We start from the raw sequence: 143,353 nt of genomic DNA, 5'->3' as shown, positions 1-143,353 counted from the left end.
AGCAGTACAACCAATCCCTACAGTCTAGCATGGGTGAGCCTGATGCAGGGGAAGGAACCTCTGGTAAGTACACTGTTTGCTTTGAAATTACAAGGATGGAATCGCCAAAGTAGCAGAACATCTCTATTGATTTACTCTTTTTTACTTATGCTAGAAGAGGTAGTGAAACAACCAACAGAAGTAGAGTTGCTATCTGTTTCTCATCCCCCACTAGAGTTAGGCAGAGAGGTCATAGAATCATATAAGATTAGGGTTAGAAGAGACCTCAGGAGGTCATCTAGTCCAACCCCCTGCTAAAAGCAGGACCAACACCAACAACATCAGGGGGACTCTGCATTTTAATTTAATTTTAAATGAAGCTTCTTAAACATTTGAAAAAACCTTCTTTACATACAACAATAGTTTAGTCATATATTATAAACTTATAGAAAGAGACCTTCTAAAAATGTTAAAATGTATTACTGGCACCCGAAACCTTAAATTGCAGTGAATAAATGAAGACTTGGCACACCACTTCGGAGAGGTTGCTGACCCCTGAACTAAATCAACCCAGCCAGGGTTTCATCAAGCCGAACCTTAAAAACCTCTAAGGAAGGAGATTCCACCACCTCCCTAGGTAACCCATTCCAGTGCTTCATCACCCTCCTAGTTTTTTCTAATATCCAGTCTAGACCTCCCTCACTGCAACTTGAGACCATTGCTCCTTGTTCTGTCATCTGCCACCACCGAGAACAGCCGAGCTCCATCCTCTTTGGAACCTCCCCTTCAGGTAGCTGAAGGCTGCTATCAAATCCCCTCTCACTCTTCTCTTCTGCAGACTAAACAAACCCAGTTCCCTCAGCCTCTCCTCATAAGTCATGTGCCCCTCCTAATCATTTTCGTTACCCTCCTCTGGACTCTCTCCAATTTATCCACATCCTTTCGGGGGTGGGGGAGGGGCGTCAAAACTGGACGCAAAACTCCAGATGTGGCCTCATCAATAGTGGCCAAATAGAGGGGAATAATCACTTCCCTCGATCTGCTGGCATTGCTCTTACTAATGCAGCCCAATATGCTGTTAGCCATCTTAGCAACAAGGGCACACTGTTGACTCATATCCAGCTTCTCGTCCACTGTAATCTCCAGGTCCTTTTCTTCAGAACTGTCACTTAGCCAGTTGGTCCCCAGCCTGTAGCAGTGCATGGGATTCTTCTATCCTAAGTGCAGGACTCTGCACTTGTCCTTGTTGAACCTCATCAGATTTATTTTGGCCCAATCCTCCAATTTGTCTAGGTCACTCTGGACCCTATCCCTACCCTCCAGCGTATCTACCTCTCCCGCCAGCTTAGTGTCATCCATGAACTTGCTGAGGGGTCAATCCATCCCATCATCCAGATCATTAATGAAGATGTTGAACAAAACTGGCACCAGGTCTGACCTCTGGGGCACTCCACTTGATACCGGCTGCCAACTAGACATCGAGCCATTGATCACTACCCATTGAGCCCGATGATCTAGCCAGATTTCTATCCACCTTATAGTCCATTCATTCAATCCATACGTCTTTAATTTGCTGGCAAGAACACTGTGGGAGACTGCATCAAAAGCTTTGCTAAAGTCAAGGTATATCATGTCCACCACTTTCCCCATAGCCACAGAGCCAGTTATCTCATCATAGAAGGCAATCAGGTTGGTCAGGTATGACTTGCCCTTGGTGAATCCATGTTGACTGTTCCTGATCAGCTTCCTTTCCTCCAAGTGCTTCAAAATGAATTCCTTGAGGAGCTGCTCCATGATTTTTCCAGGGACAGAGGTGAGGCTGACCTCTCTGTAGTTCCACGGATTCTTCTTCCGTTTTTTTAAGATGGACACTATATTTGCCTTTTCCCAGTCGTCTTTGACCTCCCTGATTGCCACAAGTTTTCAAAGATAATGGCCAGTGGCTCTGCAATCACATCAGCCAACTCCCTCAGCACCTTCAGTTGCATTGCATCTGGCCCCATGGACTTGTGCATGTCCAACTTTTCTAAGTAGTCCTTAACCTGTTCTTTCAACACTGAGGGCTTCTCATCTCCACCCCATACTGTGCTGCCCAGTGCAGCAGTCTGTGAACTGACCTTGTCTGTGAAGACTGAGGCAAAAAAAGCATTGAGTACTTCAGCTTTTTCCACATCATCCGTCACTTGGTTGCCTCCCCCATTCAGTAAGCGTCCCTCTTTCCCTGACCTTGTTCTTGTTGCTAACATACCTGTAGAAACCCTTCTTGTTACCCTTCCCATCCCTTGCTAGCTGCAATTCCAATTGTGGTTTGGCCTTCCTGATTACATCCCTGCATGCTCGAGCAATATTTTTATACTCCTCCCCAGGGTTCGGCAACATGTCCGTACACAGACACAAGTATCTACAGTAAAAATTTTGAGGTCTGTGGGGGGCGATCACGGGCAGCTCCCAGCAAGCTGCTCCCCATCCCTGCTGTTGCTGGCGGAGGCATGGCCAGGCAGCTCTGCACGCTGCCTCCGTCTCCTGTCGCTCCCTGAGCGCTGTCTCCACAGCTCCCAGACCATTGGCCGGAAACTGTGGCAAATGGGAGCTGCGGGGGCTGATGCCTGTGGACAGCGGCAGTGCGCCTGCAGAGCTGTCTGGCTGCCCCTCTGCCAGCAACAGCAGGGACGGGGAACCACTTGTGGGGAGCCACCTGAGGTGAGCCTCTCCACAAGCAGCTCCCCGTCCCTGCTGTTGCTGGCTGGGGGAGGTGCGGCCAGGCGGCTCTACACGCTGCCACTGTCCCACCTCCCTGATTGCTGACTCCCTGGCTCCCAGCCTACTGGCTGGGAACTGCGGCCAATGGGAGCTACGGGGACAGAGCAGCATGCAGAGTCACCTGGCCATGCCTCCATGTAGGAGCCGAAGGGGGGCTATGCTGCTGCTTCCTGGAGCTACTTGAGGTAAGCTCCGCATGAAGCCTGCATGAAGCCCCCATGCCCACATCCCTGCCCCAGCCCTGATCTCACTCCAAACCCCTTGGTCCCAGCCTGGAGCACCCTCCTACACCCCAAAGCCCTCATCCCCAGCCCCACTCTAGAGCCTGCACCCCTAGCTGGAGCTCTCACACTTCCAATGCACCCCAACCCCCTGCCCCAGCCCATAACCCCTCCCACACTCTGAACCCTTCAGCCCCAGCCCAGAGCCTCCTCCCGCACTCTGAACCCCTCATTTCTGGCTCCACCCAGGAGCGCCGCCAGCTTTTTTGGTGCCCTAGGGAGCGGAAGGTCCCGCCCCCGAAATGCCGCCCCCAATAGAGGCAGCGGAAGGTCCCACCCCAGAAATGCCACCCCGACAGAGGTGGTGGAAGGTCTCGCCCCAGAAATGCTGCCCCCGACAGAGGTGGCGGAAGGTCCCATCCCCGAAATACCGCCAACGACCGGGGCGGCCGAAGATCCGGCCGCCGCGGTCACTGCCCCCCAAATGTTAGAGCCCTCGCCTAATGGGTTGCGCCGGCCCTGGCTCCACCCCGGAACCCGCACCCCCAACCCAGAGCCTGTACCCCCCTCCCACACCCCAACCACCTGCCTCAGCCCAGAGTCCCCTCCCGTCCTCCGCCAATGTCCATCACTGAGTCCAGTAATTTTGTCAAGTGTCCGTCATGCAACATGGTGGTGCAGACACCTGCGCCTCCCTAGTCATCTTTCCAAGTTTTCACTTCTCGTAAGCTTCCTTTTTGTGTTTAAGCACAAAGAAGATTTCACTGTTAAGCCAAGCTGGTTGCCTGCCATATTTACTACTCTTTCTGCACATTGGGATGGTTTGTTCCTGCAACCTCAATAAGGCTTATTTAAAATACAACCAGCTCTCCTGGACTCCTTTCCCCCTCATATCAGCCTCCCAGGGGATCCTGCCCATCAGTTCACTGAGGGAGTCAAAGTCTGCTTTTCTGAAGTCCAGGGTCCGTATTTTGCTGCTCTCCTTTCTTCGTTTTCTCAGGATACAAAACTTGACCATCTCATGGTCACTGCTGCCCAGGTTGCCAACCACTTCTACTTCCCCTACTAATTCTTCCCTGTTTGTTAGCAGCAAGTCAAGAGGAGCACGTCCCCTAGCTGGTTTCTCCAGAACTTGCACCAGGAAATTGCCCCCAACACTCTCCAAAAACGTCCTGGATTGTCTGTGCACCGCTGTATTGCTCTCCCGGCAAATGTCAGGGTGATTGAAGTCCCCCATGAGAACCAGGGCCTGTGATCTGGAAACTTCTGTTAGTTGTCTGAAGAAAGCCTCATCCACGTCACTCTCCTGGTCTGGTGGTCTATAGCAGATGCCCATCACAACACCACCGTTGTTGCTCTCACCTCTAAACTTAACCCAAATACTCTCAACAGGCTTTTCTCCAATTTCATACTGGAGCTCTGAGCGATCATACTGCTCCTTTACATACAGTGCAACTTCTTTACCTGCTCTCCCCCACCTGTCTTTCCTAACAGTTTATACCGATCCATGACAGTGCTTCAGTCATGTGTTACCCCACCAAGTCTCTGTTATTCCAATCACATCATAGTTCCTTGACTGTGCCAAGACTTCCAATTATTCCTGCTTTTTTCTCAGGTTTCTTGTGTTTCTGTACAGGCACCTAAGATAACTAGCCGATTGCCCTACTATCTCAGTATGAATCAGGAGGCCTCCCCTCTTGCATCCTCCTCCTTGTGTTTCCTCCCAGTATCCCACTTCCCCACTTACCTCAGGGCTTAGGTCTCCATCCCCCTGCGAACCTAGTTTAAAGCCCTCCTCACTAGGTTAGCAAGCCTGCCTGCGAAGATGATCTTCCCTCTCCTCGTTAGGTGGATCTTATCTCTGCCTCGCACTCCTTCTTCCTGGAACAACATCCCATGGTCGAAGAATCCAAAGCCCTCTCTCCGACACCACCTGCGCAACCATGCATTTACTTCCACAATTTGATGGTCACTACCTACATAGGCACGACTTCCTCTCTGCCCGGTGGGTGCTCAGCCCCTCCTCCCTGGCCCTGGCCCTGCACTGCCATTTCCCCACCCCCATTCCATGCCTTCCACAAAGTACCCGCCCCACCCTGCCTTTTCCCAGACCTGCCCTGCCCCTTTCCCGCCCCCATTTCACCCCCTTCTCCCCAGTCCCTGCCCCGGCCCTGCCTCTTCTCTGCCTCCTCCCCTGAGCGCGCTGCATCCCCACTCCTCCCCGTCCCTCCTGGAAAGTCCTAAGCGCCACCAAACAGCTGTTAGGTGGCGGGGGGGGCAGGAAGCACTGGGAGGGAGGGGGAGGAGCGGGGATGCGGCACGCTCAGGGAGGGAGAAGGAGATGAGAAGTGGGGAGCTTGGCTGCTGGTGGGTGCGGAGCACCCGCTAATTTTTCCCTGTAGGTACTCCAGGCCCAGTGCACCCATGGAGTCAGCGCCTATGCCTACCTGGGCCTTTTCCTTCAACAGGAAGGATGGACGAGAACACGACTTGCACCTCAAACTCCTTTATCCTTCTTCCCAGAGCCACATAATCTGCAGTGACCTGCTCAAGGTCATTCCTGGCAGTATCATTGGTGCCCCCATGGAGAAGTAGGAAGGGGTAGCAATCCGAGAGCTTGATCAGTCTTGGCAGACACTGTCATATCTTGAGTTCTAGCTCCAGGCAAGCAGCACACTTCTCGAGTCTCCTGGTCTGGACGGCAGATGGATGACTCTGTCCCCCTTAGGAGGGAGTCTCCGACCACAACCACCCCATCTCCTCCTTTTGGGAGAGGTGGTCATGGAACCCCCATCCCTAGGACAATGCATCCCATGCCTTCTGGTCGATGCGGTCTCCTTCTGATCCCTTCCCTCAGATGACTCTTCCAAACCATTCTTCACCATATTACTGTGCAGACAGCCTGAAAATGGTTTCTTACCTCTATCTGCACTGGGAGTACATGGGTTCTCTTCTTTATTCTTCTGGAGGTCATATGCTGCCAATTTTCTTCCCCGTTCTGCACTGCCCTCTCTGGTTATTCACCATGCTGTGCCTTCAGTACCAAATGCTGACTTCTATCCAGAAAGTCTTCATTTTCTCTAATGCAACACAGGTTTGATACTTGGGTCTCTAGTCCTATAACCTTCTCTTCCAATATGGAGACCAGCTTGCACTTTGTACAGAGAAGTTGCTTTTATCCTCTGGGAGAATGACAAACATGGCACATCCTGTGCAGGTCACAACAGCTGGTCACTCACTATCCATATTGTCTCCCTTCTAAGAGCCTCTTCAGATGTTGTATTGCTCACAGAAGCCTGAAAGGCAAAAAACTCTGTGGGAACTCTCCCCAGTCAAACTCCCTCTGTTTGCTTCTCCTCTGTTCGCAGATCACTTGGTTCGCAACTGGCTGCTTTTTTATAAGACTGCTGGCTCGAAGCAGTTGCCCCGGCTCAAAGCTTTCCCTCCCAACAACCACTCAAGGCCACCTGGAACAAAGCACTCCAAATTCACACTTTTCAAACAAACAAACACACGGTCAAACAGTCCCTGCAACTAGCTCCAGTCAAACAAATGGTCACAGCAGACAGACACTCAGATATGCACCCCACCACCTCAAAACACAGCCCCCCCTAATGTAGCACTCACTGTAGCTCCTCTCCGATGGTTCCAAGGCAAACTCCCTCTGTTTGCTTCTCCTCTGCTCGCAGCTCACTCGATTCACAACTCAGGTCCCCGCAGAATACTCTGTTTATGTGCACCAGGATGTCCCATGAATCGATGAAATTTTCCTCTAGGTAGTCTGCAGCCCTCTGCCGAAGGTGTCTGGGGCGGGTTGCCTTATGTACAGCTTGCACGGCTGTGGTAGGCATAAGCGCCGTCTTTCTTAGTTGCTAGGGGGTGATTGACCCCTGCTCAGCCCCAGACCCTGCCCCCACTCCACCCCTTCCCCCAAGTCCCCACCACTGCCCCACCTCTTCCCATCCCCACTCCACCCCTGTCCTGCCTCTTCCCACCCCCTCACCTAAGCACACGCCACCCTAGCTCCTCCCACAGGCTGTGGAACAGCTGATTGCAGCAGGTGCGAAGTGCTGAGAGGAAGGGGGAGGAGTTGATCAGCAGGGCTGCTAGAAAGCTGGAGGTGCTGGCGGGGAGAAGGAGGCGCTGACTGCAGGTCGGGGGGGGCTGCTGATGGGTGCTAAGCAACCACTATTTTTTTCTATGGGTGCTCCAGGGCTGGAACCATTGCAGCACACAGGCTAGCAACATATGGTTCTGGGAGCCTGCAGGAGCTGGTCCCTTTCAGCCGCCATTAACCTCAGAAGTGAGATATTGGCTAAAATCACCACAGCCTCTAGAAAACAGTGCCAATGTTCAGTTCAGTTGCCCTAGGCACATATACTCATGCCCGTAAACTATCACCCCTCATTTACCCAATTTGCCCCCACGCTAGGGCCATACACACCATGACTGGTGCTATGACTGCCACCATGCGGTATAGATCCCAAGGAGAAGTGAGAATGTGGTGCTTACAACTTGTATGGATCAAGGGGCGTGAGTTTAGTATCCCAAAGTTTCAATTTATCTCAAGAATACACTGACAATGGCACCTCTGTGTATTGTATCTTCAGCAGCTGGAAATGTGGCCTTGAGGGTCTCTCCATCCACACCATTGGAACAGCTGAGCCAGATAAGGAGAAGGAAGAGGACTGAGGATGACATAGACTCATAGACTTTAAGGTCAGAAGGGACCATTATGATCATCTAGTCTGACCTCCTGCACAATGCAGGCCACAGAATCTCACCCATCCACTCCTGTAGCAAACCCTTAGCCTATGTCTGAGTTATTGTAGTCCTCAAATTGTAGTTTGAAGACATGTTCCTAGAGATCCTGCAAGGCTTCAGAGCTTCAAATAGAATCATAGAATCATAGAATTCAAGATCAGAAGGGACCAATATGATCATCTAGTCTGACCTCCTGCAAGATGCAGGCCACATAAGCCTATCCCCCCACTCCTTTAGCAAGCGACCCCTGCCCCATGCTTCGGAGGAAGGCGAAAAACCTCCAGGGCCACAGCCAATCTACCCTGGAGGAAAATTCCTTCCCGACCCCAAATATGGCGGTCAGCTGAACCCCGAGCATGCGGGCAAGACTCTCCAGCCATACCCTTTGAAAAAAGGTTAAGAATATCATATCATTGACCCATGTCCTTTTTACCAGTGTGGCACCTAATTAACCTATTGACTAAGCCTGGTATCCTATCATACCATCTCCTCCATAAACTTATCTAGCTTAATCTTAAAGTCATGGAGGTCCTTCGCCCCCACTGTTTCCCTCGGTAGGCTGTTCCAGTATTGCACTCCCCTGATAGTTAGAAACCTTCGTCTAATTTCAAGCCTAAATTTCCTGACTGACAATTTATATAGTGAGCACAGGTCCTGGAGGATCACCCTGGCAGACAACATTGATGGAGATAGAGCGGAGAGGAGAAAGGTGCAGGACAAGGAAACAGACAGACATGCTGCAGATTCTGGTGGGCCTGCAGGTTCAACAATCCCATGCTCACCTCCCTCTGCAGCCCATTGAGAATTGCATATCAGGATCTCCCTACCCCCTGCCATCAACATTCCATGTGGCATCAGAGGCCACTGCACTACTCCTACCACTCCACCCCTAGGGACATTAAGGACATTCACAGACACACATACACTGACCTGAAAGACACAATTGGTGTATGTGTATCTGAAATGGAAATGACTGTTCTTTCCTCTTTAAGTTCTTTTCCCTTAATTTATTAAGTTATTAATGTTTTACTATTTGCATTGTTATGGAATAAAGGTCTGTTTATGGAATAAAGGTCTGTTTTTGGAAACATAATTCATCTTTATTAGCTCACGACATATGCTGGGTGGTGATGACATCATTCACAAACAGTATTAATACTTTCATTGGCAATGTTATATTACTACACACACACACACACACACACAGAGCACTCACCAAAGGGTTCATACAGGGCAGCAAAAGAGCAAGGCCAGATAGAGCACACTACAGCAACATACACTACTCTGAATCACTATAAAAATGATCTTTCACAGCCTCCTGAGCCAAATAATCCGCTGGTTGGGAAAGAAGATCCCTAGTTGCAGCTTTCTGTACAGTCCTGTGTTCTTAAAGATGCGCTCGTCATTCACCTTCCCTGACCAGCCCACACTGATGTCAGTAAAGTGTCCCTTGGTGATCCACCAGCACTTGCAACACCATAGAAAAGTAGCCCTTTCTCTGGCAAAGTGGTCTGGTAGCAAAATGGGGATATGCATCCCATGGTTCACCCCACTCCAGTTTGGGAACCCCACTCCAGTTTGGGAACCCCACTGCTGCAAAACCAGCCACTATGTCCTGCATATTGCCCAGAGACACAGTAGTGCACAGCAGGAGGTGATTAATGGCCCTGTACACATGAATTACAACAGCCCCTGCAGTGGATTTCCCAACTCCAAATTGATTCCTGACTGATCAATAGCAATGGGGCATTGCAAGTTTCCACAGAGTGATTGCCACTTGCTTCTCCACCGTCCCTGTGGATTGCATTTTGGTGTGTCTGCACTGGAGGACTGAGGTGAGCGCTGCACACAGAACCAGGAACATGGCCTTGAGCATCCGAGAATTCTGCAGCAACTGCTCATCATCCCAAACCTGCACGACAATACGGTCTCCCCAGTCAGTGCTTGTTCCTTGTGCCTAGAACTGGTACTCCACCATCTGTAGCTGCTCCATGAATGTGCCAACAACCTTGAATTGTTTCTTTTTATGTGCCACAACAATCTAAGACTCCAAGGAATCATCATGTCCCTACAGCTCCTCTTACCATGGGCGGCAGGTTTGTAGAAATTTTGGTGGTGCCCAGAACCTGCTCCCACCCAAACTCTGCCCCCCACCTGCCCAAGGCTCTGGGAGGGATTTTGGGTGGGGCAGGAGGTCTGGGGTCCAAGAGGGGTGCAGGCAGTGGGAGGGAGTTTGGAGATGGGAGGTGGTGTGGAGGGAAGGGGTGCAGGCTCTGGGAGAGAGTTTGGGAAAGGGAGGGGGTGCAGGGGTGGGGCTGGGTTTGGGGTGTGGGAGGGGGCTCCGGGCTATAGCAGAGCATGAGTGTGGGGATGAGGGCTGTGGGGTGGGGCTGGGGATGAGGGGTTCATGATGCAGGAGGGGGCTCAGGGTTGGGGCAGACAGAGTGTGTGTGGGGGGTGAGGGCTCTGGCTGGGGCTGGAGATGAGGGGTCTGGGGTGCTGGAGGGGCTCAGGGCTAGGGTTGAGGGTGTGATGAGGGGGTGAAAGCTCTGGCTGGGGGTGTGGGCTCTGGGGTGGGGTGGGGCAGGGCTGGGGATGAGTTTGGGGTGCAGGTAGGCTGCTCCATGACAGGGGCCAGAGAGGAGGAGGACTCCCCCCAGCCCTTTCCCTGCCGGCAGCAGTGAGCTCTGGGGAAGGAGCCCCCCTTTCCCGTCCCCCCAGCAGCACACTCACCCCCACCACTGTCACTGCAGGTGCTCCTAGGGCCTCTCTCAGGTCCAGGAATCTCCCTCACCTCCCCCGTGGTGGGTGCCAGGGGATGCTGCGTGTGCCTCCTCCCCTGCTGTTGCCTCTGACTGTAGCCTCACTGGGGGATGGGGCTGCCCCTTGCCCAGCTTGGGGCAGGAGCGGTGACTGTGGGCGGGGGGGCGGGCTGTGCTGGTGGAGGTCCCACCAGAAAAGGGAAGGGTCTGAGGTGGAAGGGCAGGCTCAGAGTCAGTCTGCCCTGGCTGTCGATTTGGGGGGCACTAGGACCCTGCGGCAGCAGTTGCTGCAGGGAGGCAGCATGGAGCTGCACAGAAGAGGCAGGGACACTCTGCTCCCTCTGGGGCCTGGGGACGTGCATGGGGCCAGCAAGGGGGGGCCGGGGGACACTCAGGAGGTGTGGGGGGGCTGGGCCCCTGGGCTCTGAATATTGCTGGTGCCCAGGCACCATGTGGGTATATAACTTGCTGCCCATGCCTCTTGCAACTCTACAAATACCACAGGATCAGGCTGCCTATGCTCGTAATGCTCATCACAATAGTGCAGAACTCTGTGGACTCCATGCTTCTGTTAGCAATGGCGTACAGTGAGAAGGGAAATGCAGGTTTGTGGGATTTTGAAAAGAAGAGTGAAATATGGGGTGCAGAACACTGCATTATGGGAAGTTGAACCCATACTCCCAGTCAAACACCTTGTACTGGATAGAGATGAGTTACACAGTCATAGAATATCAGGATTGGAAGGGACCTCAGAAGGTCATCTAGTCCAACCCCCTGTTCAAAGCAGGACCAATCCCCAGACAGATTTTTGCCCCAGATCCCTAAATGGCCCCCTTGAGGATTGAACTCATAATCCTGGGTTTAGGAGGCCCATGCTCAAACCACTGAGCTATCCCTCCTCCCCAGCTAGCCATGGTGCACTGCACTCTACATTGACACAAGCACTCTTAGTGAGGACATACATCTCCGACACAAGGAGCATAGAGTGGACATGCACAAGCAATGTAATTACTACAGCAGCTTTATGCCCATGTAAATTAGGTCAACTTAATTTTATAGCGTAGACATGGCCTTAAAGTCTGTGAGTCTACACCTACAGCACTATAGTGGCACTCACTTTAGTGCTTTAGTGCTTAGTGACGATACTACCTACATCGACGGGAGAGCTTCTCCCATAGGTGTGGGTACTCCACCTCCCTGAGAGAGACTGGGACTAGAAACCAACAAGAGGGGTAACAGGGTGTAGAGAGCAGACAGATTTAATGAGGAACTAGGGTGCAGTGGGAGAACTGGAATGAGCTGGACAAAGAGGCTGTGACGAGGAGTGGGGCAGGAAGAAGACTGGTAGAAAGTGCTGCAGAAGCTGAAAATGGGGGCATGAGGGGAGACTACTTGGGCCACGGAGAAGGGAGAGAGATTGGACTAGGAACTGCAAGGGAGGAAACTGGGATTCAAGGAGAAGCCTGGAGACTGGGATTGGGTAGGCAAGGATCTGGGACAGGGATAAGGAAGAGACGGGGACAGGTTGAAGGCAGTGATGAGCTGCCAAAATCTTAACAACGGGTTCCCTATAAAAAGTTCTGATTTAAGGGATGTGCGACAGCATGTATTTTTTTTTTACCAATAGGGTTACCATACGTCCATATTTTCCCAGGAGGTGATTAAGAACCGAAAAGCCTGACATGTCCAGGAAAATACAGATGTATTTTAACCCTACCTAAAGTTCTTTTTTAAAAAGATGGGGCTGAACTAGAAATGAGCTCCGTTTCACATGTGTGGGTGGTGATCAGGGACAGTCTCAATTTTTGGGTCTTTTTCTTATATAGGCTCCTATTACCCCTCACCCCCGTCCCGATTTTTCACACTTGCTGTCTGGTCACTCTAGGGTGTGCACATGTGTGGGTCCCAGCTGCTCCCTGCCCCCCCTCATTAAAGCAGGTGTGCAGGGTTACTGCCCTGGGAACTGCAGGGCACCAGTGGATTTGGGGCTGGCTGCAGATAGGGGCATGGGGCAGGGCTAGCTGGAGGCAGGGAGTGACACGGGCTGGCTGTGGGCAGGTGATGCAGACGGGCGGGCTGCGGGTGGCTGTGGGCAGGGGGTGGCTGCGGGAGGCTGTGGGCAGAGGCTGGCTGCAGGCAGGGGGTGGCTGTGGGCAGGGGGCTGCTGTGGGCAGGGGGTGGGGCAGAGGGCGGCTGTCGGCAGGGGCTGGCTGCGGGTGGCTGGGGCTGGCTGGGGGCAGGGGGTGGCTGGGGGCAGGGAAGGCGGGGGAGGGGCGCAGATACTCACGCGGGGTGGGAGGGGCTGGGAGCAGCAGGACGCAGCCGGAGCCCCAGGGCCAGAGGTCCAAAGAGCAGGAGCAGCAACAGGGCCAGGAGGCAGCTCACATGGCTCTCGCAGCACAGCGCAGCGCCCCCCGGCGGCCGGGAGGAGGAATTACAGGCTTCCCAGGCAGGGCCCATCACTTCCCTCGCAGGGAAGCTAGTTAACAAGCGGTTCTAAAACCGCTTCTAAATTTAATAACGGGTTTGCGCAAACCGGTGCGAACCGGCTCCAGCTCACCCCTGGTTGAAGGGGACAAGGCAGAAAGGCTCAAGATTTGGTAGGACAGGCAGAAGTGCCTGTGACCGGAAGCACACATTCCACTCCGAAGCCTGGGAATCCTGAGTCTCACCATTCCTCTGCTGTCAGCAAATATCTGTGAAACCCACCAGTAAAGTGTGTGTCTGATCCCTCTCTAGTGTGGTCCATATAGAGGACGACAACCTACCACTCTCAGTTGCTCCATTAGCTCATGTGGCAAAGGTGATAGATCTAAAGGTTCTGACCTTGCCACTGAATCATGTCGGTGTCAGTATGATGCCATGTGATAGAAATTCCATTTTTCAGTTTGCTTTAAAAAAAATATCTAGGAAATTACACACAAAAAATATGTTAAAAGAACATAGAAATTGCAAAGACTAGCATTCAACAGTTAGGAAATGCCAAAATTAAGGTTGTGTGGGTCCGTTTATACCTATGCATTATGATACAGTCTTTAATTACATGATAACATACTATTTTTTCCATCTGATCCCTGCCTCATTCAGTGCACAGGATTGACATAAGGCTCTTAAAGTTAGGTTGAGGACCCTGGAATAATTGTGGAAGTTATTTTATATTGTAAATCAATGTATTTAAAAGTTTATTCTTGATATTGCATTAAGATTTGTTTTATTGTTGTATTTTTACTGTTTGCATTTTGATTAATGGGAGCAGCTCCTTTATTAAGACACATTATTGAAGGAACACCTAATTGTAGAGTGTGTTTGGAAGAGACAAAGTAGTGTGAGAGAGATTTTCACTCTGCTCCAGAGACCGGAAGACCCTGCCTGTGTAAGCTCCAAAAAAGGTCAGAATTTCATTTAATAAACTTCTTTCCAGAAAGCAGGCCTAATTCCTGAAGCTGTAACATTAGTGCTTTTGTAAGACTGGATGCTTCAGGACATTGCTAATGACTTAAACCAGTAGCTCACCAATTTGAATCCAGCACAGCTGAATAGAGATTAAAAGCTGTTCCCACCTAATGGATGCTTGATGGCCCTAATATCATATGAGAGTCTGATGAGTCCTCGTTCCAGCTCGCACCACCACCATGCTTTGCTCTAAACTGCACACTCTTTGGTGCAAGGACTTTTCTTACTATGTTTTTACTATCTCTACTATAATGGGGCCCTGATCTTGGTTGGGTTTTCTAGAGAGAATCCTTGCAGCTGGGGCCATAATTGCCTTACTCATAAATTTGTTCTCACAGGGTGTGAGCGGGGGCGTTTAAAAATCAGAAGACAAAATCAAAAGGTATGATTTAATTTTTCCTAAAAAAAAAAATCATATGATTTTTAAGCCAATCTCATGTTTAAATGGCTCTGTCATTAATTTTCAACTCTTGCGATTGGCCATACAGCTGTTGCGGAGAGCCAAAGGCCTGGAGGACAGATAAAAGATTCTAAGGCTGAAAGCTCAGCTGCTGAGACTGATCCTTCCTCTCTCAAAGAGGGGGAGCCTCAGGTAGTTACTGCCAAGTAGGACCCGTTTCCCCAACCCAAGCATATATGGTAGGGGAATTACTGGGGGATCATCCCTATGGGAATAGATATGTCACCTTGTCCCCCATTCTTCACTCTCTCTCCCTCCCATCTCTGCTGCCCCCATGAGCCCTAGTCAGGGCAGCTATAGCTCCATAAATGCTCCTGCTTATGCCCAGGCCCTCGCCCTGCCACAAGTCTAGGCCCAATGGATCATTTAGATTTGTCAGACCTAGCGTCTTAGCCAGCAAACCACAGACAGGTCACTGGCTAGGGCTGCTGTCAGAGGAACACAACTGGCAGCTTTGCTCTTCACACTCACTTTTGAGGTCATTTCCCACTTCCACCCCTCATTTTGCCTATCCCTCCAAACATCACACAGCCCTAGAAGAAGCAGTGGGAGAGGAGTAGCCGATGGCTCAGCTACCAGTGCCACCCTTAGCTAACTCCACTCCCCGGGTAACAGCCCCAGATGGCAAACCATGTCCAGTTTATTTTGCTAACATTCTCAGTCTCATGAACTGTAGAGTGTTTGTCAGATCAACGCTTGTGGCAGAGATGTCATGGGAGCAGCATCTGTGAACAATTTTAAGATTGGTCCCTGTATCTTCTTTACAATATCTTCACAGTTGGAAATTAAAATGAAATTAAACAAATGATCCCCAGGGAACTTCAAGCATACAGACAAAGCTTCTGGCTTTGGCCTTGCTGTTGGCTCCAACCCCTCCAAGCTAATTCCTTTGCACTTGTACAGCAGCGGCCCCTTGTAAAGGCAGGTAGGTTAGCTCCTCTGTGATTCCTAGCTGCTTTGATGAATGCTCCTACTCTTCTTGGCAATGAGGAGCCTGGGTGCCCATGGAAGCAGCTGGAAACGAGAAGAGGTGCCAGCTCCATCTGACCAACCAGCTGTATCACTCCTCTAGCATATCCAGGTCAGGAACTTCAGGTGTATTTGGTACTGGACTGCTGCAGAAAGTATGATATGATACGCTCCTGTAAGTATGATAAGCTCCTGTCTGTCTAGCTAAGGCAGATAGTTTCCAAGTGGCCTTCAGATTTGAACAAAAGCAAATCTAATCTCAGATTCCAAACACTTGAATCATTCTGACTAGATGCGTACTCATGCAGCCAGGACAAGTGCTCCTTGCATTTCTGGCCATTGGCCCTAACCAGCTGTCCCTGCCCTTCTTGCCAGGACCTGATGAAAAAAAAAGAAGCAACAAGCTACAAGCCAAAAAACTAGCCAACAAGCAACTCACAAGCAATTAAGCAAAAAACAAGCCCAGTTTCTGTGTTTTTTCCCGCAGGTTTGGCACATCTGATCCTGTCCTCTTTCAAGGGTGACAATTCCTGCTGGCTTCTCTGACTGTTCAACCCAGCTGAGCAACATCCTCTCTAGTTTGCCTAGGAGCTTGAGTCTATTTTCCTCAGGTACTAGGATGGAAGAGAACGTGGCCTGGATAACTATGTCAACGTTCAGCCCTCGCTGAGAAGTAGATGTAGAGTAGAGCATCACCAGCACGTGGATGGCACTGTAGTCTGGCATCTCACCATCAACCTCAGCAGTCTGACACAGGAAAAGTAACCAGCCTAAGCCTTGCAGGACTCAGCGGACAAGGGGAATCCCTGAGTAGGAAGAGCAGTTTCCTATCAGTCTTAGTATGGCCCCATCTAGCCCTGCTCAGTCGCATAAGCAGGAGGGTAGTACATCTACACCAGAGGCTCTTAGGAGGCTGTTTATCAGCACCCCCAACACTGTCTTCTTGTCATGCCCAGTCTGGGAAGGGGACTGAAATGATATGGAGGCCACCCAACTCAGGATAATGGAACCTAGGAAGGAAGAGTAGGGACCAGCTGCTGAAATCTGTAGGCATGGTCTGCTTCCATACCATGTCTTAGGGTACTTGGGAAGTTGCTCTCCCAGGAGAAGGCTTTGCTTTGGCCGTAAAAGTCCCAGGTTTTCCCTACTGGCATTCCCTGCTCCCCCAGGGCCATGAGTCTTAAGGGGACAGATTTCCTCCTTGAGGCTTCCAGAATCTGTGCCTTTGTGCATGACTTGAACTAAGTGCTGATGGGGGAAGGGATCTACTTCCATGGAGCTAGATGGATTGCCCCAGAAGGCAGGTCTTCACAGCAGGAGGCATTTGGGAGCAATGCATATTGTTTGCAGTGATTAGATCTCTTAGAACCTCAATTTAGAGAGGTTTAGATGAGATGCCTTGTGTTGCTGTTAAGCAGACTCATATTTGGATTTCTGACACTGTCATTACAGTCTTCTGCCCTCCCATTCCATCTGAACCAAAGTAACTATGGGGCTAGAGGGTGCAATTTGGGGTCAGTGACTCAGAGGCTGCAGCCAGCACAGTTTTGTAAGGGTGCGCAAGTCCATTGTCCTCCAGGGAGTTCTGGATTGTGTGGTCCAAAGCCAAAAGCTTCCTTGTTGGTCAGCTCCGTGTTATGTTCACAGCATAACCAGTTCACACAGGCAAGTTAGATAAAAACATAAATACTCTTGCTGGAAGGTTAGAATTCAGAACAATAACACACAAGAGCCCCAAAATAGACTGCTCCATGAGGCAGCGTGGCACAACTCACCCCACCTTCTCTTAAATTGTCTCTTTCCAGAATAACTCTGACGTGATGGCATGCTTTGCTACAGAACCCCCTAGCCTGCAAACACCACGCCTGCCCTCACCAACCCACACACTCTTAAAGCAATAGTGTGCAATTCCAACACAGTCCTCAATACACCAAGGTCTGAGCTTGTACCGAAGCACGTAACTGACACTGGAGAGTCCACACCATGATCAACATACGTTAGCTCCCAAGATTTGCCCAAGGTTCACGATAGTGATGGTACTCAAACGTCCATGGTGCCCAGCACAAAGTGTGTCAGGAGCAATGCTTCTTATAGGCAGAGCCAGTAGTGCCACCTATAATTAAGATTCACTGACATTTCCAGTGATAAGAACCTGGTTTCAATTGCTTGTAACTTTACTAAACTAAAACCATTCTGGCTGAAATTTCCCATGCTAGTTATGTGCCTCAGGCTGAATTGTTGTGAAAAGGTTCAGAAAAAAAATGGTTGAGTTGCTTCTCAGAAGGTGGTTAAGGGAAATACTATTTTGTCATGTTAAATTCTTACAACTATTGTGTTGAGAAGCTCTAGCACCGAGGGATTTGAAGTTTGTCAGGGAGGTTGCCCTGGTGTCAGGAATGTGTTGTTTGCTGTTCCCGTGAAAAGTCACCCAATTTTGGCCAGGTTCTAAGTACTTGGAATTGCAGTTTACACGTGCTCCATAGGGACTTCTTAGAATTTGAAAGATAAATTCTCCAAAGATTCTGTCTATACTGAGCATGCTTCAGGCCAGGGATAGTGGGTTTAATGTGAAGGTGCTGGGTGATGTTGGTGGCTTGTAATATACAGGAATTCAGACTAGAGAATCTGGTGGCCTCTTCTGGCCTTAAATTCTGTGACTTATTCTGGAGGGCTGCTGTGGTGCTGGGCAGGGAGACTGAGCTCTCAATATTCCTCCTGATAGTGTCGAGGCAGTGAGAAGTTGAAAACCACCTGTTTGGGCTGGGGGAGGACAAGGAGCTGGAGAAACAGGAGCTGGGTGCTGAGCGGTGGACAAAGACTGGGACTGGCTGGGCATGGAGGCAAGAAGCCTGAGGAGTGGAGACTGGGTATGGACTAGGACGAGAAGCTGTGTGTGTAGACATAGACTGGGATGAAGAGCCTGTTCTTCATCACCAAGGGTGGTTGTGATGAAGGCTGAGGTGAGGGGAAGAGACAGGACTGGGATGGCAGACCCAGACAGCCATCCCTGCATCACTTGCACTAGTTCACAGCCATAAGAGATAGAAACTTAATTGCTTTTAATGCAAACTGAAATTATGGAGGACAAGGTGGAAGCTTATAAACAGGGCCGGCTTTAGGCACCAGCCGTTCCAAGCATGTCACTCTGGCTTTTTTTTTTTTTTTTTGCTTGGGGTGGCAAAAAACCTGGAGCTGGCCATGTCTATAAAACAAAAAGCTGGTGGCCAACCAATCGCAACATGGCTCAATTCAACACCTGGAGGAAAGGCTGTGCTGCTGTAGAATAGAATTTAACAGGTTGTGTTCATGTTTGGCCACTAGAGGTCATTTTGCTCCTGTAAAGCTCAGAAGTGATACACACAAACATGCAACAGCCAAGCAGGTGCTCTGGTTCCCCGAATCCTACTGCAGTGTGGGGTGGTAGGGTGAGGAGGAGAAGACCACTACTCACCTAGATTTGTTCTATGTAGGATATAAACAACAAAAGATTTGGCATTATGAATAAAGGAGGTGAGGGATTCTGGGCTGTATACTCAGCCTGCTGAGCTGTAAGTCACTTTTGAAGAGGGTGAGAGAAGTAGCTTTATGCTACCTTTCCACTTTCCTGATTTTGGAGACACTAGGGGCTGAAACACACCCTGATGTAACCTACAGCAGCCCTTACTGATGGCTCCAGATTGTCCAGAACACAGAAAGCTCCAATTCCAACCCCTCCTGTCCTGAGATGACCTCTCCCTCATTACACACCCCATGTGGACGTGGGAAGACAGTAATTTAGAGCTGACTGCACTTTGTTTTTCCACAACTTGAGGAGTCCCTGTAGTGGGGTGGTCACCCTGCTCAGGTCCAGAGGGGTTAAAACAAGTCCTAGGAGGGGGCTCTGGCTGGAGAAAGCAGTTTTTAGGCTGGGCTGATTGGGGGAAGTGGTTGCAGCTGGGCCCACGCCCCAAACAGACTCAGCTAGCCCTATAAAGGCAGAGAAGCCAGAGGAAGACAGGGAGTCTCTCTCTGTTTACAGGAGGAGTTGGGCCTGGCTGTAGTGAGCTAGAGACAGCGTACCTGAGTGGAGTAGGGCTGGGGCGCTCCAGCCTGGAAAGCCCCATGCTGCGGCCAGGACAGGTACTGGGGCTACGGAGGGGTAGCCAAGGGTAGGCAGAGATAGCAGGTCCAAACCCCCCTTTGCCAGTGATGAATGGTGTGTACACTGCAGTCTGCCCCAGGGGGAGGGGGCTAGATGGTGACTGGCAGTAGCCATATTCTGAGGTGAAGTGGGGATAGTGGGTGGGGGTTCCGCTGGGAGGGGGAGACCCAGAATTGTGGGGGTACTGCTGGGGGGAGGGGGGCAGCACCCAGTTAAAGGGGCACTGGGTCCAGGAGGGATATAGGGCCAGAGGACTGGCAGATCACTGGCCTGCAGAGGGTGCTCCAGAGCTGGAATGAGCTAATTCCTGGAAGTCACCAGCAGGAGGTGCTGCAGGGGTGAGTCTGCCCCTCTACAGTCCCCTACATCCACATCTGGAACAGAGGCCAAAGATCTGCCCCTTTATGAGGAAGGTTTGTATGCAGGAAACCTCTTTCTTGCTCTGTCTGCCTTTGTATCTGTTTATAGTCCCCATCATACAGCTGCTTCAGGGAAGGACAGAAAAAGGAGTCTCATCCTCTGAAGGAAAAGCTCACCTTAACCCATTGCTCTCATTATAGTGTGAATGGTAATACCCATTGTTGCATGTGGTGTGTGTGTGTGTGTGTATACACACACAATCTTCCTACTGTATTTTCCACTACATGCATCCGATGAAGTGGGTCTGTAGCCCACGAAAGCTTATGCTCAAATAAATTTGTTGGTCTCTAAGGTGCCACAAGTACTCCCTGTTCTATTAACCTTAAAACATTTTCCCCCACCCACTTTGTTTCCTGGGATATCAATATCTGTTTTTTCTTGCAGTTGTGGGTGTTGTCTGTGTGGCTATGGAGCACATGGTCAAGGCCAGCTCCAGGCACCAGCGGAGGAAGCATGTGCCTGGGGCGGCATTCCATCTGTTCTTGGGGCAGCACAGTCCAAGTGGTTTGGTGTGTGTGTTTTTGTTGTGTGTGGGTGTGGCTTTTTTTTGTTTTTTGTTTTTTGTTTTTGCTTGGGGTGGCAAAAATGGTAGAGCTGGCCCTGGACATGGTCAAAAATGCTCATTATTTTTTCACAGGAAATTTATCTTTTTTGTTTTCCCCCCACCTTTTTCAAAGTTTCCCATGAAAATGTTTCTCCACTTCTTTTTAAAACCAAGTTTTTGGGTTCAAGATTTTCACCAAAAAAAATGGAGATTTGAGGAAAATTTTGCATTTTATTCAAAAAGTTCATTTTGGTCAAGATTAATTTTTTCATTAAAATAAAGTCTAAATGAAAACTTTTCAGGTAGCTCTAGGTATACTTTATTGGCATGCCAATAAAGTAGTGTTGACAAAGTGTAATAGACAGATCACTCCTTTGTCTGTCAAAGGCGGGTACAGCCGGTTAGGATATATAAAAGCGGCAAAGAGTCCTGTGGCACCTTTATAAACTAACAAACGTATTGGAGCATGAGCTTTTGTGGGTGAATACCCACTTTGTTGGAGGCATGTAGTGGAAATTTCCAGAGGCAGGTATAAATATGCAAGCAAGAATCAGGCTAGAGATAATGAGGTTAGGTTAATCAGGGAGGATGAGGCCCTTTTCTAGCAGTTGAGGTATGAACACAAGGGAGGAGAAATTGCTTTTGTAGTTGGCTAGCCATTCACAGTCCTTTTTGTTTAATCCTGACCTGATGGTGTCAAATTTGCAGATGAACTAAAGCTCAGCAGTTTCTCTTTGAAGTCTGGTCCTGAAGTTTTTTTGCTGCAGGATGGCTACCTTTAAATCTGCTATTGTGTGTCCAGGGAGGGTGAAGTGTTCTCCTACAGGTTTTTGTATATTGCCATTCCTAATATCTGATTTGTGTCCATTTATCCTTTCACGTAGGGACTGTCCAGTTTGGCTGACATACACAGCAGAGGGGCATTGCTGGCACATGATGGCGATATGTTAGGATATAGATATTCAAGCCTGTCTGGGAAGGCCTATACTTTATGAATTTAGGTGTATTCTTGTCACTTAGCTAGTTACAGAGGTATTAAAGAGAGAATCAAAATCATTGTCTATCTGTGTTAGGGCCCTCTCTCACTGATGGTCTGAGGCCCTGTTTAGTCATATTGAAATAAGGCAATCTGGTGGCTTGGCTACACTGGAGAGTTGCAGCGATGGTGGTGGGTTTACAGCGCTGCAACTTACTCACTGTCCACATTTGCAAGGCACATACAGCGCTGCATCTCCCTGGCTGCAGCGCTGGCTGTACTCCTGCTCTGCCTCGGGTATAACTATTGCAGTGCTGGTAATGCAGCGCTGCTCCGCAAGTGTGGCCACCAGAAGCACTGTAATTGGCCTCCAGGGTATTTGGAGGTATCCCAGAATGCCTGTTCAGCCACTCTGCTCATCAGTTCACACCTACTGCCCTGGCTTCAGGTGACCCGCCCTTTAAATGCCCTGGGAATTTTAAACATCCCCTTCCTGTTTGCTCAGCCAGGTGTAGAGTGCAATCAGTGAATCCTTCCAGGTGACCATGCCTCCATGTGCCAAACAAGCCCCAGCATGGAGCAATGGTGAGTTGCTGGACCTCATCAGTGTTTTGGGGGGGAGGAAGCTGTGCAGTCCCAGCTGCGCTCCAGCCGTAGGAATTACGATACCTATGGGCAGATATCAAAGGCCATGCTGGAAAGGGACCATGACCAGGACGCACTGCAGTGCAGGGTTAAAGTGAAGTGCCTATTGCAAAACCCACAAGGGAAACCGCCGCTCCAGCGCTGCCCCTACGACCTGCCGTTTTTACAAGGAGCTGGATGCGATACTTGGGGGTGACCCCACTGCCAATCGACGACCACGATGGACACTTCAGAGTGGGGGGGAGGGGGAAGAGGAGGAGGAAAGCGAGAGTGAGGGTACTGGGGTGGGGGGGAGACACCCTGGAGTCCCAGGAGGCATGCAGCCAGGAGCTCTTCTCAAGCCAGGGGAAAGGTAGCCAGTCGCAGCAGCCGGTACTTGGAGAAGGACAAGCAGAGGAGCGGGTTACCGGTAAGCAGCTTTTATTTTCAGGATGGAAATGTTTCGGGAGAGGATGGGGGGGTTAGGGCTGCATGCATGCATGCCTACATGTGGAATAGCCCATTGATGCGGTCTATCACGTCGCGGTAATCGGCCTCGGTAATCTCTTCAAAAGTTTCAGCCAGCGCGTGGGCAATGCGCTTGTGCAAGTTTATTGGGAGAGCCACTGTGGTCCTTGTCCCAGTCAGGCTAACGCGTCCGCACCACTGTGCCGCGGGGGGTGGGGGGACCATTGCTGCACACAGGCAAGCTGCATAGGGGCCAGGGCAGAATCCGCATTGCTGTAAAAGACCCTCCCGCTCTTCCCAGGTGACCCGCAGCAGCGAGATATCTTCCAGGATTAATTCCCATGGAAAATGTTGGGAGAGTGTTCAGTGCAGATGCCCCCTGTAGCTGTTTGCTGTCCCCAATGCACAGAAACCCCTGCACAGCCCTGAAGCAATCAGTCCCCCTTACTCACCACTTTGTGGCTCCTGTGGGTTATGTGCGCTCTGTTTGGTATGGGAAAAGTATGCTAAAGTGAAGACTGTAAACTCCTTCACTGTGTGGGAATAACTGTCTGGATGAGATTTTAAACAATGCTGCCTCGGTTAACTGTTGCCATTTTTGCCTTTCTAAAAGTGTCCTTGACTACTGGACTGCCCGTATCATCGACTGCTCAGAGGCTACAAAACCTCAGGAAGAAGCTGCGAAAAAGCAAAGAAGACATGCTGAAAGCAGTTATGGATCAGTCTGCCAGAGAGAGTAAAAAAGTGCAGGACTGGAGGAAAAAACTGCAGGACTGGAGGGAAAGGGAAAGCAGGATCCGCCAGAGAAACGCAGCGGCCAGGAAGAAAAGCACAAAGCAGCTGATAAGCATCCTGGCGCGCCAAGTGGACTCTATCCAGTCACTCGTAGCCATGCAGGCAGAGCACTACCGTGCCGGCCCGCCCCCGTCCCAAAGCTCTTTCCCTTGTGCCCCAATATCAGCTCCAAACCCCCTTCCCCAGCATCCAGGTTCTTACCACCACCAGCTGCCCCCAACACCTGTACGTTCACCAACCAGCCCTGAGAACTACGACCCTTACCCTATGCACTCAACCCCCATCACCATGCAGTATTTTCATCCTGAAGTGCAGCACTCATTGCACAGCACTCCAGACAGGACATAGTCAAACCTGTGACTGTACAGTTCCTCACCCTGGCCCTTTTAGGTTCCCAAAAGAATCATAGAATCATAGAATTCAAGATCAGAAGGGACCATTATGATCATCTAGTCTGACCTCCTGCAAGATGCAGGCCACATAAGCCGATCCACCCACTCCTTAAGCAAGCGACCCCTGCCCCATGCTTCGGAGGAAGGCGAAAAACCTCCAGAGCCACTGCCAATTTACCCTGGAGGAAAATTCCTTCCCGACCCCAAATATGGCGGTCAGCTGAACCCCGAGCATGCGGGCAAGACTCTCCAGCCATACCCAAATGTTGTGTCTGTTAAGAAAGTTTATTTTCTTTTCAATAAATGAATTCTTGGCTTTGAAAACAGTCTTTATTATTGCAGAAAGTCAAAGATACCATAGCCCAGGAAAGAAACAGGCACTGCAAATCATTTTAGGAAAAACAAATTCCTACTAACATTGTAACCACTGCACTTCACTCCCATGCAAGGCACCACACATTACTGTTGGCTTTCAAATTCCTCCCTCAAGGCATCCCTAATCCTTGTAGCCCTGTGCTGGGCCTCTCTAGTAGCCCTGCTCTCTGGCTGTGCAAATTCAGCCTCCAGGCGTTGAACCTCAGAGGTCCATGCCTGACTGAATGTTTCACCCTTCCCTTCACAAATATTATGGAGGGTACAGCACGCGGATATAACTGCAGGGATGCTGCTTTCCCCCAAGTCTAGCTTCCCATACAGAGATCTCCAGCGAGCTTTTAAACGGCCAAAAGCACACTCCACAGTCATTCGGCACCGGCTCAGCCTGTAGTTGAACCGGTCCTTGCTCCTGTCAAGCTTCCCTGTATAGGGTTTCATGAGCCAAGGCATTAACGGGTAAGCGGGGTCTCCAAGGATCACAATGGGCATTTTGACATCCCCTACTGTGATCTTCCAGTCTGGGAAAAAAGTCCCGGCCTGCAGCTTCCTGAACAGGCCACTGTTCCGAAAGATGCGTGCATCATGCACCTTTCCAGGCCAGCCTGTGTTAATGTCAATGAAACGCCCACGGTGATCCACAAGCGCCTGGAGAACCATAGAGAAATACCCATTCCGATTAACGTACTCGGATGCTAGGTGGGATGGTGCCAGAATAGGAATATGCGTCCCATCTATCGCCCCTCCACAGTTAGAGAAACCCATTTGTGCAAAGCCATCCACAATGTCCTGCACGTTCCCCAGAGTCACGATTCTTCTTAGCAGGATGCGATTAATGGCCTTGCAAACTTGCATCAACATGATTCCAACGGTCGACTTTCCCACTCCAAACTGGTTCCCGACGGATCGGTAGCTGTCTGGAGTTGCCAGCTTCCAGATTGCAATAGCCACCCGCTTCTCCACCATCAGGGCAGCTCTCAATCTCGTGTCCTTGCACAGCAGGGTGGGGGCGAGCTCAGCACACAGTCCCATGAAAGTGGCTTTTCTCATCCAAAAGTTCTGCAGCCACTGCTTGTCATCCCAGACTTCCATGACAATGTGATCCCACCACTCAGTGCGTGTTTCCTGAGCCCAAAAGCAACGTTCCACGGTGCTGAGCATTTCCGTGAATGCCACAAGCAATTTAGTGTCATACGCATCAGGTGACTCGATATCATCATCGTCGGACTCCTCACTGTCACTTTGGATCTTAAGGAATAGCTCAACTGCCAAACGTGATGTGCTGGCGAGACTCATCAGCATATTCCTCAGCAGCTCAGGCTCCATTTCCCACAGAAATCGTGCTGCACAGAAACCGTTGGGAGAGTCACAATGGCACCAAATGTGGACGGAAAAAACAGTGACTGCTGGGATGTGAAGCGATGCATCACGGGGCGTTGGGACAGGAAGCGGAATGACCCGCACCCTTCCGTCCCCTTCCCACAACCTACGGTGCCAAAATGGGATGAGGTGCTCTGTGGGATAGCTGCCCATAATGCACCACTCCCAACAGCGCTGCAAATGTGGCCACACTGCAGTGCTGGTAGCTGTCAGTGTGGCCACACTCCAGCGCTTTCCCTACACAGCTGTACGAAGACAGCTGTAACTCCCAGCGCTGCACACCTGCAAGTGTAGCCAAGCCCTGGGGCTGTTAGGAAGGTGATCTGATCTATCACCTCCAGAGAAAGGGAAGAGCCTAGAAAATGTGAAAGAATTAGTTTAATAGTTTGCTGTCTGGTAAGAACGCACTTATCAATAGACACAGCTGGAAAACCCTTACGTCTGTATAGATGTAGTTGTGGAATCCTCATTTCTATATTGTTTTGTATGTTTATTTGCATGGTCTCTGTCTGGTTCTGTGATTTTCTGTCTGCTGTATAATTAATTTTGCTGGGTGTAAACTAAGGTGGTGGGATATAATTGGGTAGCTAATCATGTTACAATATGTTAGGATTGGTTAGGTAAATTTTAGTAGAATGATTGGTTAAGGTATAGCTGTGAATATTACTATATAAATTAGGGGCAAACAAGAAGTAAGTTGAGATTCAAAAATAAGGAAAAAGGAACTTGGCTTTAAGCTTGCTGGAAGTTCACCCCAATAAACATCAAATTGTTTGCACCTTTGGATTTTGGGTATTGTTGCTCTCTGTTCATGTGAGAAGACCAGGGAAGTGGGAGAGTGAAGGAATAAGCTCTCTACACTGTCTGTTCCAGGCCTCATCCTATTCTTCAGGTTTAGATCCTATGTCCCCATTTGTTATCAGTATCCATTCCTGATACAGCGGCAGATTGTTCTATAGAGTGATGCTGTCATAAACAGTTAGTTAAGGGTTAAGGTTTTTGTCTACCTGTAAAGGGTTAACAAGCAGTACCTGTGGACACCTGACCAGAGGACCAATCAGGGACAAGATATTTTCAAATCCCTGTGGAGGTTTTTTTTTCCTGTTCTTTGTTTTCTTAGAGTCTCTCTTGGGTATTAAGAGAGTCCAGACATCTTAATCAAGTCCTCCCAGGTTTCTGCAACAAATTCTTCTATTCAAGCTAATGAGTATTAGCAAGGAACTAGTATTCTTATACTTTTACTTCTGTATTTGCAATTCTGTGGTTTGCTATAGAATTTCTTTAAGTCTGTACTGTGATTGCTTTTACTGAGAAAGAAAGGAGGGGGAATTCTCTCCAGAGATTGATAAGTTTAGACCCTGTATTGTTTCATTTGGTTACAGAGATAGTGACTTTTCTTTTTATTCTTTAATAAATTCTTTTCTTTTCTTTGGACTTGGTTAATTCCTTCTCTTGTGGAAATTCAGGGGAAGGGGAGGGGGGAAGAGAGAGTTCCTCCTGGGTTTGATTCAAGCAGTTTGAATCAGGTATCTCTTTCCAGGACTAGGGAAGGGGAGAGGGAGGTAAGTCCCTCTTTGTGTTGAGTCAAGGATTTGACTCGGTGTATATCTCTCCAGAGTGGCTAGGAGAGAGGGAGGGGGGGAAGTGGGCTGCTTCCCTGTGTGTAGAGATTCAGGGACATTGAATCTGTGTTCCCCAGGGAAAGTTGGGGGAACAGGCAGTGTGTCAGACACTTGAATCTGACTGGTGGCAGCGTAGTAGATCTAAACTAGGATTTTAGTTTAGAGGGAAACTAAAGCAGGTCCCCACATTGGAACCCAACAGCTCCAAGTGGGGGTGAGACCTATGACAGATGCTGTCTCTACCATTTCTCTCTGTCTCTCAGGTTCAGGAACAGTCTTTCCTCATCCCTTTGAAATTAAGAGTCTGTTTCTGAGAATCTGACTAAGTCACTTTCCACTCTAGTCTCTGAAATACGAGGGATCAAGAAAGTGTCTCTTACTCACTTCTGTCACCTGTGGTTGCACAGTTGTTCCCCTCTGGATTTGGACTATGTTATTTCCCAGTTTCCACTACTAGCATATAGTCACTGATTCCGTAGTTGGTGAGAATCTTCCTTAGCTTTTCACATTGCAATGTAGTGAAGTATCTGCTATCATGATAGTTCTGTGCAGGGATCTAAGCCAGTCCACTTTGTTTTTGTTGTGGGGTTTTTTTTCTTCCCAATGACTCTCATTGGTGTTTTAGGTGCTAGTCTGCTATCCTGAGGACTTTTCAGTTTTGTGTTGTGGTGTTTGTTATAGGAGATTAGAGTTGTTGAGCCTGGGGAGAGATAATACATAGGAGTGGATCATGCTTTCACTTGAATTTAATTTTGGATCCTCTAATGTTTTGGGGTGAAGGCATGTTAGTTAGTTTGGCTGAGTTGACACCAAGTTGAGTCTTCCATATTTATTAGCAGGGGGACTCTACCCAGTTCTATTCTGTTATTGTTGAGGTTCCTGGGTACTGGAGTAATTGTTTGAAGAACTACAGGTGTAGGGTTTCTATTGGGGGTTTTGTTCCAATAAGTATAATTGGCCCCACACTCTCTCCAGTTTATCCACATCCTTTCTGTAGTGGGGGCCCAAAACTGGACGCAATACTCCAGATGTGGCCTCACCAGTGCTGAATAGAGGGGAATAATCACTTCCCTTGATCTGCTGGCAATGCTCCTATTAATGCAGCCCAATATGCTGTTGGCCTTCTTGGCAACAAGGACACACTGATGACTTGTATCCAGCTTCTCATCCACTGTATCCCCAAATCCTTTTCTGCAGAACTGCTGCTTAGCCAGTCGGTCCCCAGCCTGTAGCAGTGCATGGGATTCTTCTGTCCTAAGTGCGGGACTCAGCACTTGTCCTTGTTGAACCCGATCAGCCAAGGCAGCCCTCTCTCAAAGAGAGAGTCCCCTTTAGCACCAATAGCCCAGTAGTTAGGGCCCTCCCCCACCCAAAGGCAGGTGGTGGTCGTTGGGGACTTCCTCCTAAGGGGGACTGAGTCATCTATCTGCCATCCCAACCGGGAAAACCGAGAAGTGTGCTGCTTGCCAGGAGCTAAGATTCATGATGTGATGGAGAGACTGCCGAGACTCATCAAGCCTTTGGATCACTACCTCTTCCTGCTTCTCCACACGGGCACCAATGGTACTGCCAAGAATGACCTTGAGCAGATCACTGCAGTCTGTATGGCTCTGGGAAGAAGGATAAAGGAGTTTGAGGTGCAAGTGGTGGTCTCGTCCATCCTCCCTGTGGATGGAAAAGGCCAGGTAGAGACTGTTGAATCGTGGAAGTCAACAAATGGCTACGCAGGTGGTGTCGGAGAGAAGGCTTTGGATTTTTTTGACCATGGGATGGTGTTCCAAGAAGAAGGAGTGCTAGGCAAAAACAGGCTTCACCTAACGAAGAGAAGGAAGAGCATCTTCACAAGCAGGCTGGCTTACCTAGTGAGGAGGGCTTTAAACTAGGTTCACGGGGGAAGGAGACCAAAGACCTGAGATAAGTGAGATACCAGGAGGAAGCATGAGAGTGAAAGAGGGGAGGACCCTTCCTCATACTGAGAAAGCAGGATGATCAGCGAGTTATCTCAAGTGTCTATACACAAATGCAAGAAGCTGGGAAATAAGCAGGGAGAACTGGAAGTCCTGGCACAGTCAAGGAATTATGATGTGATTGGAATAACAGACTTGGTGGGATAACTCACATGAATGGAGTACTACCATGGATGGATATAAACTGTTCAGGAAGGACAGGTAGGAGAGGAAACATGGGGGAGTTGCATTGTATGTAAGAGAGCAGTATGACTGCTCAAAGCTTCAGTATGAAACTTCAGAAAAACCTGACAGTCTCTGGATTAAGTTTAGAAGTGTGAGCAACAAGGGTGATGTCATGGTGAGAGTCTGCTATAGACCACCAGACCAGGGGGAATGAGGTTGATGAGGCTTTCTTCAGGCAACTAACTGAAGTTACAAAGAATCCTGTGGCACCTTATAGACTAACAGACGTTTTGCAGCATGAGCTTTCGTGGGTGAATACCCACTTCTTCGGATGCAAGAAGTGGGTATTCACCCACGAAAGCTCATGCTGCAAAACGTCTGTTAGTCTATAAGGTGCCACAGGATTCTTTGCTGCTTCTACAGAACCAGACTAACACGGCTACGCCTCTGATACTTAACTGAAGTTACTAGATCACAGGCCCTGGTCCTCATGGGGGACTTCAATCACTCCGATATCTGCTGGGAGAGCAATACAGCGGTGCACAGACAATCCAGGAAGTCTTTGGAAAGTGTAGGGGACAATTTCCTGGTGCAAGTGCTGGAGGAACCAACTAGCAGCAGAGCTCTTTTTGACCTGCTGCTCACAAACAGGGAAGAATTAGTAGAGGAAGCAAAAGTGGATGGGAACCTGGGAGGCAGTGACCATGAGATGGTTGAGTTCAGGATCCTGATACAAGGAAGAAAGGAGAGCAGCAGAATATGGACCCTGGACTTCAGAAAAGCAGACTTTGACTCTCTCAAGGAACTAATGGGCAGGATCCCCTGGAAGAATAACATGACAGGGAAAGGAGTCCAGGAGAGCTGGTTGTATTTTAAAGAATGCTTATTGGGGTTGCAGGAACAAACCATCCTGATGTGTAGAAAGAATAGTAAATATGGCAGGCGACCAGCTTGGCTTAACAGTGAAATCCTTGCTGATCTTAAACACAAAAAAGAAGCTTACAAGAAGTGGAAGCTTGGACAAACGACCAGGGAGGAGTATAAAAATATTGCTCTTGCATGCAGGAGTGAAATCAGGAAGGCCAAATAACACTTGGAGTTGCAGCCAGCAAGGGATGTTAAGAGTAACAAGAAGGGTTTCTACAGGTATGTTAGCAACAAGGTGGTCAGGGAAAGTGGGCCCCTTACTGAATGGGGGAGGCAACCTAGTCACAGAGGTTGTGGAAAAAACTAATGTACTCAATGCTTTTTTTGCCTCTGTCTTCACGAACAAGGTCAGCTCCCAGACTACTGCACTGGGCAGCACAGTATGGGGAGGAGGTGACCAGCCCTCTGTGGAGAAATAAGTGCTTCAGGACTATTTAGAAAAGCTGGATGGGCACAAGTCCATGGGGCCAGATGCGCTGCATCCGAGGGTTCTAAAAAAGGAAGGAGGATCTGGGGAACCACACGCCAATCAGCCTCACCTCAGTCCCTGGAAAAATCATGGAGTAGGTCCTCAAGGAATCAATTTTGCAGCACTTAGAGGAGAGGAAAGTGATCAGGAAGAGTCAGCATGGATTTACCAAGGGCAAGTCATGCCTGACTAACCTAATTACCTTCTATGGTGAGATAACTAGGCTGACCAGATAGCAAGTGTCAAAAATCAGGACAGGAGGTGGGGGGTAATAGGTGCCTATGTGAGAGACCCCAAAATTGGGACATCTGGTCACCCTGGAGATAACTGGCTCTGGATGAGGGGAAAGCAGTGGACATGTTATTCCTTGACTTTAGCAAACCTTTTGATACATCTCACAGTATTCTTGCCAGCAATTTAAAGACATATGGGCTGGATGAATGGACTATAAGGTGGATAGAAAGCTGGCTAGATCATTGGGCTCAACGGGTAGTGATCAATGGCTCCACGTCTACTTGGCAGCTGGTATCAAGCGGAGTGCCCCAAGGGTCGGTCCTGGGGCTGATTTTGCTCAATATCTTCATTAATAATCTGGAGGATGGTGTGGACTGCACCCTCAGCAAGTTTGCAGATGACACTAAACTGGGAGGAGTGGTAGATATGCTGGAGGATAGGGATAGGATACAGAGGGACCTAGACAAATTAGAGGATTGGGCCAAGAGAAGCCTGATGAGGTTCAACAAGGACAAGTGCACAGTCTTGCACTTAGGACGGAAGAATCCCATGCACTGCTACAGACTAGGGACCGAATGGCTGGGCAGCAGTTCTGCAGAAAAGGACCTAGGGGTTACAGTGGACAAGAAGCTGGATGAGAGTTAACAGTGTGCCCTTGTTGCCAAGAAGGCTAATGGCATTTTGGGCTGTATAAGTAGGAGCATTGCCAGCAAATCAAGGGACGTGATCATTCCCCTCTATTCCGCATTGGTGAGGCCTCATCTGGAGTACTGTGTCCAGTTTTGGGCCCCACACTGCTAGAAGGATGTGGAGAAATTGGAAAGAGTCCAGTGGAGGGCAACAAAAATGATTAGGGGGCTGGAGCACATGATTTATGAGGAGAGGCTGAGGGAACTGGGATAATTTAGTATGCTGAAGAGAAGAATGAGGCAGGATTTGATAGTTGAAAGCAGCTACCTGAAAGGGGGTTCCAGAGAGGATGGATCTAGACTGTTCTCAGTGGTACCTGATGACAGAACAAGGAGCAATGGTCTCAAGTTGCAGTGGGGGAAGTTTAGGTTGGATATTGGGTGGGGAGGAAGGGGGATTTTCACTAGGAGGGTGGTGAAGCACTGGAATGGGTTACCTAGGGAGGTGGTGGAATCTCCTCCTTAGAGGTTTTATGGCCTGGCTTGACACAACCCTAGCTGGGATGATTTAGTTGGGGATTGATCCTGCTTTGAGCAGGGGACTGGACTAGATGACCTCCTGAGGTCCCTTCCAACCCTGATATTCTATGCAGGAGACTGAAGACCACAGCTCTGGGCTGCCTGATTTGGAGTAGGAGGGACTTGAACCCACCTCGGCAGTGAATGCCCAAACCACTGGGCTATTGGGTATCCTGGGGTGGGGGTGGAGGGATTTCTCAATCTCTCCTTCTAGAGCTGTTCCCACTTTGTGTAAATAATTAATTGGACCACATTTCCAAATAGCGAGAAAAAGCAAGAAATTTACTTGATAGCCCAGGTTCAGATCCTTGAGACAATAAATATTTAATTATTTATTTGAAATGGACCAGCTCCAGCAGGAGCGATTGAGAGAGCCATAACCAGAATACCCACTAACCAGAATACCCTGGCAGTTGAACTCCAGTCTCCACATCCAGGTAGAGCAAGTCCCTGCTCCAAATCATGCAGAGCTATGATTTGAACTTGCATCTCCCAGATGTGTGCCCTAACCACTGGACTACTGGGGACACAGATATGGCCTGCTTGCCTCAGCTGTCCTTTGTGCTGGTTAGGTGAGTGAAGAGCATGGCTACTAGCTCAGGCCCCTCTGGGGAGAGATGGGGAAAAACACCTAATCTGAGAATTCTGCTGGGGCTTAAGCATGGGTAAGGGCACCAAGCAGCTGATTAGCTGGGTGGTGGCATCAGGACTTAAGCAGCTTTGCACACACCCACCAATGGAAATTTAGACACCTACAGGGTTAGATGGAAGCTGAGCAGTGGTTTGGGGAGTGTTAATGGGGGCTAAATATTGGACTTCAATGCCTAAAAAAGCAGTTAGGCTCCTAAGTACATTTCTGAATCTGACCTTAAGTGATTTTGGAGCCAAAATATCATTTTCAAAAGTGACTTACAGAATCACTGCTGTTCAACGTACTTATAAATGATCTGGAAAAAGGGATAAACAGTGAGGTGGCAAAGTTTGCAGACTCTACAAAATTGCTCAAGAGAGCTAAATCCAAAGCAGACCGCAAAGAGTTGCAGAGGGATCTCACAAAAGTGGGTTACTGGACAAGAAAATGGCGGATAAAATTTAGTGTTGATAAATGCAAAGTAATGGTCATTGGAAAACAAACAACTATACATACAAAGTGACTAGTACTAAATTAGCTGTTACCACTCAAAGATCTTAGTTAGTGTGGATAGTTCTCTGAAAACATCTGCTCAGTGTGCAGTGGCAGTCAAAAAAGCAAACAAAGTTAGGAACCATTAGGAAAGGGATACATTTAAAAAAAAGACAGAAAATGTCATAATGCCCCTATACGAATCCATGATACACTCACACCTTGAATATCGCATGCAGTTCTGATCATCACATCTTGAAATATATATAAATAATCAGAAAAAGTACAGAGAAGGGCAACAACATGATTAGGGGAAATATGAGGAGAGATTGAAAAGACTGGGACTGTTCAGCCTCAAAAAGAGACAATTAGACTTTTATCATATTCCCTCCTATAAAAAATGATGAATGGTGTGAAGAAAGTGTTATTTATGCCTTCACATAACTCTCAAACCCGGGGTCACCCAATGAAATTAATAGGCAGCAGGTTTAAACCTAACATAAGGAAGTACTTCTTCACAACAATCAACCAACCTTTGGAACTCATTGCCAGTAGATGTTGTGAAGGTCAAGAATATAACTGGGTTTAAAAAAAACCTAGATAAGTTCATGGAGGATAGGTCAGTCGATGTCTATTATCCAAGATGGTCAGGGATGCAACCCCATGCTCTGAGTGTCCCTAAGCACCTGACTGCTAGAAGCTGGGCCTGGGCAAGGGGATGGATCACTCAAAATTGCCCTGTTCTGTTAACTCTCTCTGAAGCATCTGGCACCAGCCACTGTTGGAAGACAGGATACTGGGCTAGATGGACCATTGGTCTGACTCTATATGATCTGGTCTGTTCTTATGTTCACATCACACTTGTAGATGACAAGGTGCATGACAAAAGATGTAAATAATAAAGATATACACTTTACTTCTGGGGTGGTTAGTGGGAGTTCTGGGTCAAGGATTATTACAATACAACAAGCAGGTCATGGATGCATATGTTGAAAATCTCAGGCTGAGGTTACATCCTTATTTTACTCCTCTTCATGAAGGCCTCTGTTTCACTTTGTTTGCTTTTATTCTAAATTTGATAGAGCAGTACGTGGATTTAAGCCTACGCTTTTTTACCAATTCCACTTTGTAATAATTTAAGGTTCAGTTCCATATGCCAGTGTAACAGGGTGCTTGGAGGGCCAGGCAACCTAGTGGTTGGTGCACCTTACCTCCAGCACCTTGTTTCCTTGCTCAAGATGCCTCAGTCTTTTAGGTAGTAAGGCAGAGGGACCTGGGCTCTCCCTTGCTACCAGGTCCCAGCCCAGGGCCCTCTGCAAGTCAACCCCAGAATCATGGCCCTTCACAGCATGAAATCTAAATCCATTGCCCTGGGTTACTTCCTACCACTGTCCCTTCAGTTTGGGGCATGGCCCCTGTAGTCCAATTCACTGGGTGGCTTGCCTCCAATAGCACCCACTCACAGACCTTGGGCAGCATCCTGCCACAGTTCTAAGTTCCTTCGGGTGAGGCAGCTATACATTTGGTAAGGCCAAACCCCACAATGTCTCTGGCCCTCAGTCATCCAGATACCTCAGTTGCCTGAGGCTCCTAGGTCTCTGCCACATCACTTACTTCCTGGTGGTTGCCTTAACTGGCAGGCTAGTAACCCTTCATCTCGGGCAGGCAGCTAGCTCCTGCTTCTTCACCAGTCAGTCCCAAACTGAGCTGGGCTTTCTCCTTTTCTCCCTCCTCCAGGCCTGGCATTGGCTGCAGGTATAATGGGTTGGGCCTAGCTGGGCACAAAGGCCTCTCTTTAACTCCTGCCATGCTGGCTGGCAGTTTCTCCATTCCATCACAGCCAGATTGTGTGAAAAAATTATTAAAAAAATCCGTGAAGCAGGCAATATCTTTTCCTCATTTTGTAGTATACAAGTTTGTTAATTAATCACTGTAAGGCAAGGATGTGGTCAGTGGTGTTGTGAAAATTGGGCCTACACATTTACCCTAATTGTAAGATCAACTATAAAATTGAGTGAGTTAATAAATTGTCACAATGACCATGTGACGTTACACCCATATTCTTTATGGAAATATGCTTATGATATGGATATGGCATAACTGATATATTTTATACAAGATGGGTCTTGTAAGGTATCATTGGAAAGGTTACAATTTACTGAATGTGATTATCCAATTTGTATGCATGTATAATTTCTGTATCTAAAGTTAGGAACAGTGACTATGTAACAGTTACAACTGTGTGTGTATTTGGGAGATACCTACCAGACAATAGGCCATCAGCTTTGATGGGCCATTAGGAAGAAACAATAAGACTTTGAAGATACTAATCTCTCTTCTTCCTGAGAGGCGTCTTGGGATGTCGCTGTAACACTACTAGGTCAGGTGGTCCTGTCACCTGCTACTAAACACCATCTTGGACTTCTAGTAATTTTCCACTAAAAGGAGGGGGCGGTCCAGACTGGGAAACAAAAGATTCCTGCTTTGTGTAAATCTTATTTAAGGCTGGGGAATAAGGCAAACGGGACTATTCTCCATTGCCTTCCTGTCCAAGAAGAAAGACTGCTGAAAGTACCTGAAGAGACAAAGGAACTCAATGGTGGGCAAGGCAAGGGCTGAGTCCATACTGAGACAGAGGAGTCTAGTCTGTAAAGAGAAATAACCGGAACGCTAAGCTACAGAAACTCTGCCTTAGTCAACGTTCAGGGTGAGAAATTACTTCTTGAAATCAGTCTCTAAGATCTTCAGCTTAGTATGTGTGCTTTGTTTTATTTGTTTAGTAATCTGCTTTGTTCTGTTTGCTATCCCTTTATAATCACTTAAAATCTGCCGTCTGTAGTTAATAAACTTGTTTTATTATTAAATCCAGTTTGTGCAATTTCTAACTGGAGGTGTCGGGGGAAGAAGTTGTGCATATCTTCCTCCACATTGAGGAAGGGGGCAAATTTTATGAGCTTACGTTGTATAGATTTCTCTACAGCACAAGACAATATTATTTTGTGTGTACTTTTCAGAGGGGAGCTGCACTTGAGTGCTGGGTGATTTCCTAGCTGAGTCTTCTCACAGAAAGCTATTTGCAGACTCTGTGTGACTCTACTGTTGGTGCATCCTTACCTGCATTTGTGTGCTGCCAGAGGCTGGAAAGCCTAATTCAGCAAAACAGGGAGAGGGAGCCCAGGCTAGTGGAGCAGGCAGGCTCTGAAATCTCAGTACATCTGGTGGCATCCCAGAAGGTGGGGTCTAACCCATCACAGTCTTGTTATATAAAATTGTTTAAGAAACAAGTAAGAAGGAGATAGAAAGACTGAATTAATTTAAACAAAACGGGCTTTACTGGTACCTCTGTGTTAAGATGACTGGTAAACAAGAGTAATACAGGAGTGATAATCAATGAACCAAAACTGGTTTTGGAAATTAGATCTAGTTTGTGGCAAAATGATGAGGGGATGGACTATTCCACCCATCACTCTCTTTTGAGGTCCTTAAAAGAAAAGAGATTTGGGGGGAAGAAAATCAGCAGAGGGGAAAAGTTGGCTACGGCGATGCTGGCTGACTGAAAGATGAGAGAAAAGAACTCTGAAAAATCAGGGCCTAAGTGTCTCAAATTGGGTGCTCAAAATTAGTTGATATCTTTGACAATTTTAGCCTTATGGCTCTGCCTCAGTTCCATGCAACATGGGGATAATTTCTACTTTGCAAGCAGTATTATACATTTTGACAAACGTTAGTAAATTCTTCAAATCACAGCTTTTGGAATTAGCACAATTTTAAAACTTGCTCACTTTTTTATTTTTAAATTAGCAGCTGTACGTTCATTTAAAAAAGGAGTGGGGAAACAAAAAGGAGGGGAGAAAACCCTAAGTTCAAATTTCCTTATGTGGAAATGTTTCTGGAGGAATTGAGAAGACAAATACAATAGTGTTTGTGAAGCACTAAAATACTAGTGAAAGCAGCACAGAAACCCCCCTGAGAAAATGAATAAGTCTGCATTCAGTGCAGTGTTTGGATGGTGGGCCCTGGGCAGTACATAATACATGGGGCCACACATTTAATGATAAAAATAAAATTAAGCAGTGAATAGCTACCTGTTCAATAAGCACTCTCCACCCTGTGAATTGAATGGGGCAGAGGTTTTGGGGGACAATACTATGTGATCATGGAATTAAAGACTGTACTATAATGCATATGCAAAAGGGGGCTGAATTAAGGTTGCACAGGCAACCTTGATACTGGCATTTCCTGACTTTACGTAGGGTAGGTAATATAGCACTGAACCCACCCAGGAAGCCCTTTCAAGGTTATTTAACTTAACCCTCCAAAGTAGCCACTTCTCTGAAATGGTCAGATGGGATAATTACCCCAACGTACAAGGGCACAGATGCTCTCAACCCAAACTACTACAGAATTACTGGGGTTTGCAATAACACCAGCAAACTATTATACAACATCCAGAATAAAAGAGTAATGCCTTTTCTAACCCAAACCAGTGTGTGTGTGTGTGTGTGTGTGTGTTTTTCCCCCCGTGCCTCCAGCTGGCATATGATGAGGGTGGCTCATACACAGCAGAGGAGACCCTAATCTCCCCTTAGCCCTTTTCCCCATCAGTGTGTCTTTCAAACACTAGTAAACGTTCTCCAGATGCAGATGTTTCTTAAACCAAGATGGGTTTGTTGCCGATGTGCGTGCTGGGAGGAGAGGGATGTATGTGGCATCCTAAGGACACATGCACTCTAGAACCGCCTGTATCTTCTGGGCATGATGCACAGAGGTCTCTCTCCATGGAGAAGTTCAGCATCCACACCCCAGCAACTACAAACTTCTGTAATGAGAGCAGCAGCTCCCTGAGGGGAAGGGAGGGTCAGTGGAGAGCTGGGTTGGGATGCCTCAAGTTCTGTAACCATTCAGGACAATGCCCCTGCTTCACAACACCTTTATCCCAGAGTTCCCCCAAGCACTGCATGTCTGGTTTTAGGTGTAAAGAGCTGCTTTGCTCATTTAGAAGCAGCTCAAGGATTTAGGGTTTGTTCCAAGCTCCCTTTTTGGACATTTTCAATCTTTTTAATGTTCTAGATACTGTAATGACTCTGCTGAGCAGCCATAGGTCAGCAGAGAGCAGTGTCATGAATCTGCTAAGGGTGAACCTACTTCTGCTCTTCTTCTGACTTCTTCCACTGTGGAAGGGGATAGTGGTGGTAATGCAAGAAAGGCAGCTGTTCCTAGTGACTGGCACTAGTGATTAAGCAGGAGTTTCTGGCATTGCCTGTGTGTGGCTGGGTCTATCTCAGTTTAAGATTTACAGGGGTCTTGTACATAAGAATATGATCATGGTACAAGTAAACATATTACACCATAACAGGATTCCGTGACATCACTTTCTCCCCAACACTAGAAATCTGCCTGTTGCAAGGCATCAAAATCAATCATCATTTAGCTAAATGTCATGAGCACCAATACAATGTAAAACATTAAGGTCTGCACATTCTTCATAGGGTGATGTTAATATCTGATTTCCTCTGTGTTCCAAGCACATCTATGACCATTATGCAGTCTGTGTTTCCAGATACATCAAAAAACTATTGTACAGTGATCAGAGTAGCAGCCGTGTTAGTCTGTATCCGCAAAAAGAACAGGAGTACTTGTGGCACCTTAAAGACTAACAAATTTATTTTAGCGTGAGCTGCCGCTCACTTCTTCGGATGCATAGAATGGAACACAGACAGGGGATATTTATACATACAGAGAACATGAAAAGGTGGAAGTATGCATACCAACAGGCAGAGTCTAACCTAAGCCGTGCTGAACACAATGCCATCAACAGCCTCAAGAACAACTCTGACATCATAATCAAACAGGCTGACAAAGGAGGTGCTGTCGTCATCATGAATAGGTCGGAATATGAACAAGAGGCTGCCAGGCAGCTCTCTAACTCCACATTCTACAAGCCATTACCCTCTGATCCCACTGATGATTACCAAAAGAAACTACACCATCTGCTCAAAAAACTCCCTGAGAAAGCACAGGAACAGATCTATACAGACACATGCCTGGAACCCCGACCAGGTGTATTCTATTTGCTACCCAAGATCCATAAACCTGGAAATCCTGGACGCCCCATCATCTCAAGCATTGGTACTTTAACAGCAGGATTGTCTGGCTATGTGGACTCTCTCCTCAGGCCCTATGCTACCAGCACTCCCAGCTATCTTCGAGACACCACTGACTTCCTGAGGAAACTACAATCCATCAGTGATCTTCCAGAAAACACCATTCTGGCCACTATGGATGTGGAAGCCCTCTACACTAACATTCCACACGAAGATGGACTACAAGCCATCAGGAACAGTATCCCCGATAATATCACGGCTAACCTGGTGGCTGAACTTTGTGATTTTGTCCTCACCCACAACTATTTCACATTTGGGGACAATATACATCTTCAAGTCAGTGGCACTGCTATGGGTACCCGCATGGCCCCTCAGTATGCCAACATCTTTATGGCTGACTTAGAACAACGCTTCCTTAACTCTCGTTCCCTAACGCCCCTACTCTACTTGCGCTACATTGATGACATCTTCATCATCTGGACTCATGGAAAAGAAGCCCTCGAGGAATTCCACCGTGATTTTAACAATTTCCATCCCACCATCAACCTCAGCCTAGACCAATCCACACAAGCGGTCCATTTCCTAGACACTACTGTGCTAATAAACGATGGTCACATAAATACCACCCTATACCGGAAACCCACTGACCGCTATACTTACTTACATACCTCCAGCTTCCATCCCGGACACACCACATGATCCATTGTCTACAGCCAAGCTCTAAGATACAACCGTATTTGCTCCAATCCCTCAGACAGAGATAAACACCTACAAGATCTCTATCAAGCATTCTTAAACCTACAATACCCACCTGCTGAAGTGAAAAAACAGATTGACAGAGTCAGAAGAGTACCCAGAAGCCACCTACTACAGGACAGGCCTAAAAAAGAAAATAACAGAACACCACTAGCCATCATTTACAGCCCCCAACTAAAACCTCTCCAGCGCATCAAAGATTTACAACCTATCCTTAAAGATGATCCCTCACTCTCACAGATCTTGGGAGACAGGCCAGTCCTCGCTTATAGACAGCCTCCCAACCTGAAGCAAATACTCACCAGCAACCACACACCATACAACATAAACACTAACCCAGGAACCTATCCTTGCAACAAAGCCCGATGCCAGCTCTGTCCACATATCCATTCAAGTGACACCATCATAGGACCTAATCACATCAGACACGCCATCAGGGGCTCGTACACCTGCACATCTACCAACGTGATATATGCCATCATGTGCCAGCAATGCCCCTCTGCCATGTACATTGGCCAAACCGGACAGTCTCTACGCAAAAGAATAAATGGACACAAATCTGACATCAGGAATCATAACATTCAAAAACCAGTGGGAGAACACTTCAACCTCTCTAACCACTCAGTGACAGACTTGAAGGTGGCAATTTTGCAACAAAAAAACTTCAAAAACAGACTCCAAAGAGAAACTGCTGAACTTGAATTAATATGCAAACTAGATACTATTAACTGTGGCCTAAACAAAGACTGGGAATGGTTGGGTCATTACACCAATTGAATCTATTTCCCTATGTTAAGTTCTCCTCACACCTTCTATGGGCCATCTTAATTATCACTTCAAAAAGTTTTTTTTCCTCCTGCTGACGATAGCTCATTTCAATTGATTAGACTCTGCCTGTTGGTATGCATACTTCCACCTTTTCATGTTCTCTGTATGTATAAATATCCCCTGTCTGTGTGTTCCATTCTATGCATCCGAAGAAGTGAGCTGCAGCTCACGAAAACTCATGCTAAAATAAATTTGTTAGTCTTTAAGGTGCCACAAGTACTCCTGTTCTTTTTATTGTACAGTGAGTATTCATCCATGACCATTAAACACACTTGGGGTATATTCCAGTACCTCTTCTTCTGGTAAGTGTGTCCTATGTACACCTAGAATAAGTACACACTTTTGTATGCATTACACTCTGGGACTGATTCTGATTTACACTAAGGCCACTTTACATCACTCAGGCAGTGTAAAAGGACCTTAAAGTGGGGTGTAAATTATAGTTACACAATGTTAAGGGTCTTTTACACAGCCTGAGTACTGTATAGAGGCCTACAGGTATGTCTACACTTTGAGCTGGGGGTGTAAATTCCATCTTAAGGAGAGATATCTGGACTAGCTCTAGTTGAGCTAAAGATCAAGTGTAGACACAGTGGCACGAGTGTTGGGAGGGGCTAGCTGTCTGAGTACAAGCTCATCTGAGATGCTAGGCACATCTTGGGGCATGTAGCCCATCATGCTGCTACGTCTACCCTCTGTTTTTAGCATACTAGCTCCATCAGAGCAAGCCTGGGTATGTCTCCTCATGCTGGCATTTACACCACCTCCTCAAAGAGAGGACGTACACTTAGTCAAAATGAGAACCAGGCTCGCTATGTTCCATGTATACCTACAACCAGTACACATTCTCTCTGGCATCTGCATACATTTACAACCTCTAAATGGTTCAAGTATGTTCTGAGTAAATGTAGAACTATTGCACATATATGCACTATGTACATCTACAATGACTGCATGTTCTTTTACAAAGGGCTTCTCTGCACAATCGTTTAGTTCACAGCCAGGTGGGAGGTGAAGCTAGCCTGCTTTAGATTGCCACAGATTAACTATCTGTGTGGACCCTGCTGACTCGCATTAAAAGTTGGTTAATGGACTTTGATTTACTCCTCTTTGAAAAAGGAGTAGATCAAAGTGCATTAATGAACTGTGGTCATTTTATAGTCTATGGCCTAGTGGTTAGGGCACTCACCCAAGATACAGGGACATGAGTTCAAATTCCCACTTTGTCTGATGGGAAACCTGTGTTCAAGTCCCTGCTCCCCATCTCCCAGCTGAGTACCCTAACCACTAGGCTATAGGGTATGTCACTCAAATATTTAAATATTCACTGGAGCCAGGACTCTCAGGTGAGTGTGCTAACCACTAGGCTATAGAGTCAGTCTTACTGTCTCTCTGGCCTCATTATTTTAGTGTTTAGTGGAACAACTTCAACAGGGTAGATTCAGAAGAACTTACTGCAGTCATGAGGGCACTTACCTAGGAGCCGGGAGACATGTTCAAGTCCCTGCTCCACATCCAGGGATCCCACATTTTGGGTGAGCGCTCTAGCCACTGGGCTACACAGTATAAGAGGGGACACTACCACCATCACCCTCCTCCTCCCTAGCCTCTGTTTGTCAGAGGGTGGAGATGGATGGCAGGAGAGAGAGATCACTGGATCATTACTTATTATGTTCACTACCTCTGGGGCACCTGGCATTGGCCACTGTCGGTAGACACAATACTGGGCTAGATGGATCTTTGGTCTGACCCAGTATGGCCGTTCTTATGTTCTCCAACTGTGTGTGTGTGTGAGAGAGGTGGGGGGGGGTTAGGTGGCAGCTGAGGTCGGGGGAGGATCTAAGTCCCTTTGTACATCTAGCTCCCAGTTTTGAAAATCCTACCCTCAGTACATCTTTAACAAGTATACATCCTAGGAGTATGTGTGTTTTAGGTACATCAACACTATCTACAACTTATCTGGTGTTCTAGAGACCTCTACAACAAACGTGCACTCAGATACTGCAATGATGAGCATGGTATAAAAACCTATGTAAAAGAGAACAAAATAGAATTGCTCTGTGTGTGGGTGTGTTTTCTAGGTACATATTTTCCACTGTATGTTTCTCTGTAGTGGAATACAGGGTTTTAGAAACATTTCTCATTTTGTTGAAAAAGAGTTTTCATTATTTATTTTTGCATCACCAAGTTTACCATCCTCACATTTCCTTACCACCCTACTAAGCTTCTCCAGTTTGATCAGGGTACACTCTAGCCAACTCCCACAATCTTCCTGGCATCTTATGGCTACCCTATAACTCAGCAACCCCGTGACTTCCAGGATTATATTTCAGAGTCCTCGATCGGCCCATTCAAAAATATTTTGATGGGAGCCAGTGGCAAGTCCTTATTGGGGAGGATGAAGTTTTGGACTGGGTACCGCTTTGCTTCTAGACTGGAGCGTGCTCTATAGCATTTCGTCTGTGTGACCTGAGTCTTGGCCATCCCTGTGTCGGAGTCCCAGGCCTGGCCCCGCCGGAGCTTCTTGAAGGTGTTACGGAAACCTTCAGTGCTAAAGTAGTAAATTAGGGGGTCCAGAAAGCAGTTCATGCTGGCCAACAGCACCGTGACAATAAGCGCCTGGCGCACGGAGTCCCGAACTGGCGGCTCAGCCTGGATCACGTGGGCCTTTATCATCCCATAGGCTGCCAGAGTAGTGTTGTAGGGCACAAAGCAGATGATGAAGATTACCAAATTCACCACGAGCAGGCGGATAGTCTTCTGCTGGCGCAGGCTCTGTGTCTCGCTGGCCTGGCATAGCTTCTGGAAGATTCTAATTGAGCAGTACGTCACAGAGGTCAGTGGCAAGAGAAAGCCCAGGATTTCAGCCAGGATGACCAGTGGGAAGATGCCTTTCTGCCACAGGCCATCACTGAAGCTTTCGAAACACAGAGCGATGGTCTGGTTCCCTTTGATGCAGGAACTTGACCTGTGTACACCAGCAGCCGGAACAGAGCCCACCAGGATAAGCACCCACACCACCAGACAGAGCAGCCGGGCCACCTTGGGCCGCCGAAGGTGGCGCCAGCGGAGTGGGTGGACAATGGCAACATAGCGATCCAGGCTGATGCACATGAGGAAGAGGCAGCTGCCATACATGTTGATCTGGAAGAGGGAGCCAGACACCTGGCAAAGGAAATTGCCAAAAGGCCAGTGCTGGCTGGAGTAGTAATAGAGCCGTAGTGGCAGCGAGAGTGTGAAGAGCAGGTCGCTTACTGCTAGGTTGAACATATAGATGCTCACCACAGACTTGAGGTGCAGGTAGCGCAGGAAGACCCAGAGTGCCATAGCATTGAGCATCAAACCTGCCACAAAGATCAGGCTGTACCCAACCAGGTGCAGCCGGTGGTTGGAGCTGTAATCTTTGCATGGGTCCAGACTATGAGAGATGCTGTCATTTGACATGCCCAGCAGAACCTGTAGAGAGCTCAGTGATGTAGTTCAGGCCACTGATAGGCAAATGGGGCACAACAAGGGGCATGGAGGAAGATCATTACCCTCAGGGGAGCAGGAGTCAGGTCATTTCCTGTCACCCCTCGGAAGTGGATGGGTGTCTCTCTCTCTCTGCAGATTCCGTCACCAACTCTTCAATGGGTCTCCTGGTATCGGTGGTTTGGAGGTCAATCACTGGTTACATTTCACTGATTCTTTCCAGCAGTTGTGGTGACGTGGATGCAATGCCAGGTTCTTGCCAGATGTGGAATAACAACGCAGTTCCTGATCAGAGTGAAAAATCAAGGATGAGTTTAGTTTGTAACGGAGTAAAAGCTCCAAGGTGTTGGCTTCTGCCCTTAGTACACACAGAGAAAGAAGGGAAGGAGCAGAAAGATAATAGAAGGGGACGGGGCAGAGTGGTGAGGGGAGGCAGGGTAAAGTCTAAGGTAAGGTTGAATGATAAACAATTTCTTACTGAATTTCTGCACTGTTCCCCTTATTGAAAACAAGCCTGAGCTTCAGAGAAATGATAAAAGTTTGTCCCGATTAGAGTTTGTGCTCCTGTTTTAATTTCAATCAACAACTGTAAATGCTAATCTAGGTGCTCCATGAACATTTGTTGCAGGACACAAATTTAACAGTTTACGCTAATCTAGACAAACCCACAGGGTAAAAAACTGATGTCTGCATGCGGGGAGGATATGTACATGAAGAGACGCAGTAAATGAAGGTTATTTATCAGTGACTGTGTAGGCTCATCTCAAAGAAATACACTGTTATGCAGGGGATTGGGCAGACACACTGTTGTATCCTTGGGGCAGCCGGTGTAGGAAGCAATCACTTGAGGCCAGAGAGCAGGCAGCTAACCAAAACCTCCATTTTATTTACATATATACAGAGAGCACCTCAGCCGGTTGAAACCGGTTGAGCTAGCCCATAATAATCTAACTCAGTTGCCATAGCAACAAAACCATGACAACCAAATACACAACACACACCATCTCACTGGAGCTGTTGGGTGCGATAGCCGCCTGCCATTCAGAGTAAATGAGGGAACAATTTAATATCACCTTTGTCTGGTGATAGCTGGAACAGGGAAAGCCACTGGCTAAGGACTAGACTGCCTGCAAGCCTGTGCAATCCAAGGGGTTTCCCAGAGGTCTAATAAAAACACAGGGTGGGGGATTATTTTGATTGCAGGTGTGTGTGTGTGTGTGTGTGTGTGTGTGTGTGTGTGTGAGAGAGAGAGAGAGAGAGAAAGGAGAAAAATACACAAGAGAAGCACACAAAGACTGTATCAAGGAAGCCTCAGAGACAGTCAGAGAAGTACTTGTAGCATGCACATGAGAAAAAGCTATGAGAGAGAGCTCTTGGGTAGAGCACTGGTTAAAATGAGGCTTGGAATTGTGAGCAAAGGGACTATCTCATACAGTTTGATTCCTACTGTGGTCAGGGAAAACAGGACTTTGTATGTTCTTGGTAAATTAACAGGATTTCATCAAAGAAGTACCCGACTCTCTTCAATTTCTCCTCCTAGCAGAAATGGCCTACATGATCCTGAATAACAGCTAACCACTCAGGTCAAAATGAGACAACCTAGTTGGGCATATGCAGCAGACCAATGACACTTTCTGCAAGCAATCCCTATTGTGGCATCTGTGCGCTTTCCCCTGGTGTTCCCAACATTCAGGAGATGAGAACATAAGAGGGACAGGGGACCCCAAACATCTCAGTTCTTTCCCCCCGAACTGCAGAGCCTGGTGGAGCAACAGGGCTCTGAGGAAGAGGGGAAGTGGGCAGCTAATGTGAATATGCAAAGGCTCCTATCAAGGAAATTCATTTATTGGTAAACAAACAAAGGCTCTCCACCTTACAATAAGGGGAGTTCTTCAAGATGCTTTGTCCATGCAGATCCCACTGAAGGGCTGCATTTTCATGAGCTCAGAATATTTGTGGCCAGCAGCATCTGCTCAGTTCGCAAATGTTCCCACTCCCAAAGGTATAAAGAGTGCAGCAGCCCCTACCACCACTCAGTTCCTTCACTACTACAAAACATCCCACTAAAGGACTCCATATCAGTGGGGAAGGAGGGCAGGTCATGGGATCCATGTGAACAAAAGCATCCAGTTATTGTAAGGTAAATAGCCTCTCTTTCTTCCTCAAGATTTGTCTGCCCAGATCCCACTAGAGGTATGGGGGAATCACAAGTCTCAAGCATGGGTCTCCAGCCAGTCCTCAGCCTGCAGCTACCACCCAGCAGCTCACTGGTACTGGCAGGGAGTGTGGCCTGGTGGACTCTAGTTCACCTTACGCATCACCCACAAAGCTCCCAATTGGAGATGTCTGGCCTCTCTGATTGGCTCAGACTCACAATTTAAGCCAGAAGGAGGCACAGAAATTTGTCTGAGCAACTACGTGCATCACTGGCTGGCTGCTACTTTGGACACTGCCTTCTCGCCTGACTCCCAAGCCCTGCCTTATTCCTGCCTTTCTGTCTGTTCCTGGTACCTGCATTCCTGCCTTGTTCCAGATCCCTGCTCCTTAGTTCTAACTGCTGTCTACTGACCACAGCTCTGACCAGTGGCTTGATTCCTGGCTCTGACTCCGGCTCCAAGCCTTGGCTCAATGCTGGACTCTGACCACAGCTCTGACACTTGGATTGACTCCCAAATTTGTCTCCATCACTGACCTCCAGTTCCTGGCTTCTGACTCCTGCTTTGGCCACTAGACATGACCACCATTGCTCAAACCATGAGGCCTGATTGCCTATATTCCAGTCTACAACAGTTTGTTCAGCCCACCAACCCCTCTGAGTTGGGTCCAGCCTGATATGAACCCAGCAGAGTGCCTCCTTCCCCCAGGAGTGCTGGTGCTCTATGAATAGGTGCCCCACCTCCAAACAGACAACCAAGCCATGCAGGTGCAGATGGCAGAGCTGGTTGCTGAGAATCAGGAATTGCAGGGGCCAGTCCATCAACTCTGTCCAGAGAACAATACACCCCAGGCCTGCTACTGACCACGTCCTGACCTGAGCCAGGACCTGTTGTCCCCCTCCCGGAGTGCTTCAGTGGGGATTGTTCCCAATTTCGAGGCTTCATGAACAAGTGCTGCCTATCGTTCTTGCTTTGCCCTCAAATATACTCGTCCGACCAGGCCAAGGTAGACCTGGTAGTCAACCTGGTGATTGGAGAGGTGTTGGCCTGGGCCTCTCTCCACTGCAGGCCAGTGGTCAGGTGCTGTTTAGCTGGGATGTTTTCTAGCAGGCACTATCAACCATCTTTGGTGACCCAAATTGTGCGCTCTCTCTGCAGAAACTCTGACAGGGGTTTAGGCACAGCTGCCTCCTATGCAGCACACTTCTGCCATCTCACATTGGACATGGAGTGGAATGAGGCAGGGTTGCTGTTCCAGGGGAGGCCTGCTGGACAGGTTAAAGGAGGAGTTGGCTAGAGTTGGGACTCTGATGGATCTGGTGCCTTTATCAATCTTGTCATCCAGATTGACAGTTAGCTGCATGAACAGCGGGAAAAGAAGATAGGTGGCATCGGACCGATGCCCACTGCTGTTGGGTCCCACTCTGCAAGTTGAGCCCATGCCAGTCGCTCTGGCCTGCCGACTACTCGCCCACAAGTAAAGAGAGTGCTGGCAACATTTTAACCTGTCAAGTATCGGAGGGGTAGCCGTGTTAGTCTGGTTCTGTAGAAGCAGCAAAGAATCCTGGGGCACCTTATAGACTAACAGACGTTTTGCAGCATGAGCTTTCGTGGGTGAATACCCACTTCTTCTTCTGGCATCCGAAGAAGTGGGTATTCACCCACGAAAGCTCATGCTGCAAAACGTCTGTTAGTCTATAAGGTGCCACAGGATTCTTTGCTGCTTCTATTTTAACCTGTGTGTGTCTACTGCGGTGACCTGGGTCATGCAACACTGATTGCTCCTTGAGGAGCTCAGATAGGAGAGAACTAGGAAAATGAGCCAGCCCAGGCCTGGTAAAGGGCACTGGCCTGAGCACCTTGACAAAACATTCCTGGCATTCAGCATGCATTCCATCGACCAACACCACGTCTGCAAGTACCGGATGAGCTATATGTGCTCCCTTCCAATCTCTCTGGTGCAATGGGTTGTCCTGTCTGATTCTCTATAGCATCCTTAGGTATTAAAGCAGAGGTTTTCAACCTTTTTTCCCCCCATTTGAGGACCCCTAAACAGTTTCAAATGGAGGTGAGGACCTCTTTGGAAATCTTAGACCTAGTCTGTGGACAATTGGGGGTCCACGGACCATAGGTTGAAAATTACTGTATTAGAGAATTAGTGAAAGGCATTGAGAGGACTGTTTCCCAATCCAGGAAGAAAGTATCTATTACTGACTGTCTGGGCTTGCTGTCCAGCAGAATCTCTTGGATTTGGCATTGTAACCTTGCCACCCAAATTTATGAAATATCCAGTCTGCTACTGACTGTTTTAGAGACAACTCACGTTTGATCATGAAGGTTTCAGCTCTGCTTTGTAGAATGCAGCCCATTCTGATCAGGAGGAGTTTTTTGGGCTGAACCCTGAGTTCTTAGAAAGGGATGGAATTGGGGGAGGAGCAGAGTACCTCTCTCAGCAGGACAACCTTTGGAACCATAGACAGGACATGGTCACTGGTTCTGAACCAACTTTTTTTTGCCTCATATCCAGGAGTTAGGGGTTGACAGGGATCCCAGACCTGGTTTCTTAGACCCTGAAAGGAACTCAGAGCAGAAGATGGTCTCTTACAGAACCCTGAAGTCCTTAGTTGTCTAAGCTTATTCTGCTAAAGTCCCCAAGACATCTAAAATTTCTGCATCTGGACTTGTACACAGCTACCCAAGTCCTGACACTACCCAGCTGGTCAGCACCTAACACATGTGTAAACCCCAGCAGGAGTCACAAACTAGGAACTGCCCTGCCTGTCTGGCCTTCAGGGCCCAATCCAGTAGTCATGCTCTGATCGCATCTATCTAAACCACACAAAATGGACAGAGGAGGCCTAGTGTTTAGGGGTGGGCAAACTGATCTGGTGGTCCATTCTGAACTTAAACTCAGTGACTTGGAGGGGTGGAGGGGGCAAACTTTTTGGCCTGAGGGCCACGTCGGGGAATAGAAATTGTATGGCGAGCCATGAATGCTCACAAAATTGGGATTGAGGTGCTGGAGGGGGAGAGGGCTCTGGTTGGGGGTGTGGGCTCTAGGATTTTGGAGAGCAGGAGGAGGATCAGGGCTGAGGCAGGGGGTTGGGGCATGGGGAGAAGCTCAGGGTGCAGGCTCTGAGCAGCACTTCTCTCAAGTAGCTCCCGGAAGCAGTGGCATGTCCCTTCTCCAGCTCCTATGCATGGAGCAGCCCCTGACCCTGCTAGTGCCGGAGCGGGCCCGTGCAACTGCTTCGGGAGCCGCATGGTATGGCCCCTGACCCAGCACCCCGGCTGGAGCTCACGGGCCGTCTTAAAAGGGCTTGCAGGCCGGATCCGGCCCACGGGCCAGTTTGCCTGCCCCTGGCCTAGGGCATTAACCTGAGAGGTGGGACACAAATTAAAATTCCTGCTCCGCTGTAGGTGTTGGAACTAGTGGTATGGGGGGTGCTGCAGCACCCCCTGGCTTGAAGTGGTTTCCATTATATACAGGGCTTAGTTTGGTTCAATGGCTTTCAATGCCCTCACTATACACATTGGTCCAGCATCCCGGGGCTCCTGGTCAGGCAGAGGGAGGAACTTATTCTGGGTTTCCCATCTCCTGGCTGAGTGCCCTAACTACCAGCCTAAAGGTTCCATAGTGGGCTACTATAACCTAACCTTACATACCTAATAACTGGTTGCAAAAACATTTTCAACAAAGTCAGCAGAATAATCAACAAAGTCAATGACAGAATGGGGCAGAGGCTCCAGGTCTCCAGTTGAAAGGAACAGAGGCATATGGAAAGTGGAGCGCCATTTTATACCCTTTCCTGCGTAGAGCAGTGAGGAAGTGGGTGAACAGGCTCCTCAATGGGCAATGGTTCCACTGGTCTATTGGACTTTGAGTGGATCTCCAAGTGCAGAGGCCACTTGATGAAAGATCATCATCAATAATGTAAGAGGTTGCTTTCACTTGAGGATCCCAAAGCACTTAACATTTAATTAACAGAGCCTCATGCTACCCACACCAGTGAAAAAGACAAAGAGTAAGCTGGAATCACCTGGCCCTGACATACAGTTATCTCTGGGGTATGACAAAGTAGCTGTTTAACAGCAACACAGCACAAGTCTACAACAGGGAGTGAAGGAGCATCCCATAACCAATTCAAAGCACAGGGGAAATTTAGGAAGGCAAAATGGAATCAACCTAAGTGTGTATTTGACCAGGATAGCAGAGGATATTTAATGACCACAAAGGGTGAAGGTATCTGTTTAAGCTTAATAACAGATATTTCCAGCTGCCTAGTAATCTCTGGCCCCATAGGGAGGCACTGGGATCAGTACTGACTCTTGGAGGAGCATACACCCTTCTGATTCACCCACAGCAATCACTGCAGAATGGTCTATCAAAGCTCTGATCACACCAACCCTGCTTTGCTTATGAAAATAGGGCTTACAGAGGAGTTATCTGTCTCCATACACACTGCATGCACCTTCTGACACGCTCATGTCCACCAACACACTGTGCCAAGAGCAAAACAAACTATTTTTTCTTAGAGGAAGGAAAACAAATGAAAGAAACAAAGTAAAGTCTCCTGGAGAAAATGCAGTGTCTCCCTGCTGCACAAGGTGCAACAATCTATGCTCTGACACTCAGTTTCAATAAGGTCTCTTTATACCACTGTCCCTGAGAATGCCCTTGTGCAGTGAGCTGTGGATATGTTTTTTCATAAAGGCTGATCTAATATTTTAATAATTGGAGATATACCAATCTCCTAGAACTGGAAGGGACCTTGCAAGGTCATTGAGTCCAGCCCCCTGCCTTCACTAGCAGGACCAATTTTTGCCCCAAATCCCTAAGTGGCCCCCTCAAGGATTAAACTCACAACCCTGGGTTTAGCAGGCCAATGCTCAAACCACTGAGCTATCCCTCCCCCCAAACCCAGAAGTTAAAAAACCATGAATCAGCCTCCAAAAAAACCATGAGATTATTTTAAAAATTATCTCATTTTAAAGTCAAATAAATTGTGGATGCTTTTTAGAGTCATAGAATAGCAGGATTGGAAGGGACCTCAGGAGGTCAACTAGTCCACCCCCCTGCTCAAAGCAGGGCCAATCCCCAAACAGATTTTTTTACCCCAGTTCCCTAAATGGCCCCCTCAAGGATTGGGCTGACAACTCTGGGTTTAGCAGGCCAATGCTCAAACCACTGAGCTATCCCTCCCCCTTTGCCCCCCCAAGTCACTGAGTTTAAGTTCAGAATGGACCACCAGATCATTTTGCCTGACAGCATGTACAGTGCAAGCCACCTGGTTTCTGAGTCTTTAGGTTATACTTAGTCACATTTTCCAGCTTTTCTCTGTAACCATGGGGACTATACATATGTACACAAAAATAAAATTAAATGAAAGCTGGGTTTCTCTTAGGAGCTGGGGCTTTAAGAAAAACACCAAATATCACAATTTTGTAATAAAATTGTGATAAGAGTCGGTAACACCACCAGCCCTCGGCTGCTGAAGGGTGTGTGAGAATCATCCTGTGTCTAAAATGAAGCTTGATTAACCTCAGCCTTGGCACCCCATTTGAGTCAATTACATTATCAATGTTTTTTTGCAACTCAAAAGGCCTAAACACCCATATTTGACATGCAAGCTAAGCGTCCCATTTTCATTTCTAGTTCTCTAAAATCAGTGGCTTTCAGCCTTTCCAGACTACTGTACTCTTTCAGAAGCCTGATTTGTCTTGCATACCCCCAAGTTTCACCTCACTTAAAAAAACTCCTTGCTTACAAAATCAGACATGAAAATACAAAAGTGTCACAGCACACTAGTAATGCAAAATTGCTGACTCTCATTTTTACCATATAATTATAAAATAAATCAACTGGAATATAAATATTGTACTTACAGTTCAGTCTATAGAACAGTATAAACAAGTCATTGTATGAAAATTTAGTTTGTACTGACTTAGCTAGTGCTTTTTATGTAGCTTGTTGTAAAACTAGGCAAATATCTAGGTGAGTTGACATACCCCAGTTGAGAACCACTGCCCTAAATCACTAGAGAGAAGCATGCAATATTTATAGGCCCAAAGGGCAGGTTCTGGTCACATGCTCAGAGGGTTGCTTGTGTCTGTTGCCCAAAAACTCGCTTCCTGTTGCCTTACCTTTCTCCGAGCAGAGCTGGAAGCAGGTGAATGCCCTTGTCCTGATGACCTCAGCCACTGTGGAGACTTCAATCAAGCAATCAAAACTGATGGCAGAGCAGAAACAAAGTAGATGTAGAAAGGCAGATAGGAAACTAGCCCCTGCACCTCCTAGCCAATGTAGGACTAGAAGGGACCTGCTAGGTCTCTGAGTCCAGTCCTCTGCTGTTACAGGCAAATCTGTCATATAATCCCATTCCTAAATGTATCAAGATCCATTTTAAAACCAGTTAGGTTTCTTTCCCCCTTTCCTCCTATTGGGAGGCTTTTCCAGAACTTCACTCCTCTGGTGATTAGAAACCTTCTTCTGATTTCCAGCCTGAATGTATGCACAGCCCGTTTATACCCACTTGTTCTTGTGCCAGCATTGTCTGTTTGGCTTACATAGCTCTTCTCCCTCCCTTTACACCCCAATATATATTTACAGAGAGAAATCCTATCTCCTCTAGCCTAACAAAATGAAGTCTGAAACAAGCCAAGCTCTTCCAGTCTTCTCTCATAAGATTAGGCGCTTCATTTCCCTGATCATCCTGGTAGCTCTTTGCTGCACCTGTTCCAGAGTGAATTCGTCTTTAGTGAACACCGGTGACCAGAACTGCACACAGCATTCCATCAGAGGCACCAGCCCCCCTAACTCTGCCTGTGGCTGCTTTACACGCTCTTCTGTTTTTCTCTCCCTCTCTCCTTCATTTCCCCTTCTCATTCGATCTTCTTCCTGAGGCCCTGCTGGGTTGGCCCCAACGAATGGACTTTGCTGTCTGCAGGTGTGCGTGCCGAGCCACGCTTCTATGAAAGCAGAAGTGAAAGCAGTTGTGAAATATAAGTAACTCCCTTGGTTATGATCGCAGCAGCAGATTCTCTGAAACATGGGGACTCTGGAAACATGCATCTGAAGAAATGGGTTTTTTACCCATGAAAGCTTATGCACAAATAAATCTGTTAGGCTTTAAGGTGCCACAAGACTCCTTGTTGTTTTTGTGGATACAGACTAACACGGCTACCCCCTGATACTGGAAGCATATGGACACTTTCACTTTTGACCCATTGCTTCTCCTCCCTCCCCAGTTATTCATGGTCAATGGGGGGAAAAAAGTTACCTGTCCATGGATATTCCCAGCTACTGTAGATGAGAGTGTCAAATGGGGAAGAAATGAGATGGAGGAGAAATTAATCATTAGCCAGCAATTGCTGCACATGAGCCCAGAGACTCCTATCAATGCGCTGGGCTTCCAGTAATCATAGCGCTAAAGAATGAAACCCCTGGAGAGCAAAGCCAGCTGTGTATCCCTGGAATGGAACTGCTGCAGAGGGAGAAGGGCCAGAGGGAGCGATGTAGACAGTGCAAGGATCAGGACTGAGGAGGAGGAAAAAACAACTGGCATCTGTCCCAGCGACCCCACAGCATGGGTCTGTTTGTCACTAATTGCACACCAAACTGGCACTAGGCTGAATCAGTTGCAGGATGTGAGACTCTGTGCAATGCTTGGAGGGTGGAAATTCAGGGGTAGCAGGAAGCCTGAGAACAGGGGATGCAAGGGAGAGTAGGAGAGGTTTCTGCCCCTTTCCATAGCCTCTGTATCTCTGGTGCCTTTTAGCACTGTGGTCTCATTTTCTGTAGTATCTGTGCCCTTCACCTTGGGGATGCTGTTGGGACCAGAGAGACACTCCTCTCTGCCACACTCTGAGCCCTATGCTCTCTCCCCAACAAGTCTGTCACTGCCTCCTGCCTTAGTGAGAGCACCCCCTTCTGGGGCTGTGAAGCTATTCCCAGCCCCTGTGGGCTCATCACTGCCTGGACCCTTTCTCTGCTGCTCTCATCCAGCTCCTCTGCCTGTTGGATGTTCTTCCTTGTGTTTGTTTTTCTCATTCTGTATGGCCCTTGTTCGGCTGTCACTGCCTCCTGATTCAGTGGGTGACACTCCGGGGATATATGTCTCTGCTGCTCATAAATCCTGTGAGGATACAATGGCAGCCCGGCCACTGATCTCATCCAGCTTCATTTTAGTGCTTGCTTTTTTCAGCCAAACCCCCTTTCCTGCTTCCTTGTTGCTGGGATCTTTGTTCTTACTAGTTTTAGTGTCTTTTGAATTACCATTGAGAATCCAGCCCCCCTAAAGGCTTGGAGAGAGAGAGAGAGAGAGAGAGAGAGAGAGAGATACTGGGGAGGAGTCTGCACTTCACCCCTTACAGGGCAGTGAGAGTCTTTAACCCCTATGTGGGAACCCTCCACACACACAGTTGACTCAGCTGAGCGCAGCAGCCCATGCCCCACCATGTGCATTCCAGGTAGTGGGATCTTTGTGGGTCCCTAATTTTGGTCCATAGTTCTCTGCTGTCCCTGTTAGAAAGTTTTACCCACCTCTCTGATTTTCTGACACTTCAGCCCAGGAGCTGCCATTCTTGTGCTGTCCCAGGCAAGGTCAGGAAGCTGTATCATGGACTCTCAGCTCACCAGGGAAAGCAGCATAACCATCTGCATTTCCTCACCTCCCCGCCCCCTGTCTGAGTTGGCAGCAGGTAAGACCAGCTTACTGGGGGCGTGCTGGAGGTTACACCCTGGAGCTGCAGATCCCAACATGTCTTTGGCCTGGGAGTTCAGTCTCAGAACAGATAAAACCAAGATTGGGAGGAGGGTAGAAGAAACAGAGAGACGGAGACATGAGAGTTGGGGGCGGGGGGGCTGCAAGCACTATCCAGCCCTGTTTGTATGGCGGGCAATTTCAGTAAAGCCTGTGACCAAAGGACTACCTCATATGTGTGATGTGAGACCTCAGCCAGAGTCAGAGGTAGAGCCAGTTGTAACTAACTACATGAGGAATTAAACCTTCCTTAGCCTACAGGAGGGTGGGCATTTCCCAGTCCTGTTTAGGGGAAAAAACTTTCTCTTAGGATGTTTCTGCTCCCAGCACACAAGGGTTAAATTTGGCTAATCCCTCAGTGGTTCCACAATGCAGGGTTTTGTGGGTTTTTCTTTTTTTGGAGGGGGGCATATTTACCAACCTAGACCATGTCAGTTTGCACAAATAGCCCCACCCAGGGATAGGGAGAGGTATTACCCCCCACCCCATTTCCAGGCTGTCCCTTCACCTCAGGCTGGTGGGGGCGGGGTGGAGAGAGCTGCCAGGGAAAGAGTTAAGAGAGCCAGAAAGCAGCAGCCTGAGCTGTGTCTGTTTGCTGTAGCCATGAGGGTTGCAGGACAGAAAAGAGGAATCTCTAGCCCGGAGGAGCCAGATGAGAGAAAGTCACCGAGAAAGGCAGCTGGGACGTGAAGGAGGCCCAGACGAGCACGAGCTCTCTTGTGCGCCACTCTTGGGAACCAGCACTGGGACTCGCCCTCACTTCCCAAAGGGACTGGTGGTAGAAAAAGATGCCAGAGAACTGAATCACCATGTAACAGCGGATTGGTGCCACTGGGAGCTCACTGCATAGAGGAGCCTATTAGTTACCAATAGGGTCTCACTCTGCTCCCCTGCTGGCTTGTGGGCAGCGTGAGCTGCAGGGGAGAGAGAGCAAGAGGATAAAGCATTCATCTGAGGAGTGGACTTAAAGAATCTGCATGTGGAATTGTGGGTTCAGGGGCTGCTTGCTGTTCATGCTGAACTCCACCATGTGAGCCACCTTTTTGGGAGAGCTGTCGTGGAGCCCCTGTCCTGCGCTCCTGACCCTCCAGTGATGTCTCACAATCCCTAGAGGACAATGGCACTGTAGATGCCCCTACAGTGCTAACCTGGGGCTCCCGTGCTGACAGGCACCCAGAGACAGCTCATGGTTGTTGTGGAGTGTGGGGGTACTTGCTCTCCGCAGTGCTGGACTGGGACTGCCCTGGGAGTGACTTTCTGGCACCAGGCGCTGGGGAGGAGGGAAAGGCATTTGTGCAGCTAAGGCAGAGGGACTGTGGCTAAGATTTCTCCAGCAAGAAGATGAAGATTGTCCAGCTGTATGTTGTGCTGATTTCTGTGCGGCACATCCGTGCTGTGACCTGGTTGTAAGTATGGTGTGGGCTGGAGCTTGCGTGACCTAACGGTCCCCTAGGGAGGTTGAGGGACCCTAATCCCCGCAAGAGACAATAGGCAGATCTCACAGGAAAAGGAAGGTGTAGGAGACCCCAGCACCCCAAAGAGACGCTGGGGGATCCCCTGGGGTGGGTGGAAGTCTGATCAAATGGGGAGAGGGAGTCTGAGTATCCCTATGGGCTCTTCTAAGAGTGAGGCTATGAAGGGGGTTTTTTCCCTTTGAGCTATTAGCGTGTCCATAGCCCATCTCTGAGCGTGGCTAACTCCCTCTATCCCTCTGTGCAGGTACCTGGCAAAGCAGCCCTCCCTGCGAGGGACCCTGCAAGATTCCAGTGCCTGTGAGGGCTTGAAGGGCCTGGCAGAGGAGCAGGTGCGAATCTGCCAGCGGCAAGCAGAAGCCATGGACTCAGTGAAGCACGGAGCAGAGCTGGCCATAGAGGAGTGTCAGCACCAGTTTCACAACCGTCGATGGAATTGCTCCACTCTGCAGGGGCTACAGGTCTTTGGCAAGGTTGCCATACAAGGTCAGAGGTCAAGAGTTAGGCAGATCTACACAGTGCATGGAACATTTGCCATCAGTGCCCAACTTCTTGGCTCATGTCCAAACCCCAATCTAATGCTCACACTAAACCTAACTTTTAAACCTTCACTCTAGCTCCAAACCAAACCTTAACCTTACCACGCTTATCTTAATTCTAACAGTAAGTAGAACACTAAACTAACACTAGTACTCCGGCTAAACCACTCTCTAAGTCTACCCCTAATGTTCACCCTGACTCTAATGGTCAATCAGACACTGATCCTAATGCTCACCTAGACTATTCATCCTAATGGTCAAGCATACTATTAAATCTAATGCTCACCAAACCCAAAGGGAGTGTGCTTGTGTTTGGAAAGTAGATTCAAGGCAACTGAAAGGTACAGTGACTTTGTATTGATTTTGGTGAATTGTTTCAGCTGAAACAAAAAAGGAAAACAAAATGTTTCAATATTTTGGGCTAGCTTTACAAGGGGATTTAGGCACCATTCACAAAACAGGAGGAGGAGGCGTCCCCCTCCCCCGCAACCTTTTCACCCAATGGTTAGAGTAGTCACCTGGAATGTGGAAGACCCAGGTTCAAAATCCTGCTCAGGAGCAGGGACTTAACCCCAGCAGTCCTCCTTACCACAAAAGTATCCTGACCACCAGGGTATTCTGATGTGGGGCTTGCTCGATCTTTCCTGTTGAAGGTGTTATACTGTGGATAATTATAATAATTATTAAAATATAAATTATATAATTGCAAATAAAAAATCCTTAGCACAGGGACTGGAAGCCAGGTGTCCTACTTCTCAGGTGGGGGGGCCTAACCACTGGGCTATAGAGTTATTCTCACTGTCTCTCACTGTGGCCCAATGACTATTGAAGTATTTTATACACAGTGGAACAGCTTTAGTAGGAGATCTCAAGACAGCTCTACCCCAGAATAGCTTGAGCATGCACCTGGGAGCCTTCCCTTCTCCCTCCCACGGATAAGTGCCCCAACTGCTGAGCTAAAGGTTATCATGGGAGGCACCGCCTACTCCTTCAGTTTGTGAACAGAGCCCTTCATTTCCTTTGCTTTTTAAAAAACATTTACAACTTCCAAAAATGAAACAAAATGTTTCGTTTGACCCAAAATGATTTTTCCCTAATTTGATTCTTCAAAAATATGTTACTGTTTCAGTTTGAGCCAATCCCCGCCCCCCTTTTTTTTTTTTTGCAGAACTGTCAGCAAACCAAAAAAATAGTTATTTGCCTTGCTTCAGTCCTGAGAAATGAGGCTGCAGGCCATTCACTTGGAGGGATGACTGCAGGCTCGCTGACCCCCTCAGGGCTGCAGGATGGTTCCTGTGCTCAGCCTCACTGCATGCTCTCTGGTTCTCCCCCTAAAAAAATTCCCTCTGAGACTTGCATCCCCTTCCCTCCCTGCTGGGGACATGAGACCTCTGGGACGGAGGAGCCCAGAGCTGCGTGCATGCCATGTGGGATCTCCCTGGTGCCCTAGCACGAGGGGCTATCCTCTCCCTGCTGTGGGATCCAAGACCTCTGAGGATGTAGCAAAACTCCCTTTAATGATTCACCAGTGCGATCTCTGTTTGAACATCTCCTTTCTGGGAGTGACATAGCATTATCACAGAGCCTCTGCGTGTCTCAGGCTGCCTCAATGTGTCTAATACAGATGAAACTGCAACGTTTCCTCTCTCCACAAATGAACTGAAGGAGAAATTCCTTAGACAAATTTTGAAGAAATTGTTCCTTCCAAAGGCTACTTCTGTCTCTTCTATAGGTACACGAGAATCTGCTTTCATTCATGCCATCTCATCAGCGGGAGTGGCGTTCGCTGTGACCCGGGCCTGCAGCCGTGGGGAGCTGGAGAAGTGTGGATGTGATCGCAAGATCCGTGGAGTCAGCCCAGAAGGTAACAGAAGGTGGTTGGTGCTGGAGAAAGAAGCCCCACATTGGCATGGGAAGAACTGGAAGGATGAATGGGAGCAGACAACAAAGCTTGCTACAAATCCCTGGGAAGGGGCCGGTGCAGAGAAGAGCAGAAAAATAAATGGGGATGGAGAGTGCCGCCACTGCATGCCCCTGGGATGAGAACAGTATAGGGAGGGTGGGGCCAGGGAGATATGAGCAGAGTGATCTTCTTTTCCCTGCTTGGGAAGCCTGAACACCTCTACATCTGCCCCGCCCCCCCCACACCTGGAGCAGCCTCTCTGCCTCATGGACTCTCTCTCTCTCTCTCTTCCCCAGGATTCCAGTGGTCAGGCTGCTCTGACAACCTGTCCTATGGTATTGCCTTTTCTCAAGCCTTCGTGGATAACCCTGAGCGGAGCCGTGGTGTCTCGTCCAGCCGAGCACTCATGAACCTGCACAACAACGAGGCTGGTAGGAAGGTAAGGTTGGTACCATGTGCTGGGGAACGTACCCAGATGGCTGAGCCTCTCATTGGGGGCCAGAGCCTGTCCCATCCCCCACTCTTTTGTCCAGATTAGAGTGGTGGCACCCACAAACTGATTACCTCTGAGGAGAGCCCTTCCCTTCTGATTGGATCCAATTCCCTGCCTTTCCTTCAGAGTCTATCATTGCTCTGCCCCAGAGCAGAGCCTGTTCTTTATATGCCTTGGAGTGGATCCCAATCCCTCAGCTCCACCTCCCTCAGAGCAGCTTTCTTTCCCTCCTACAGTCTAGATGTGGATTCCCCTTCCTCTGCCTCTTTCTTAGAGTGAATCCATTTCCCTCACTCTGCCTTCAGGTGATTCCCCATCCCTTCACCTCTTTTGAATGAATGGTTCACTTTCCCCAGCCACTGCCTCCTGAGTAGGCCCCTGACCCTCCCTCTGACTCACGGTGGATCTTGTTCCTTTCCTTTGTGGCAGAGTAGATCCCTTCTTCTACTACCGCAGAGTGGATCCCTTTCTCATTTTTGAGAAGGCCTGCTCATATCCCTCTGCAAAGGGATCGCTGTAGTTCTGGGCAGGTCCTTTCCCCCCATAGTGGATCCCTTCAGCTGATGAGTGGATCAGTGACTTGTATTTCATATTCCTGTGAGCAGCCTCTGTTCCCTGTCACACACCTTAGAGTGACCCCTTTTCCCCAGGCCTCCCTTTCCCTGACTCTCTGTGCCACACTCCCCACGTGCAGCACCCCCTGGCTGGTAAGAAGAAGCTCCATTGTAGGCTTAAATCCACCTCTCACTGGGACCCTCAGGTGGGCTGCATGAGGCCCTCCACCTCCTGCTGACAGACCCTATCTACTTGCCAGGCCATCCTGTCCCACATGAAGGTAGAGTGCAAGTGTCATGGAGTGTCAGGTTCCTGCGAGGTCCGCACCTGCTGGAAGGTGATGCCCCCATTCCGCAAGGTGGGCAATGTCCTGAAAGAGAAATTTGAGGGGGCCACAGAGGTGCACCCCAAGCGGGTTGGTTCCCGCAAGCTCCTGGTGCCCAAGAGCTCCCGCTTCAAACCCTACACAGCTCACGACCTGGTCTACCTGGTGGCCAGCCCAGACTTCTGTAACCGGGACCCCCACAGTGGGGTCTTTGGCACCTCCGGACGCCAGTGCAACCGGACGTCCCATGCCATGGATGGCTGCGAGCTGCTGTGCTGCGGGCGAGGCTTCCACACGGCCCAGGCCGAGGTGGTGGAGAGATGCAGCTGCAAGTTCCACTGGTGCTGCTCAGTCAAGTGCAAGCAGTGCCGCCACCTTGTGGAGGTGCACACCTGCCGGTGAGAGGGAGCTGAACTGAGCTGGGGGGAGGGAGCAAGTGGTGGGCAAGAGTGCCAGCACCAGGAGGTGGGGGAACCTTGGGGAAGACATGGGGAGGGACTGAGAGCTCCAGAGAGGAATATACACATGGGGGGGAGGGGAATGGAGCCCCTTTACCACCCCAATGAGGAGGGAGCTGATTGCTCCAGAGGGGGCATCTCTGGGGGGGCTGCACAGAGGTTGCTCCCCACTTACAGAGGGGTTTGTCTGGGATGTGGCTATTTGGGTTTACTCGCTTGTGATGGCATTCTCTGAATTTTGGGGGGGGAGGAGGGACATGGGGTTGAACACACAGAGTCAAATAAACCCTTAAAATATTAGGAATAAAATTATTGTATTAGAAAAAGATGTGAGCGTGAGCTACTGTATGTGTGAAACCCTGGGTGGGCACTTCCATGCCTGCACTGGGGTGGGGGAGACTGCGCTCAGAGTCCATTCTGAAGGCTCAGGACTCCAGTGCCCTTTGTATGCAGTTAAATGCAGGGCATTGGTGAATGTGTGAATGCGCAAGGGGAACCAGTGAGAGTGCAAGAGACACTGCTGACAAAGCTAGTGTGGATGAAGGAGTACTAGGGAGAGGATCCACGTGGTTCAAAAAGAACAGTAGCCAAAAGAACAGAGAAAGTGAAGCACGTTGGCTGAACAGGCTCTTTATAAACCAAAACATAATATAGGAAACAACCCACCGGTTGTGTCCATGGCAGGAGGACTGAGGGTAAAAGACATTGTGGGCTTTGGGCAAGGGCCATCAGGCAGGAACCTGGAAACTGGCAGAGACTCCAAGTGAATCACCCCAGGGCTGATGCCGCTCCTGTTGCTGGAGTCCCTGTTGCTGCTGAGCCTTAGAGGCACCTGGGGGACAGCTGAAACTGTACAGTGCCCGGGTTGGTGTCAAATGAAATGCCAAGGTCAAGGATTCCCCAGTGAATTCTGGGGTGCTGTCATTCACACTGCTGTATGGAGCAGAGAGGAGGCTGTGGCATTTGGATGAAAGCAGGGGTGGGCACCAGACATTATCCCTGGGGACAGAGAGACAGACAGAGGTTGGGAAAAGTTGCTTCAGGTCCTATCAAGTTTCTCCTCATCTCTCTGCCTCCACAGGGTCCATTCAGTGCCCTATGCCCCCTCTTTCCTTCCTCCCTGGGGTCTCCCTCTGTCCTCTCTCGTCCACTCATCCCTCAGTCAAGCTGAAGAATTTCTGGCTCCAGAGCAGCACCTCCTCCTCGCCTTTCTCTTCACTCAGCACTTGGTATGTCTCGTTCCTGCGGCAACCATGACGAAGCACCTGAGCAGATAGACAGAGAGATAGATAACCTTATCCCCAGAGACTGGTGCAGACCCCTCTCTCCCCCACCCTAGAGTCAAGGGACCCAAACACCAGTCAAGGGAATCCTGGGACTGAAAGGAGCTGTCTCCCCGTAACATGAGCCCTGCAAGTGTGAGCCTGGCCAATGGAGGGCCAGGAAGAGAGGTCCTGTCCCTAGGTCACTGCAGGGTGGAGACCTTGGGTGAGGAGACCCAGTCAAAGGTAGCAGAGGGGCAATCCCTGATGGAAAATGTAGCTGGGCTGCACTAGGCTGGTGACCTGGGATTTATTTATTTTTCTCCCATTTTGTTCTCCATAATTTCAGATTTAATTAAAAATAACTTTTTGAAGGTTAAGGGCCTGAGATATACACGAGGTTAGACTAGATGGTCTAATGGTCCCTTCTGCCTTAAACTCTACAAATCTATGACATAAGTTTCTAGCCCTGATGGTTGTGAAGAAAACCTTCAAAATATGAACTAATGACATCTGCCTGAATCTGCAGACAGCTTGAAACAAGGGCTCTGAGAGGCTTAACCTGCCACGTTTATTTCAGTGGGTGCTAACTCACATGTCCAATTATGCTGATTTAAAATGTCAGCACTGTTATCTGAGAGACAAGGTCAGTGAGGTAGTATCTGTTAGCAATGTCCGTCCCAGGATCTTAGAGCGACAAGGTATCTGTTTTACATCTAATTACAGCTGTGAATAAGAAGGAAGGAGGAGGATCAATTTATGGAATTTTGCATAATCTACTGTGAGTGACCTTTGAGTTTGTGCTCCTAGTGCATGGTGCCTGGAAGATACACAACTTTTCTGCCCCCAGTCTGTGAAGCCAAAGGTCTTCGAGAAGGAGTGGAGCCTGGGGGGAGTCTAGTTGACTCTGGTGGTGGGTATGGGGTGTGATGTGATAAAGTAGTGGGATAGCTCCCTTTGATGGACACCCAGCCAGCCAGTTAGCTGTAAAATCCCTCTTGGTAGCTGTTCTTTACTTGCTTTACCTCTAAAGGGTTAAAAAGTCCCCCAGATAAAGAGGGGGGGGAAAAGTGGGCACCTGACCAAAAGAGCCAATGAGAAGGCTAGAACTTTTTAAAATGGGGGAAGGAAACTTTCCCTTTGTCTGTTGTTCTCTTGGCTGTAGGGACAGAACAAGGAACAATGCTCTCAAGTTGAAGTGAGGGAGGTCTAGGTTGGATATTAGGAAACACTGTTTCACTAGGAGGGCGGTGAAGCACTGGAGGAGGTAGTGGAACCTCCTTCCTTAGAAGTTTTTAAGGCACGACTTGACAAAGCCCTGGCTGGGTTGATTTAGTTGGTGTTGGTCCTGCTTTGAGCAGGGGATTGGACTAGATGACCTCCTGAGGTCTCTAATATTCTATGACAGAGCAGCAGTGCTGTAAGCAAGAATGCTGTGTAAGGTTTGAACGTTTAGATAAATGCGATCATGTTTATTCGTTATTTTGGCTTGTGGCTCTCCTCTGTGCTAACCCCAGATGCTTTTGTTTGCTTGTAACCTTTAAGCTGAACTCCCAATAAAGCTATGTTGGGTACTTGATTTTTGGAATTGCTCTTTTAAAATCTAGCAAAAGCCCAAGTTCCAGACGTATTTTCTTTCTTTTTGTCTTTAATAAAAATTTACCTTTTTTAAGAACAGGATTGGACCTCCTAAGAGGTTTGTGCACATGTTTAATTAGCTCGTAGCCACAGCTACTTTCCTTTGTTTTCTTTCTCAGCTCTTCCCTGGGGTGTGTGTGAAAGGGCTTGAGGGTACCCCACAGGGAGGAATTCCCAACTGCTCCTTCCTGGGTTCAAAGGGGTTTTTTTGCATTTGGGCGGTGGCAGCATTTACCAAGCCAAGGTTAGAGAAAAGCTGTAACCTTGGGAGTTTAATACAAGCCTGGAGTGGCAAGTATTAATTTTTAAAATCCTTGCGGGCCCCCACCTTCTGCACTCAGAGTGCCAGAGTGGGGATTCAGCCTTGACATGGGGTCAGGTGGATTTCTCGTTGACCTTAGTGGTTGGTGCACCTTCCTCTGCTGCTTTCTCCCCACTGGCACCATTGCATCGATTATACTTAGATTTTTCAAAATCATAAAGACTAGAAAAACTTTTTGATGGACATTTAAATTTTATCACATGAGTCCAAGGCACATGGTATGTGCCTGGTTCTAGGTATAACGAAATCCCACTGAGGAGTCAAGCCTGAAGAGTCCAGCAGAGGATCTCTGATCGCGTTTTGAACATCTGCACCACCTACTACAAGTGGCATCTCTTTTTGGAAACCCAAGTGGGTGAAGCTTGATTTTTGGGTGGAGCTTAGGAGAGTACCACCACACCCATCCCACCCCAATTCAAGTCCTGCAGGAGGGGAAAATCCTGGGGCAGGGAAGGGGCAGGACAGAGCCAAGAGATGGGGAAACTGGAGTTGGGAGGGCTGCCATTCTGGACAGTGAATGGTCAGTGTGGAGCTGGGTAGATCCCTGGGGAGTGGGGCAGCTCCTCACCTTCTGGCTGCTGAGGCTGCGCTGTAGGCACTGGTGACTCTTGAATGCACAGTAATTAGGGTGCTGAACTCTATCTGAGTCACAGATCTGGGGAGAGAGGAGTGAAATGTTAGAGAGAAAATAGAGGCGAGGAGGAGGGGTGAGGGGACAGTGGGGTTCGGCACTTACTTTGTTTGGGAAGTCTCCTCCTTGGAAGAAAGCATATTCCACTTGCAGCCAAAGGATCACGCGGGGGTCATCACAGCCGTGCGTGGCCAGGCGGCCACACCAATAATCTGCACGCAGCCCACCGTACACCTCCATCCCATAATACCCCATTGCCTCCAGGGAACCAACCTGCAAACAGAGGGGAGGATTAGAGACAGGCGAGTGTCCCTAGTGCAATGCCCCGGTTGTGCCTAATCCAAGACCCTGCCTCACAGCCTTGGGTACAAGCGGAACTGGGTCTGTACCTTATTTCCCACAGCCTGATACTGGGCAGAGATGTCAGGGTTGATGTAGGTAGTGAAGGTGCCAACATCGCAGTGAACACGTCTCAGATCTGACACCCCATGGCACTGCTCCCTCTTCAGTGAGCAGAAGGCACAGTCGGGGCACAGTTCCATGTGGTGCCTTCCAAGACTATCGCACACCTAGAGAGGACGAAAACGGCAGGGTGAAGGGGCTGTGGTGGACTGAGTGGGGCAAGGAGGGAGGGCATGGGGAGACTGAGAGCTGGTCTCAAGGGCCTCCCATGCTCTTGCACCAGACTCTGTGTGTAGGTCCCATCTAATTTATAATCTAGCCACTCCAGCCCCAGCCTCTTCCAACAGAAGGGACTGTAGAGAGCAGAGCCAGAGCACTGGCTATTTGGGGAGTTCTCATACACTCCCATACCAGATGCTACAGTCAGGAAGAACTGCTAAGAGGGATTAGGGAGTGTTGCCACAGAGGCTAGATAGTGATTCTTACCGAATCCCCAAATCCAAGGGTTCTTGCCTCCATTCGCTTCCAAGCCTGGGTAACGGCTGATGATAGGCAGATCCCCTCCAGCATTGCATAGCAGAGAATCACCAGAGCCTCATCCCTCTCCAGAGCTAAGAGGCTAATGCAGAGTAAGAAACAGAGAAAGGAGCAGCAAGTCAATTTCTGGGATCTGTAGTTTCCTGCTGGTTCTTTAAGAGATGAGCAGAGAGTGCTGCACTGGCTCATAGTCCAGAAGTTCTGTGTGTTTGTATGAGTGGCAGGCATGTGTGCAGTGTTTGTATGTATGTATATGTGTAATATGTATGTGTATTAGTGTATATTTATCAGTATGTGAAGGGGAATTTGTACAATGACTAGCATTACTGAGTTATCAGGTGGCACTACTGCAGTTCTTGCTAGTTTTGTTTATTTGAAGATATAGGAATTAGATCTTGGAGAACTGCTTATTGTCAGCTGTGGTGACACACAACACAACAGTGCACTGGACAAGGACGTTTCATGCATTTTTAGTGTGCACATAATTGTGTGTGTGTATGCTTGTGAGGAACTCAATAGGCATGGGCCCAAGAGTGGGTGTGTGAGGAACTCACTGTGCACATGCATGCGGGTATTTTTGTGGGCATGAGAAGGCCTCAGCCATGCATGTACAAGAGTATAGGTGCAAGAAACTCTCCAGGCATGTGCACAAGGTTGTGGTTGTGCAGCTGTATAATGAGCTCTCCAAAGGTGTGGGTGAGGCACTCACAGTATGTGTATGTGCATGAGAGTGTTACCAGACCACAGTGAACTGGTCCTATATCTAAACAAATCCTACTTAATAACAGCAGACAACCACTTACTACAGACCCTCTACAGATAACCCAGGGAAAAGATCTGGAGACAAAATTAAAAAGAAAAATATGAGACCGCCCTGAAAACTTCAAAAACCTAATGAATGCTGTAGCGGGGTGAACAGTGGTATGGGGGCCAGTGGTAAGGCAGGTCACCAGCCTGCAGGGGGCACTCCAGGACGCTGGAAGAGCTAATTTCCATGGACGACCAGCAGGAGGCACCGCAGGGGTGAGTCCACACCCTTACAAGTGGTGGAGAATGCGGGCAGGAGCAGTCCACCCCTGACACAAGGGGCTAGAGCACAGACAGCGGGATTATCGCCCAGAGATTTTGGAAGGGGACAATGGAACCCTGGTATACTGGGGTGTATTTTGAAGAGGCCCCAGGGGGTAACTCTGGTTGGGGGACAGGTGTCTGCACCCTGGACGAAGGGGGCTGATGAGCCACAGAGATTATGGTGCAGTGGGCCCTCCACAAGCAGTTGGGCCAGCCAGTGGATGAGCAGCGGACCCTGGCAAGGATCCTCCAGCAGGAGTGGCAGAGGAGAAAGACTTCTTATATCTGCAGAAGGCAGGGACATGTAAAGAGGGATTGTCCCTATTGGGACGGGGGCAGGGCACCTCGCCCCAAAGAGAGACAGGGACAAGTCCCACTGCTAATCCGCTGGGTGAGGGGACCCAGGCGGCTGAGGACATGTTGGGCCTGTAGGCGACAAGGGCACCTGCAATGGCTGTGCCCAGGCCCAAGGCAGTGGGTCCAGGTCAGCCCCGGTAAGGGGGCGGGACCTGGAAGGACCCCGAAAGGTCCAAGGTAGCCAAGAGGCGGGGAGCCTGCTGGGGCTGCCGTGAACTGAGCCACATAAGGAGGCACTGCCCCCTCAGGGGAGCTGAGGTGCGGCCGGTGGAGGTGCCTGGAGACCAGGAAGGGTTGAAGTGTGAAGAGCTGGTGAAGGCGACACGTGGGACAGAGGGGACCCCGTGGGAGGTTGGGACCTAGACCATCGCTGGGCATGCCTTCAGCCGGGGAATAGGGACAGAGGGGGCCCAGCAAGAGGCTGGAACCCAGGTGGTAGTGGAAAGGGTTGCGGTAGGCACCCAGACCCTGAAGGAAGAGGGTCCGGGGGAGTCTGGCCTGCGCGCGCAGCTGGAGGCCCGCCGTGATGCCAAAGCGAGAGCCCTGGACCTCACGCAAGAGTATGCGGCCGTTGTCGAGGAGGAGACTCGTTTGCATAAGCAACTGGAGGAGTCAGAAAAGAAGTGGGTGGTGCTGGAGGCACATGGGCGACTGGTCCAGGCCAGCAGACACCCCTACCCCCAGGGGTGGTGATCTTGGGGGGCGGTGCAGTGGGGTGAGCGGGTGTAGCGGGGTTGGAAAAGCCCTGCAGGGGGCTGGGGAAGGGAGCAAAACCCTGGCTGATTGGGGGAAGTGGCTGCAGCTGGGGCCACACCCCAAACAGACCAACTGGGCCTTATAAGAAGGCCAGGACAGCCAGAAGCTCTGGACTCTCTCTCTGCTTGTAGACAGAGAAGGGCCTGGCTGCTGGGGAGCTGATCAGGGCTGGGGGAAGGCTAGAGGAGCTGGGGAGCTCCAGCCTGGAAAACCCCAGGCTGTGGGCCTAGCTGAGGGCCTAAGACCAGTACTGGGGCTGCAGAGGGGCAGCCCAGCTATTGAGAGAGGCAGCAGGTCCAACCCAACCTTGCATGTGATGAGTGGCGTATACTGCGGTCTGCCCCAGGGAGTGGGGCTAGATGGTGACTGGCAGTAGCCTTACACTGAGGTGAGGTGGGGTTTGTGGGTGTGGGGGTACTGCTAGGGGGGCAGCAACCCAGAGAAAGGGGCACCGGGGTCCTGGGAGGGACACGGGGGCCAGTGGTAAGGTGGATCACCAGCCTGCAGGGGGCGCTTCAGGACGCTGGAAGAGCTAATTCCCATGGACAACCAGCAAGAGGTGCCGCAGGGGTGAGTCCACTCCCTTACAAATGCACATCAAACAAACACTCTGGCCAAATAGCAAATGACATTAACATTGCCACAAAAGACTCTCTGAGTCTTTACCAGACCAGCATAGCATCCCTAACCACACAATCCTAACCACACAAAACAGGACTGCCATTCCAAGAGAAAGCAAAATGATTTCACAGAAGCTGCCATATACTCAGGAATAAAGTGAGAAACTCTCCAACTTAAAACACAGAGAGGTACATGTCACTGACCTACGCACAGCTTGCCACAGCTCACTGATGTACAACAAATCAGTGCTCCAGCAAAAAAACTGGAGCACCTGACGAAAAAATTAACACAGACTGAAGATATGATGGACACCAAATGCTTCTGGCAAATCTGGAAAAAATTGAAGCCAACTAAATTTTAAAAAAAGCCCATCTATTCAGAATAGTAGAATCTGGACAGAGCACTTCTGGGACCTATACAAAGGTATCAAACACCTGAAAACACATTAAAACAATTTGCCTGAACCCATCAGGGTTCGTTAGTTAGTTAACCTAACCATCCAGTCTGGACACTTCCCTGAGATATGGTCAATGGACAAGCTACCTGAATACAAAAGCAGAAATTCCTCAACCTAAACAAATATAAAGGGCTCTGTTTGTGTATCTGTAGTATCTTTAGCAACAGAATAATGCATTACCTGACCAGTAGTTCAGACATGCCAAATTGTTTTTCCTTGAGAAATGAACTATAGGCCACAGGTGCTATCATGGTTACAAGGAGAGCAGTGCCTTACACCCCTTTCCAGTCCCTCTTGAGTGTGCCTCTCACATGACAGTTTTTACTGCCTTCATCCCTGTCTGTGTGGAAGTCCGCCATTTTACCTCTTTTAGACTGGTGTCTGGTTGCAGCCCCTGTTTACCACCTATGATATCTTGACAGGCCTAGCTGTATTTGGTACTTGGAAGAAACATCCTTCTGGGGTTTGTGACCAGCAGCAGACTGAAGTGACTCAAAACAGTGTCTTCAAAACAAATGCATTGTTTATTCACCCAAAGGTACATTGCAACCAGAGAAGAGTGTTAACACAACCAAAGGCATACAGACCTGGCTCTCACCAAAAGTTTATAATTTCCCTCAAGCTTAGTCAAGCCCAGCTGCCTCAGACCCATCCTGCAGGGCCTGTGTCTCAGTCCCTCTACTCTGCAAACAATTCCCTGATGACTGAACTTCCCCCTCCCTCTCTAGAGAGTTAACTGTCTAGTTTCCTTTTGACCTTGGGCCTTCAGCCTTGTCAAATCAGCTATGGTAATTTTGACTGGTGGCTGGAATAGCATCTTCCCAATTAGTGGCCCAGCCACTGTTCTCTTAACTCCCTTGAATTTGCTTACCCAGAGGTGTCTTATCTCTGTCCATTGTCTTGTTTCCTGCTTGTTCTTCCTAACAGCCCCTTTTGATTTAACTCCCTGTAGTCAGACAGAATAATATATGCAGGTAAACTGAGATAGTCCAGATATCTCCCACATTCTCCACAGATGTGATTAACAAGTATGTAAAAGACAAAAAACAGGGAGAAAGATTTGGGCTCTTCATAGGCTTTAAAAAAACTTTTGACTCAATCTGACATCTAGGACTGAACATTAAATTGGTGGGAAACATGACATTAAAGCAATGTTCCAGTCCATCCAATGCAGAATAAAACTAAACAATATGCCAACAGAAGACTCCAGGCAAGAAAGGGAAGTAAAACAGAGATGGAATTTCAGCTCAACCCTTTTGAACACATACACTGATGTTGCTCTAGGACAGGGATCGGCAACCTTTGGCACGCGGCTCGCCAGGGTAAGCCCCCTGGCGGGCCGGGCCGGTTTGTTTACCTGCCGCATCCGCAGGTTCATCCAATTGCGACTCCCACTGGCCGCGGTTTGCTGTTCCAGGCCAATGGGGGTGGCGGGAAGCAGCGTGGGCCAAGAGATGTTCTTGACAGCCGCTTCCCGCTGCCCCCATTGGCCTGGGATGGGGAACTGCAGCCAGTGGGAGCTGCAGTCAGCTGAACCTGCGGACGCGGCAGGTAAACAAACCGGCCCTGCCCACCAGGGTGCTTATCCTGGCAAGCCAGGTGCCAAAGGTTGCCGATCCCTGCTCTAGAACAATCTCCAAACCAGGGGTTTTCCAGTAAGTACCTCTTAGTAGAATTCATAATGCTGAGTTATGCAATGTTGTTGTAGCCATGTTGATGTAACCCTGACTTAGGCACCTAGGCGCTCTATATAACACATTTGAAGAATTAGGCACCTATGAATGGCATTCACAGAAGCCAGCATATGGAGAAGGGAGCTGCCTAAGCTAGCTAGGAGGAAATCTCAAGGAGAGGGGCACCTAAATCTAGACCAGAGGGAGGCTTCTATCTCCTCTCAGAATTCACAGCTGTGAGCCCTCCCCTGGAATTAGGCACCTAAGTTAGGTCAGATCAACCCTTTCTCAGGAAAAATGCAAGAGAGGGACCATTCTACCCTATTATAGTCAATAGTCCAGTGGTCAGGGCTCTCACCTGGGCTGTGGAAGACCTGTTTTCAAGTCCTGCTCTTCTGAATTTGGGCCTCCCATATCTTAGATGAATACCCTAGCCAGTAGGCTAAGGAATATCTGGGGGTGGCCTCTCTCAATCTCTCCTATTGGAGCTGTTCCACTTTGTATAACTGAATAAATAATCAGAGAAGCAGAGAGTCTTTCACAGCCCAGGTGAGTGCCTCAACCACCAGGCTATAAGGTCAATCTCTTCTGCTCTTTGGCAAAACAAATATTTGTTTGCAGTGCATAACAATAATAACCTTTTTTGGTCCTATAAAACCCCTAAACAATAATACAGATTTTTAAGCATCATCTACTGGCACATTTTTATTGTTTCCAGATATACAGACATACAGCACACTTGTAACATCTCTCTTGCCATAAAAGAAACAATAGTTCAAATTAGTTTTTGAATGTATTAGGCAACTTTATTGCTCTTCCATTCTAAGTGATGATATTTTGAGTCTCTTTCCCGCTCTTTCTGTTTGCCTGCAGGAAAATTCTGTGCTGCTAGATTTTCTGGCATCACCATAATGACAAGTCATGAGGGTTGCTAGTAGCTGCATCCATGTGGACTCACTTAAGTTATTCCGAGAGATCAGCTGCTCCTTGGCTGATCTCAGGAAACAATAGCTGCATTGGTAGAATTGTTGTTATACTGTCATCATGTATGATGTTTGCTTCTCTTTGCATACATGTTCCAGCCCTCCATCTCTTGTCTCTCTTATTAGGAACTACTTATACTCTGACTAGCTGTCATATCTGGAGCTCAGGAAGCTCTTTGTCTTTTAGCTATAGTAGTATTTGGCTTGTTGTCACTGCTCTTTAACTTGGTCTGTCACCTTTTCCACCACTACTGGCTTCAAAAGCTTATTTGCTGTGAGCAGTGGAGTCCAGGGTCTGCACGATATGAGATGCTTTAATGGGCTGCAGCCCATGTACCCATGCTTTCTGTTGCTGTATTTCTCCAGCACAGTAGAGCTGTCCATGGATCTTCACTATCCCAGTTTGTCTTTTCTAGTAGTTTCTTGGCAATCTTGACAGATGCTTCTGCTTTGCCATTAGACTGGCTGTGATAGGGAGAGGATGGGAAATGTTCAAATTCCCAACATGCAAACTGAGGTCCATTATCTATGACAAGAGTCCTGAAATTCCATGCCAGGCAAACTGAGCTTTGCAGCATTCAGTGACAGAGGCTGCTGCTGTTGTATATAAGGGAATTTATTTCCCAGTAATCCAAATACTCATCAACCATCAAAAGGTAGGCTCCAGGCTGATCATCTTGTAATAAAACTGCTCCCAATGCTCACTCACTAGCATCACATAGAATAGTTACAAGTTCCTTCACAATTTTACATAATATTTTAGGTAAACTGGGTGCCCTTTCAAACAAAACGGTGTGTTCAGACATGTAGGAACATTGAGTGCAGGCCATACCTATGGAATGAGGGACTGTAGCCTGGACAGCAGCAACAAAGAACTCAGACAAGCTCCCATTGTGATGCTGTGGTAGAAAGGGCTAATGCAATCCTTGGATGTATAAACAGAGAAGTAGTGAGTAGTAGGAAGGTGATTTTTGCCTCCATATACAGCATTGGTGAGAGCGATTCTGGAACAGTGCATCCAGTTCTGGTGCCAAATTTAAAAAGATTGTTGAAAAATTGGAGGGTGTGCAGAGAAGAGCCACAAAACTGACTCAAGGACTTAAGAAAATGCCTTAGAGTGAGACATTTAAAGAGCTTAATCTGTTTAGTTGATCCAAACGAAGATTAAGAGATGACTTGATTACAATGTATAAATCCAATACCTTCATGGGAAGAAAATACCAGGTACTGAAGAGCTCTTAAATCTAGCAGAGAAAAGCAGAACAAGAACCAATGGCTGCAAATTGAAGCGAGACAATTTCAAATTAGAAATAAGGCACCGTTTTTTAACAGTAAGATTGATTAACCATATGATAACAGGACATATGCAAACCTATTAAGAGCCGTGGTGGATTCTCCATCTCTTATTGTCTTCAAATCAGGGCTGGATGCTTTTCTTGAAGATAGACTTTAATCGAATACTTTAATCAAAAAAGTTATAGGGCTCAATAAAGGGTAACTGGGTGAAATTTTCTGACCTGTGACACATTAACACCTCTCAGGAATGATCTAGATGTACTTAGTCCTGCCTCCGTGTGTGTGTGTGTGTGTGTGTGTGCGCGGGGGGGGGAATGGGGGGGCACTAGATGGTCTCTTTGGGGCCCTTCCAGTCCAGCATTTCTATGACTTTTGTGACAAAATGTCAGACTGGATGAACTAATGGTCCCTTCTGACCTTAAACTCTGTGTTTATGAATTAACAAATCCCACAAATTACTGTATATCTTGCACATTTGTGGAGAAGGAATGCCCCACATGGCTTGGACCTTCTCAGGGCTTAAGCCCTGTGCTGTTCGAAGGTGTCTGATATACAACATAGCTGACAGGCAGGATCTATTTTTTTTCCCCACTCAGTTTGAGATTCACTGACATGTACTATAAAGCAGTACATGATCATGATCAGCATTAATCTTTTTGAGGGAGTCTCCACAACCAAACACTAAGGTGTCATCTGCAATTACATCAGCCCCCTTGAGTCTCTCTAGCACTTCACGTTGACATCTCTGGTATGCTTCTGGCACTAGAGGAAAGGCACATGGCATTCACAGCCATCTAGATCTGACCAGAAGGGTCCAGAAAGACATCAAATGAGGGCTTTCTTCATCAGGTGTTAGCACCAGAAACCATCTTTGGACAAGAAAAGACCTTTGCCTTTGGCAGGATCCCTTCAATTGTTGATAAGTGATAACAGGAGCATTGTCGAGTTTTCTTGAGGAGTAAAAGGTCAGTGCATAGGCAGAGTTTGCTTGGTTTTCATACAGTTTCACCCCTGGGTTGATTTCCAAGGGCCATTCTCCAGGAAGGCATCCAAGGCCTGTAAAAGCATCCCAATGATAGGGACTCTTTAATGCAATGCTTCATCTGTCATTGGCAAAAGCCCCCACTGGTTCTGCTGAGGCACCTGTGGCATTTCAATTACAGCAGAACCCTGTTTATTGGACCTATTTGGGACCAGAGCCAGATCGGATAATCAAAAATTGGGATAATCTAAAGAATGGAAAAGTGAGAGTCTGCAGAGCCATCTAGTGGCTACATGAGAGATCATCTGCTCTGGACCAGCGTGAGCTGGTTGTTTGGTTAATTCGGAAAGCCAGAAAATGGAGAGTCAGATAACGGGGTTCTACTGTATTTCAAATATGAATCTTCCTAGGGGTTAAATTAATGTGCCATTGGAGAGATTTAGCCTGGAGTTGTTTGTTTTCCAGTAATGTGAGTAATTTATCTTGTGCAATTTTACAGTAATCTTTGCCTTGCAAGTAAAGCAACTGCCAGTTTGAGATGGGAATGTCAGAGCTGGGTCATGCCTGAAGTTTTAGTTTTGCAAACCATAGTTTTCCTTCATAGTTCATGGCCTCAGTGCAGTGGGTGTTGGCGAAGACAGAGCTGGGCTTTAGACTCCTTTTAGTCTCTCTTGAATTCAACCTTCAGATAGCGAGCCTGGCTTCCCTCACCTCTCTCCGTGGAAACCGGCAGTCCAACCACTCTGGGGCTGGATCTCTGGGGTGCAGCCCATTTACTACTTGTGTTAATACAACAGGCCCAGCTGGGTTTGGCACCCCTCAGTCCTCTTTCTCCGGGCACCTGTGAGAACAGGTGATTAAAGTAGCATTTAGCTGCCAAAGGGAATACAGCATTTAGGAGAATGGGATAACAGCAAAGACTCCTATGCACATATTTCCTTACCTAGGCATAACCATTGCTCAGATTGGTCCAGCTTATTCCCCAGTCTGGGCAGGGAGAGTCAGGTCATGGCTACACTTGCAGATGTAGAGCGCTGGGAGTTAAACCAGCCTTCGGAGAGCGCAGTAGGGAAAGCGCTCCAGTCTGTCCACACTGACAGCAGCAAGCGCACTCGCGTGGCCACATTTGCGGCACTTGCAGCGGCTTTGGGAGTGGTGCATTATGGGCAGGTATCCCACAGAGCACCTCTTCCCATTCTGGCGCTGTGGCTTGTGGGAAGAAGCCAGGGGGTGCGGAGCATTCTGGGTCCTGTCCCAACGTCCCGTGATGCATCACTTCGCATCCCAGCAATCCCTCTGCTTCAGTCCACATTTGGCGCTATCTTTCAATGTTTTTTGTGCTGCGCGCTCTGTCTTCCCTTTCGATTTGCAGGAATGGAGTGCGAACCGCTGAGGAATATGCTGACAAGTCTCACCAGCACGTAACGTTTGGCAGTCGAGTTACTCCTAAACATCCAAACTGACAGTGGGGACTCCGATGATATCGACTCAAGTAATGCATACAACACGAGATTGCTTGTGGCATTCATGGACATGCTCATCACTGTGGAATACCACTTTTGGGCTCGAGAAACAAGCTCTGAGTGGTGGGATGACATCGTCATGCATGTCTGGGATGATGAGCAGTAGCTGCAGAACTTTCGGATGAGAAAAGCCACTTTCATGGGACTGTGGATGAGCTTGCCCCCACCTTGCAGCACAAGGACATGAGATTGAGAGCTGCCCTGCCGGTGGAGAAGCGGGTGGCTATTGCAATCTGGAAGCTGGCAACTCCAGACAGCTACCGATTGGTCGCTAACCAGTTTGGAGTGGGAAAGTCGACCGTTGGAATCGTGTTGATGCAAGTTTGCAGGGCCATTAATCGCATCCTGCTCAGAAGAACAGTGACTCTGGATGCATGACATTGTGGCTGGCTTTGCACAAATGGGTTTCTCTAACTGCAGAGGGGTGATCGATGGGACGCATATTCCAATACTGGCACCAACCCACCTAGCCTCTGAGTACGTTAATCGGAAGGGGTATTTCTCTATGGTTCTCCAGGCGCTTGTGGAGCACCATGGGCGTTTCATCGACATTAATGCAGGCTGGCCTGAAAAGGTGCATGACATATGCATCTTTTGGAACACTGGCCTATTCAGGAAGCTGCAAGCTGAGACTTTTTTCCCAGACCAGAAGATCACCGTAGGGGAAGTCAAAATGCCCATTGTGATCCTTGGAGACCCCGTTTACCCTTTAATTCCGTGGCTCATGAAAGCCTGCACAGGGAGCCTTGACAGCAGCAAGGAGCGGTTCAACAACAGGCTGAGCCGGTGCAGAATGACTGTGGGGTGTGCTTTTGGCTGTTTCAATGGCCGCTGGTGCTCTCTGTATGGGAAGCTGGACTTGGCTGATGACACCATCACCGCGGTTATATCCGCGTGCTGTATCCTCCATAACGTTTGTGAAGGGAAGGGTGAACGATTCACTTAGGCATGGAACTCAGAGGTTCAACACCTGGAGGCTGAATTTGAACAGCCAGAGAGCAGGGCTATTAGAGGGGCCCAGCACAGGGCTTCAAGGATTAGGGATGCCTTGAGGGAGCAATTTGAGGCTGAAAGCCTCCAGTAATGTCTGGTGCCCTGCACGGGAGTGAAGTGCAGTGGTTCCAATGTTAGTAGGAATCTGTGTTTGCTATGCTGACTTGCAGTGACTGTTGTTTTCCTGGGCTAAGGTATCTTTTATGTTATGCAATAATAAATAATGTTTTCAAAGCCAAAAAATCCATTTATTGAAAAGAAACACAACTGCTTGGGAAACAGAAAAGGCAAGGGGGGTGGTGGTGAATGGTACAATCACAGGTTTGCATATGTCCTGTTATCATACTCAGCCTTCCTGTCTGGAGTACTGTGCAATGAGTGCTGCACTTCAGGATGGCTATGCTGCATGGTGATGGGGGTTGCGTGCAGTGGGTAAGGGTCATAGTTTGCAGGGCTGGGTGGTGAAGCTACAGGTGTTGGAGGCAGCTGGTGGTGGTAAGAACCAAGATGTTGGGGAAAGTGGGTTGGAGGTGACATGGGGGCACAAGGGAAAGAGTTTTGGGACAAGGGCTGCAGAGGGGGGTGCAGTAGTGCTCCACTTGCATGGCTACCAGCGCCTGGATAGAGTCCGCTTGGTGCTCCATGATGCTTATCAGCCGTTCCGCACTTTTGTGCCGGCGCTCCTCATTCTGCTGGCGGATCCTCCTTTCACTCTCACTCCAATCCTGCGCTTTTAGATTCTCATTAAGTGACTGCTGCATTACTTCATGCAGCATGTCCTCTTTGCTTCTACATGGCCTCTTCCTAATTCTTTGCAGTCTTTCGGCCGGTGATAACACAGATGGCTGAGATCTCAAGGTTGCATCTGTAAAGGCAAAATGCAACACTTAACAGAGGCAGCATTGTTCACACCAGACAGAGCAATGATTCCCCTGTACTTAAGGACAAGGACAGTCTACACAATAACATAATTTGCCCATCCCAAAGCAAGCGCACATAACCCACGGGAGCCCCCAAATGGTGAGTAAGCACAGGGTCAAGGGGGACTGATTGTTTCATGGCTGTACTGTCCTCTGGGTTTCTATGCCTTGAGGAAAGCTAACAGCTGCAGAAGGCCCCTACACTGAACCTGTCCCCACATTTTCCACAGGAGTTTGTCCTGGAAGATATCTCACTGCTGAGGGAGACCTGGGAAGCAAGGGAGGATCTTCTACTATAATGCGGCTTCTGCCCTGGCCCATATGCAGCTTGTCTGTGCACAGCAATGGTCCCCTCGCCCCTCATGGCACAGTGGCCTGGACATGTTAGCCTGACTGTGACAAGGACCACAATGGCTCTCCCAAGAAACCTGAGCAAGCGCATTACCCAAGTTCTGGATGAGACCTTTGAAGAGATCACTGAGGCCGATTACCGTGATGTAAGAGAGCACATCAATGCCCTATTCCGCATCTAGGCATGCATGCAGCCCTAACCCTCCTCGCCCTAAGAGCCCGCATCGAATAACTTCCTTCCCAAAATAAAAGCCACTTACCGGGCACCTCCTCTGGTGTTTGTCCTTCCCCAAGCACCGGCCACCGCGACTGGCTACCTTCCTCCTGGCTTGAAAACAGCTCCTGGCTGCCTGCATCTAGGGATTCTGGGGTGTCTTCCTCCTCCTCAGCACCCTCGCTCTCACTTTCCTCCTCCTTCTCCTGCCTTGTTGAACTGGGCTCTGAAGTGTCCACGGTGGTACTTGGAGTGGAGGGGGAGTGGCCCCCAAGTATCGTGTCCAGCTCTTTGTAGAAATGGCAGGTCACGGGGGTAGCACTGGAGTAGCTGTTTGTCTCACGGGCTTTGTGGTAGGCACTCTGCAGCTCCTTCACTTTAACCCTGCACTGCAGTGTGTCCCGGTCATGGCCTCCTTCCAGCATGTCCACTGATACCTGACCAAAGGTATTGTAATTCTTACGGCTGGAGCACAGCTGGGACTGGACAGCTTCCTCCCCACAAACACTGATGAGGTCCAGCACTTCGCCATTGCTCCATACTGGGGATCGCCTGGCACGTGGAGGCATGGTTGCCTGGAAAGATTTGCTGAGAGCACTCCATGCCTGTCTGAGCAAACAGGAAGGGGATTTTCAAAATTCCCAGAGAATTTGAACGGTTCGTCACCTGAGGGCAGGGCAGTAGAGTTCAAAGTGATGACCAGATTGGCTAGAACAGGCATTGTGGGACACTTCTGGAGGCCAATCAGAGCGCATTAACAGACCAGGGCGTCCACACTGGTGCTGCAGCGCTCCAGTGGGGGCGCATCAAACGTTATTCCACTTGCTGAGGTGGAGTACCAGTCAGAGCACTCTACGTGCCTTGCCAGTGTGGATGTGTCATGAGTTACAGCGCACTGGTAACTCTCAAATGTAGCCATGCCCTCAGCCTGCTTGCTGCAGTGCCTGTATCTCTCTGTTAGTCTGGGTGCCAGCCTCAGTCTGCTGACAACTCACTCAGTCCCCTTCTTCCCAAAGCCAGCAGGTTTAAGGTTTAGACTCCTTTCTGATCCTAGACTGTTTGCCTTGGGAAGAATAAACCATGCCAGCCTAAATGGTGTCAGGTAGGTACTTACTTCCCAATCCAAGGACCAGCCATTGAACTCCTTTGAAGTTGTTTCCTCTAGGTGTCTTATCTTTGCCATTGTTTCATTTCCTGTTGGTTTCTCCCTTAACAGCCTGTTTTGCTTTAACTCTGTGCAGTCAGGCAGGATAATAATGCAGACAAGGCAGAAGTGTTCAATAATTATTTCTGTTCTGCATTTGGGAAAAAGACCGATGATTTCCATTCCACTAGTATCTCCTGAGGATGTTAAATAGCAGGCAATAAAGTTTAGACATTTTTAAATTAGCAAGTCTGGATAACTTACATCCAAGAATTTTAAAAGAGCTGGCTGCAGAAGCTTGCTGGACTACTAATGTTGATTTTCAGTAAGTCTTGGAACTTGTGAAAATACCAGAAGACTGAAAGAAAGCTAATGGGGGCGCAGGAACAAACCATCCGGAAGTGCAGAAAGAATAGCATATATGGTAGGTGACCAGCTTGGCTTAACAGTGAAATCTTTGGTGATCTTAAACTCAAAAAGGAAACTTACAAGAAGTGGAAATTTGGACAGATGACTAGGGAGGAGTATAAAAATATTGCTCGAGCATGCAGGGATGTAATCAGGAAGACCAAGGCACAACTGGAGTTGCAGCTAGCAAGGAATGTAAAGGGTAACAAGTAGGGTTTCTACAGGTATGTTAGCAACAAGAAGGTGGTCAGGGAAAGTGTGGGACCCTTACTGAATGGGGGAGGCAACCTAGTGACAGATGATGTGGAAAAAGCTGAAGTACTCAATGCTTCTTTTGCCTCGGTCTTCACAGACAAGGTCAGCTCCCAGACTGCTGCACTGGGCAGCACAGTATGGGAGGGGAGGTAAGCAGCCCTCAATGGTGAAAGAACAGGTTAAGGACTATTTAGAAAAGCTGGACGTGCACAAGTCCATGGGTCCAGATCTAATGCATCCAAGGGTGCTGAGGGAGTTGGCTGATGTGACTGCAGAGCCATGATCTTTGAAAACTCATGGCGATCGGGGGAGATCACGGACAACTGGAAAAGGCAAATATAGTGCCCATATTTTGAAAAGGGAAGAAAGAGAACCCAGGGAACTACAGAAAGGTCAGCCTCACTTCAGTGCCTGGCAAAATCACGGAGCAGGTCCTCAAGGAATCCATTCTGAAGCACTTGGAGGAGAGGAAGGTGATCAGGAACAGTCAACATGGATTCACCAAGGGCAAGTCATACCTGACCAATCTGATTGCCTTCTGTAATCAGATAACTGGCTCTGTGGATATGGGGAAAGTAGTGGATGTGACATATCTTGACTTTAGCAAAGCTTTTGATTGGATGAACGGACTATAAGGTGGACAGAAAGCTGGCTAGATTGTGGGCTCAACAGGTAGTGATCAATGGCTTGATGGCTAGTTGGCAGCTGGTATCAAGCAGAGTGCCACGGGGGTCAGTCCTGGGACCGGTTTTGTTCAGCATCTTTATTAATGATCTGGATGATGGGATTAATTGCACCCTCAGCAAGTTTGCAGATGACACTAAGATGTGGGGAGAGGTAGATAAACTGGAGAGTAGGGATAGGGTCCAGAGTGACCTAGACAAATTGGAGGATAGGACCAAAAGAAATCTGATGAGGTTCAACAAGGACAAGTGCAGAGTCCTACACTTAAGAAGGAAGAATCCCATTCACAGCTACAGGCTGGGGACCGACTGGCTAAGAAGCTGTTCTGCAGAAAATAACCTCGGGATTACGGTGGACGAGAAGCTGGATATGAGTCAACAGTGTGCCTTTGTTGCCAAGAAGGCCAATAGCATATTGGGCTATATTAATAGGAGCATTGCCAGCAGATCGAGGGAAGATTATTATTCCCCTCTATTCAACACTGGTGAGGCCATACCTCGAGTATTGCATCCAGTTTTGGTCCCCCCACTACAGAAGGGATGTGGACAAATTGGAGAGAGTCCAGCGGAGGGCAACGAAAATGATTAGGGGGCTGGGACACATGACTTATGAGGAGAGGCTGAGAGAACTGGGGTTATTTAGTCTGAAGAGAAGAGTGAGGGGGGATCTGATAGCTGCTTTTGACTACCTGAAGGAGAGTTCCAAAGAGGATCCAGCTAGGCTGTTCTCAGTGGTGGCAGATGACAGAACAAGAAGCAATGGTCTCAAGTTGCAGTGCAGGAGGTCTAGGTTGGATATTAGGAAACACTATTTCACTAGAAGGGTGGTGAAGCACTGGAATGAGTTACCTAAGGAAGGGTTGGAATCTCCATCCTTAGAGGTTTTTAAGGCCCAGCCTGACCAAGTCCTGGTTGGGATGATTTAGTTGGTATTGGTCCTGCTTTGAGCAGGGGATTGGACTAGATCAAAAATCTAGAAAGAAGCTATTTTAATCTCAGCATACATGTAAGTTTTGTGATATTTCAAAAAATAAAATTTTATTTTACAGTATAATATTGTTTTTATTTTGAATTACATATGGGGGGGCACCATAATCTTTTCAGTGCTTAGGGCCTCTAAAGCTCTTAATCCGGCCCTGGCTGGAAGAAAACAAAATTATTACTGACAAAGTTTGCAGAGGACAAAAATTCAGGGAGTGGTAAATACTGAAGAGAACAGGTCACTGATACAAGGTGATCTGGATCACTTGGTAAGCTGAGTGTAAGCAAACAATACGTGTTTTAATATAGCTAAATGTAAATGCATCTGTGACGATGGCTAGAAAGGGTTAAACATCCTCCAAAATAAAGAACCCTGTAGTGTGAATGGTGGAGGAACAAGCAAATGGCCTTATGTTAATTTGTATAGCTAAGTACCAATGATGGACCTCCTTCAAAGTCATCCTAATTACCTTTTTGTTCCCTGAGGAACTCCAACTTGTCAAAAAACATGAAACTGTATAAAAGATCCTTGGATCCTGATTCTGTTATCTCAGATCTGCTCTGGCTACATCAGGGGAAGTTTGAGTCGCAAGACTGAGGTCCCAGTTATGCTGGCACACCCTGAATACGAGATTTGGACATTGTACTATAACCTATGAACTATTTCTGAAATAACTCTTTGCAACTACAAAGCTCACCATCTCTGCTGTGAATCTGCACCTCAATGAATTGAGCTCATGTCTGTATGTATATTGATCTTTTAACCATACTCCCTCTTTTGTTTTTTTTTTTTAAAGTTTAGTTTAGTTAATAAGAATTGGCTGTAGTGTGTAGTTGGGTAAGACCTGAAACATTCATTAACCTGGGAGGTAATGTGTCCAATCCTTTGGGACTGGTAGAACCTTTTCTTTTCTTTTCTACGATGAAATAAGATTTTCAGAAATCATCATATTTGACATGAGTACCTGGCTGGAGTCCTAAGGCTGGATCACTGTGTTGTTTGGACGTCTGAGTAACCAGTGAGGTAATAAAGAAGCTGTTTTATGCTGGCTTGGTAAATCTAAGCATTGGAAAGTCCACCAGCTTTTAGGGGGTGGGGATAGCTCAGTGGTTTGAGCATTGGCCTGCTTAACCCAGGGTTATGAGTTCAATCCTTGAGGGGACCATTTAGGGATCTGGGACAAAAATCTGTCTGGTCCTGCTTTGAGCAGGGGGTTGGACTAGATAACCTCCTGAAGTCCCTTCAAACCCTGATAGTCTATGATTCTTTGCAGTCTGCCCTAATTGAGTGACCACAGCTAGCTCCCCACTAGGACCCCGGTCACAGTATCCATCTAGGAACAAAGAACGTAGGCCATACTTATGGGACACAGTGATTCTGAACAAGATTTGGAGGTTGTGGTAGAAAATCAGATAAATATGAGCTCCCACTGTGGCCAAAAGGGTGATTGCAATCCTGGGGTGCATAAACAGGTGAATCTTGAGTAGGAGTATAGAGGCTATTTTACCTCTGTTTTTGGCACTGGTGCAACTGATGCTGGAATGCTGTGTCCAGTTCTGGTGTTCATAGTTCAAGAAGGATGTTGATAAATTGGAGAGGGTTCAGAGAAGAGCCACAAGAATAATTAAAGAATTAAAAAAATGTTTTATGCACTGAAAGAGCTCAATGTATTTATATTAACTAAGAGAAGAATAAGGGGTTACTTGATCATAGTCTATAAGTACATACATGAGGGAATAAATATTTAATAATGGGCTCTTCATATGCTCCATACTTAGCAAAGAAAAGTATAACATGATCCAACCGTTAAAGGAAGGTAATAAGTTGAAGCTTGACAAATTCAGACTGGAAATAAGGTATATATTTTTAATAGTGAGAGTAATCAATCACTGGAACAATTTACCAAGGCTCCAGGTGGATTCTCCATCACAGATAAAGCTAAGAGCTTTGGGTATTTATAGTAAAAGTCACAAACAGATCATGGGCAATGAAGAAAAATTCATGGAAGTCCTGACTTTTACTAAAAATATGAATGACCAAATGGGCAATTGTGGGGTCCCCACACTGCCCCCAGGGGACCCCGACTCAGGTCCTCCCACTCCTGGTGGCTGGTGGATTTCGGGGTCCCTTGCCGCCCACAGCTCAGAGCAGCCAAGAAGTGCAGCTACCTGCAGCAGCCAGGAACTGCAGGGGGCCCCCGCTGCCCACAGCAGCTGGGAGCTCCAGGGCACCCCGCCACCTGCAGTGGCCAGGAACCTCATGGCACCCCCACTGCCTGCAGCAGCTCAGAGCTCCAGGGCACCCCCGCCACCAGCGGCAGCCAGGAGCTCCAGAGTACCCCCGCTGCCCACGGTGGCTTGGAGCTCAGGGACAGCAGGGGTACCCCGCAGTTCCCAGCTGCCACAGGCAGTGGGGAAATCCTGCAGCTCCTGGCCACCACAGCCTGAAGTCACAGAGGTCTCTGGAAGTCACGTGGATTCCGTGACTTCCGTGCCCTCCTTGAGAAAATCGTAGCCTTAATCACAGACAATTTTTAAATCCAGATTGGATAATTTTCTAAAATGTGTGTTCTAGCAATTATTTAGGGGCAGTTCTCTGGCCTGTGTTATACAGGAGGCCAGACTAGATGATCACAATGGTCCCTTCTGGCCTTGGAATCTATAAAATATACCTCTCATATATAATATTGCCAACCTCAAACATTTAAAAGTAATGAGTATTTAAGGCTTTTAATTTAGAAGCTTAAATACCTTTGAGGATCTGGACCTCATTGCCTCAGATCAGTCCCCAACAAAGAATTGAAGTAGTGAAAATATTTTACTTCTGACACCATGTGAAAAGCTGCTGTAAGGAGCTGCACACAAGAAGCCATTTGCAATGCATAGCAAGAAGTCTTATTGGTCCTACAAGCCCCAGGAACAAATGCTGCATATTCTTGAGCACCTTAACTATTTACATACATACATACATACATACATGGAGCACTCTTGTAATCCTGGTCATATAAGATGATCTCTTAAGAAACTTATACCTCCCATAAACCTACTGTAATACATGGGCCCCACAGGTCAAATTGGAAAAAAAAACAGTTCATCGTATTTCAGATACAGTCCCAAAACATCTAAAACAAAGTAATATTTTATTACAGAAACATGATCATTGGACACACCCTAAGTCACACATATCTTAGTCTTGTAATAAATGCATGAGGGAGCTTCTAATTGGCTAGAAAGGCTTTCTATGACATGAAGAAACTGCTAGGTAGATATAACACACCAATAAAATCACTGTAACGTTTGATGGTATAATCCAACCCATTCTGCTATTTGGGAATGAAATCTGGGGCCCAACTTTAATAGCTGACTACAGTGTCTGAAATAAAACTGCAGTAGAAACCTTTCATGTGCAGCTCAACAAACAAATCCTCCTGTGCATGGGAACTCCATGCAGCAACAGCATAGCAGGTAGAACTGATCTGACCTCCCTACTAACCAACATACAGAGATGGTTAGTGACCTCCTGCTACCACCTCAGCCAAAGCAACAAAACTTCCCTCAGCCACAAAATACTAGAGGATCCAAAATTAAATCCAAATGAAAACACGATCCACTTCTGTGTCTCATCACCCACCTTGCTCAGCAACCCCAGCTTCCTGAGCAGTGGGGCAAACAGATCTAGTCAAAACTGAAAAGGACTCAAGATATAACGTAGGCCAAAAGAAATTGTCTCAAGTAAATTGTACTCCGTTCTGCTTATTTTGCTTTATACTCCATTTTGCTAGCTTTGAATTGGTGAGAAGAAATTATTCTGAGTTTATTCTTTGCTGATTGTATTCATGATTGTTCTTAGAAGGACAGAAATTTTATGCCTGTAATTACTGCCTTATTTACTGTTTGGTGTGTGAGTGAAGAATGTGTGTTATACTAATTAACTGAGACGAGACAGCTGGGCCGGATAGTCAAGAGTGGAGTGGAGGAGTCGCGAGGCACCAACATTATTATCAGAATCACCCGGATGGCAGATTGACAACCCTGAAGCAAAGGCATACACACCAAGGACAAGATAAGGAGTTGAGCCTGAGGAATGAGATACAAAATAGCTGTGGATCCTCCCAGTAACAACTCCAGATAATGCTAATTAAGAGCAACCTTGAATACCTCATGATTGACAGCTTCGGTCTGACACAGCAAGGTCCATAGACTTGTATGGGAACTTATTACTATAAAAGAAGGGTGTATTGCCATGGGACTTTGGGTTCATTCTGCATCATCACTGGCACTTTGAACGCCTTCGACAGAGACCCAGCTCCCACTCCCTCGTGTGCAGTTTCAGCTGGCCACTGGAACTGACCGAGCAACACTAAGGATTGGTAACTATAAGATCCAGCTGCAGAACCTTTTGGGGTGTGTGTGTGTGAGAGAGAGAGAATGGAAGCATATGCTGATTTTAATTCTTACATTGTACTCTCAATAAATGTGGTGTATTGCCTTATCCCCTTTTAAGAGATTCCATGTGCTTCTTATAAGCATAACATCTAGACCAGCACCTAAAATACCGACATATGAGTCATTAGGAAAAACAAATAGGAACAAGCTAGACTGCTACAGGTCCCTGTAGAGAAATATCATATGAGCTGACTACCTCACCCCTGTGAAATGCGGCAAACTAATACAGAGTCTCACCAAATACAGAATAAGCGACCGTACGGCAGCTATGGAAATGGGGAGGTGCAAAGCAGGGTCTAAACCCAGAAAGGAAGTGACAGAGCACCTAATGGGAGAGGAGCCATTGAGACAGAGAGGCTCCTGCCACTTCAATGCCCCAAACAAGAGGAAATGCAAGAAAGATATTTCCACAAATGGTCAAGAATCAGAACAGACTTTTTGTCAAAAAGTGATAAGGTAAAACTGGGCCTGACCCAGGGAGAAAAGGAGAGAAATGGCAAAGATAGCAGCACACAATGTAGCAATCTGCCACTAGATCAGGAATGAACAGGAACAACAAACACACACAGAAGCAAGCCTCAAACACAGCATGTAGCCCCATCCTGAGTGCATCTTACCTGCCTCAGGCAGATATCTGGGGAGACTGTCTTTTTTTTACACTTTGACCACACTTGTATAGCTTGTTCTGCCAACCAAGTCTCACTGAATAACTGATCTGCGTGTGTGAGGAAGCTCACTGTACACATGCATGACAGTGTGGTGGGGGTATGGGGAGCTCACCGTGCACCTGCACGACAGGGAGGGTGTTGCACAGGAGTGGGTTGTGGGGAGTTCACTGTGGGTGTAGGAGGGTGTTTGTGGGGCCCCACCATGCATGTACATGACTGGGGGGGCCATGTTTGTGGGGAGCTCACTGTGCACATCCATGACTGTGTGTATGTGGCTGTTTGTGGGGAGCTCACTGTGCACATACATGACTGTGGGGGCCGGGGGGGCTCTTTGTGCATGTGTCTGTGAGGCGCTCCCTGGGTGTGTCTACTATGGAACTGGAAAGAGTAATTCCTAGTTCGAGGGACATACCCATGTTAGCTCTGATCGAGCCAGCATGCTAACAATAGGGTGAAGCCATGGCGGTGCGAGTGTACCTGTCTGTGATGCTAGGCACCTACTCAGGTAGCGAGCCCCTGCCACCACTCATGACATCTACATTGCTTCTGTTGGCATGAACTCAATCTGAGCTAATGTGAATCTGTCTACCTGTGCTGGGAATTACACCTCCTAGCTCCAGCGTAGAAATGCCCACTGTGGGGGGGGGGTGCAGGAGGTGCATGTTTGGGGTCAGCTGAGCTGCCATACCTGCCCTGACCCACTTGTGAGCTGTTTTTTGTTTTTTTTTAACCTTACCTGCCACTGCTGCTTGCATCTGAGATCCCTTCCTGGGCACTGCTGAATGAGCCCTTCCAATCTGGTGCAGTGCTTAGGGGCACCTGAGTGGTCTCGATCTCCGGAGAGCCCTCCAAGGAGAGAGCTGAGTTGATCAGCTGCTGGATGCTCTTCTGCATGTGCTGCTCTGTGGCCCTTCCAGTCTTGATACTGGGTTTCATGGCTGATGGGGAAGTTTCAGGGGTGGCTGTGACTGGCTGGACTTGCAGAGGGCCTGCCAGCTCTGGGTCCCGTCCAGGCTTGAGACTTCTCTGGGTCGGCACATCTGGGATGTGCCTCTTGATCACTGGTTCCTGGCCCGAGACAGCATAGGCATATTTCAGAATAGTGTTGACATTGGAGTGGAGGCGGATGTCAGGATGCAGCAGGGTAGTCTGACTCATGGGTCTGGGGTCTGCCTGACCCAGCGCTGGGGGAAGAGCAGACAGAGAGCAAGTGAAGAAGGGACTGATCCTCGCCCTCATTTCTTGGGAGTGTATCCCTACAAATAAACACACACACTGCACATACACACACACACACTCACACACACACCCTGTCCAGCTAGGCCTCTTTCAGATTTATGTTCCCTTAGCTTTGCACAGACTCTCACACCCCCACTGGCTGCTGAGCTGCACACACTTCCTTGTGATACGTGCATGCCCACCCACGTGTCCATACACTGTGCACACACATAACCCTTGTCCCACACTGCCAGGGATGCGCACTCCTACAGCCACCTTGTAACACATTGGCCTGCTCCACCATGCACACCTGCATGTCCCACTGCATTCACACATGTTCCCTTCCCGCCCATCGGGCCCAAACCCTGCAGAGAGCTTCTCAAAGAGTCAGGACACAGGGGCGGGCCATGGGGAACAGAGGGGCTGAGAAGGGCACGTGGAGAAAGAACCGGAGGTGGATATGGAATTCACCCAGCACCATGGTACCTGCTTCGCTAGTGGACCCAGCACGGGAAGACCAGTTGCTTTTTGCCCAGGAGCCCATGGTATCAGACACCTCTCCTTGGGCACGAGGTTCTTTGCGGGGAGCCATATCAGGACACGGGATCCGCTGAACAGGGGGCAAGGAAGGTGAATCTAGAGACCCCACTGTAACCATCTCCCCTGAAGCCCACACCTCCATTGCATTACACCCAAATGAGACCCCTCCCCCTACTGCAGTAATCCTTGTTTGAGATAATCCCAACAAACACTGTCACCTCTGCTCCAATAATCCCTCGACATGCCTCCTCTCCACTGTGATAATCCTCTCAGCACAACCACCCATGGAAACTCCTCCCCTCAACTGTGATATCCCTCTCTGAAACCCCTCCCCTCTAGTGCAACCATGCCCCCCAAAGCCCTCCCTTCCAGGGCATTAATCACCACCACACCCCGGCCACTCCACTGCAATTATCCCCCCAAACTCCACCCCCTTCACTTTTATAATCTGCCCAAACCCCTCCCATACATTGCAATAACCCCCCAACCCCTCCCCTCCGCCGTTATAATCCCCTGAAAAACCCTCCCCTGCACTGTGGTTCTCTCAGTAAAATTCCGGCCCTGCAATAATCCCTCCCCTAAGAAAATCCCCACAAACACCCTCCTCTCCACTATGATAATCTCCCCCAAAATGTCAACCCCTCCGCTTTATAATCCACCCAAACCCCTACCATCCACTATGAAAAATCTCCCCAGAAACCCCTCCCCTACATCACAATAATTCCCGTGAAACCCCTCCTTTCCAATTCAATAATCCTTCCCAAACCCTTCCCCTGCCATAACCTCTCAACCCCCTCCCCTTCAATGAAATAATCCCCCAAGAAATACCTCCCCTCCACTGTGACAATCCCCCTGACGAGCCCCAACCCTTGACTATTCACACCCTACACACTATAGTAATAACCTTTGTACAAACTATGCCTTGTAAGGTAGCATTTGAAAAAACTCACCATTTGCTGGTCAGTATTGTCCTGGTAACATGTGTGGCCATACTTTGTGTGAAGTCATAAGATTTCTCTGTATGCTATTATTAACCCTTGTTCCAAACCTCACAGCCCTGCCCAGGCAGAAGTCAGGTCTGCCCAAAGCAAAAGAAGGAACGTGTGCCTGCCTTAATGTGCATTTAAGCAGTAAACAGAGTCATCATGCAGAGAGGGGAAACAAATGAACTTCAAACGGGGGGATGAGGGGGAGACAGCAGGAAATATCCTTCCACACAGACTTTTTGGCTCCTGGATCTCTGCTGGAAATGTTTTTCAAGAAGGAGACCGAAATGATAAAAAAGGAGAAACACCCCAAAGCACCCCCACTCTCTCCCTGCCTATTGCATTCACTGCACCTGAAGAGACAAGGGAAGCAGCGATTGGATTCAGGGGTGGGGGTCCTGACCTAAAGAGATGTCAGTAAGACTGCTGAAAGCAAGTTGTGAGAAAACTTTGCTTTGGATCTACTGTAGTTTGTTAAACTCAACACTATAAAGTGTTTTATCTTCATTTTTCTTGTAACCATTTCTGACTTTTATACCTCATTCCTTGTACTCACTTAAAATCTCTTTGTAGTTAATAAACTTGTTTTCGTGTTTTATCTAATCCAGTGTGTTCAAGATGAAGTATCTGGGTAACTCCATTTGGGGGTAACAAGTTATGTGCATATTATTCCCTTAAAGAAATAGCGGACTTAATATATTTGTACTGTCCAGGAGAGGACTGGGCAGTACAGGACGTATGTTTCTCGGGGGGGGGGGGGCAGGGGGGAATCTAATACTGGTGCTGTGTTGGGATCACCCTGCAGTATAACCAAGGCTGGTAAAGGCCAAGGTGTGGCAGGCTGGCTGCAGCACACACACAGACATGGCTGGGAGTGACTTACATGCTGGAGACTGTTTGTGAGCAGTCCAGGTTGGAGGCTGCAGCAGCAAGGCATTGTAAAGGGCACCCCAGGTTATGGGACAGAGGTGACAAAGGCGCCCAGCAGAGTGAATTGTACCCCTGGTATGTCACATCTTCCCTTCTGATGCAATAACCACCACCACACCATCTCTCCTCCATTGTGATAATCCCTTTGAAACCCCATCCCTCCACTGAGATAATCCATCCCTGAACCATTGTAATACCCCCTAGCCCCCCTCCACTGCAACAATCCTCCTGAAACCCCACACTGTGATAATCCCCTTGAAACCCATTCCCTCCAGTGCAATAATCACCTTTAAGACCCTCTTGTGACACTCTGTGCCTCAAAGCAACACCCTGGCACCCACATAGTTACCATGATGATATGATTAGGATATGTTTTGTACAAAGTGTGCCTTGTGAAGTATCATTTTGAAAGTCTTGATCTGTTGAACATTAATATCCTGTTGGATTGTATATGCGATCATTGTATGTGGAGTTATGAAGTTTTGCTATGTGTGTGTTACTGAAATGTGTAATGACGTTGGAAACATCCACAACCAGCCTTTCAGGTACAACAATAGGGCAGCCAGAAACGGATGATGGCCCATTAAGGGGAACACACACTCACAAGGACTGTCCCAGGTACCGTATACAATGGAGACATTTCACAGATAGCATGTAGGCAATGGAGACCCTTTGATTCACATCATAGCAACGGATCTTTCCAGCAGGCTGGAAGAAGCTATAAAAGGGGAAGTGACATCGTCGCTTGGCCTCTTTCCCCCCACAACTCAGCAATTGGAAATAGGTCTGTAGAACAAAGACTGAACTGGGGAGATGGTCCCAGGCTGGAAAGGAGAATCTCAACCTGTGCCTTTAAGAACAAGACCATTAGGGTGAGACATTGCTTGATTCAACTCCTGTCCAGATTACAGAACTCAGATTGCGGTTTTACTTTTATGTCTTAGCTTTGATCTCTATGGATGCCACTTATAATCACTTAAAATCTATCTTGCTGTAGTTAAAAAATCTGTTTTTATATTGTACCTAAACCAGTGTGTTGTTTGAAGTGGTTGGGGAATCTGCTCAGGGACAAGAGCTGGTGCACGTCCACTTTCCTTTGTAGAAGGGGTGGGCTGGTTAATCAGTTTATACTGGTTAGGCTTTTGACCAGGGCAAGAGGGTGCAGCTCTGGGATCCTAGGCTGGATGGCTGGGGGCCGGCTGGAGCCTCTCTATTGTTAGCTCATAAGTGGGGGTAGGAGAAATATTCATGTAACTCAGCAGGGGGTGTCCCTGCCTGTAGATGGCTGTGTGCCTGAAGTGCAGGACCTGGAGAGGATTGCAGCTTGTCACAGCATCACCATGTGAGAGGGAGCCCAGGTTGGTGAGACAGAGGGCTCAACGGTACCCCTGCTCCAGATTGCACACCGGGGAACCCATCACACCTCCCTTCCACTATGACAATCCCATCGAAACCCCTGCCCTCTATTAAAATAATTCCCCTGAAGCCCCTCCCCTCCATTGCGATAATCTCCCCTGAAACCACAACCTTCCCCGCTTCTACAATAATCTGTCCCCAAACCCTCCCCACATTGCAATAATCCCCTTGAAAACCCTTCTTTCCAATGAGATAATTCTTCCAAAACCCATTCACTGTCATAATCCCTGGAGTCCCATCCCCTCCACTGAATTAATCCTCCTCTAAACCCCTCCCCTCCTCTGTAATTATCCTCTTCAAACCCCAAATCTTCACTTCAATAATCCGCACAATGTCTACCCCTCCACAATGAAAATCCCGCCCCCAAACCCCTCACCTCCACTGTGATAATCACCTTGAAAACCCTCCTTTCCAAGGCAATAATAATGCCCTTGAAACGCCTCCCCTCAAGTGCACTATTCCCCTTTGAACACCCTCCCCTCCACTGCAATAATCCCTCTGAAACCCCCTCCCCTCTTGCCAGAATCCCATCCCCTCCACTGCAGTAATGTCCTGAAACACTTTCCCTCCTCTGTGATAATCCCTGCCAAGGCCCTCCACTGCATTCATCACCCCCATACTCTCTCCCCTCCACTAGGATAAACCCCACAACCCTCCCCTTGCCACTGTGATTATCCCCTTTAAGACCCTCCTCTCCAAACCCTTCCATTCCACTGCAATAATCCCCCTGCAAACACCCTCCCCTCTGTTGTGATAATGCCCTTGAAATCCCTCCCCTCCAATAATTTGCCCCCGAATCCTGCCCCTCCAATAACCCTCCCAGAAGCCCCTCTCTTCCAGTGATAATGTTCACAGAAGCCATCACTTTTCATTGTGATAATCCCCTTGAAATCCCCCTCCACTACAAAGTCTCAAGCCCCTCCCCTACACAGCAATAATCCTTCAAACTCCTCCCCTGCACTGCAATAATCTCTCCCTCTCCTCCCTCCTCCACAATGATAATCCCCTCCAAATGTCTCCACTCCTCTGCAACAATCCCCCCATAACCCCTCCCCTTTACTGCAATAATTCCATGGAATCCTCTCCCCACCATTGCGATAATCCCCTCAAAACCCCTCCCCCTTCCCATGTGATAATCCCCTCAAAGATCCTCACCTCCTCTCCAATAATCCCACTGATACTTCTCCTCCACTGAGATGATCCCCCCCCAAATACTCTTCCCCTCATTGCCTTAATTCCCCACAAAGCACTCCCCTCCTCACTATAATCTTTCCCAAACACCTCCCCTCCACTGCAATAATCCCTTGAAACTCCTTCCCTTCACTGAGATAATCCCCCTGAATCCACTCCCTCCCACTGCAATAGCTCCCTAAAATCCTGCGCTCCACTGTGATAATCCCTCAAATCCCCTTCCCTCCACAGCAATAATCCCCCCAATTCCCTCACTGCAATAATCCCCCCAAGCCCCCATATTCTTCTGTGATAAATGAAGGGGGGGTAGCTCCCTTTTATGGACACCCAGCCAGCAAGTAGCTATAAAATCCCTCTTAGTGGCTATTCTCTAATTGCTCTACCTGTAAAGGGTTAAAAAGTCTCACTGCTATGCATAGGTAAAAGGAAGTGAGTGGGCACCCGGCCAAAAGAGCAAATGGGAAGGCTGGAACTTTTAAAAATTGAAACAAGACTCCCCTTTTGTCTGTCTGTCTGTCTGTTGTTCTGGGGGAGAGGCAGACAGGGAGCAGTTATGCTGTGAGACACTTGGGCCGGGTATGAAAAATTATCACTATCATACCTAGAAACTACTCATCTAAAACTCCAGTGTAGCAGGATGGTCACCCGTTCCTGCCCTGAAGGGCTTAAAACAGTCCTTGGTGAGGGCTAGGGTAGGGGAAACCTGGGCTGACTGGGGAAGGAGCCACAGCTGAGGCCACACCCCAATCAGGCCACAGCTGGCCCTATAAAGGGGCTGCTAGGCTGGCGCTCAGGCAGAGTCTCTCTCTGCTTCAGAGACAGAGGGGCCTGCCTGCTGGGAAGCTCATGGTGCCTAGAGTGAGGCAGGGTTGGGGAGCTCCAGGTTGGCAATTCCCTAGGCTGCAGGGCCTTGCCCAAGGCCCCATAGAGGCACTGGGTTGCAGAGAGAGGCAGCAGGTCCAGACCCAACCTTGCCTAGGATGAGTGGCTGACACTGCAGTCTGCCCCAGGGCATGAGGCGAGTTGGTGACTGGCAGTAGCCTACGACTGAGGCGAGGCAGGGAGAGTGGGTGGGGGTTCCATGGGGAGGGGAGACCCTGAGACTGAGGGGTGTACAGCCAGGGGGCAGCACCCCAGATAATGGGGCACTGAAGTCCAGGGAGGGATGTGGGCGCCCAGCGGCAGCGGGACACAGGCCGGCAGAGGGCGCTCTGGAGGCTGGAGAGCTAATTCCCTGAGACAACCAGCAGGAGGTGCTGCAGGGATCAGTCCCACATGCTTACATCCAGATAGCTAAGTAGATCAGGAAATGTCTAGGAAGATGCAATTAGGTTTATCCTTTTTATTTCTTTATGGCTTGTGGATTCCTCTGTACTAACCCCAGGTGCTTTTGTTTTGCTTCTAACTTTAAACTGGCCTCAAGAGAGCTAGTCTTGATGCTTAATCCTTGTAATTGTGTGGGGTTTTTTGTTTGGTTTTTTAATCTAGCAAAAACCTAAATCCCAGATGTATTTTTTTTTTAAATTATATAAAATTTACCTTTTTTTAAGAACAGAATTGCATTTGTGTGTCCTAAGAGGTTTGTGCGCATTTGTTTAATTAGCTGGTGGCAACAGCTGATGTCCTTTGTTTTTCTTCTGAGCTCTTCCGGGGGGGGGGCAGGGGGGCGCTTGAGGATACCCCACAGGAAGGAATTCCCAGGTGTGCTTTCCTGGGTTCTCAAAGGGGTTTTGCACTTGGGTGGTGGCAGCATCTACCAATCCAAGGTCAGAGAAAAGCTGTAACCTTGGGAGTTTAATTCAAGCCTGGAGTGGCCAGTATTAATTTTTAGAGACCTTGTGGGCCCCCACTTTCTGCACTCAAAGTGCCAGGGTGGGGAATCAGCTTTAACACCTCCACTGCAATAATCTCCCCAAATCCCCATCTGAACAGCGAACAGCGGAGGCTAACAGAGGGAGTTTGACTGGGATCTGTCCAAGAGGAACTACGCTAAGTGCTGCATTAGGGAGGCTGAGTATCAGTTGCGGGGACAGTTTGTCAGTTTGACCGTGTGCTTCATTGTTTGAAAACTGTGAAATGGGAGTGTTTTGTTCCAGGTGGGCCTTGAGTGGGCCTGATTGACTGAGTGAAGGGTAAGACTTTTTGAGCAGGGACAACTGCTCTGAGCCAGCAGCGAACCAGCTGAGCGGCAAACGGCGGAGAGGCTAACAGCGGGAGTTCGCCTGCGGAGAGCCCACTGAAGCTTTCATTTTACAGGCTTCTCTGAGAAGTAACTGCAACAGTTGAGGAAGCTCTGAGAAGGAAGGTGATATGGATGGGGAGTGATCAGCTGTTGTGACCTGCACAGGATGTGACATGTTTGTCTTTCTTCCACAGGACAGAAGCGACTTTGTCTGTACAAAGTGCAAGCTGGTCTCCATATTGGAAGAGACAGTTCAAGGACTGGAGAAACAAGTATCAACCCTGTGTTGCAGAAGAGAAAATGAAGATTTCCTGGACAGACATCAGGATATGCTTCTGCGGGCATTCTGAAGATTCAGAGCAGGCTGTGCAGCGGGGACAAAAGGAGGGTGAATAAAATTGGCAGCATGTGACCTCCAGAAGAAGAAAGAGGAGCATCCATGTACCAGCAATGCAGATACAGGTGAGCAACCATTTTCATGTTCTCTCCACAGGTACTAATGCGGAGAGCGGACTAGATGATACAGCTGAGGGAAGGGAGCAGGAGGAGATTCCACTGATTGGAAGGCATGAGATGCATTGTCCTAGGGATTGGGGTTCCACAACCACCACTCCCAAGAGAAGGAGGTGGGTGGTGGTGGTCGGGAACTCCCTCCTAAGGGGGAACTGAGTCATCTATCTGCCATCCTGACTGGGAAAACCGAGAAGTGTGCTGCTTGCCAGGAGCTAGGATTCACAGTCATAGAATCATAGAAGATTAGGGTTGGAAGGAACCTCAGAAGGTCATCTAGTCCAACCCCCTGCTCAAAGCAGGACCAATCCCCAGACAGATTTTTACCCCAGTTCCCTAAATGGCCCCCTCAAAGATTGAACTCACAACCCTAGGTTTAGCAGGCCAATGCTCAAACCACTGAGCTATCCCCCGTAATGGAGAGACTGACGAGACTCATCAAGCCCTCGGATGGCTACCCCTTCCTGCTTCTTCACGTGCGCACCAATGATACTGCCAAGAATGACCTTGAGCAGATCACTGCAGACTACATGGCTCTGGGAAGAAGGATACAGGAGTTTGAGGTGCAAGTGGTGGTCTTGTCCATCCTCCCTGTGGAAGGAAAAGGCCCAGGTAGAGACCATCGAATTGTTGAAGTCAACCAATGGCCTCTGTCTTCACAAACAAGGTCGGCTCCCAGACTGCTGCACTGGGCAGCACAGTATGGGGAGGAGGTGACCAGCCCTCTGTGGAGAAATAAGTGGTTCAGGACTATTTAGAAAAGCTGGACGAGCATAAGACCATGGGGCCGGATGCACTGCATCCGAGGGTTCTAAAGGAGTTGGCGGATGTTATTGCAGAGCCATTAGCCATTATTTTTTAAAACTCATGGTGATCGGAGGGAGGTCCCGGATGACTGGAAAAAGTCTACTGTAGTGCCCATCTTTAAAAAAGGGAAGGAGGATCCGGGGAACTACAGGCCAGTCAGCCTCACCTCAGTCCCTGGAAAAATCATGGAGCAGATCCTCAAGGAATCAATTCTGAAGCACTTCAAGTAGAGGAAAGTGATCAGGAAGAGTCAGCATGGATTCACCAAGGACAAGTCATGCCTGACTAACTTAATTACTTTCTATGATGAGATAACTAGGCTGACCAGATAGCAAGTTTCAAAAATCGGAACAGGAGGTGGGAGGTAATAGGTGCCTATGTGAGAGAGACCCCAAAATCGGGACTGTCCCTATAAAATCGGGACATCTGGTCACCCTAGAGATAACTGGCTCTGTGGATGAGGGGAAAGCAGTGGACATGTTATTCCTTCACTTTAGCAAAGCTTTTGATATGGTCTCCCACAGGATTCTTGCCAGCAAGTTAAAGTAGTGTATGGGCTGGATGAATGCACTATAAGGTGGATAGAAAGCTGGCTAGATTGTCAGGTTCAAAGGGTAGTGATCAATGGCTCAATGTATAGTTGGCAGTTGGTATCAAAAGGAGCACCCCAAGGGTCAGTCCTGGGGCCGGTTTTGCTCAATATCTTCATTAATGATCTGGAGGACGGTGTGGATTGCACCCTCAGCAAGTTTGCAGATGACACTAAACTGGGAGGAGTGGTAGATACGCTGGAGGGTAGGGATAGGATACAGAGGGACCTAGACAAATTAGAGGATTGGGTCAAAAGAAATCTGAGTTCCAACAAGGACAAGTGCAGAGTCCTGCATTTAGGATGAAAGAATCCCATGCATTGCTACAGACTAGGGACCGAGTGGCTAGGCAGCAGTTCTGCAGAAAAGGACCTAGGGGTTACAGTGGATGAGAAGCTGGATATGAGTCAACAGTGTGCCCTTGTTGCCAAGAAGGCTAATGGCATTTTGGACTGTATAAGTAGGGGCATTGCCAGCAGATCGAGGGATGTGATCATTCCCCGCTATTTGGCATTGGTGAGGCCTCATCTGGAGTAGTGTGTCCAGTTTTGGCTCCACACTACAAGAAGGATGTGGAAAAATTGGAAAGAGTCCAGTGGAGGGCAACAAAATGATTAGGGGGCTGGAGCACATGACTTATGAGGAGAGGCTGAGGGAACTGGGATGATTTAGTCTGCAGAAGAGAAGAATGAGGGGGGATTTGATAGCTGCTTTCAACTATCTGAAAGGGGTTCCAAAGAGGATGGATCTAGACTGTTCTTAGTGGTGGCAGATGATAGAACAAGGAGTAATGGTCTCAAGTTGCAGTGGGGGAGGTTTAGGTTGGATATTAGGAAAAACTTTTTCACTAGGAGAGTGGTGAAGCACTAGAATGGGTTACCTAGGGAGGTGATGGTAGAGGTTTTTTAAGGTCAGGCTTGACAAAGCCCTGGCTGGGATGATTTAGTTGGGGATTGGTCCTGCTTTGAGCAAGGGGCTGGACGAGATGACCTCCTGAGGTCCTTTCCAACCCTGATATTCTATGATATTCTCTACTGCAATAATCCCCCTGTGATGCATGGCTAAAAAAGGGTTAAACATCCTGCAAAATAAATAACCCACAGAGGATGTGTGGGCGATCAAGTTTGTGTTTTTGTGTACTTACATATGTATGACTAGGGTCCACAATATAGTCAACAGTCCCTGTCTATGCTGTATTCTGATAATTCAGAGGTCAAAAGAACATCCTATCATTTAAATGAATTGTAAACACGGGATCTCTCCGTATTCATCTCTCTTTGAAATGTACTGTGAATGGTGGAGGAACAAGCAAATGGCCTTATGTTAATTCGTATAGCTAAGGACCTCCTTCAAAGTCATCCTAATTATCTTTTGTTCCCCTAGCAAATCCCAACTTGTGAAAGAGGATGTGAAATTGTATAAAAGATCCTTGGGTCATGATTCTGTCATCTCAGATCTGCTTAGACTTCATCGGGGGAAGTCTGAGTCACAAGACTGAGGTCCCAGTTATGCTGGTATGCCCTGAATATGAGATTTGGACATTGGACTATGACCTATTCTAAAGGAACTCTTTGGAACTACAAAGCTTGCCATCTCTGCTATGAATCTAAACCTCAATTAATTGAACTCATGTCTGTATGTATATTGATCTTTTAACCATACTCTTTTCTTTTTTTTAAATAAATTTTAGGTTAGTTAATAAGAATTGACTTTAGTGTGTATTTGGGTAAGATCTGAAACTTTCATTAACCTGGGAGGTAATGTGTTTTTTCCTTTGGGATTGGTAGAACCTTTTCTCTTCTATGATGAAATAAGATTTTTCAGAAATCATCATATTTGACATGAGTACCCGGATGGAGGCCTGAGGCTGGATCACTTTAAGAGAACTGTGTTTGGACTTCCAAGTAACCAGTAAGGTAATAAAGAAGCTGTTTTATGCTGGCTTGGTACATCTAAGTATTGGAATATACATCAGCTTTTTGGGTTTGGCTGCCCCACTTTTTGCAGTTTGCCCTAATTTAGTAACCATAGCTGACCCCCACTAGGACCCCAGTCACACCCTCAAATCCCCGCCCCTCCACGGAAATAATCCCCCCCAAACCCCATACTGCAATAATCCCCCCCAAAAAAAACCCTCTGCTCCACTGTGATAATCCCGCCTACCCCACCCCAAAGCCATCGCCGCCACTGTTCTAATCCCCCCCTCTCACCTTGGTGTAGTACTTGCGGTTGGAGCAGCGATAATGCGCAAACTGGCAGAAGGTTTGAAACCACGAGGCATCTGGGAGGTCAGAACAGATAGGGCCTAGAAACAGGATGAGAAGTGCTGTCAATATTAACAGGGAACTCACTCCCCTGCCCACAGGTGTATGAATCACAGAATATCAGGGTTGGAAGGGACCTCAGGAGGTCATCTAGTCCAACCCCCTGCTCAAAGCAAGACCAATCCCCAACTAAATCCTCCCAGCCAGGGCTTTGTCAAGCCTGACCTTAAAAACCTCTAAGGAAGGAGATTCTACCACCTCCCTAGGTAACCCATTCCAGTGCTTCACCACCCTCCTAGTGAAAGGGTTTTTCCTAATATCCAACCTAAACCTCCCCCACTGCAACTTGAGACCATTACTCCTTGTTCTGTCATCTACCACTGAACAGTCTAGATCCATCCTCTTTGGAACCCCCTTTCAGGTAGTTGAAAGCAGCTATCAAATCCCCCCTCATTCTTCTCTTCTGCAGACTAAACAATCCCAGTTCCCTCAGTCTCTCCTCATAAGTCATGTGCTCCAGCCCCCTTAACATTTTTGTTGCCCTCCACTGGACTCTTTCCAATTTTTCCACATCCTTCTTGTAGTGTGGGGCCCAAAACTGGACACAGTACTCCAGATGAGGCCTCACCAATGTCAAATAGAGGGGAATGATCACGTCCCTTGATCTGCTTGCAATGCCTCTACTTATACAGATTAAGGCAAGGGCACCTGTTTGTTGGATGTGGAAGAAAATGCTGAATGTGTGCATGGGGACCCAAAGCACCCCTTAGAGCTAAGCTACAGAGCTCTGTGCAGTTAATGCTCAGGCAGTCTCCTGGCTGCTATATACTCTCCCTATGTCAATCTGTGGGAGTGCCTCATTTTATGGCCTACTTTGACCACCTGCTTTGGACCTCTGTGACAGAGTGGGAATTGTTTACTTTCCTCATGGATTGTATTTTCTAAATGGACAACCAACCTAATTCTCAATTACTGAGGGACAATCTCCACTCATTGATATATTTTGCTTTCCACAATCAAATCTCTGTACAACTTTTAATGAGTGATGTACCCAAGTATTCAGATTCTAATATCTAAACTGTATTGTTAAATCTATTCACCTAAACTTGGGTTATTGCTGATTAAAAGTCATATGATACATAGAGTACATAAAAACAAACTTTGTATTTGTACATAATCTATGAACTATACCTAGGTGTACAGACACACTTTTCTCATTCTAAGTATTACATAATTTTTTTAACATGAGCTTTAATACAAATTTCAAAATTTTATGCAGCTTATGTGTGACTCAGTTTCCCTTATGTGCTGCATTGTTACCTAGAGGCAGGGAAAGGACTGCTTGCTCTCCAGGCAGGTGAAGAGACAGATATGGGTAAAAACAATGAGGAGTCCTTGTGGCACCTGAGAGACTAACAAATTTATTGGGCATAATAAGCTCTCAGGGGCTAAAACCCACTTCATCAGATGCATGGAGTGAAAAACCACAGTAAGCAGTATAAATATTACAGCACATGAAAAGATGGGAGTTGCCTTACCAAGTGGAAGGTCAGTGCTAACAAGGCCAATGCAATCAAGGTGGACCTCACCCATTTCCAACAGTTGACAAGAAGGTGTGAGTATCAGCAGAGGGCAAAATTACTTTTTGTAGTGACCCATCCACTAGATGTGATATAGATAGATATAGGTGTCGCCTAGTTGCCTGGGCCTTGATCCCCATATCCATGGGGCATCTGAGAAGACAATGGTAAATCCATTCACTAAGATGTTCACACCTAGCAACCAGTGACCCAAAGAGATACAGACTTCCCTTCCTCTCAGCAGTGGGGCTGAGCTACATTTTCCCTGGGCTGGGGAGGAGGTGGAAATTAAGTGTGATCTGTGGGAAGCAGTAGGGACACACACCTAAGGGTCTGATGGAGGGACAAAGCGAGCTTGAACACTGGGGTTCACTACAGCTTGGCTGGACTCTGGCTATCCTCTCCATCTGGCTCCCATCCACAGGAGCAAAGGATAGGCTGGGTCTCACAGGATCACTGTGGGCATTTCCACATCTTTCTTGTCTGGAAAGAAAGTCCCAGAATGCAGCTTTCTGTACAGGCCAGTGTTCTGAAAGGGTGTGTGAATCAAGCACCTTCCTTGACCATCCCACAGTGATGTTAGTGAAATGGCCTCGGTGATCCACTAGCGTGCACAAGACAATGGAGAAGTAGCCCTTTCTATTGATGTACTCCATCGTAAGATGGTCTGGCACCAAAATGGGGATGTGTGTGTCATCTATCACCCTGCTGCAGTTAGAGAATCCCATTGTGGCAAAGCCATCCACTATTTCCTGCACATTACCAAGAGTAGTCTTTTGTAGCAGGAGGGATTAATAGCCCTGCACACTTGCATCACCGCAACCCCCATGGTGGACTTTCCAACTCCACACTGATTCGCAACTGACTGGTAGCAGTTTGGAATCACCATGTTCCACACAGCGATCACCACTCACTTTCCAGCAGTGAGGATAGCTCTCATTCTGGTGTCCTTGTGCCACAGGGTGAGGCGAACTCCGCACACAGTTCCTGGAAGGTGGCTTTGCACATCTGAAAGTTCTGCAGCCACTGCTTGTCATCCCACAGCTGCATCATGAGGCAATCCCACCACTCAGTGCTTGTTTCCCAAGCCCAGTACTGATGGTCCACTATGTGCAGCTGCTCCGTGAAGGACAGCAGTGATCTTGAATTATTTGTTTCTACGGCAGACAGCAGGGCAGGCACCACCAATTCATCCTCTGTTTTGCAGCTCATTAAATATTGCAGACCAGCCGTGTTGTTTTCATAATGCACATCACCAGACGGGTCAGCAGTTCAGGATCCATGCTTCTCAGGCAGAGATGGCAGGTGCACAGTTTACAAGGACTGTTGAAAATGGCACAAAATGCTATCGGCTCCCAGAGCTCTGAGTGGCAGAGGGAGATGGAGGGTGGCAAGTTGCACAGTGGGATAGCTACCCATGATGCAACGCTCTCTGTTGATGCAAGAACAACAACTGTAGACACACTCTACTGCCACAAGGAGCGTTGTGTGGAGATGCAAAACTGATGTAATTAAAGCATCTTATTATCATTGACATAATTTAAGTCAATTTAACTCTGTAGTGTTGTCATAAGTTTATTCCCCACTTTGAACTTTAGCGTTCACAAGATGGGGACCTGCATGGACTCCTCTAAACTAAAATCCTAGTTTAGATCTGGTAAAACTGCCACCAACCAAAAATATAGTGTTTTGGTACACTTTCCATTCCTCTCAAACCTTCCCTGGGAACACAGATCCAAGCTCCTTGAATCTTAACACAAAGGGAAATAATCCATTCCCCACTCCCCTCTCCAAGTCCTTGGGAGAGATACCTGGATTCAAATTCCTTGAATCAAACAAAGAGGGATTCACTTTTCCCCCTCCCCTTCCCCTGAAAATCCAAACAAGGGAAGAAATCAATCAAGTTCTAAAAAGAAAAGATTTTATTAAAAGAAAGAAAGAAAGTACATTATCTCTGTAATACCCGGATGGAAAAAATTACAGGGTCTAACTTATAAAAACTGGAGAGACTTCCCCTCCCTCCTCCTCAGAATAATCAAAGTAACAGCAACAGAAATAAAGATATTTCTCCAGCAAACACACAATTGCAAATGCAGAAATTAAATTATAAGACTAATTCACCTTTGTAATACTCACTATACTGAATAGAAGAAAATACTTCAGGAAAGTTTGGAGAATTTGAAAAATATGTCTGGCCTCCCTTAAATCCAAGAGAGAACGAATTCAAAACAAAGAACACAGACAAAGGCTTCCCTCCACAGAGATTTGAAATTATCTTGTCCCTTGATTGGTCCTCTGGTCAGGTGTCAGCCAGATTCACTGAGCTTGTTAACCCTTTACAGGTAAAAGAGACTTTAACCCTTAACTATCTGTTTATGACAAATGTAGACAAGGCTTTAACAGAGCAATGGCTAAGGGCTGCTTTTTAGGGCTTCTGACACAGGGAAATTGACTGGTATCATTACACAGCTATAGTTATACTAGTGTAACTTAGGGTGACCAGATATCCCAATTTTATAAGGACAGTCCCAATATTTGGGACTTTTTCTTATATACGTGCCTATTACCCCCAACCCCCTGTTGCAATTTTTCACACTTGCTGTCTGGTCACCCTAGTGTAACTCCTCACATGGATACTCTTTAGTGCAGAAAAAGAGCTACTTTTTTCCAATTTCTCTTGTGGGGCTGGCAAGAGTGCACCTTCCCCTTCCCCCTCCTTTCTCTCCCCTCCCAGTCCCTGCTACTCAGCACAAATCAGGTGGACTGGCACTTCCCCCTCTCCAACCAAACTTAGGCCTGGTCTACACTAGGACTTTAATTCGAATTTATCAGCGTTAATTCGAACTAACCGCTCAACCGTCCACACCAGGAAGCCATTTAATTCGAACTAGAGGGCTCTTTAGTTCGAATTTGGTACTCCACCCCGGCAGGTGGAGTAACGCTAAATTCGCACTTGCTAGCTCGAATTAGGCTTGGTGTGGATGCTAATCGAACTTAGCAGCTCCGGGAGCTATCCCACAGTGCACCACTCTGTTGACGCTCTGGACAGCAGTCCGAGCTTGGATTCTCTGGCCAGCCACACAGGAAATGACCCGCGAAAATTTGAATTCATTTTCCTGTCTGGGCGGTTTGAATCTGACGTTCTGGTTGCACATCGGGGCGAGCTCCGCAGCACCTGCAACGATGCAGAGCTCTCCAGCAGAGGAGTCCGGGCAATCCCAGACTAGAAAGAGGTCCCCAGCATGGACTGACCGGGAAGTCCAGGATCTGATCGCTGTGTGGGGCGAGGAGTCTGTGCTCTCGGAGCTGCGCTCCAACAAGCGGAACGCGAAGACCTTCGAGAAGGTCTCTAAAGCCATGAAAGACAAAGGATACAGCCGGGATGCGATGCAGTGCCGCGTGAAAGTGAAGGACCTAAGACAAGGGTATCAAAAAGTCAGAGCGGCAAACGGACGCTCCGGAGCCCAGCCCCAGACATGCCGCTTCTACGAGGCACTGCATGCCATTCTAGGTGGGTCTGCCACCAGTGCCCCACCAGTGACGGTGGACTCCGAGGACGGAATAGTGTACCGGGACAGTTCCCCCTCCCTGTTCGCCGATGGGGAAGATGAGGAAGGGTCTTTAGAGGACGGCGCAGGCGACATGGAACCCACTCCCGCTTTCCCTGACAGCCAGGATCTCTTCATCACCCTCACAGAGATCCCCTACCAACCCTCCCCGCCCGTTAACCAGGACTCGGAATCAGGGGAAGGATCAGGCGGTAAGTGCAACACACGTATAAACATTTATTTTTTATAACATTGTTATAGAAAAAATAGAAACAGTATTTACAAAATTCTAAATATTAAACTATAATATATATTAAATTATATGAAGAGAAGGTCCACACAAATGGACTTTAAGAAATTCTAAATATTTACAAATTAAAACATTCTAAATATTAAACTATAATATATATTAAACTATATAAAGAGAAGGTCCACACAAATGGGGATAGAAAAATAGTCCTCTAGCGACATTTCTACGAAGGTGTCATTCAGTTCCTCGCAAAGCCTCCGCATGAGGTTCGTCGGAAGAGGTCGCTTGTTGGGCGCTCCGTGGAAGCAGACTCTTCCACGCCAGGACATCCGAATATAGAGTGGAACCATCGCCTCTACTAGCATTGCTGCATATGGTCCTGGTCTGTGCAGTGCGTCCCGTAACATGCGGTCTTTCTGGGCACGAGTGACCCGCCTCAGGGTGATCTCGGTCTGCAAATACTGCATCTAAGTAGGGCAATTAGTGTAGTGTTACTATTGTTAATGGTTTACAATTAGGTTGCATAACAATGACCCTCGCCTAACAGCCACGTGCGAGAGTCCACAGAGAACAAGCATGCATTGATCGTTCCCGTGCGCTGGCGGGAGGGGCTGCTAAAGGCTTATCCTTTCTGCTTTGCACATTGCCTTTAGCAGGAGAGCACAGCTAACCAGTAACTGATAAGCAGTATGTACTGTAAGGCTTACCAGGACTTTGTGCAAGAGGGATGCAGCTATCTTTCCTCGCTTGTGCGCTCTCCAGTGCAATGGCGCCGCCAATGAGAGCGTATTCCGAAATCTCGGACTAGTTCTGAGATCTCCTGAGACTTGGTTCCCTCTTTGGTCTTGTTAACTGAAACTGACTAGACTGTGTTTACTGTTGGCAAACATGTATGTGTTCAAGGAAATCACCTACTTTTTCACATCACACAGCTTCGGCTCCTTCCCGGACTGCCCCGCCATCCCCCTCGCAGAGGCTGGCTCGGATTAGACGCCGAAAGAAAAAGACAAGGGACGACATGTTCCAGGAACTGATGGCCAGCTCCAGAGCGGAGGCGGCAGAGCAGAGACAGTCGAGGGAGAGCCTGTGTCAGCAGCATCGCACACACCTGGAACGGGAGGATAGGTGGCGGCAGGAAGACCAGCAGGCGACTCAAACGCTGCTTGGTCTAATGAGGGAGCAAACGGAGACGCTCCGGCGCCTTGTAGATGTTCTGCAAGACCGCAGTCAGGAGGAGAGAGCCCCCCTGCAGTGCATCTGCAACCGCCCTCCAACGCCAAGAAGTCCTGTCCCCCCCTCACCCAAAGTGACAAGACGGAGGGGCGGTAGGGGCCGTGAGAACTGTCCCTGCACCGCAGCACACCGATAATGTTAGAGACAACTGTCGCGCTGTAAATTTGTACAAGCTCTTTCTTTACAGCATCAACCAGTCCCAACTCCAAGTTCAAACCCCCCACTGTGTATTACATTATTAAAAGCGGTTTGGTGTTACTGACTGTTTCCGTCACGTTTCTGGTGTCAGAAGACTTTCTGTTGTTCTGTGGGGGGGGGGGGGGAATTGTAATGTCACTGCATAGCCCACAGTGCCATGCTACAGACTTGGCTGCAGGGTCAACTGCAGGGCACACACAGACTGCAGTCACTAGGCACCAGGGACAGTCTGTGTGGTGTATGCTGCCCCGGGTCTTTCCTTGATGTGTATGCTTGTGCAGGGTCCTGGTGCCTGACATCCCCGAATGTAAAGGCAGGCTTCCCTTCACATGCATTTGGACCGTAGTCACGATCCTCCCCGGTGCCACGAGCCCCAAAAAGAGACCTCATCCAGGGGCAGATACTCACCCTTCCCCCACACCCCTCCCCCCTTCCAACGCCCAAACCCACAGCCGTCATGGTAACCCCTATCCAAGGACAGCACCCCTCGCCCCTTCCTGCAAACCCACCCATCAGTGCACACCTTAACCAGCACAGAATGCTTCCATGTTTCAACGAATAAACAGAAATGCAAAGTCAACGAAAGATTTATTATTAATTACTAAAACATGTCCTTAGTTTTAAAACGTCCTTGGGAAGTGGGGAAAACTTGGTTTATGATCAGGCTCTCTTAAAATCAAGTGGACAGTCACAGGTTACCCTGCTCTGCGAGGAAACTCGCTTTCAAAGCCTCCCTGATGCATATCGCTTCCCGCTGGGATATTCTCTCAGCACGGGTGTCTGGCTGATCGTAAACAGCAGCCAGGCGATTTGCCTCAACCTCCCAAGCGGCCAAAAAGGTCTCGCCCTTGCTCTCACAGAGATTGTGGAGCACACAGCAAGCAGCAATAACTACGGGGATATTCTTTTCGCTGATGTCCGAGCGAGTCAGTAAGGTCCGCCATCTCCCCTTGAGACGTCCGAAAGCACACTCCACCACCATTCTGCACTTGCTCAGCCGGTAGTTGAAGAGTTCCTTTTCAGTGTCCAAGGCGCCTGTATAGGGCTTCATGAGCCAGGGCATTAGCGGGTAGGCCGGGTCCCCGAGGATCACTGTAGGCATCTGCACATCCCCAACCGTTATTTTGTGGTCCGGGAAGAAAGTGCCTGCCTGGAGGCGTATAAACAGACCAGAGTTCCTGAACACACGCGCATCATGAACCTTGCCCGCCCACCCGACGTTGATGTTGGTAAAACGTCCCCTATGGTCCACCACAGCTTGCAGCACCATTGAAAAGTAGCCCTTTCGGTTAATGTACTCGCTGGCCTGGTGGGCTGGTGCCAGGATAGGGATGTGAGTCCCATCTATAGCCCCACCGCAGTTTGGGAATCCCATCGCGGCGAAGCCATCTATGATGGCCTGGACATTTCCGACAGTCACTACCTTTGAGAGCAGTTGCTCAACGATTGCGTGGGCTACTTGAATGACAGCAATCCCCACGGTAGATTTGCCCACGCCAAAGTGGTTCGCTACTGACCGGTAGCTGTCTGGCGTGGCAAGTTTCCAGAGGGCTATGGCCACTCGCTTCTGCACAGTCAGGGCTGCTCGCATCCTTGTGTCCTGGCGCTTCAGGGCAGGGGACAGCAAGTCACACAGTTCAAGGAAAGTGCCCTTACGCATCCTGAAGTTTCGCAGCCACTCTGTGTCATCCCAGACCTGCAGCACTATGCGGTCCCACCAGTCTGTGCTTGTTTCCCGGGCCCAGAATCGCCGTTCCACACCATGAACTTGACCCATTGCCACCATGATCTCCACTGCCCGGCGTACCCTGCTTTGTGAGAGGTCTGCGCCACTCTCCTCACCGTGCTGCCGGAGCCTCCTCGCCCGGTTTCTCAGCATCTGACTGTGGAAGAGGTGGACGATAATGTGCGAGGAGTTGACAACGGCCATAAGTGCAGCGATGATCGCAGCGGGCTCCATGCTCGCAGTGCTGTGGCGTCCACGCTGTAACCGACCAGAGAAGGGCGCGAACAGATTTCCCGCCGGCGCTTTCAAGGAAGACAGGGAGGGCGGGATTGACGGTTCAATGACGACACATTTTTCCCCCCAGCATGCATTGGGGGGAAATCCCACAATTCAAATGGGCAGCGGGGAGTGCGGGAACTGTGGGATAGGTTCCCACAGTGCACCGCTTCCAAAGTCGAAGCTGGCCCCGTGAATGTGGACTAAGAAGTTCGAATTTGTGTATTTAGTATGGATACACAAATTCGACTTATTAAGGTCGAATCCACAAATTCGACTTAAGTAGATTCGAAATAGTCCTGTAGTGTAGACAAGCCCATACAGCATTAATTCTGACCTCTGGAAGAGCTGAGTGAATGGGGATGGGGATGGGCTGGGAGTCCAGCCTGGGAAACTCAGAAAGAAAACAAAGAAGGAAGAGCCCTGAGTGAGGGGAGGAAGCTGCTTGGAGAACAGCCAGCTGCTTGTAAACTCTCAGCCTGGAGCTGCCAGGACAGCTGAGGGACACATGAGCAGCATACCACCCTGAGCTCACCCTGCACACCAGTACCTTGCCAGAGAGCATGGAGAGTGTGAACTGACCTAAAGGGGGAAGGGGATTGCACTGGCACAGAGCAGAGACTCTCTGTATCTAGCCAGGTGTGGGAGTGGGAAGAGTTGTTTTGCTATATGCTGTGCCCAACTCTGTGTAACCCCTGCTAGAGAGCTTGACTTGGGGCTGCTCCTGGTTTTGCCCGCATTAGATAAAAGTGTTGTTCTATTCTTAAGTGTGGTGCTTGTTAGGGGTTAACACACACACTCACTCCCTGCAGGGCGAGTCAAGAGCTTGTGCCCAGGCACATGGCTGGGACCTGGGACCCCTTCCGATCGTGGTAGCCCACCTGACACTCCTGTCACTTTGGAAGTGATATAAACTAAACCAGAAAAGGGCAGTCTTGTTCTGGGATAACAATAAGCACACTGTGAGTTATACCAATATAACTATTGCTATATCATTATACTGGTAAAATTTCCCATGCAGACAGGCTCTTCATTTGTCAACATTTACAACTAGCAGTTGCAGGAAGAGAATATATAGCTAGGTGCTTTGTCAAAATCCTCCTATATGCTTTGGAAAAATACCGTGTGCCTAAAAGAAATATAAAATCTGAGAGGTATGTTTTTAGTAACTGTGATCAAAATAAAACTGAAACTAGACCAGTATGCAGCCAGGCTGTCCCACTTAGTGTCATCATGCACATTTGGCTCACTTGCAGGTGAACTTGTTAGAAATCATATAGTTTTGAACAGCCAAGAAAAGAAGGTCAGAACACATATGCCTCCACAGTCTTGAGTTGGAATTTAATCAGGCTGTTGACATCTGCTATAGCAGTGAAGAAGTAAAGAAACAGATCCATTATTTTTAATGCTTTAAATTTTTGTAAGTCATACACCACATGCAAAACAAAGGCAAACAGACTAAAACAAGAAATAAGACTACAGTCTGCAAAGGAAGACAAGCACAAGCAATGCATGAATTGTGGAAGAAGAAACCTTCAAAAAAGCAAATGTCTGGGATATGCTGCTACATGTGCTTATTGCACAGAAATAAATTATTTTGTAAAAGAATGCAAACGGCGCCATATAATGGATAACGGTCCTATAATGTACAGCAAGTGGGAAGTGACAATGACATGTGTCCTCAGATGAGTTTGTCTTCACCACCCACTGCTTTAGGACTGTGAAATGCAAACAAAAAAAGGTGTTTGCAGAACTAAACTATCAGGCATCACCCCAGGCACCCAGTTCAGACAAATGTCACTTTGATAGAAACTTAAAAGACAGACTGACAAATTGGTAGAGCTGGGAGGCTGAAAGAAAGTAACATGACCAGCAGACTGGATAAGTGTGTTGGTGTCACTAGGCATAAATCTAGATAACTCGGGAGGATGGCTTTGGGCCTATGTGAACCAAAATACCTCTATGTGAAGTGCTTCTGTTAGCCTTACTAAACTTTTGTAATCTCTTGTATTATGTGCTGACTACTGGCAGCTGCAAGGCCAGTTGGTACTAGATGCAGCCAATACTAGATAAGATAGGCGGAAAGCAGATGCTGTAATTAAAGTTATATGCATGAGAAAGTAGCCCCCACACAGTGGGAAAAGCACAGATGAAAAACAAGGGGGGTATAAATACTGGGACCCCGCCTGCATGCGGGTGTGCAGGATTTGAGATGGCTTTTTCTCCCTTGCACCTTATTTGAGCTCAAATAAACTTGGTTTGCTTCTCCACCCTGGTGTGTTAATTAGTGCGATGCACACCGGGCAACGAACCCCACTGTTGCCCCTCCTCGGGCCCTTTGGGCCGGCAACAAGTGTAAGCGGGGGAATGGTCCCGCTATTGTGGGGAACTTTCCTGGCTTCTGCACTACCCTGGTGAAATGGGCTAGCGGAAGGATCTGAGTCCTCGCTCCCACTTACTTTACCCAGAGGCCTTCCTGCCTTCGAGGCCTCCCCTTTCACTCCCCTGTCTAGCACAGTCCTTGTAACCCCAACAAGGCTGGGCCCAGGATTCCTGGGGGGCTCAACCCCCAACCTTGTTGTGGTCACCTAGGTCAGGGGCTGGGGTGTCCCCACTCCAGGGAGCTCTCTCTGCACTGGATGCTTTCCTTAGCCACTGATCATTACAAATGATTTAAAGCAATAAAGTTTATTTAATTAACAATTAGTTTAAAAAGGAATAAGGAAAAATGGGAAAGGTTGAAGGAAACACGTCACCCTGCTCAGTGGCAGGGAATGTCACAAACAGCATCTCTGGAATGTCAGGGCAGTTCACAGTCTGTTCCTTGTAGGTCCCAGGCCTCCTTCTCAGACTCTGGCTGTGCTGCAGGGACTCTGCGGGTCGGACACTTGCTCTGGCTATGGTCAAATGCTCTCAGGCTCTAGGTGGCAGGACCCTTCTTCCTAGCATCACCCTCGCCCTGTCAGGGTTACGATCCCCCTCCAAGTCTGGCCTGCAGAGCCTCTTAGCTGAGGCATCTCCCTGTGCTGGGCCCGCTGCCCAGGGTCCCCCTCGCTCTCACCAGCTGCTCACCATACCTGGCTCCAGACTGCTTCAGCCCCAGCTCCAGCTCCACCACTCTGTCTCAGCACGGCTGCTGCTGCTCTGCCTCCAGCTCCCTGGGCTGCTTCTCTGGCCCTGGTTGCTTCAGCTCTGCTCCCAGAACAGGTCTGCTCTGTGGGCTGCTTCTGTGACTCTGCTCCCAGCTCTGACCTGCTTCCTGGGCTGCTTTTCTGGCCCCTCTGGCTCTGGTTGCTGCAGATCTGCTCCCAGGGCAGGGCTGCTCTCTCTGGTCTGTGCTCTGGCTTTGGGGCAGCAGCTCTGCTCCCAACAGCTTAGCTTGGGCCCCTGCTCTCTCCTTAGCTCGGCCCCCCTCTGTCTGACCCAGGCAATTCCAGCTCACACGGAGGACGGGACCCCCCCTGGCCTCCAGACTCCTTGATTAGCCTGCCCACCCTGTCAATCAGGCTGACCTGGAGCACTGGCCTCTCCCCATTGCCCCGGGGACTGTCAGTCTTAGGGTCCTGATTTCCCATCGACCCTTCCCCTTTTGGTGCTGGGAGCTAGCCAACCAAAACACCCCCACTGAATGTTAGTAAGGGGGTAACAGTCTCCTTACATAAGCAACATGGTACTTATATAAAAAACAGGCAAACTGCCTGCATACTGACCTCCTACGCCTCCATAAACCTCTACAACACTCCCATCATTTTTTTTTTTTTTTTACCAACAACAGACGGGATCCTGCCAAAAGCAATGTTCATTTCTGTTTAGATGTTAAAGATGGTTTCTGTCTGGTAACACTTGATGAAGAAAGCACCTTTCTTCATTCAACATCTTTCTGGATTCTTTGAGCAGATCTAGATGGCTATGAATGACATTTGGCTTTAATCGCTGGTGCCAGAATCATGAAGTGCTAGAGGAACTCGAGGTGGTTAATAGTATCAGAAGGGTAGCCGTGTTAGTCTGGATCTGTAAAAGCGGCAAAGTTCTGTGGCACTGTATCTATTGGGTTTCTGGGAACCGGGCGGGCAGAAGCCTCTGTGGCACTGTATAGAATTGAAACACAAAATAACTATTTCATAGGTTTATTTTGACCATTCTACAGAATTTAATAGAGAATCAAAACCCTTTTTTAGAACTCAAAGTTCACAAAAGCTAAAAAAGTTAGCATTGTGTATTCATTTCTATAGAACCTTATTAAAGTATATATTATATTGCAGGTGTGGCCAAACTTAGCGGGGTGGTTACCCGCTCCTGCCCTTCAGGGTGGAAAACAGCCCAGGAGAGGGCTGTGGCTGGGGCAAGAAGCCTGGGCTGATTAGGGAAAGTAGGCTCAGCTGGGGCCAACCCCCCAATCTGGCCCCTATAAGAGGCAATGAGCCAGGAGCCCAGTCAGTCTCCTTCTGTCTGTAGAAGGAGAAAGGCCTGGTTGCAGGGAGCTAGAGACAGGGTACCTGAGTGGAGCAGGGCTGGGGAAAGGCAGAGGAGCTGGGGAGCTCCAGGCTGTGGCCTAGCATAAGGCTAACAGGTACTGGGGGTTGCGGAGGGCAGCCCAGGGGTAGGCCAAGGCAGCAGGTCCAAACCCAACCTTGCCAGTGATGAGCAGGCTGATGCTGCAGTTTGCCCTAGGGTGTGGGGCTAGATGATGACTGGCAGTAGGCTTATGCTGTGGGAATAGTGGGTGGGGGTTCCCTGGGAAGGGGAGACCCTAAGACTGAGAGAGAAGGGGGTCACTTCCAGGTGGCAGCACCCCAACTATCAGGGCACCGGAACCCAGAGAGGGATACGGTGGCCAAGCAGTAGAGGATCACCAGCCTGCAGAGGGCACTCTGGGCTGGAAATCAAGCTAATTCCCTGAGAGACCAGCAGGAGGTGCCGCAGGGGTGAATCTGCACCCTTACAGGCACCTTATACAAATGTATTGGAGCATGAGCTTTTGTGGGTGAATACCCGCTTCGTCGGATGCATGGTGGTTAATGTAATTGCAGATGACAATTTGGTTGTGGAGACTCCCTTGAAGAAGCTAATGCTGATCATGGTCGTACCCTGATAGCACTGCTTTATAGTACGTCAGTGAATCTCAAACTGAATAATAAAAAAATTAAACCAGGCTTGTCATCTGAGCTGTATATCAGACACCTTCTAACAACAGAGGGCTTAAAACCAGGCCCTGAGACGGTCCAAGTCATTTTGGAGTAATTCCCTTTCCCCAAAATGTGCAAGACATATGGCAGCTTTGTGGGATCTGTTAACTATCCACCCAAATTCCTGCCACACCTGTCACGGAGTCACTGGGGCGATGCTCTGGAACTATGCTGTACGAAGCCAGCCAGGACTCTGGGGGAGCCTCCTCTCTCTGAGCAGACTGTCTCCAGGGCAAGAAGCTTACACAGCTTCAACCTTCCTGGGTCTGACCTTGGAGCATTCAGCATCCCCTTCCAACCGTGTGCTTCCTGCAGCAGGGTGGGGCTCCTGGGGAAGCCAGAGGGCCCTGCACCCCAACGCTGCAGTCAGATGTGACTCTCAGCCCGTGTAAAACGGAAGGTTTATTAGTCAACAGGAACACAGCATAGAACAGAACTTGTTAGCACAGAACTCAGTGACTTTCAGCCGAGTCCATCTTGGAGAGTTCTGGGTCAGGTAGCCTGGATTCCCCCTTTTCCAATCCCCCCGAAGCAGACTGCCAGCTTCCAGTGACTTGACCTCAGACACCCCTGTTGCTCATTCTCCTTCTCTTTGTCTTGCTTCTGGGGCAAAGAGTCACCTGGTCGCATCCCCCTCCTGGGTCTCACGTTATGAAGGGCACTGGTCATAGCAGATGTGCAAGCAGCTGTAGCAGCTTCACCTGCCCCACAGGTCTCAGCCAAAGTCACATACTCCTATTTCCACCACTGAGGTATTGGTGCAACACAAAGGGAAACTGAGGCACACACAGTATTCATGAAAAATAGTAAAACTCACATAGGCTCAACAGTAAGACACATACAACATAAGAAGGGAAAATCCCCACTTTGTCACAACACCTCTCCCAGGTCCTAACATACTATAATGCAAAGGAACCTGTAAATATGTGATTCCAGTGAATGTGGATTGGAATAATCATTATTGCATGATTAGCCTGTAGCATGTTGTCACTGGGACACTCTGCAACAAAGTGTAATTATACTTAGTCAAAGAAGGAATACTTAGGCATTGTTTCTGCATGCACCAGGTTTGCACAGCATCTCCTGGGATGTGATCATATCCATGCGGACACAGACCTGGGGCAATACTCCTTCCCAACCTCACATATGGTGATCATTGAGCAAGAACCAGCCAGCCAAGCACCTGAGAGAGAATGCTCGATGCCACCTCAGATCCCTGGCCCACCCTGCCCAGTGTCCATCTCCAGATGTGGCCATCCCTGATGCTTCAGTTCAGAGGAAGGAGATAAAACAAAAAAACCCAGCATACATTGTGGGAGGATGGGAACCAATCCCTTCCTGACCTCTGTTGTGACTAATTGAAACCCTGAGGTGTGAGCTTTAGGAAGATAAGACAAACCAGAAGTGAACCTTAGGATTGTCAAGCCCTACCCCATCACTAGCATAAATTTGTTCAACTCTCTCTTAAAACTAATTAAGTTGTTTGTTTCCACAACTCTTATTGGGAGGCTGTTCCAAACACACACACACACACACACACCCCGCCCCGATGGTTAGAAACTTCTTCTAATTTCCAGCCTGAATTTATTCACAGCCAGTTTATACCCAATGTTTTTATTCCAACATTGTCCTTTAGCTTAAGTAGCTCTTCACCCTCCCTGGTGTTTACCCCCTAATGTTTTTATAGAGCGCAATCATATCCCCTCTCAGCCTTCTTTTGCTAGGCTAAACAAAAAGTGTCTTCTCATAAGACTGGACCTCCATTCCCCTGATCATCACAGTAGCTCCTCTCTGCTCCTGTTCAAGTTTAATTTAATCTTTCCTGAATATGAGTGACCAGAACTGCACACAGTATTCCAGGATGAGGTCTGACTAGCGCCTTGTACAATGGCATTAATCAGGGCTGGCCTCAGTGAAATGGTGCCCTGGGTGAACTTATATTTTGGTGTCCCCGTGGGCACCCCATCCCATCACCCCTGACCTCCATGGCTCCCCACATCGCCCCTGATCCCCACAACTTGCTCCCATCACCCCCAGCCCAAGAGCTGCTGCAGGAGGAAGAGGCACCTCTCCCCCCAGTCCAGGTACTGTTGCTGCGGGGAGAGAGAGCTGAAGGGAGTCCTCTCCCCCTGCTGTAGCTCCTGAGCACCCTCCTGCACCCCAAATCCTGCACCCCCACCCAGAGCCCTCCCCTCACCCCCTGCACCCAACTCTCTGCCCCAGCCCTGAGCTCCTCATCACTGGCCCCACTCCAGAGCCCACACCCCCCAGCCAGAGCCCTCAAACCTTTGCACCCCAATCCTCTGCCCTAGCCCTGAGCCCCCTCCCACACTCCGAACCCCTCAGCCCCACCCCCACCACATGCATTTTGTTATGTACACCAATATGAAGGTGATGTGTGACACATCATCTCCATATTGGTGCACATGGGTGGGAAAAATTAGAGAGAACAATGGTTGCCTCCCCCATTCAGTAAGGGTCCCACACTTTCCCTGACCTTGTTGCTAAGGCAGTTGTCATTCTAGGATGGGCCTTGAGGTCTAAAGCAATGGCCAGCATCATCTGCAATCATAACTGGGGAAGGAAGGTCTTGGCTTTTGTAGAGTCCAAGGCTGCTTCTATAAACTCTGTCTCTTGTAAAAGAGACAGGATTGACTTCACTGTGTTGATGAACAACCATAATGCATTAAAGGTGGATTGGACAACGGTCATGTTGGACATCACCTAAGCCTTGGACCATCCAAGAGGGAAATACTTGAATTCCCAATTTTCTGAGGAACACTGGCACCACTGCCCTCTACTTTGTGAACAAAAGTGGGGCTGCAGACAAGCTAAATGGTAAGACTGCAAACTGATAGTGGCACTGGTTGACCAAAAACCTGAGAAATTTCCTGTGGCTTTGACGTTTTGCCACATGCAAAGTCAAGGGTGGCATACCAGTCTTCAGGATCCAGGGAGGGAATAACAGAAGCCAGAGGGACCATATAAAACTTTATTTTCTTTAGCTATCTGTCGCAATCTTGCAGGCCTAGAATGAGTCTGAGACCCTCTTTTGCTTTTAGAATTAGGAAGTACTGAGAATAAAATTCCTTTCCTCTATGAAATGGAGGACCTTCCGCTATCAACCGGAGGAGAGATTGCACCTCCTGAAGGAGAACTACCTCTTGACTGTGGCTCCTGAAAAGGGGTGAGGAAAGGAAGTGAAAAAGGAGGATAGAAATAAATTGAACCATGTATCCCAGTTCCACTATACTTAAGACCCACTAGTCTTCAGGGATGCAGGACCAAGCATTTAAGTAGTGGGATAACCAGTTGGCAAAAAAGGGGTAGAAGAGGCTTGCACTCTGGAAGGCGGTAGGCTGTCTTTGACAAACACATCAAAATGTTTGCTTAGAACTGTCATTCTGTCTGTCTGAACTAGGAGCTGCTGGAGAAAACAAAAGGGTTGGTCTATTACCTCCAATCTTTTTTCTCACTAGGTCCTGGTTGTGAGGCATGAAAGAAGGATAATATGGCTGTGGAGGAGAGATCTGCTTTTTCTTTGGGGAAGGTGTATTAATGCCCAAAGATTTGAATATCGCCCTGGAGTCCTTGAGTCTATGCAGCTTGTCATCAGTCTGCTTAGAGATGAGCAATGACCTGTCAAAGGGCTGTAATACTTCGGTCTCATTTTGGTTGTTGGGTTTAGTGAGCAGATGCTGGTGGCCTGTGATATACAGGAGCTCAGACTAGATGATCTGGTGGGCCCTTTTGGCCTTAAACTCTATGTATCTAAAAGGTCACAAGACCAGTGGGTGCTGGAGGAGCCGGGTCCAACTCTGTTTGGATGTGTGAATTGACAAAGGCATGGAAATGGTCCCACAGTCAGAGAGAGCCTTCCTGTTAAGCTTCCTGTTCCTGGACAGATCCACAGCCATCTTAGCCAGTGCCAGGGGGAGGTCCCAGGACTATGTGAGACCTTAGATCAAGTGGGCAAAAATAAACAGGTGAAAGGAAAATTGCAGCCCCAGCCTCTCACTACAAAGGGTTGGATGTTGGAGGAATCCATGAAATACAGCAGCAATGTGCCTATGCTCACAACTCCATGGAGGATTTGCCAGCTTATATCACTGGTGGATGGTGGATCCAGGATGGAATATATGCTCTCCTACCAGGGGCCTTCCATCCACTTGGGTCCCTGGGGGAGGGAGTGCAAAAGAGCAAGGAAATGGATGATATGGAGCATTCAGTGTATGAAGATGTCCCCTGGGTGTGGCTGTGAGGCCTGCTCAGGTGATGTGTGGAGAGCAGCTGTGGGGAGTTGTCATGGGGCCAAGGCCTGACTGACTCCAGCAGCTAGGAGAGAAGAGTGGGTTGGATAAGTCTTCTCAGGGGACCCATTTGAGGAATGTGAGAGAGCTAGGGGACAGGGCAGCTTTCACTGCCTAGAGCATACAATAGGAAATTTGAGTGAGGTGGGCAGCCCCATGCACTGTGCAAGCATGGTGGGGACCATCCAGTCTTGCCAGCTGTAACTTATGAAAGGGAATATGACAGGGCTGCCTGCAAAAGCAGAGGATTGGATTCAGTGATCCAAGAAATCCCTTCTAGTCCTGTGCCCCTCTATTGTCCAGGAGCTTTTGATTCTGAGGACCAATTTCTGGTCAACTGAAGAGACCACCACCAGAATATGAAGCTGGAGATTGGGCAGGAGGAGCTCTAGGAGAAAATCCTCAACTCTCAGTGGCTACAGAGGACCTGGTTGTGGAGACCAGCTTTCAGGTCCTGGTAGAAGGCTGGCAACTGTGAGAGGTCTAATGGGAGACCCCTTGAAGTCAAAGAATAGCTGGTCATATCAGGGCTCTCAGAAGCAGTGGAGAAAAGGATGCTCCATGCGGGACTGGAAGCATCCTACAGGAGCTCTGCAGGACCTGTGTAAAGTACAGTCTGGCCTGTCACAGCTGGACTGAGGTCTGCCCACTTGGTACAGTAATCACAAAGCAGGAGTTGGAGGAATCGCAAGTGCCAGGTCCTGTAAGGAAGAGTCTGGGTCAGAGACTGGAGATCAGAGGTAGTTACCAGGCTGGAATCAGGAGGCATGCATCAGGATCAGAGTCAAGCTAGAGTAGGAGACAGGCATTCAAGGAAAGTCTAGCATTACAGCAGGCCAAAGTCTGTACAGCTGGCCAGGCAACTTGCTGGGGTGACCTCTGGGGTTAAATAGAGTGCTTGGCCAATCAGAGGGCTGCAGGGTACCATCACTCTGGGTCTCTTGGGAGAGATCGTGCAGCGCCTACTCTCCACAATGCTCCCTGGCTCTCTCTTTCTGCACGGCCTCCTGGTGGCACTGTGGGAACATCAACGGTTTTAGGCTCTGCAGACCTGAGTTCTAGTCCCTGGTTCTTTAAGGCCCAAAAGCCCTATTCCCTCAGGTATCAGAGGGGTAGCCGTGTTAGTCTGGTTCTGTAGAAGCAGCAAAGAATCCTGTGGCACCTTATAGACTAACAGACGTTTTGCAGCATGAGCTTTCGTGGGTGAATACCCACTTCTTCGGATGCAAGAAGTGGGTATTCACCCACGAAAGCTCATGCTGCTCTTGCATCCGAAGAAGTGGGTATTCACGAAAGCTCATGCTGCAAAACGTCTGCTATTCCCTCAGAGCAGGCCTGGCTTTGAACAAAGACCACACCCTGTTCACCCTCTCCCCGAAGGGAGGATTAAAGGCACCATGGTCAGAAGAAATCCAGGACCTATCTGTTGTGACTAGCTAAGGTGTTTGGCACCCTCCCTTGCTAGAGAAGTCCTTCCATGCCTGTAGTCAGCTGAAAGGTGAATAGCAAATACTTTAATGGGCTTGTTATCTAGCATACAAAAACTACAAGTTGTTACATTTATGTATTTTAAGGGTGTGGAAAATTATTAAGGGTGTGGTATTATATCAAAACTGATATTATTATGAGATTATGTAATTAAAGTCTATATCATGATGCAGCATATAGACAAGGAAGCAGAATTAAGGTTGCTTATTCAAACTTTTCTTTAGCATTTTCTGACTTTTCAGTGTTTATATTCATAACTTAAATATATTAACATATTTTTTATTTTAATTTTCTAGGGTATTTTTCCTCAAGAAAAAATGAACAAAGAAATTATCCCAAGTGTTTCAGCTGCATAGATAGAATCCAATTTGAATCCTTCCATACACTGTTGTAAGGTAAAGTTATTACTGTTATTTACCGGGTGCTTAGGCTAGGATACATACAGACTAATTTATACATTTTTATGCGATGGGATCTGAGCCACTGAAATGCAATATCATTAGAGCAAGAGACAAGCAACATCAAAATCTAGGTTTGTCAAAGGCCTCTGAAAGCAATTGTAACAACATCCTATCCTAAACCCAGCCTCTAGGGGAAAGTACTAGGTTCTGTAGGCTGGGAATATCAGGCCAGGTCAACAACTGAATCATCAGTAAGAGCAGCCTAGCAGCCTAAAAAGCTGCGCTAGAACAGGATAGGTTACATGTTGACTCAAACTGGGCAGGAGTTGTCTCTCTTTCTGGGCCATACAGGTAGGAACCACACTGCCCAGACTCCAGGTTGAGTCAGTAGAGGTAATGCTGAGCTTGTTTCTGCATGGCACTGACAACACACAATTGTTACAACCCTAATATGCCCACACCCTCTGTACCCTCTGGGATCCAGCCGTGGTTCTCAAACTGGTCCAGCCGGACGACTTTAGGGTCATGGCACCCTTGAGTACGTCGGATCTGGCAGGCCACACCTGCCTTCCAGGAGGGCATCAGGGCAGAAAAGAAGACCTGGTACTCGCTGTCAGACAGTGGGCTGCCTGGAGCCAGGGATGACATGCTCCAGACAGGCTGCACCATGGGGAGCAGAAGTCCTGTGGAGAAAGCAGGACAGGGATGAGTACAGCCATCAGTGACTCAAGAACATAGGGAAGCACTTCATAGACCTGTCAGTCCCCATGTCCCCACTTGCTTCCCCAACTTCTAGATCAGCCCAACAAGCCCATCCAGACTGAGGTTCCCACCTGTTCCCCATGTTGACCGGGCCACAATGGTGCTTTAGAAATGAAACACAAAACACCTCAAGCCAGACAGTTTCCCCCAGATCTGGATGAGTCTGGTCTAGAGCTAGTCCCTTTGAGGTAAAAGGCTTCATATCCCATTCCATAACCACCCAGTCCTCCAGACCTGGGGCTGCACTGAAACCAGTGCCCTACAGGTGAAAGGCTTTTTTATCCCATTCCTTAATCTCCCTGAGTCAGCCAGTTCTTTTAACCCATGTTTCACCAGCTGTGCCCCTGTGCCCTACCCCACTGCAACCTGCTTAGCAATACAGGCTCTGATCCTGTAGAATTTGTGCCCCATTCCCTAACCATGTGCCTCATCCTAGGAGTTTTGAGACTTCATGACAGTAAGAAAACAGAGGGCAAAGTACATGTACAACAATGGGGCCATCTTGTTCCCCGTGTTGGGTAGTGCCATTCAAGAGCAAAGATCTTGAAGATCCATTCCCATGAGGATGAGGAGTATATTCCCTGTGGGGAGAGATGGCAGAGGTACATTCTCTTCAGGGATACTCAGGGACAACAACAGAATTTCCTGGGTTCAGGGATTTGATGTGACACCTTATAGGAAAGGGACAACCAAGACATCAGAGGTGAGGGGTTCTTGTGAGGTGCAGACACAGGTCACTTACCCACCAGGAGGGCCCAAGGCAGAGACTGGAACCTCAGCATTTTCTTCTCTTTAACTCCAGTGCCTGCAACTCCCAACCAACTCCTCCCATTTCAAAGGCCAACATGGAGGCTGTCGGAATGAGAATATGGTGACCTCATAGTCAGAATCCTAGAGGAGCCACAGTGAGGGTGGAAGTCAAAGGGATCAAGAGCAATGTAGAAATGATCAGAAAAAGGAGTCAAGGGGGTCAAGTGGCAGGCAGAGAGGGGCTCAGATGAAAAAAAGAAATCCAGGAGGGGAAAGAGTTTGGGGAACATGGAAGATGAGAGGGAAAAGGGAGAGGATTTGTGATGGGCAGCAAGGTTGGAGGCACTATGGGGGATAAGAGGCTTGGGAAAGTCATGGGAAGACTGGGAACTGGAAGGGAAACAAACTAGGGATATGGGGGAAGAGAGAGATACAGGCAGATGAGATGGGGAATCCAGGATGGGATGAATGCATGGGGGATGAGAAGGATGGAGACAGGGAGTAGGGAGAGCTGGGGAGAACAGTGAGGAAAGGGCATGTGAACAGAGGTGGTTGGCTAGAAGGTAAACCAGGAGGCAGCAGAGGCAGACACACTCTAGAGCTACCCCTTCCTCCCACCCACACACCCTAGTGATCAGCCTAGGATAAACTACAAATGTTTGTAACCAGGAACATTTGGGGAGTGTCCTGACTAGCAACCCACACAAAAGTGTTAACTACCCCCCGTTAACTGAGAATCAATTAACTCCAGGTAAAAAACCCTAGAAAAAACAAGCCCTTAGGTACTTAAGTTTCCACAAAGTTCCCTAGATGCCTAAATGTCTCCTGGTGGGCATATGTGATCCCACCTAAGTCCTCACACCACTGAGCAGAGTCGGTACCTAACTCGCACCTAAGCCCCAGTGAGATCCTTGAACTGGGTTATCTCTGGCCTAGCTCACCTGTGGGGGCCCAATCCAGTAAGCATGCTCAGAGGCCACCTAGTGCATCAGGCCCATACAACACAGAGAGAAGGTGGTGTTGCCCTTTCCCCACTCCCTTTTATACCCAACAGTCCAGTGTTTAGAACACTCAAGAGGAGGGGTTAGAGGAGGAGAGAAAGAGAGAAACTTCTGCATCTGTGATGGGGAGGAGGAGAAAGTTGTAAGAGAGGAAGGGGGAAAGGAAGGTGAGCCAAGGGGAGAGGGAAGGTCACCAAGTATTTTGTCAATTTTCTCTTGAAAGAAACCAGCACAGTCCTGTGCAAAGAGACAAGTGAAAGCAGGAGGAGGGGAGGTTCTGGGGATAGAGTCAAAGGTGGTGAAAAGGTAGCTGGACTGCAGGTATGAGATTCAATTAAACTGGAGAAGTAGAGATGCTTAGAGGTAGCAGAACTGAAGAAGATGATTTGTATTGGAGGAAACCAGCCTGGCTGGTCTTATGCACCAATTCCATAATTTTATTGTTTCTGTATGTAGGGATAGTGATCTCACCCTGCCCCATATTGGTTTATGTAAAACATATACGCTATGTCATCTGCCATTATCTTTGTATGTGTATCTTTGATTAAAAGTGCTCAAGCATTCCTGACTGACTCCTAAATTCCAGGAGGTTGATATGGAGCGTTGATTCTGTGGGGACCATTTGCCCTGAACCTTGTGATTACTCAGGTGAGCTCCCTGGCCCACTAAAGACATGTCTGTTGTGAGAATCAATGCTGGGAGAGGCTGTGTAAATGGAATCCCTGCACAGGAATCCTTTGGATCTTTCCACCATTCAAGGGAGTCTTTAACCATGGAGGGCACTGAGAGTGACTTGTTTAATCTGTGCCTGTTTGGCATGTATACCAATCTGAGCCATGCTTGGAGATAGCGCACGTGTAGTCTCGCATGCGATACCATGCACGTGCATGCTCTCCCATGTGTCCGAGAAGCTGAAGGCAATTTCTGGCTGACATTTGGGGGCTGGCATGAACTGTGTCTATTAAGGTGGTCAGGGTGTGGAATCTGTGTAGCGGGAGGAAGGCTCTGGCCTTCACTGCATTGAGATAAGCCTCTATAAACTCAAGTGTGCACTGGAGTCAAGGTCAAATTCTGAGTATTCAGTTGTAATCCCAGCTGTGAGAATACCTCCATAGTCTTTTGAGTGGCCCTTAGGGCATCTTCGACAGAACAAGCCTTGTGAAGGCAATCATCCAAATATGAGTAAATCATGATTCACAATGTGCGTAGATTAGCTGTTACCACAGACAGAACTTTGGAGAATACTCTGGGTGCAGATAAAAGGCCAAATGGAAGCACTCTGTACTGGTAATGGTCCTGACCAAAGATGAATATGAACAATCTCCTGTGGGATGGAATCAATATGCGGATATGGGTATCTTGTAGTTCCCGTGCTGAGAACCAATCTCTGTGGTCTAGTGATGAAATAATTGCTGCTAGTGTGACCATCTTGAATTTCTGTGCCTTTATGTATTTGTTTAGTGCTCTTAGATCTAGAATGGGTCTCCACCCTCCTTTTTTTTTCCTTGAGAATCAGGAAATATTTGGGGTAGAAACTTTTTCCTTTGAATTGATCACAAATTGGCTCTATAGCCCCCCAGGCTTAGTAGGTGATCTATTTCCTGACATAATAGTCTCTTATGAGAAAGGTCCCTGAAGAGGGACAGCGAGGAAGGGAGGTGAAGTGGACAGAGCAGTGGTTCTCAACCTATCTACTATTGTGCAGCTGTGTGTGTGTTATATGGGCCATATCCACATGATATATATACTATCTATATGGCCCTGAGGATGTCACATGAGCCACAGCTGCGGGCTGATTGAACCATAAGTGACCCACTGGGATAGAGTAACTCTTGGAAATGATCTCCAAGACTCATTTGTCTGAAGTTATGTTTTCCCAGCTTTGTCAGAAAAAAGCAAGGCAGCATCCAAAGGGATGTAGGTCTGTAGGCTGCAGCAATTGTTGGTGGAAATGGTCACTCGGGGCCTCGATCAAGATATCAAAATAGATGTTTTGAGGCGGAGGGCTGTGATGTGGAAGGCTGTGGGGCTGACAGTTTCCAGTTTTGAACTCTTAGGCCTGGTCTACACTAGGACTTTAATTCGAATTTAGCAGCGTTAATTCGAACTAACCGCTCAACCGTCCACACCAGGAAGCCATTTAATTCGAACTAGAGGGCTCTTTAGTTCGAATTTGGTACTCCACCCCGACAGGTGGAGTAACGCTAAATTCGACATGGCTAGCTCGAATTAGGCTAGGTGTGGATGCAAATCGAACTTAGTAGCTCCGGGAGCTATCCCACAGTGCACCACTCTGTTGACGCTCTGGACAGCAGTCCGAGCTTGGATTCTCTGACCAGCCACACAGGAAATGACCCGGGAAAATTTGAATTCATTTTCCTGTCTGGGCACTTTGAATCTGACGTCCTGGCTGGACATCGGGGCGAGCTCCGCAGCACCTGCAACGATGCAGAGCTCTCCAGCAGAGGAGTTCATGTTATCTGTGAATAGAAAGAGGGACCCAGCATGGACAGACCGGGAAGTCCTGGATCTGATCGGTGTGTGGGGCGAGGAGTCTGTGCTGTCGGAGCTGCGCTCCAGCAAGCGGAATGCAAAGACCTTCGAGAAGGTCTCCAAAGCAATGATAGAGAAAGGATACAGCCGGGATGCAATGCAGTGCCGCGTGAAAATCAAGGACCTGAGACAAGGCTACCAAAAAGTCAGAGCGGCAAACGGACGCTCCGGAGCCCAGCCCCAGACATGCCGCTTCTACGAGGCACTGCATGCCATTCTAGGTGGGTCTGCCACCACTGCCCCACCAGTGACCGTGGACTCAGTGGATGGCATAGTGAACCTGGACAGTTCCTCCTCGATGTTCGCCGATGGGGAAGATGAGGAAGGGTCTGTGGAGGACGGCGCAGGCGACAGCGAACACAAAACCGCTTTCCCTGACAGCCAGGATCTCTTCATCATCACCCTCACAGAGATCCCCTACCAACCCTCCCCGGCCGTTAACCCGGACTCTGAATCAGGGGAAGGATCAGGCGTAAGTGCTAGAAACATGTAAACATTTATTTTTTTATAAAACAGGTATAAAAAAATAGAAATACTATATATAAAATTTTCAATGAAAAACTATATGAAAAAGTAGGTCCACACATATAGGATTGAACAATAATCCTCCATGGACAATTCAAGAAAGGTCTCATTTAGGTCCTCGAAAATGCCTCCGCAGGAGGTTCCTGGGGAGAGGTGCCTTGTTGGGTGCTCCGTGGAAGCGCACACTTCCGCGCCAGGACATCCTTATGTAGATGGGAATCATCGCCTCCACAAGCATGGCCGCATATGGTCCTGGTCTCTGCAGGGCTATCCCTTAGCATCCGCTCTTTGTGACTCCGAGGGACCCGCATCAGGGTGATCTCGTTCATGAAATGCTGCAATCTAATTAGGGCAATTAGTGTATTGTTACTGTTGTGAATGGTTGACTTTTACTTTGCATAACAATGACCCTCGCTTAACAGCCACGTGTTGTAGGCCACATAGGAAAAGCATACATTGATCTTTCCCCGTGCACTGGCGGGAGTGGCTGAAAAGGGTCAGAGTATATGATTTCCAGATTGCCTGTAGCGGGAGGGCACAGCTATCCATTAACTGATAAGCAGAATGTACTGTAAGGCTTACCAGGACTGTCTGCTAGATGGATTCAGCTGTCTCTCCCCACTTGTCCGCTCTCCTGTGCAATGCCGCAGCCAATGAGAGCGTATTCCGAAATCTCTAAACTTGTCCTGAGATCTCGTGAGACTTGTTGCCCTGTATGGTCTTGTTCAGTAAAAAACTGACTAGACTGTGTTCACTGTTCGCAAACATGTATCTGTTCAAGGAAATCAGTTACTTTTTTCCCATCACACACAGCTTCGGCTCTTTCCCGGACTGCCCCGGCATCCCCCCTCACAGAGGCCTGGCGCAGATTAGGCGGCGAAAGAAAAAGACTCGGGACGAGATGTTCGCGGAACTGATGGCCTGCTCCAGAGCCGAGGGCGGCAGAGCAGACACAGTGGAGGGAGACCCTATGTCAACGAGCATCGCACACACATCGAACGGGAAGGATAGGTGACGGCAGGAAGACCAGCAGGCGACTCAAAACGCTGCTTGGGCTAATGAGGGAGCAAACGGACACGCTCCGGCGCCTTGTTGATGTTCTGCAGGACCGCAGGCAGGAGGACAGAGCCCCCCTGCAGTGTATCTGCAACCGCCCTCACCCCCGCCAAGAAGTCCTGCCCCCCCCCTCACCCAAAAGTACAAGACGGCGGGGCGGTAGGGGCCGTGAGAACTGTCACTGCACCCACTGCATAGCGCTAATGTAAACCACACACCTCTCACGCTATACATTTGTAGAAGTGCTTCCCTTTACAGGCTCACCCAGTCCCAAATCCAAGTTTCATCCCCTCACTGTGTATTAGATTATTAAAAGCTGTTTGCTGTTATTCACTGTTTCGGTCACGTCTTTCGTGTCAGAGGATTTTTTTTTTGTATGGGGGGGAGGGGTTTATAATTGCACGATATAGCCTACATTACCAGGGTACAGACTTGGGGGCATGATCAACTGCAGGCACACACACACTGCCTGCAGTCAGTAGGCACCAGGGTCACTCTGTGTGGTGTATGCTGCCCCGTGTCATTCTGTGATGTGTATGCTTGTCCAGGTGTCCTAGCGCCTGCCACCCCACCTCCCTTAATGTTAAGGCACGCTGCCCTTACCATGCACTTCCACCGTAGCAACGAGCCTCTCCGCTGCCCTGAGCCCCAGCAAGAGCCCTCATCCACGGACAGATACTCACCCTTCCCCCACACCCCTCACCCCTTCCTACGCCCAAACCCGCAGCCCACTGCCGTCATCCAAACCCCTATCCAAAGAAGGCACCACTCGCACCCTTCCTGCAAACCCACCCCTTCCTGCAATCCCTCCCCTTCATGCACAACCACTTGCAACCCGTCCCCCACCCCAGAGACCTATGTAGGAGCAGGAGGATGTCATTCCTCTATGGAACAAGCGGTCTGTACATCAGTGCACACCGTGCCCAGCACAGTATGCGTCCATGTTTCAGCAACTGAACAGAAAATGCAAAGTAAAACAAAGATTTATTAATAATGAGTGTAACAATTAATTTGATTTAAAACGTGCTTTGGAAGTGGGGGGAAACTTGGAGAACGGGGTATGTAACCGCAGATCGAAATAGACACATACCAGACACAGGCCCAGGGTCAGTTTCTCTTGAAAGCAAGTGGAGAGTCATAGGTTACCCTGCTCTCCGAGGAAACTAGCTTTCAAAGCCTCCCGGATACACAGCGCTTCCCCCTGGGATATTCTCTCAGCACGGGTGTCTGGCTGAGCGTAAACTGCAGCCAGGCGATTTGCCTCAACCTCCCATCCGGACAAAAAGGTCTCGCCCTTGCTCTCACAGAGATTGTGGAGCACACAGCAAGCAGCAATAACTACGGGGATATTCTTTTCGCTGATGTCCGAGCGAGTCAGTAAGCTCCGCCATCTCCCCTTGAGACGTCCGAAAGCACACTCCACCACCATTCTGCACTTGCTCAGCCGATAGTTGAAGAGTTCCTTCTCTCTGTCCAAGGCGCCTGTATACGGCTTCATGAGCCAGGGCATTAGCGGGTAGGCTGGGTCCCCGAGGATCACTGTAGGCATCTGCACATCCCCAACCGTTACTTTGTGGTCCGGGAAGAAAGTACCTGCCTGGAGGCGTCTAAACAGAACCAGAGTTCCTGAACACACGCGCGTCATGAACCTTGCCCGCCCACCCAACGAAGATGTTGGTAAAACGTCCCCTATGGTCTACCAGTGCTTGCAGCACCATAGAAAAGTAGCCCTTTCGGTTAATGTACTTGCTGGCGTGGTGGGCTGGTGCCAGGATAGGGATGTGAGTCCCATCTATAGCCCCCCACCGCAGTTTGGGAATCCCATCGCAGGCGAAGCCATCTATGATTGTCCTGGACGTTTCCCAGAGTCACTACCTTTGAGAGAAGTTGCTCAACGATTGCGTGGGCTACTTCAATCACAGCAACCCCCACGGGTAGATTTGCCAACAGCCAAAGTGGTTCGCTACTGACCGGTAGCTGTCTGGCGTTGCAAGTTTCCAGAGGGCTATGGCCACTCGCTTCTGCACACTCAGGGCTGCTCGCATCCGTGGTGTCCTGGCGCTTCAGGGCAGGGGACAGCAAGTCACAGAGTTTCAAGGAAAAGTGCCCTTACGCATCCTGAAGTTTCGCAGCCACTGTGATTCATCCCAGACCTGCAGCACTATGCGGTCCCACCAGTCCGTGCTTGTTTCCCGGGCCCCAGAATCGCCGTTCCAACACCATGAACTTGACCCACTGCCACCATGATCTCCACGGCGCGGCGTACCCTGCTTTGTGAGAGGTCTGCGCCACTCTGTGACTTCCTGTCCTCACCGCGCTGACGGAGCCTCCTCGCCCGATTTCTCAGCAAGCTGACTGTGGAAGAGGTGGAACGATAAGGTGCGAGGAGTTTGAACAAACGGCCATAAAGTGCAGCGATGATCGCAGCGGGCTCCATGCTCGCAGTGCTGTGGCGTACGCGCTGTAACTGACAAGAGAAGGGCGCGAACAGATTTCCCGCCGGAGCTTTCAGGGAGGGAGGGCGTGATTGACGGTTCAATGACGACAGTTACCCAAAACCACCCTCGACACATTTTTCCCCCCAGCAGGCATTGGGGGCTCTACCCAGCATTCCAATGGGCAGCGGGGAGTGCGGGAACTGTGGGATAGCTTCCCACAGTGCACCGCTTCCAAAGTCGACGCCAGCCCCGTTACTGTGGACTCAGAAATTCGAATTAGTGTATTTACTGTGGATACACAAATTCGACTTCATAAGGTCGAATCCACAAATTCAACTTAAGTAGATTCGAAATAGTCTTGTAGTGTAGACAAGGCCTTAGTCTCTTTCACTTGGGCTCATAGTACCATTGGGGAGGAAGGAACTGGGCCAGTTGGAGTCTACATGATGACTATGTACTGAATTTTCTTTTTTGTGCCGACGTGTAGATTCCCAATGAGCGCAGTGTGGCCCTCAAGTTCTTCAGTGTGTGAAGGGAGGCATCCGTCTTGTTGGTGAAGAGTTGGAACCCTTGAATGGGAGGTCCTCAACAGTTGTCTGTACTTCCTTCGGTAGTCCTGAAAGGTGTAACCATGAAGCCCATCTCATCACCACTGCTGTCGACACTGAGTGGGCTGCTCTATCTGTGGCGTCTAGTACTGTCTGTAGCACTGTCCTCGCTATCAGCTGGGCTTGAAATTGTTCTTTTTGTTCGTCTGGCAGGTATCAATAAAGGCACTAAGTTTACTGTAATTGGTATGGTCATATTTTGCCATTCAGGCCTGGTAGTTTGCAATCCTAAACTGCAGGGTTTCAGAGGAGCATGCCTTTCTGTCAAACAGACCAAACCCTTCTAATCCTGGTCATAAAGGGTAGATTTAGCATGGTGCTGTCTTCCATGTGAATTTACAGTGTCTACGACTATGGAGTTCTGTGTGGGGTGTGAAAAAAGAAAGTCCATGTTGTTGGAGGGCACATAGTATTTTTTAATCAGTCATTTTACATGTTGATGCCATAGAGGCCAGTGTTTGCCAAATAGCCTTGGCAGGATCTAAGAGCACCTTATTGACTAGGAGGGCAATCCTTGAAGAGGAGGTTGTATGGAGTATGTCTAATAATTTGTGATGTGCTTCTTTTACCTCTTCAAGGGGAATTTGTAGTGCATCAGCAATCTTCTTAGTTAGGTCCTGAAAGAGTTTAAAGTCATCCACTGTTAATGATGGAGGGAGCATCAAAGCTTCATTTGGCTAAGATGAGGAGATATTCACTGGCGGAGTAACATCCTTCTTTAGTCTGGCTTCCTGCTCCTCAAAAGTTTCTTCCTGAGATTCTGGGACTTGGAAATAGAGGCTGAAGGTGATTGCCTTGCTGTCTTTCTATAGGAGACAATAGAGAACCTAGAACAGTGGTCTCCAACCTTTTTATGCCCAAGATCACTTTTTGAATCTAAGGGCAACCCAGGATCGACCCCCTGCCCCTTCCCCAAAGCCCCGCCCCGCTCACTCCATCCCGCCCCGTTGCTCGCTTTCCCCTACCTTTCACCAGGCTGGGGTAGAGGGTTGGCATTCGGGGGAGCGGGGGGGGCGGCTCTAGGCTGGGGCTGAGGGGTTCTCAGTGTGGGAGGGGGCTCTGGGCTGAGCCTGGGGCAGGAGGGGGTGATGGGTGCAAGCTCTAGCAAGGATTTTGGGTGCAGAAGGGGGCTCTAGGCTTTGGCAGAGTGTTGGGGTGCAGGGTGTGGGCTCTGGGAGGGAATTTGGGTGCAGGAGGAGGCTCTGGGCTGGGGCAGATTGTTGGGGTACAGGGTGCTGGCTCTGGGAGGGGAGTCAGGGCTGGGGTTTGGGGTGAGGAGGGGGTTCAAGGTGCAGAAGTGGGTATGGAGTGCTGGCTGCAGGAGGGGGTTCAGGATGCAGAAGTGGGTATGGAGTGCTGGCTGCAGGAGGGGGTTGGGGTGCTGGCTCTGAAAGGGGGCTCAGGGATGAGGGTTGGGGTGCGGCCTCCCACTGGGCAGCACTTACCTCTGGCGGCTCCTGGTTGGCGGCATAGTGTGGCTGCAGCTAAGGCAGACTCCCTGTCTACTCCAGCCCCACACCACTCCCAGAAAGGGCCAATGCACCCCTGCGGCCCCTGGGGTCACATGGCTCCGCGCACTGCCCCTCTCTGCAAGCACCGCCCCCACAGCTCTCCCGGCCAATGGGAACTGCAGGGGTGGTGCTTGCAGGCAGGAGCAGCACGCAGAGGGAGACACATGCTCCCCTCTCTCCCTGCTCCCGGGGCTGTGCTGGCTGCTTCCGGGAATGGCGTGGGCCTGGGCAGGCAGGGAGTCTGCCTTAGCTGCTGCCACACTATGCCGCCGGAGATCGCAATCAACTGGGAGATCCTCTAGGATCAACAAGTCAATCATGATTGACAGGTTGGTGACCACTGACATAGAAGGGTAAGTTCTGTAGGCTGCCCATGGGTCCAAGTATAGCCACTGGGGTGGAGGAAAGGGCATGGGTGGTGGCACCCATGGGTGCCCATATCACGTAGGTTAAAGCTCCATACGTGGCTGCAGTTGAGAAGCCCCTGATTGTTGTACAGGTGAGCTGTGGTGCAAGGCTAGAGAGAGGTGGTCATCCTCCTCACTGTCTTCACTGGAGAAAGGTGGAGCTGACAGGGAAGCTGATGCTGAGTGTCCTGGCACCGATGGTGATCCTGGAGACCAAGATGCAGTCAGTACCAGAGCACTGGTACCGAGAAGTGGAGACTCTGGTGTATCAGTAACTAGAAGGTCTCTGGAGAAACAAAACTGCGGTACCGTGATGGTGGTTGGCACTGCTAGGGATGGTCAGTGCTGGCCCATCAGTACCAAGGGAGTCAGTGGGGCTAAGGCCTCTTGTGTGATGAGGGGTCAGAAGAGGGCTCCTTCCTTGATACCGTAGTCTTATGCATCAGCGCCAATTCTGCAGAGGTGGTATGATCTTTGCTTTTAGCTCTGACAGACGGTGCCGATGCTTTTGAGCCTGTGCCCCTCGGGTCTTTAGGCTTGATGGCGGTACTTGTACCCGAGGAACTGTGAGCCTCCTGGGTACCATGATGCAGTGGTGCCTGTGCCAAAATGACTGACTGTGCCGGAGATCTCCTTTGACCAATCAAGAGTTCAGTTTGGGGACTTGTGGCCCTCTTCTTAGAAGTCTTTGAGGGGAGTCAGAAGATTTTCTTAGGCTCTCCTTCCATGGAAGTTGATGGTCTCAGTACTGACCAGATCTCCCAATTTTATAGGGACAGTCCTGACTTTTGGGGCTTTTTCTTATATAGGCACCTATTACCCCCACCCCCTGTCCTGATTTTTCACTTGCTATCTGGTCACCCTAAGTAATGACCATTGCTCTGGGGGAGTCTCAGGATCAGAGGCCGGTCTAAGGGAACGCACCAGCACGGGTAGCTTAAGCTTTAACTCATGCATTCTGGCCTTCAATTTTTGGCAGAAGGTGCACTACTGAGAAACATGCACCTCTCCGAGGCGCCAGATACAGCATGAGTGACCATCACTGATTGTTAGTGCCTCCCAACAGGAGACGCAATGTTTGAACCTGGAGGAGCCAGGCATAGCCCCTGATGGGGAGTTGGTCCCCCCAAAAAAATGGGGGAAGGGGACATGTCAACAAGACCAGGGAGAAAAAATGAAAGCATATACTTTTAAAACAGAAACTCTACTAGATGCTATGAAAAATGGAAACTCTACCGGCTATTATAAATTCAAGGCAAACTGCAAACTAAATCAGACTGCTAATCACGCAGTCTCAGGCCAAGGGTGGCTGAGAAGGAGCTGGGGTCAGTTTGCCCAAGCAGCGCTAGATAGCCTCGAGGCAAGGCATGAGACAGGGAGAGTGCATGTGTGAGACAAACTGACACTGCTATCTAAAATCTCTGATCAGAGGCACAGAGACGCAGACACACCTACAGTGGAGCACCCATAGGGATACTACTCAAAGAATAGTATGTGATAGTCTTTAATTACACGATCACAATGCATACACATAAGGGGGCTGAATTAAGGTTGCCCCGGCAACTGTACATATGGTATTTTCTAATATTGGAGTGCTTGAGTTTGCAACCTAAAAACATTTTTTAACAATGGGAGGAAGAGTGTTGAGTGTGTACACACACACACACACACACACGTACACACACACCTGCAATGATTTATATTATACACACATATAGATAGATGTTAAGATGGAGTTAAGGTTGAGAATACATATAATTAGTGTAAAAAACAGATGTAATTATTCCCAAAACATTATAAAGCCAAGAAATTCGAGAGTTAAGGTTACATTAAAAAAAAATCCAAACATGTTGAAGTATGGAAATGCATAGGTTAGTCATCCAAATGACCTTCATTCTGCTCCACAGCAACACTAATGCAATAACCATATGTTTACGGCATGTTAATGTTTGTGATACAAATCTGAATAAAACTAAATTTAAATACACAGTCACCATAGTTGAAGTATCAACCTTTCATTATTTATTTTAACTTCTATGGCCAGATCCCCTGAAATGCTATGGCTGCATTATGTCACCTTGCAGCAGTGCAAAGCACCCATAACATACTGGATAATTAGACTGATTGTACACAGACACACTTTCCCGTCCCTCCTGCCGTCCACATTCCCCTGCATGCACATACAGCCCTATACTGCCTTTCTTATAGAGTAGATCTCATGTAACAGTTAGCTTAAAAAAAAAAACAAGTACTAAAAATTAAGGGTCATTTTTGTCATTCTTCATAGCTCAAAGTTTCTCCTTCAGCAGAAAAATAACTCCTGTTTTGATGAAATGTGAGGATGTGACTCTCTGCTTCTTAGTTTGTGGCCATTTTGAAAGATCAGTTCTTAGTAGAATTGGATGAAATAGAGTTAAAACAATCTGCCCTGACCAAAGATGGTGGCTCACTATACTTTCAGGAGATAGACAGGAAAACTGTGAAGTGCAGGTGAATGGAGGCAGTGGGCATATTTGCAGCCTTTGGTCTCAGTTCCACTGGGAACAATAGGACATGGCAGTCATTTTGATAGAGTGCAATTTTTTGGTAGAATTTTCTGTAATACAATATTATTTGTAAGCTACTGTTGAAGGAGCAACTTTCACTTTTGAAGAATGGCAAAAAATGACCATTAATTCTAAAATGTCTACAAATGTAGCCAACACACAAGATTGTAGTGATTTTAGCTACATAGGGAAATTGAAAACTCTGCATTACTAGATTACTCTCATCATCTGGGACTCAAGATCACATACAGTGTTAAATTTCAAGGACTCACTTTAAAATTAATAATTTACAATTAAATACATTAGGCTGAGCTCTCAGAAAATACATCCTATAAAAAGTATAGGAAGTAATTTTAATAAAATGTGTTAATGACTTTACAGATTCACAGAATTTAAGTCCACAAGGGACCATTCGATCATCTAGTCTGCCATCCTGTACAGCACAGGCCACAGTTACATTCACTTACCCCTGTATTGAACCCAATAACCTGTGTTGAATTAAACCTTATCTTTCTGAAAGTCATTCAGGCTTAATTTGAAGTATTCAAAAGATAGAGAATCCGTCACTTCTCTTGTTAGTTTGTTGCAATGGTTAATCACTCTCACTGTTAAAAATGTATGACTTACCTATAGTTTGAATTTGGCTTCACCTTCCAGTCATTGGTTCTTGATAGGTGTTTCTCTGTTAGATTAAAGAGCCCTTTGGTACCATATTTTCTCCCCATGAAGGTTCTGATAAAACTATAATCAAGGACCTCTTGATTTCTTTTTGATAAATGAAATCTCTTTCCCTCTCTCACTGTATTTTCTCAAGTCCTCAAATAATTCGGTGGCTCTTCTCTACACCCTCTCCAATTTTCAACATATTATACAGTGATCAAATCACCACTCTAGTCCTACTCACTTGTTTATATATCTAAGAATCACACAGTCCTTTTTACTACATCACCACACTGGGTGTTCACACTGAGCTGCTTGTCCACTACAATCTTTAAATGCTTTTTGGTCACTACTGTCCAGGATACAGTCCCCTATTTTGTAAGTATGGCCAATACTCCTTGTTTCTTGATGTTTGACATTTCATTTGGCTATATTAAAATCAATTGTTTGAAGAATTACCCACTCATCCAGATCAATCTGTATGACTGCCCTCCATTATCATTAGGTATTTACCAGTCCATTAGTCTTCATGGGATTTGCAAATTTTACCAGCTATGATTTTGTATTTACCTCCAGATCACTGATTAAAAGGTTGAATAGGATTGGAGCTAGAACCTGTTCCCTGAGGAACCCCACTAAAAACACCCCTGTATAATGATCCCCCACTGACTGCTACTTTTTGAGATTTTTCAGTTAGCCAGTTCTTAATCCATTTAACACGTGCTTTATTGATACTATATTGTGCATTTTTAATCAGAATGTCAAAAGTCTATTAACACATATGTAGTTACCTGAGTTACTTTTATCACACAAACTTGTAGTCTTATCAAACAATGAAATCAGGCTTTGTTTGAGAAGACCTATTTTCCATAAAACCAGGTTGACTGGTTTTATTTCCATCCTGTTAAGTTTTTTTAAATTGAAACTTGTAACAGCTTTTCCATAATTATGCCCAAGACTCATGTCAGGCTTGTGACGGTTCAGCCACAGAGACCCCCTTGGGACTGTCACCTGACATGCTGGAATTACCTCTGAGCCCATTTTCCCTGCCAGCTTGGGACTCCAGAACCCTGCCTTGTTGAGCCAGATACGCTAGCCTGCTGCAACATAGACCCAGGTCTGGTCCTCGCCCCCAAAGCTGCAGACTTTAACTAAAAAATGCTCAGCAGGTTATTTGCCTCCAGCACCCAGACACCCAGCTCCCAATAGGATCCAAACCCCAAATAAATCTGTTTTACTCTGTATAAAGCTTATATAAGGTAACCTCATAAACTGTCCACCCTCTATAACACTGACAAAGAGAGATGCACAGCTGTTTGCTCTCCCAGGTATTAATCACTTACTCTGGGTTCATTAATAAATGAAAGTGATTTTATTAAGTATACAAAGTAGGATTTAAGTGGTTTCAAGTAAAAACAGACAGAACAAAGTCAGTCACCAACCAAAATAAAGCAAAAACACACCAGTCTAAACCTAATACATTAAGAAACCGATTACAGGTAAATCTCACCCTCAGAGATGTTCCAATAAGCTTCTTTCACAGACTAGACTCCTTCCTAGTCTGGGCCCAATCCTTTCCCCTGGTACAGTCCTTGTTATTTCCAGCAGGCATCTTAGGTGTAAAGCATGGGCTCGCTTGTGACTAGTAGCCCCCTTTGTTTTGCTCCACCCCCTTTTATAGCTTTGGCACACACCGGGAATCTTTTGTCTCTCTGGGTCCCCACCCCTCCTTCTAAATGGAAAAGTACCATATTTAAGATGGATTTCATTATCAGGTGACATGGTCACGTTACTGTAAAACCTCATTCTTCATTACCCATGGGCTGGCCCACATGTACACAGGAAGGCTTGCAGGTTAATAAACCATTCACAGCCAATTGTTCTAGTCAATGGGAGCCATCAAGATTCTAAAGCACCATTAATGGCCCACACTTTGCATAATTACAATAGGACCTCAGAATTATACTTCATATTTCTAGCTTCAGATACAAGAATGATACATGCATACAAATAGGATGAACGCACTCTTTAGATTGTAAGCTTTTTAATGATACCTTACAAGAAACCTTTTTCATAAAGCTTATTTCAGTTACATCATATTCACATTCATAAGCATATTTTCATAAAGCATATGGAGTGCAACATCACAAGGCTAACCAGCCTATAATTACCCAGGTAATCCTGCTCACCCTTTCCGAGTATTTGCACAAATTAGCACTCTTCCAGTCTTCGGGAATTTACCCAGTATTGCAAGTTTTATTAAAAGTTAACATCAATGTGTCAGAGATCTCCTCACAACTGTTTTAGAACTTTGGGGTACAAGTTATCCAGGCCTGCTGGTTTAAATACGTTTATCCTTATTAGATGCTGTTACACATTCTCCTTATTCATTAATGGACTGGAAAGTAATTAATTATCCTCATGTGCTACAAGCATATCATCCTACTTCTTTCCAAACAGAGAAAGAAAATATTTATTAAACACTTGTCCTTTTCTGCATTATTAACAATGTTACCATATCTAGCTAGTAAAAGGCCTATCCTGCTAATACAAGGCCACTACTAGGATTTCATTTGTTCCTGATATACTTAAACTTTTTCTGATTGTCCTTAGCCCTGCCAGCCATGGATTTTTCCCTAGTCTTTAGCTCCCCTTATCAATTTTCTAAACTTCTTATCTTCTAAGATGAATTGATCGCTGGACAAACTGGGAATGTCCACTGTTTGCCCATACTGAATGTTATCAGATCATAATCACTGGATCCTAGCCAACCACCAACTTCCAGTCCAGTGATCAATTCATCTTTATCCCTTATACTGAAATACAAAATGTTGGGTACAATATCTTTTGTGTTAGATAAGGTATCATTATCATTCTTATTTGTGTTGCCATAGTGCCTAGGAACCCTTGTCACAGACTAGGGCCCCATTTTGCTATGGCCTGTACAAACATAGAACAAAAAGATGCTCCCTGCCCCAAGATGTTACATTCTAAGTATTGCACCCAGTATCTAATTTGTAACCCAAAACTTTTTGGTTTGCAAAAGGTATAAATTTTTAGAAACTCTAATGATGTTGTGCTGCTGGCTGCATGAGACTGACAGCATAAGTCTCCCAAACTGAGGTCTCTCATAATAATATTTTTACCTACACATTACATACAAGTGTTTAAGGAGTAACTCATCCTGTTCTTTGGTTCAAATTGGTGGTCTGTAATAAACCCCCACTGTAAGGTCTGAGGACCTTTTCTCCAATAAGCAGCAGCAGCCACAAACTAAGAAGCAGAGAGTCACATCCTCACATTTCATCTAAATTTAATCAAAACAATGTAATATCAGGCTATTAAGAAGGCATTCCTGTCCTAATAGTACCCACCATCACCAGATAAAGAAAAAAAATGGTTACCTACCTTTCGTAACTGTTGTTCTTCGAGATGTGTTGCTCATGTCCATTCCATGCTAGGTGTGCACACGCCCATGTGCACGGCTGCCAGAGACATTTTGCCTTAGTATCCATAGGGCTGGCTCTGGCGCCCTCTGGAGTGCCATGCTCATGCGCCGGTATATTAGGCGCCACCGGCCCTGCGCCCTCTCAGTTCCTTCTTGCCATCAGCAGAGATGGAGGGCGGGTCATGGAATGGACATGAGCAACAAATCTTGAAGAACAACAGTTACGAAAGGCAGGTAACAATCTTTTCTTCTTTGAGCGTTTGCTCATGTCAATTTCATGTTAGGTGACTCACAAACAGTATCCCTGGAGGTGGGCTCGGAATTCACGGTCTTGCAGCTTGCAACAATGCTCTACTGAAACTTGCATCATCCCATGCCTGCTGGGTAATGACATAATGGGATGCAAAGGTGTGGACCGAGGACCAGATCGTGTCTCGGGGGGGAGGGATAGCTCAGTGGTTTGGCCTGTTAAACCCAGGGTTGTGAGTTCAATCCTTGAGGGGGCCATTTGGGAACTGGGGGTAAAAATCTGTCTCGGGATTGGTCCTGCTTGGAGCAGGGGGTTGGACTAGATGATCTCCTGAGGTCCCTTCCAACCCTGATATTCTATGTCCTATATCAGAACTTGTGCAAGGAAAGCTGCTGATGAAGCCTGAGCTCTGGTAGAATGGGTGGCCATGATAGCTGGTGGTGACACCCCTGCTTGCTTATAGCAGAATTCAATGCATATGGCTATCCACGAGTAGATCCCCTGGGCAGAAACCAGCAGGCCTTTCATCCTCTCTGCCACTGCAACAAAGAGCTGCGTCAACTTAGGAAAGGGATTGGCTCTCTCGAGGTAGAAAGCCATCACCCTTCTAACATCCAGGATATGTAGCCTGAGTTCCCTGCTGGACTTATGAGGCTTGGGATAAAACACCAGCAGGAATATATCCTGATTATTGTGGAACTGTGACACCACCTTCAGCAAGAAGGCTGGGTGGGGCCACAGCTGGACCATATCCTTGCAGATCATCATATAGGGGGTTCTGATGTGAGCACTCTAACTTGGAAACTCTGCAGGCTGAAGTGATTGCAATCAGGAAGGAAACCTTCCACAAGAGGAATAGCAGGTAACACGAAGCTAATGGCTCGAAGGGTGGCCCTGTGAGACTAGACAGCACCAGCTGTAGATCCCAAAGCAGGATAGGCTCATGAACTTCAGCATAAAGTCGCACCAGACCTTTCAGAAATCTGACCGTCATATCATGGGGAAAAAAGCAGATCTGCCCTGAACCAGCAGATGGAAGGCCGAGATGGCCGCCAAGTGGACCCTGATTGATGAAAGAGTCAGACCTTGGTGCTTTAGATGCAACAGGTAGTCTAGGATGTGAGGTCTGGAGTGGAGATAGGTTCTAGCCCGAGATCCAACATGAAAAACGCTTCCATTTGGCCAGGTAGGTAGCCCTGGTGGAGGGCTTTCTACTGCTTATCAAGATCTGCTGAACTTCAGCCAAGCAAGTCTGCTCCTCCACATTCTGCCATGCAGCAACCATGCCGTCAAGTGGAGTGGTGCTGGATTCAGGTGTAGCAAGCGGCTGTGGTTCTGTGAAGGCAGGTCTGGCTGGAGCGGGCGCTCCAATGGCGCTGCTACCAAAAGCTCTAACAGCATGCTGAACCAGTGTTGATGCGGCCACACCGGAGCTATCAAGATAACCTTTGTTCCGACCACGGGAACAGGAAGGCTTCGAACAGGGAACCTCTGTCGAGCCTGCGGATCAAGCAGAACCGGTGACACTTCCTGTTCTGGTCCACCTGGGGAGTCCCCCATCTTTGGAAAATGCAGCTGACCACCTCAGGTGGCGAGACCACTCGTGGCGAGGCAAGAAAGACCGGCTGAGAAGATCTGCTAACACATTCTTGTTGCCCATTAGGTGCAACTCCATGAGATGAATGGAGCACTGGATGCAGAAGTCCCATAGCTGGAGAGCCTCTTGGCATAGGCCTGACAAGCGGGCTCCACCCTGCTTGTCGATGTGAAACATCACCATGGTATTGCCCTCCAGAAAGGGAAGGAAAGCTTGGCAGGCCAGCCGAACCGCCTTCAGCTCCCTGATGTTTATATGCAAGGAATGATCTTCCTACAACCAAAAGAACTTGCATGCTGATGTCGCTGAGGTGGGCTCCCCATCCCAGGTCTTACACATTGGAGACAAAGGTTATTGCAAGACACGGGTCTATGAAGGGAATGCCCTCCAGTACTGAATGCCCTCCTGTCACACCTTAGGGAAGCCAGGACATGTGACAGGAATGTGATCATCTGGTTCAAATAGTGTCTGCCTGGCATGTAGATTGAAGCCAGCCATACTTGCAGGGGTCTGAAATGCAGATGTGCATGCTGAACCACGTAAGTACATGCTGCCATGTGGCCCAGTAGCTTGAGGCATACACGGGCAGTTGTGAGCAAGTGGGCTCTCATGTGGGTGATGAGGTCTGACATGGTTCAGAACCTGGACTCTAGAAGGAAGGCCTTGGCTTGGGTAGAACTGAGTACTGCTCCTATAAACTCTATCCGTTGCACTGGTGACAGAGTTGATTTCTGTTCATTTATAAGCAGGCCCAGATCCTGAAAAGTGAACCTCAGCGAGTCGAGGCTGCCTTGCACCTGAGCTCATGACCTGCCTCTGGATCAGTCAATCGTCAAGGTAAGGACACCCCTTGACGCCTCAGGTAAGTGGCCACTATGACCATATGTTTTGTGAACACCCTTGGGGTGATTCAGTGGCCAAAGGGCAGGGCCATGAACTAGTAGTGGCATTGACCCACTACAAAGCGCAGAAACCTTCTGTATCCTTGGAAAATGGAGACATGGAAATAAGCATCCTTCAAATTGAGGGCGGCAAAGCAGTCTCCTGGATCCAGAGAGGGAATGATGGAGGCCAAGGAGACCAAGGAGACCATGTGGAACTTCAATTTCTTGAGATATTTGTTGAGGCGACGCACGTCTAGGATGGGTCTGAGGCCCCTTTTGGCCTTTGGGATTAGGAAATACTGGGAGTAAAACCCTTTCCCTTCATGTCTTGAGGGACTTCCTCTACGACCCCCATCCTTAGGAGGGTTTCTACCTCCTGGACGAGGAGTTGCTCCAGAGAAGGGTCCCTGGAGAAGGACACAGAGGTGGGGTGGGAGGGAGGGATGGAGGAAAACTGCAGGGTGTATCCAGAGGTTACAGTGCTGAGCACCCAGTGGTCTGAAGTAATTCGGAACCAAGCAGTATGGAAAGGGAATAAAGCTGGGGCTGGAGCCGATAAATCTGGTACTCCGTCCTTGGCCACACCCTCAAAATGCCTGTCTTGGGCCACCTGACTGACATGCAGAGACTGATTGAGAGCCTGAAGAGGATGGGGTGGGACAATGGCATATGAAGCCTTTGTCTCTGTCCCTTCTCCTGTAGGAGCCTTGTCTCAAGGAGCCCGAGACCCTCACCGGTGGGGGAGAAGGCTGGAATGACTTCCTGGAGGTCTGTGGTGTGGAAAGCCCCATGGAGCGGAACATGGCACGGGAGTCTTTCAGGCCATGCAGCCTGGCATCCGTTTGCTCTGAGAACAGAGCATTGCCCTCAAATGGGAAGTCCTGGATGGATTGTTAGACCTCCAGGGAGAGGCCAGAGGACTGCAACCAAGAACTCTGCCTCATCGACACAGCCATAGCCATAGACCTGGCTGCCGAGTCCGCCGCGTCCAAAGCCATATGGAGTGAGGCCCTGGCTACTGACCTGCCTTCCTCCAGAACAGATCCAAACTCTTGGCCCAGGTCTTGCAGCAGGGAATGTTTAAATTTTGCCAGCGAGTCCCGCAAGTTGTAATTATATCTACCCAGCAGCACCTACTGGTTAGATATCCTCAGGCGTGCAATCGAATAAATTTTCCTTCTAAGGTCCAACATTTTTGCATCCTTATTTTTAGGCGTGGCTCTTGCCTGTCCCTTCCTGTCCTTTTGTTCACCACTGATACTATGAGTGAACCCGGGGGTGGGTGGGAGTATAGGTATTCAGATCCTTTGGTGAGCACATAATACTTCTTTAAAGCCCTCTTTGATATGGACAGCAAAGAGGACAGGGTTTGCCACAGGGCCTTTACTACCTTAAGCACCCCTTTGTGCACAGGTAGTGCCACCTTGGCAGGTGCTGCAGCGCCAAGATGTCAAAAAGGCTGTCTGCTTGTTCTGCAAGATCCTCAGCCTGTAGGCCCAGATTTGAGGCCACCCCTAAAGTCATCGGGAGGTAGAGGGTGAGATGGGCCCATGACCACCTCATCAGGGGAAGGGGAAGAGGAAGGTAAACCGGGGAGGGGCTGGGCCACACACTACCCAAGGAGAATCTTCCCCCGCAACCAACGTCTCTTGTCCAGTGCCGGAGTCAGAATCTGATTCCAGGTCCCGTCCTGGGGCCAATGGTACCACAGAATGCTTCTTGGAGGGCCCCACTGAGGAACATTTTGAGTATGGGCCTGGCCTTATGGGGAGGCCTCAGGGATTCCACTAAGGCCACCGGATCGGCCACTGGCCCTGCGGCCAGGCACCCATCGCAGGCCCTGCCACGTCTAGTGCCCCCAGTGAACAGTGCCCCCTTTGAATTCTGGGGAAGACTCCTCCCTAGTTTACCATGGAGGTGCTGTCAGAGCCTCCCTCTGCCATCAAGGCTGGACAATGGTGCCAGGATGATGGTGATGTAGGCGGAGACCGATAGCGGGACGGTGGTGAGAGCTGACGGGCTGGAGACTGGGGTGCAGGTGACCTTTGGACTGATGACCTGTGCCAAGGCTATGGTGACCGCTGTCTATAAGATGCAGGTCGGTGCCAAGGAGACTGAAGCCTCGCCAGTGATGAATCACGTCTTGTCTAAGAACCAGCTCCATTAATAGTGCCTTTAAGTGGATATCTCTGTCCTTTTGGGTCCTTGGCTTAAGGTTTTTACAAATTTGTCCTTTATAGGCGCTTCCCCCAAACACTTCAAGCAGCTTGTGTGGGGGTCGCTAACCCGCATCGGCTTATTACAAGTGGAGCATGGCTTGAAACCCGGTGATCGGGGCATGCCTTGTTCCTGTAGCAACGTCCCAACAGGGACTCTGACTGTAACTAACTCTACCTTAACTGCTAACAATACTAACTATCTGAAAACTATAATACACAAACAGTTCGAAGAGACCACTATCACACTAGCTGAACAAGAGTGAAAGAGGCGTTCCAGCATCTGTCACGGGCGATATGAAGGAACTGAAAGGGCACAGGGCTGGTGGCGACTAATATCCTGGCGCAGGAGCGTGGCACTCCAGAGGCCACCAGAGGCAGCCCTATGGATACCATTAAGTGTCTGGGAGCTGTGCATGTGGGCGCACACACGCCTAGCATCAAATCGACATGAGCAAGCACTGGAAGAACAAATCTTAAGATGTTTAAAGAAAACGTTGATAGCATTCTGTCTGCTCAGGAATCACTGAACAGCTGTGATTGTGAAATCTATACTTTATTGTTTTGCCTTTATGGTCCCTATTTCTCTGTTGTTTAGCGGTAGGGGCTGTTTGATTCTTTAATTGTTTCTATCTGCTGCATAATTAATTTTGCAAGATTTAAATCAACTAAGGTGGTGGAGTGTGACTGGTTAAAGCAGGGGCGGGCAAACTTTTTGGT

At 48.3% G+C, this 143,353-nt stretch overlaps 3 protein-coding genes across 11 annotated transcripts; 1 reads left to right on the top strand and 2 right to left on the bottom strand.

The window, feature by feature from the left end:
• Positions 1-43,045: 43,045 nt before the first annotated feature.
• LPAR5 (lysophosphatidic acid receptor 5) lies at positions 43,046-53,824 on the bottom strand. Of its 7 annotated transcripts, none has more exons than XM_045011808.1 (4): positions 53,791-53,815; positions 53,044-53,479; positions 52,655-52,740; positions 43,046-44,639 (listed from the first exon to the last, which is right to left on the bottom strand). In XM_045011808.1, exon 4 carries the CDS (start codon positions 44,325-44,327, stop codon positions 43,206-43,208), a length of 1,122 nt encoding a protein of 373 aa, XP_044867743.1. In that variant the 5' UTR covers positions 44,328-44,639; positions 52,655-52,740; positions 53,044-53,479; positions 53,791-53,815; the 3' UTR covers positions 43,046-43,205. The 7 variants fall into 7 exon arrangements, with proteins under 7 accessions (XP_044867743.1, XP_044867733.1, XP_044867759.1 ...); XM_045011798.1 differs by having other exon boundaries at positions 53,244-53,479; XM_045011824.1 differs by lacking the exon at positions 53,044-53,479 and having other exon boundaries at positions 53,791-53,824.
• Positions 53,825-56,613: 2,789 nt separating this feature from the next.
• LOC123378677 (protein Wnt-4-like) lies at positions 56,614-60,961 on the top strand. The gene is made up of 5 exons (XM_045032761.1): positions 56,614-56,678; positions 56,992-57,230; positions 59,016-59,147; positions 59,483-59,625; positions 60,494-60,961. The coding sequence occupies exons 1-5, from the start codon at positions 56,614-56,616 to the stop codon at positions 60,959-60,961; spliced, it is 1,047 nt and encodes a 348-aa protein (XP_044888696.1).
• Positions 60,962-61,640: 679 nt separating this feature from the next.
• LOC123362043 (acrosin binding protein) lies at positions 61,641-121,038 on the bottom strand. Of its 3 annotated transcripts, none has more exons than XM_045002319.1 (10): positions 120,926-121,038; positions 119,883-120,104; positions 99,172-99,266; positions 88,296-88,419; positions 87,328-87,775; positions 65,759-65,891; positions 65,260-65,439; positions 64,976-65,143; positions 64,808-64,894; positions 61,641-62,282 (listed from the first exon to the last, which is right to left on the bottom strand). In XM_045002319.1, exons 1-10 carry the CDS (start codon positions 120,963-120,965, stop codon positions 62,169-62,171), a joined length of 1,611 nt encoding a protein of 536 aa, XP_044858254.1. In that variant the 5' UTR covers positions 120,966-121,038; the 3' UTR covers positions 61,641-62,168. The 3 variants fall into 3 exon arrangements, with proteins under 3 accessions (XP_044858254.1, XP_044858255.1, XP_044858256.1); XM_045002320.1 differs by having other exon boundaries at positions 119,892-120,104; XM_045002321.1 differs by having other exon boundaries at positions 120,930-121,025.
• Between the last annotated feature and the right edge of the window lie 22,315 nt (positions 121,039-143,353).

This window comes from Mauremys mutica, chromosome 1 (assembly GCF_020497125.1).
Source record: "Mauremys mutica isolate MM-2020 ecotype Southern chromosome 1, ASM2049712v1, whole genome shotgun sequence".
Lineage (NCBI taxonomy): Eukaryota > Metazoa > Chordata > Testudines > Geoemydidae > Mauremys > Mauremys mutica.
This window is presented reverse-complemented; position numbering and strand designations above follow the sequence as displayed.

Excerpts from the sequence above, each read along its gene's own strand:
- LPAR5 (XM_045011824.1), bottom strand. The coding sequence starts at position 44,327 with ATGTCAAATGACAGCATCTCTCATAGTCTGGACCCATGCAAAGATTAC.
- LOC123378677 (XM_045032761.1), top strand. The coding sequence starts at position 56,614 with ATGAAGATTGTCCAGCTGTATGTTGTGCTGATTTCTGTGCGGCACATC. Across the intron at positions 56,679-56,991 it reads ATCCGTGCTGTGACCTGGTT|GTACCTGGCAAAGCAGCCCT; the intron begins GTAAGTATGGTG and ends CCCTCTGTGCAG. Across the intron at positions 59,148-59,482 it reads CCGTGGAGTCAGCCCAGAAG|GATTCCAGTGGTCAGGCTGC; the intron begins GTAACAGAAGGT and ends TCTCTTCCCCAG.
- LOC123362043 (XM_045002319.1), bottom strand. The coding sequence starts at position 120,965 with ATGCTGAGGTTCCAGTCTCTGCCTTGGGCCCTCCTGGTGG. Across the intron at positions 87,776-88,295 it reads TGGGTCCACTAGCGAAGCAG|CGCTGGGTCAGGCAGACCCC; the intron begins GTACCATGGTGC and ends CTCTTCCCCCAG. Across the intron at positions 65,892-87,327 it reads GATGCAAGCAGCAGTGGCAG|CCTCTTAGCTCTGGAGAGGG; the intron begins GTAAGGTTAAAA and ends ACTCTGCATTAG.